At 47.9% G+C, this 108,240-nt stretch overlaps 9 protein-coding genes, 1 long non-coding RNA gene and 2 other non-coding genes across 17 annotated transcripts in view; 3 read left to right on the plus strand and 9 right to left on the minus strand.

The window, feature by feature from the left end:
* The window catches only part of SUMF2 (sulfatase modifying factor 2), a 4,634-nt gene extending 974 nt beyond the window's left edge, over window positions 1–3,660 (minus strand). The window contains exons 1-7 of the mRNA XM_021550929.4: window positions 2,980–3,660; window positions 2,608–2,764; window positions 1,919–2,033; window positions 1,415–1,459; window positions 1,004–1,154; window positions 681–736; window positions 214–298 (exon numbers count right to left, since the gene is read on the minus strand). Of these exons, the coding sequence (XP_021406604.3) occupies window positions 214–298; window positions 681–736; window positions 1,004–1,154; window positions 1,415–1,459; window positions 1,919–2,033; window positions 2,608–2,764; window positions 2,980–3,037 (667 nt within the window). The 5' untranslated portion in view covers window positions 3,038–3,660. The remainder of the gene's footprint in view (window positions 1–213; window positions 299–680; window positions 737–1,003; window positions 1,155–1,414; window positions 1,460–1,918; window positions 2,034–2,607; window positions 2,765–2,979) is intronic.
* A 640-nt stretch (window positions 3,661–4,300) lies between these two features.
* On the minus strand, window positions 4,301–10,124 carry LOC110482036 (T-complex protein 1 subunit zeta). The gene is made up of 14 exons (XM_021550952.2): window positions 9,956–10,124; window positions 9,601–9,664; window positions 9,120–9,254; window positions 8,379–8,552; window positions 8,129–8,232; window positions 7,415–7,525; window positions 6,786–6,945; window positions 6,516–6,598; window positions 6,060–6,156; window positions 5,656–5,803; window positions 5,298–5,431; window positions 5,081–5,183; window positions 4,769–4,841; window positions 4,301–4,623 (listed from the first exon to the last, which is right to left on the minus strand). The coding sequence occupies exons 1-14, from the start codon at window positions 10,087–10,089 to the stop codon at window positions 4,551–4,553; spliced, it is 1,593 nt and encodes a 530-aa protein (XP_021406627.1). The 5' UTR covers window positions 10,090–10,124; the 3' UTR covers window positions 4,301–4,550.
* Window positions 7,649–7,784, minus strand: LOC116184319 (small nucleolar RNA SNORA15). Its single transcript, XR_004149080.2, has one exon. It is a non-coding gene; the product is annotated as a small nucleolar RNA SNORA15 (small nucleolar RNA).
* Window positions 8,676–8,807, minus strand: LOC116184320 (small nucleolar RNA SNORA22). Its single transcript, XR_004149081.1, has one exon. It is a non-coding gene; the product is annotated as a small nucleolar RNA SNORA22 (small nucleolar RNA).
* Window positions 10,125–14,313: 4,189 nt separating the features above from the next.
* PSPH (phosphoserine phosphatase) lies at window positions 14,314–23,455 on the plus strand. Of its 2 annotated transcripts, XM_085557465.1 has the most exons (6): window positions 14,314–14,678; window positions 18,832–18,990; window positions 19,973–20,107; window positions 21,593–21,738; window positions 22,438–22,586; window positions 23,269–23,455. In XM_085557465.1, the coding sequence occupies exons 2-6, from the start codon at window positions 18,851–18,853 to the stop codon at window positions 23,377–23,379; spliced, it is 681 nt and encodes a 226-aa protein (XP_085413591.1). In that variant the 5' UTR covers window positions 14,314–14,678; window positions 18,832–18,850; the 3' UTR covers window positions 23,380–23,455. The 2 variants fall into 2 exon arrangements, with proteins under 2 accessions (XP_085413591.1, XP_021406629.2); XM_021550954.4 differs by lacking the exon at window positions 14,314–14,678 and having other exon boundaries at window positions 18,673–18,990.
* Window positions 23,456–27,261: 3,806 nt separating this feature from the next.
* NIPSNAP2 (nipsnap homolog 2) lies at window positions 27,262–41,618 on the minus strand. 2 transcript variants are annotated; one of them, XR_014949571.1, is made up of 11 exons: window positions 41,505–41,618; window positions 37,065–37,204; window positions 36,936–36,981; window positions 33,994–34,088; window positions 32,118–32,188; window positions 31,641–31,781; window positions 31,225–31,256; window positions 29,942–30,036; window positions 29,083–29,166; window positions 28,117–28,375; window positions 27,262–27,380 (listed from the first exon to the last, which is right to left on the minus strand). XR_014949571.1 is itself a non-coding variant. In XM_021550953.3 (10 exons), the coding sequence occupies exons 1-10, from the start codon at window positions 41,588–41,590 to the stop codon at window positions 28,311–28,313; spliced, it is 855 nt and encodes a 284-aa protein (XP_021406628.1). In that variant the 5' UTR covers window positions 41,591–41,618; the 3' UTR covers window positions 27,262–28,310. The 2 variants fall into 2 exon arrangements, 1 of the variants encoding a protein (XP_021406628.1); XM_021550953.3 differs by having other exon boundaries at window positions 27,262–28,375.
* LOC110482041 (uncharacterized) lies at window positions 29,233–32,002 on the plus strand. Its single transcript, XR_002467355.4, has 2 exons — window positions 29,233–29,359; window positions 31,876–32,002. It is a non-coding gene; the product is annotated as an uncharacterized LOC110482041 (long non-coding RNA).
* Window positions 41,619–45,066: 3,448 nt separating the features above from the next.
* Window positions 45,067–48,261, minus strand: MRPS17 (mitochondrial ribosomal protein S17). Its single transcript, XM_085557467.1, has 3 exons — window positions 48,202–48,261; window positions 46,778–46,924; window positions 45,067–45,802 (listed from the first exon to the last, which is right to left on the minus strand). Exons 2-3 carry the CDS (start codon window positions 46,898–46,900, stop codon window positions 45,512–45,514), a joined length of 414 nt encoding a protein of 137 aa, XP_085413593.1. The 5' UTR covers window positions 46,901–46,924; window positions 48,202–48,261; the 3' UTR covers window positions 45,067–45,511.
* A 90-nt stretch (window positions 48,262–48,351) lies between these two features.
* LOC146765776 (merlin-like) lies at window positions 48,352–70,460 on the plus strand. 4 transcript variants are annotated; one of them, XM_085557462.1, is made up of 20 exons: window positions 48,352–49,049; window positions 50,025–50,133; window positions 52,922–53,151; window positions 54,304–54,421; window positions 56,044–56,169; window positions 56,531–56,653; window positions 59,040–59,123; window positions 60,119–60,187; window positions 60,417–60,499; window positions 61,147–61,222; window positions 61,632–61,769; window positions 63,374–63,448; window positions 63,777–63,890; window positions 64,293–64,415; window positions 64,901–65,118; window positions 65,968–66,070; window positions 66,738–66,865; window positions 67,389–67,539; window positions 68,227–68,436; window positions 69,396–70,460. In XM_085557462.1, the coding sequence occupies exons 3-20, from the start codon at window positions 53,144–53,146 to the stop codon at window positions 69,429–69,431; spliced, it is 1,983 nt and encodes a 660-aa protein (XP_085413588.1). In that variant the 5' UTR covers window positions 48,352–49,049; window positions 50,025–50,133; window positions 52,922–53,143; the 3' UTR covers window positions 69,432–70,460. The 4 variants fall into 4 exon arrangements, with proteins under 4 accessions (XP_085413588.1, XP_085413589.1, XP_085413587.1 ...); XM_085557463.1 differs by lacking the exon at window positions 50,025–50,133; XM_085557461.1 differs by lacking the exons at window positions 48,352–49,049; window positions 69,396–70,460 and having other exon boundaries at window positions 49,928–50,133; window positions 68,227–68,613.
* Window positions 70,461–76,364: 5,904 nt separating this feature from the next.
* Window positions 76,365–77,269, minus strand: LOC146765777 (C-C motif chemokine 5-like). Its single transcript, XM_085557469.1, has 3 exons — window positions 77,076–77,269; window positions 76,777–76,885; window positions 76,365–76,646 (listed from the first exon to the last, which is right to left on the minus strand). Exons 1-3 carry the CDS (start codon window positions 77,146–77,148, stop codon window positions 76,553–76,555), a joined length of 276 nt encoding a protein of 91 aa, XP_085413595.1. The 5' UTR covers window positions 77,149–77,269; the 3' UTR covers window positions 76,365–76,552.
* Window positions 77,270–83,529: 6,260 nt separating this feature from the next.
* LOC146765778 (uncharacterized) lies at window positions 83,530–85,159 on the minus strand. The gene is made up of 3 exons (XM_085557466.1): window positions 84,528–85,159; window positions 84,089–84,206; window positions 83,530–83,778 (listed from the first exon to the last, which is right to left on the minus strand). The coding sequence occupies exons 1-3, from the start codon at window positions 85,030–85,032 to the stop codon at window positions 83,679–83,681; spliced, it is 723 nt and encodes a 240-aa protein (XP_085413592.1). The 5' UTR covers window positions 85,033–85,159; the 3' UTR covers window positions 83,530–83,678.
* A 232-nt stretch (window positions 85,160–85,391) lies between these two features.
* Window positions 85,392–87,097, minus strand: LOC146765779 (C-C motif chemokine 4-like). The gene is made up of 3 exons (XM_085557468.1): window positions 86,944–87,097; window positions 85,899–86,013; window positions 85,392–85,779 (listed from the first exon to the last, which is right to left on the minus strand). The coding sequence occupies exons 1-3, from the start codon at window positions 87,014–87,016 to the stop codon at window positions 85,674–85,676; spliced, it is 294 nt and encodes a 97-aa protein (XP_085413594.1). The 5' UTR covers window positions 87,017–87,097; the 3' UTR covers window positions 85,392–85,673.
* Between the last annotated feature and the right edge of the window lie 21,143 nt (window positions 87,098–108,240).

Below are 108,240 nucleotides of genomic sequence, written 5' to 3' on the forward strand. Positions count from 1 at the left end.
ACGCAGTTTTAATTAAAAGAAGGTGGTTTGGTGCCTGAAGTGCAGCAGGTTCACCTCAGCCAACTCCAGTACCAACCATCAATGCTTTTCCTGGACTCACTTACTCTACTCCAGACCCCACACATCTGAAACTGCCCAGCTCCAGGATTTGATAATTAACATGAATTTAAGGAGCAGATGCCATCCCCAAAGCAGGGTGAGGGTGCTCTGTACCGTAGCTGTTCTGGGCAGGGAAGGCTGTCACCGGGGAGACGCCGTGGTAGCCGTCCTCAGCCGTGTCCCCCCGAGGGAAGTCACCCTGGGGGAACAGAAATCACTCCCAGCAAAGAACCACCCCAGAAACAACCCCAGATCCTGCTCCTCACAGAGCTGTGCCACACTCCAAATAGGCAAATAACTCTCTGGTGGCAATTTATGCTGGTCAAGAGAGGTCAACCACCTGAAGTTGTTCCAAGTTCCCTCTTCAAACAAATTTAAGTGTGAATTTTTAGAAGTAGTAAAATCCTGGTTTCCCAGGGAAGATGGGCTGAGCCTGCTCCCTCTGAGGGTATTTTTACAACCCTCCCAGAAGCTCAGTTTCAGTACCCCCAGTGTTTCCCAGGACACCCTCACTCAGTGGCTGAGTGAAACCCCACCCTGAGGACAGCCCAGCATGGGTGGGATAATTTTTATGATCTTACCTGCCACAGGTTTGTACGGTTTGGCTGGAACTTGTTTCCCCAGGGATACATCCTTTCTGCCAGTGAGGAAAAGGCACTTGTTAGCCCTGGCTCACTCCAGCCAGGCTTTTAGGATTGTCCTTTTCTGCTCAGCTTGAGCTACTGAGGTTTTATTAATTTATTTTATTATTCATTAATATTATCACACTCTCAGGACAAAAGAGGTGGTTCAAACCCCCCTCAGATCAATATCTGAAAACATCTCTGGAGGGAGGTTTGGATCTGGTGGAACTAACACCACTCCATGCCTGGTTTGGGAAAAGCCCAGAGTTTGTGCTACTTACGCTCCAGTCCTCCCCTGGCAGCAAATTCCCACTCCTCCTCCGACGGGAGCCGCTTCCCTTTCCAGGCACAGAAAGCCTGAGCATCGTTCCAGCTCACGTGCAGCACTGGGTAATCCAGCCTCTCCTTTATGCTGGAGCCAGGGCCTGAGGGCTGTGAGGGATTTAAGCAGATTTGAATTCATTTTACACAGCTTTCATTACAAAGGGAATAAGGAATGGAAGAGATGAAAGTATGGAAAATGTTTTTTCGTCTATTTTTGATCTGGTTCAGCACACACAACACACGAGCTCCCAGCATGGAGAGGAGTCACCACACCAGGATTGTATTATATCAGATTTTATCACACCAAGATTTTACCACACCAAGATTTTATCACACCAGGATTTTACCAGACCAGGATTTTTACTCACCTGTCTCCAAAAAGCCTTTTCGATGGGCAGCCACCACGGGGCTGACTGGGGAAAGAAATGACACCAAGATTAAAGGTGAACTGGTGACACCTGGACTGGTGACAGTCCCACAGCAGGGTGTGTTAGTGTGGGAAATGCTGCAGTTTGAGCTGGGTTATCACAGATATCTGGATGCTGCTTTCTCACAGAGCAGAGGTATCTGCTTTTAAAAGTGAAAACAGATCAAGAGGCTCATGCTGTCCAGTTTTTCTATATTAAATTTGGATTATTGAAGTACTTTGAAACAAATTTTACTTCCTCCCAGCTCCTGGAGTCCAGACTGACAGCTGATAGAGCATGAAAACAGAGGAGCACACAAATCAACCCCAGCTCGATCCTGCTGAGGTTCAAAAGCAAAACAAGCTCAGACTAAAGAAAAACCTCTGAGAACAGCAGGCTCTGCAAAGAGGCAGCTGCTCCTCGGTGGAAAAGCAACACCAAACTCATCATAGGATTCAGATTTACCTCCAGTTTTTGGGTGACTTTTTTTTTCAGCTCTTCAGATACGAAATCCTCAAAGACAAAGCTCCAGCCAAATGCTTCTGCTTCTGTTTTGTATTTCTTTTCTCTAACAAACTCCCTGGCATAAACACAACACGCTCTGGGTAAGAATTCTTCAAGCTCTGCCTCACAAATCTGCTTGTGCAAAGGCAAAAGGTACAAAACTTACAGACCCCCCAGCTCCAGATGGTTTGATTTAGATTTAACAGATAAAACAGTCCAGTGTGCATCTTTGCACAGATTTTATAGTTGTAATGTCACCTGTGCAGGTAAATTCAGCCTGCACTCAGGTTTCCATAACTGCAGAGAGAAAAAGTCCCTTAAAAGTCAATAAAACCTGTGGCTGCTGTTAGTGGAAGAGGAGAAGAGAAGAGGAACATCGGAAGAAGAAAGGAGGAGAAGAAAGAGAGAAAAAGGAGATGAAAAAGAGAAGGAAAAAACGAGGAAAGAGAGGGGGAAATGACAAAAAAGGAAATAAAAGTATGTTTGCAAACCACGCTGCCACGATGGTACAGCTTGCACCTGTGAGAGCGACTTCCTATTGACAGGCAGATTTTTTTCCAGTGAGCACCCAAGCACTGGCTTTCGGAGCCCAGGAACAAGGTGCAGAACAGCTGGCAGCCCAGCAGCCCCCCGAGGCACGGCGGGCTCACCTGAAGTCCCGGTTTGTCACCGGGTGTTTGTCGAGAGCAAACGGCTTCACCGTCACCTCCCTGGCGGGCCCCTCCTCGCCCCTCCTCTGCAGGGAGCCGGATCCCATCTGGAAGGTGCCTCCGGGCAGCTGCACCATGCTGCCATCCTCTCCGAGCGCTGAAAAGGGAGAAAGTCAGCACAAGTTTCATTTTTAAACATGAGCGAGACGCAGCCAGTGATGTCGCTGCGTGTGCCGAAGGGGTGGCAGCGCTGGGTGTCCGTACAGCTCAAAGCATTGAAAATCCCATTTTGGGGAAGGGAGCGATCCCCGGCTGGGGGATCAGCAGGAGGCTCCGGGAGGGGGATGCAGGGGGGGTTTGGGGGGCTCTCACCGCGCTGAGCCCCCAGCACCCCGCAGCACAGCAGGAGCAGCCGCGCCGCCGCTCCCATCCCGGAGCCGCGGGGGAACGGCGGGGGAACGGCGGGGAACGGCGGGGGAACCGCGGGGGACGGCGGGGGAACCGCGGGGAACGGCGGGGGAACGGCGGGGAACCGCGGGGAACGGCGGGGAACGCCGGGGAACGGCGGGGAACGCCGGGGGAACGGCGGGGGAACCGCGGGGAACGGCGGGGGAACGGCGGGGAACCGCGGGGAACGGCGGGGAACCGCGGGGGAACCGCGGGGAACCGCGGGGAACGGCGGGGAACGGCGGGGGAACCGCGGGGGAACGGCGGGGAACGGCGGGGGAACCGCGGGGGAACGGCGGGGAACCGCGGGGGAACGGCGGGGAACGGCGGGGGAACCGCGGGGGACGGCGGGGGAACCGCGGGGGACGGCGGGGGAACGGCGGGGGAACGGCGGGGAACCGCGGGGGACGGCGGGGGAACGGCGGGGGAACGGCGGGGAACCGCGGGGGAACCACCGGGGAACGGCGGGGGAACGGCGGGGAACCGCGGGGGAACGGCGGGGAACCGCGGGGAACGGCGGGGAACGGCGGGGGAACGGCGGGGGAACCGCGGGGGAACGGCGGGGAACGGCGGGGGAACCGCGGGGGAACGGCGGGGAACCGCGGGGGAACGGCGGGGAACGGCGGGGGAACGGCGGGGAACGGCGGGGGAACCGCCCCGGAGGTGCCGCGGGCTCGGGAAGCGCTTCCGGGCCATCGGCTCTGCAGGGAAAGGGGATTTCTGTCACTGCCCGGCACCGGGGCAAGGGAGGCTTCTTTGGGTGTTCGAGGGGTTTTGCTTCGTGTGTGACAGAGAAAGGAGATTGCTCTTTACACACAGGACCGCTGGGTTTAGGGAAAATCATCCCCGAGGGCAGGAGGCTGTGCCCCTGCCACAAACCCACTGAAAGCTCTGCCCAGACCTGCTCTGGCACTCGTTATCCATGAATGCTTTAATGTAGAGGCATCACTATTAAAAATCCATCCCTTAAAACAGGTCCTTCACCCCCCACAAGCCACGCTGCAGTTTTATTCATAAGCAAGTACAACACAATTAAGTTACTGCCTTAATTCAGTCTTTTTTTTTTTAATTTACTGAACAAATTCCAGGCCTGATCCCACCCTCTTCCCAGAGCAGTAGTAGTAGTAATTTCACAGAAGTCTTGAGTAGCAGTTTCACAAAATTGCCAAGATTAGGACTCAGGAATGAAGCCCCCCTGCTGCAGAATGTTCTGGAGGGGGTGGAGGTTAAAGAACAGACACCCAAAGCACAGAACAGAACAGTTTATTGGGTAAAAATGGAAAGCAACTGCAGCCACACAGTTCAGTGAAATCAAAAATAAATAACTCCTTTTTTAGAGCCAAATATTTGATTAAGTTGCTGAGATTTTGGGTGGCTGTGTTACCAAAGGGGCTGCCCCTCATGGCAGAGTGACTTCTGGTGTTGGGACACCCACCAGAGCCAAGGACAGGGCCCTGGGGTGGATTCCTTGGAGAATTCCAGGGAGCAGCTCCAGCTCAGCCCTTCAGGGAGGACATCCCAGCTCTCATGATTTCATCCACCAGGAGAATGTTGCTAGCAATGACCGTGCTGGAAACAGGAAAGGAATAGTTACAACTGCCAAACTCAGCTTCATTTTTCTGTTTCAAAACATCTTCCTTTACATGGGATCCCCAGTTTTACATCACTTAAACACACAGAGTAATGCTACAAAGTGAGATACTGCCAGCCTTACCATGAATGAAGCAGCTGCTTTTTGACATTGTAATTATCCCAGATTCCAGCTGCTGCAGCCACCATTGGCTCCCCTGCAACAGAAGTGAGGCAGCCTTTAAAAAAACAGCTCACACAGAGACATCTGATATCACTCACTGTATCCAACAGTGTGCTTCATCCTCTAAAAACCTCAAATCAGAACACACTGAACTACAGCAGCCTGACTGCCAAAGCTTTTGTGCAGCTTTTTATCAATGAAGATAAATTTTCTGCACTCAGAGCTGAGCCAGGCTCTTACTGGAGCATCACCTATGGCTGACGGAGTCCTTACCAGTGTTGAGATCAACCCCAGTGAGCTGCCCCGACTCCATGTGCTCTGCCTGGACCTTCACCAGCGTCTCCTGGGGATCGTATCCCGAGTTCTGAGCAAGCACCTGGCACAGAGCAGAGGGATCGGCTTCATTTTGCTGATCAGAGCCCTCCAGCAGAAAAAGCACCGAGTCTGTGTGTGCTTTAAAGCCACTTTATTACCCAGGAACTCCTTTTACCTTAGGAATGATGAGCAGAGCATCAGCAAAAGCCTGAACTCCGAGCTGGGCTCTTCCTTTCACGCTGGGTTTGTGTTTGACAAGAGCATTGGCTACTGCCACCTCCAGTGCCCCTGCTCCTGGCACCACACATCCTGCAAGGGAAAAGCACCTGTTTCAGTTTAAACAGCTCATTTTTAGTGCAGTTTCGTCTCTTCCCTCCATATCCAGCACCTGAACAGGTGAGTAATCAACCACAGAACTCGCACTGAGCTCAGGTTTGGACTAGAGCAGGAACCAAGGGAGCTGATAGATAATTCCCTAATTTTGGGATGAGTTTCCACAGGTCCTTATGATGATTAACAGGGAGGGGACTCACCATCCTCAATGGCATTTTTCACAGCCCGCAGCCCATCCCTGACTGCATCCTTGATCTGGGTCAGCGTGTGCTTGTTGGGGCCCCGGATGAGCAGGGTCACCGAGCGGGGGTTCTCACACTTCTCAATGAAGGTGTACTTCTCCTCTCCCTGTGGGAAACAGGGCCAGGTTTGCCTCTCAGCCACTTGCTTCAGCAATGTCTACACAAATTAATAAACTGGATGCTTTTAGGCTGGGTTCTGCACTGACAGTACTTTAAGAAGTGATGAGAAGCAGCAGAATTTTATTTCTGTTTTCTCAGTCTGTGACAGGAGCAAACATCCAGGCAGATGTTCACAGCCAAGTGGATTTGTAGTATTTTATTTCAATACTCCAGCTTTACTCTTCAAACACTTGGTCACTCACCAGTGTGTACTCATAGACAAGCCCTGCGTGTCCCAGGCAGTCAGGAGTGAGATCCTCCACAGAATTCATGGCAGTGCCACCACAGGCCAGGGTCAGTCTGACAGAGAACAGGCAGAACTCAGCTTTGTGTTCAATAAAACCCAAAATCACTGCAGTATTTCAGCCTGCAGATCCTAGGCTTGCAACAGTTTGGTTTTGTTCATGGAAGAGCTGTTTAAAAAACTAACGTGTAGAATTAAGGCTCCTCTGTAGGTGTCTGCATTTAAAGCATCCTGAGAGCTCAAACTGCCCTTTCTGCAGTTTGTCCAAACTGCCCCGAGTTACACCACAAGAGCTGCACAGATTGAAGTGGAATTTTTAGTCAAGTCTTTAAAAGATGGATTTAAGCCAGACTTGACTGACTGTCTCAGTTTGGAAGAGCAGATTATTGTAACCTCTTCCCTCCCCGAAACTGACCTTTCCATGTTCCTCCTTTTAGCTCTCCTCAAAGCAACTATTCCTTCTTTGGCAAGGGCATCCAAGGAAAATGGATCAATTCCCTGCAAGCAGAAAGTGACCATCAGCATAAGGACAAAGCTAAAAACACCTCCTCTCACTCTGACACTTTGAAGTTCTTCCTTGAGGCTCAAAGATCTCAAGCAGAAGCTTACATTATATTCAAAAGTATCAGCCTAAATTTAGATAACTGGCATTTCAAATAATTTTTAGTTATTGTTTTCATCTCACCTTCTGGTTGATCACAACAAATCCTTTGTCTGAGTCGCCACAGACTTTTCTTTTCAACTCTACGATTTTGTTGACTCGGTCTTCAATGAACTTTCTTTCTGCTTTCACCAACTTCTCCCTCTCCTCAGCACTTTTGTAAAAGAATCCAGAGCTCACCTCTCTGAAGGGGAAAAAACCCACAAAAAGCAGTGAGAAAACTTCCTCTCTGTTGTAGAAATAAACCTGAGCATAAGGAATGAGCCTTTCAGTAACATTCTGAAGACATCCACCCAAAACAAACCAGGCCCTCCAACCCACACTGCTGTTCCTGCTCTCTGGTTCAGAGCTGTTCCACTTCAAAAGATAAGGCAGACACTTGAAGCTGAGAGAACTCTGAAGTGTATTAATGTTTTTGCTCTAGAATATCAAACTGTGCCCAGGAAAGAAAGGACCTTCAACCTTTCTGTGATCACACAACAAAATAAAAACCACTGTGAAGCTCTCCCTCTCACAGAGATTTTTTTCACCCACTACCTTTCCCAAAAAGGCTGCAGAAGGGGCATCACCTTTCCCCTTCAAATTCTTGGTTGGTATTTAAGCATATTTTAGATAAAAGTCCTTAGGATAATGAGCATTTGCTGTGTACTCACGTTTTCTCATACTCCAGAGACACATTGCAGGTAAGAATAAAAGCATCTTCCACTCTTTTCTTCATGTCAGGGTGGCGAGCTCCATGATCCAGAACCAGCCCCCTGATCAGCCTGCAAGATTAAAAACCGTTCTGGGTGTCCACGGACACAAACACAGGATTTCACAGAGTGCAGAGAGTGGAACTGCTCCAACCCAAACTGCCTGGGCACTTGTGTTGGCAGTGAACAAGGATGATGTGTTCCCCCTCCAAGGGCATGCTCATTGTCATAAAAAAAGCACACCAGGCAGAGTGGAAAAAAGGAATTTGCTCTGGCATGGTGTCTGACTGCATCAGCTACTGAGGAAAGCTAGTGCAGAATTCATCCATGCACCGAGGGAAATGGAAATCCTATGGAATATCCAATCCACAACCCAGTTTCCATTTATCAAATGCTGCTTTATATTTAACAGATACCAACCTAAAGCAGCATTGAGCTACAGACCCTAAGAAAAAAGTATTTATCCAACACTGTTAAACCAGTGCTGTTCTTCTAATTTGATCAAGGAATCAATTCAGTGTGTGAGAAACTTCTGCCACGATATTTATGGCTGAAATCTGTATTTTAACTCTTCCACTGGTAGCTTTAGGGCACCCTAAAGAGAAACCAAAGCCCCCCAGGCTCCTCAAAGCTCATGGCCCCATTATCTGAAGCCCAAGGATCCTCCTGACTTACGTTGTGTCTGTTTCTGATTTGTGCTTCATCTCCATGATTTCCACCATGTACAGGTCAATGGGCTCGCCTGGTTTTCTGACTGTCAGGACAGAATCGACCACAGCCTGCAACACAGGGGAGGGAAACATCCCAAAATGACCATCAGTCTTCCAAATGCAAGTTCACATCTTTCACACTTCAAATTCGAGTCCCAGCACTTCCAAAGCTGGCTCTCTTCACACACAGAGGCAGAGGTGACAGGGACACTCACCTCTGTCAGGATGTCAGCAAGCTCAGCGTGGACTTTAGTCCTGAGGGAAGTCCTGGCAACATCGATGAGGGTGTCCCTGTCCATCTCCTTGGACACTTTGACTTGTTCCAAAACCTCAAGTGCTTTTTCCTTGGCAATCTCAAATCCTTCAGCTACTATTCTAGGGTGCAAACCCTAAGGCAAGGGAAGAGAAATCATTGCACAATGGAAGGCAAAATGGTTCTTTTTCCACAACCAGAACCTGTGGTTTCAACATTTCATGGAATGGCAAAGCACAGGGAATATGCTGCTCAGGCCATGTGTTCTGTCCTTCTGAATACATATAAAAGGAATGCAAATCCTTCCAATGCAGAGGAAAAGTACAGATTAATTTAGCACAGAACTCAAACCAAGGGAACTACAAAGCACACTTGGGTGTTCGCTGTGCAATACCCGCGTTTACCTGCCCTCAGGGAGGAGCTCATTTAAACTCTCCAAAAGTGTTTTGAGTCACACAAAACAAAGTAACAGCAGGTATCACACAAAACCTTAAAAGCTACAGTATCCACAATGAGCAGCTTTGATTTTCAACAGGGTTAAGTCCTCTTCTCTAGCTCTTCCCCCTTTTTACAACTTCTCATTTTAAACAGAACAATGTATTTATTTTCCACTCCTGTTAAACATTGAACAAAAAAAACCCACTGAGGGATCTTGGTGAAAGTTTTACCTCGCCCACCTACAAATGAAACACTGCATACACACCTCAGAAATATAAAGATCTGCCTGCTTTAGGAGCTCTCCAATGATGAGGACATTCGAGGTGGTGCCATCTCCAGTGATGTCATCTTGTGCTGTTGCTACTTTTGCTATCAAGGAGGCCGTGGGGTGTTGGATTTGCTAGACAAAAACAAGAAGCTGAGCAGTTGAATTTCACTGCAGCGGTACAGCAAACAAAAATCTGAGATCAGCTAACAAAGAACTGAAGGTGATGTTCTAATGGTTTACCCTAATTTGTTTGCTACGCCTCTGGCTGGTTATTTTACTCATTCTTGTGGTGCCGTTTATATTTTTAACATTATTTTATTTATAGCATTACCTCAACCTGCATTTACTTCTTTACCCTCCTCCCAAGGACCATTTTGCTTCAATACATAAGGGCGGGAGGGGCAAGGGGGACGCGATTCCCCCTCACCCAAAGGCTCGTCCCTCCCTAAACCCCCTGCGAGTACCAGCCCCAGCTCACCATTTCCTGCAGCAGCACGTTGCCATCTTTGGTCAGCTTGATGTCTCCGGACCCCGAGACGAGCCTGCGGGCGGCACGGGCGGGTGAGCAGCGCCCCGGCCCCAACACACGCGTGTGAGGCCGCGGGCCCGCCCCGCTCCTTCCCCATCCATTCATCCAGCCGGCCCCGAACACGTGCGGGGCCGCGGGCCCGCGCCGCTCCCTCCCCATCTCCCCATCCCTCAGCCACCCCGCCTCCGCCTTTGTTCCCCTCCGCGCATCCCGGCCCTCACCGCTTCCCCTCACGCCTCCCCTCAGGCCGTGCACCATCCCCCCCCAACCCCACCCGCGGCGAGACGCGCGGGGGCTCCCTCACATCTTCATGGTGCCCTTGGGGCCCAGGTTGGTCCTCAGCACGTCCTGCAGCCCGCGGGCCGCGCTGATGTTGACGGCCAGCGCGGCCTGGGCACGGGCCACCTCGGCCTTGGGGTTGAGCGCCTTCACCGCCATGACTGCGCTCCTCTGTGGGCAGCGCCGGGCGGGGCGGGGCGCCGCCTCCCGCCCGCCCCTTCTAGAACACTCCGGGCTCGCCCATTGGCCAGTGGGCGCGACGCCGCATTTCTATTGGTTACAGTGCCTGTCACTCATCCCGGCGGCTCCCGCCGCCAAGGCATCCCGGTTTTCATTGGCTCGTTGGCGCAGCAGCCGCTCTCCCATTGGCTGCGGCGCCTGTCGCTCCGCCCAGTCGCGGCTCCGCCCTCAGAACGGGCCGTGAGGGGAGCGCGGGGAGGGTGAGGGCGGTCAGTGAACGGGCGGGGATGGTCGCTGCTTAATCCGCCCCAGCAACTCCGCAGAAGCGTGAAAATAAATAATTAAACTCAGTGATTTCACATTAGACCGGTAGAATTAATAGTTAAGTGGACTGGATTAATAATCGATGGATCTTGGTTAAATTCGGGATTGAGGTTAATGAAAACTCGTCTTATAGCACACAAGCTGATGTGTGGGGCACCGGGGCCTCCATAGCCCCCAGTGCACACCCTCTGCCCAGGGCTTTCCTGAACTGAATCCCTCCCAGGGCTCCAAGGATGGGGATGGTCCCTCCCAAGGCTGCACAGAGATTTCTGTGTAGAATAAACCCAGAAATATTATTGTCAAGACAACCTTGGTGGGTGCTGAAGGGTTTTCCCTAAGCGGCCTGTCAGGGCTCACTCCTGCAGACACTGAAATATTTGTGTTTTCGGACTCTGAAACGCAGGGACAAGTGAGTTTCGCTGGAGAGGAACTGCAGAAGAAGCTCCTGCCATGGTCCCTCACAGCCCTGCGGGTGCTGGTTGCTCCGGCTTTGAATCCCAAACTGCTCCAGATGGGCTCGGACCTGCCAGCGCTCACTGCAGTGACACCAGCTGTGACACAGCTCCTGATCTCCAGTGCTGCATGAGGCAGGGGCCCGGCCCCGCAGTCAGTTCCCAGTGCTCTGCAACCCAGCTGCTCCTGAGGGGGCTGACCACAGGGACAAGAGGCCCTGAGGCCAGGATTTTGTCATATTTGGTGCAGGGAAGGCAGAGACCCTTCCCTAGCACTCACCCACCAGGCATGAAGATGCCCGGAGAAGCTGGAAGTGTCCAAGGCCAGGTTGGACAGGGCTTGGAGCAGCCTGGGATAGTGGAAAATGTTCCTGCCCACTGCACGGGGCTGAAACAAGATGCTCTTTAAGTTCCCTTCCAACCAAACCTATGAATTCTATGAAATGTGTCCCTCTCCATCCCACTTTTTGCAGCAGGGAGCTCTGGACGCAGCCCTGGGTTGCTCCAGCAATGCAAGGAGCTGGATGTATTTCCACACCACCTCCAGGAGTAAAGTCTGAGCCTGCTGTTGGGTCCAGCTTTGCTGCACAGGAGTTTTGGGCGAGCTTGATGGGAAGAGTCAGTGTCAAGTGTCAGGGCAGCCTGGCTGGGTTTGGCTGCAGGCTGTGGCACCTGCTTTGGGTGAGGATCTCAGGTTTCTGGGCAAAATGCCACACTGTGCACAAGAGGAGGACTCTCACACGTGGCCTGTCCCTGCAAGGGACAGCTGCTGCTATCCTTGGGATTCTGTTTTTTTAATGTTTTAGGTGTGTGGACATTCTACAAGTTTGAAGCCCTGTTGTTGAGCAGTGTCATGTGAAATATTTTAATGCCGACTCCAGTGGAGTGGCTGGGCTTTCTCCTCTGTGATTGCAGTCATTAGAAATAAACATTAAACACTGCAAAATGCAGGGAATCACATTTGCCTTCTCATCATTTGCTCTGTTAACTCTGTTAAAATGCTGTCTGCACTTTGTTGGGATGCTGAAACCATAACAAAACCTGGCCCAAGAGGCTGCTGTGCAAATATCCGAGATGCAATGTCCAGTTAAAACACCCCAGCTCTGCCCCGCATTCTGGAATTCCCAGGTCAAATATTTTGTTGCCTTTTGCTTCTCTGCTTTGATTTTTTTTTGCCTGTTCCTCTCAGGACTGTTCTCAGCAGAGGGCAGCCTTGTCAAACCCATCCCAGCAGGTTTGTTATATTTTATGTTTCCCTTGCTGATGCCTACGGAAAGGCAGGAATCGCCCATCCTAAAACACCTGTGGGGCTGGCAGTGATGTGGGCCAGGATCAGGTTCGAGAGAGGAATTATTTCTGCTGGAAAATAAAGGGAAAATTTAGTTTTGAGATGGTTCTTTTTAGGAGAAATGGGGAGGAAAGGAAAAGCTGTTTTCAGAGACATCCTAATCCTCCATGCAGGTGGTTTCTGCTGGTTTTTGTACAAATTCAGAGGTTCTGTAGTGACATACAAGAGCTGGGTGCTGTGTTTGTATCAAGTTTGTATTTTCACTCCTGAGCATCCTCCTACTGCTCCCAGGCAGAGCTCTCTGTTTCTTTGCTGGCTCACATTCCTCAGGATAGTTATTTTGTGTTATAGTAACATTTCTCACGAGCATCTTCACATTAAAATCCCATTTTGCAGCATTTTTCAGCCATCAAGACAAGCTTTTCTTCCTTTTTAAAAAATCTTATCTGTAGAATTGTTCTATTTGTTTTTAATGTGTAATAAAAATAAAGGGCAAATGCTTGCCAGACTTAAATTGCCCTATGAATTCAATGAATTACACCAGGTTAAAATCAAAATATTTAACTAAATTAAAGCCAACATGTCCATTAAAGTAAGCCAAATAAAGGCAATATCCTTCATGAAATATTCAGCAGCAATTCTCTCAGTCAAGCCAGGCACTGCTTATCTTGGCAAAAACCCCTCTGAGATTCTCAGTAAAAGCCATTTTCTTTCATCTTTATCAAGATGGGTTTTCCTTTAACCTTATTCACAGAAATGATTTCTAAATCTGCTTTAAACAACATCCTACCCTGCCATGATAAAGCTGACAAACAGCACCGGGCTGCTGATCCCTGGCACCAGTTTGGCAGCACAGGGCCTTGGTCCCATCTTCTCCTGACTCAAGAAGCTCCTGTGAGATGATCCTGTCATGCACTGGGAAATTCTGAGAAAACATAAAGGGAGGAGGGGCACAAAAGAGGATTGGATTGAATTAATAAATGGAATTTTGAGGGGTGGCGCTGCCAGGATGGCAGAGGAGGTCATGCACAGAGCGTGACTGGAGCACCCAGCGGTGCAGAACACACGGGCAGCAGTCACAGGACTCCTGGCACAAGTGGACAAAAGCAGCTAAATCAGCTAAATCAGCTTTTCTTGACCTTGAACCAGGCAACTCCTGGGCTGCCACTCTCCCATTTCCAACCCACGCAGTGTGTGAGGGAGAACCTTCTGTGGGATGCTGGGCAGCTTTGGCAATTTTTCCACAGCTTTTGGGGAAACAACACAGAGCCTTTTCCCACGCCTTTTCCCTTTGCTGCCGAGCTTTTGTCAGCTTTGGCTGGGATTTGTGTGTGTGAAACTTCGCTCAGGGGTGCACGAACAGCTTAAGCCAAGAGGAGATATTGCAATCTTAAATACCTGAAAGGTGGTTGTAGTCCCCTAGGGGTTGGTCTCTTTCTCCAGGCAGCACTGACAGAATCAGAGGACACAGTCTTGAGCTGTGCCAAGGAAAATCTGGGCTGGATGTTAGGAAAAAGTTTTTCACAGAAAGGTGATAAAGTTCTGGAATGGCCTGCCTGGGGAGGTGGTGGAGTCACCTGTGGCAAGCACATTTCTTTCTCTCTCAGGATTTTTTCAAAGAGCAGTGCAGAGGAAAGAAAGAGAAAACAAGTTCTATTTCTGCTCCTTGTTTTCCTGTGTGGAATGTGTTTAGAGAATTGTTTACCTGGGGTGATTGCTTGAATGGATTCTGGTGAGGATTGTTTGAGCCTGATGGTCAATCCAATCCACCTGAGGCTGGACTCTCGAGAGAGGGTCACTAGTTAGGAGTTAGATATGGTAGTTAGAACAAGTAGGTTTGTAGTTTTAGTATCCTCCTTGATATAGTATATTAATGTACTATAGCATAGTTATAATAAAGAAATCATTCAGCCTTTTGAACTGGAGTTGGACATCATAATTTCTTCCCACCGGCTTCGCCTGCATTTTACAATAGTCCCCATCCCTGGGTGTGTTTAACAAAGCCTGGATGTGGCACCGGGTGCCAGGGTTTAATTGAGGTGTTGGGGCTGGGTTGGACTCCGTGATCTTGAAGGTCTCTTCCAAGCCGGTGATTGTGTGATCTCAGCTCCCAAATCCTCCCTTCTCTCCCGAAAACAGCGTCCCTGCCCGGCTGATTTCATCCAGGAGAAGCTCCCGAGCGCTGCCGAGCGGAGCTGCCCGCGTCTCACCGAGCGAACCCCCCGCGCCCGGCCCGGAGCGGCTCCTCCCCTGCCCCGGGGCGGTCACACCTCTGCCGCCTTCTCTGCCAGCGAACAGCTGCCCTGCTCGGCTCCCATGTGTGCGAGCACCTCAAACAAACCCCCCGGCCTGCCTGACTCAGCTCTTTACCGGAGCTGCGAGATGCGGCTGCCGTGGCTCGCCGCCCGTGCGCGGGGCTGGTGCCGCTGACGGGCGCAGCCGATCCCTCCCGCGCGGCGCAGCGGAGCTTCCCAGCGGCGGCAGCGCCCGCGGCCGTTCCCTCTGTAAGTCAGCGGCACCGTGCTTTGCTCCCAAGGGGTTGGAGTTTGGCTCGCAGATCCCTAACGCAACGGGTTGTTTTTTTTCCAGCAGGGAAAATGAGGAGGATTTTGCGCCTGTGCTGCCCGGCACCGGCGTGGTGGTTGTTTTATAACAGCAGCGTGAATGAATGATGCAATCGGGCACGGGGGGAGCAGCAGCGTTTTGGCAGGACAGGCAAAGAGGGGATTGGAGAGTTGGGAGGTGGATGTCAACATCCAACAGGTTCCTTCTGCCGTTTTTCACCTGCTTTTCGCGAGGTGCTTAAATGAGTTCGCTGTGAGGCACTGCTGTGCAGATAATCGTGTGGAGCTGCGAGCAGCTCATCTCCTTGACTTGCAGACAGCTTTGTGCCACTGCCTTGACAAACTGAGCAGGAGGTTAAAGAAAAGCCTAAACCTAAATAGAAAACCCAGGTGATTTAACAAAAACCTTATAAAATGAAGAAAACCCAGGAAATCAAGGACTGACTCTCCTTATTCTCACCCTGTAAACCACAGAAAGTTATGTGTGGATGGGTTGAACTTCTAAAACTTATATAAAACATAAACACAATTTGCTTAAATATAACTAATCTGCTTAAATGTATCAGCTTTCCTCTAAAGCTTTCAAAACGTTGCTAATTCTGAGGATGAAAGCTCAGCACAGAAAAGCTGTGCCACTGTGTTATTCCCATTTTACAGACACAGGACTAGGAACAATGAGGATTAAATGGTTTGTTTAAACTCATACCATGGAAACACTCCTGGGAATGTTCTTAGAAGCTGTAGGAGGAAAAGGCCCTGAAAAAAGTTTCAAGAACTATTTTCTCCAAATCCTTTGCTCTGAGCAGCAGTTTCCCTTCAAGGCAAAAGAAACAGTTTAATGTGGTTGAACTTCTGCTAATGTTCGGTACAATGTTAAATGGGGAAGTGAATCAGAAATTGTTTGCAAACAAGGATATTCCTGAGTGCTGGATAACATTTCATTAAGATTCACTTAATCTTCATTTTTAACAGCAATTAAATGTGATCATCATGCAAAGTAGCAGCGTGGCAGCACTTCTGAAAGCTGAAATATGACAACAAGGGAGGTCTAGTCACAATGAGGGGTTTGAAATCTCATCAAAACCTTGCAGCCCCAGAACACCTGCAGTTCTGAGCACCACTTAGTGCTTCCACTTGCATTACATGTGGATACAGAGGATGGGGCAGTTTTTTCCCTGTGAGGCAAGTGCCCTTCTTTGAAGGGACAGCAAACAGAGAATATTTCAGTTGTTTTCCTTTCCCATGTGCTCTTACATAATTCCCCTGTTTGTGACTCCACCCTGTCTATTATGAAAGAGAATTATTTCTTGTGAAAATGTTTTTTTTTTTTTTTTTTTTTTTTGAAACAGCCTAATGAAACACTTCATAGTCTGGAGGCAAGGAGATCTCACAGGAATTCCACTCTTCCCTTGTAATTTCCTTTTTTCTCCATCTTTAACTCAAGTTTCACCCTACCTCTCTCACTCTTTTGTCTTCTTTAGCCACTTCTTTGCCCATTGTTCTTATCTTCCCCATATTCTTCTTTCCAGCTTTTTCCTGTGTTATTTTATATCAGACCTGTGGAAATGTTTGCTGCTTGGATGCTTTTCTGGCTAGGAATTAATTACCTACCTGAAATTCAGTGGTAGGAAGATCCGAGATTCCCTATCAGTGTTTTTCTTATGGAAACAGAACCCATTATTTGTGAGAATTTTCTTTTTTCTTCCCGCCTCATTAGAACATTTCCACTTTTAAGCAATCAGATGCTCTGTATTATGGAATAATTAATCTCTGCCACTTACACAGGCCTGGACCACTCTGGAATACAAAATTGCTTTTCCCTAACTGCAGCTGAGTGTTGTCCTTGGAAGGGTTTTACACAACTTTAATTCTTTTTGCTCTGATGTGCTACTGATGATTTTTGCAATTCTTCCCTTCCAGTTTGTCATTTTTAGATAACATAAACCACAGTTTGAAACCAGTTTCAAAGAGGAATAAAGCGAGGACAGGGTTAATTCCAACTATGACTCCACAATAATTCTTTCTTTGTGCATCAAAGTGCAAACTCCACCACAGCTTTCATGCTGTCATTGTCTGGACCATCCAGCAGGGAAAGGAGCATGGGAAATGTGGATGTCAGAGAGAAGCAAACGAGAACATTTCATCACTCCCAGCACACGTTTGGAGAGATAATGTTTTTCTGGGGTGGATTAAAGCCGTGCTTCAGGCCCAAATTCCAGCTTGTCACCGAGCAGGGCAGCCCCAGCTGAGGCAATGGTGGCTTTGCATCAGCAGGGTGACGCCAGTGTCACTGCTGCCCTGGGATGTTTCCCTGCAAGCACAAGCCCAGCTCTGCAGCCCAGAGAAAGTCAAGGCTAAAGCAAAATAAACGTGCAATTCATGTGTCACCTGCCCAGCCAGTGCCAAGCCTGACCTCAGAGCTGGCCTCTGGCCACCAAGCCTTACCTCAGAGCTGGGCGCTGGCAGAGGTATTGATGTCCATGGTCAATTCTCTTTTATATGCTGTGCTGATGGCTTATAACTATTTATTTTACATGTCTGCTGGAGTCTTTGTAGAAAAAGATAAAACCCCACATGGCCTGCGGCAAATAATCCTTTAGTCATGATTCTAAGGCTAGACTGGAGCTTCATGCACCAAAGGCAGAATTGTGCCAAGCTGCAGTTCAGAGGGGCTCTGTAAAAGCCCTTTTTTGGGATAGCTCCTCTAGTGCCACCACTCCCCTCAAAGGCAGCAGAATAAACCCCAAAAAGGTTTATTCTGAGGCCCTGTCTGAGGGCTGCCTGTGCCTCTCATGTCACTCCTTGTCTCTGTCCCTTGCCAGTTGCCATCTCCTGTTTGTCAGGCAGGATCTCTTGTGCAGACCCAGCTCCTGGCTGTTCACAACAGGTTTCACCACTCAGGCTGGGTGGTTCCTTCAGACACATTTCCACCTCCCAACCACCTCAAATAGATTGGAGAATTCTCTTTTATTCCATGCACAAGAGCAGATAAAAGAGGTGTGTGCTCTACATTTGTAGCGATGATGGGAATTTTTCATAAAGCCTTTTGTATCCCGATATTCATCAAGTCCTGGGAATAAACCCAAAGGTTCTGTTCCTGCTTTGACCATTAGTGAGAGGAAAACAAAAGATGAGAGGTTATAAATACATCTATAATTCCTAAGAATGTGCTGTTTGATGGAAAAGAACCTGCAACCCAGATCAATCATACAAGACAGGTCCTGAGAGATGCCTGAGAGATTAGAAGAAACAAAAACTTCTGAAAACAAAAAATTCTGATAAGTGAGATAAATAGGAAGGTGTTGTTTGTGTCTAAATTATAGATTAGTAAACATTAAAATCCACACTGAATTAATTCCCCTATGAAAGGATGAAGCACAAGCTGAACAGGGATGACTAAGAAGATACTTAACTCTTTAAGCTACTGATAGGCAGCAGTGCTCAACATATTGAAGTGGACAGATTGAACAGGGTAGAAAATAAACTTTTGTCAGGGACTGTTATAGAAAATGTGATGTCTTGATGGGTTGAATGAAGTTTCTCAAAGGCCAAAGGGTTAGATGGATTTATAAAAGGCTAATTCCCAATGTTAATGGTCCAATCTTTCATTAATGAGGATCTAAACCTTCCTGATTTAGGAACAACCACTCATTGACAGGTTTAGGATAGTTTGCAATCAATCCTGAGGGATTGCAGCAACTCCTGTGACACCCCAAGCTGGGGTAGAGATGAGAAACCAAGACGCCCGAGATGAAAGAGAGCCCTGCAACCCCACACAGCTCTTGGCAGCCTGGTGCCTCAGCCAACGCCAAGGATTACAACCTTGAACCCACGAATGGGCTGAGGCAGCAGGGAACAAATCAGCAGCAGCCCAGGGCTCCACGGCCCACCTGGAGCACGAGGTGACCATCAGTAGGCAGCAACAGCCGAGAGCAAATCAGCAGCTGAGCCAGACCTCCACCACCATTGCCCCCGGGATAAAAGCCCTGAGCCGCCTGCGCTCGGCCCTTCTCGCCCGAGCAGCAGCACCAATGGCTCAGGAAACAGTGCACCACTCCCACTCAGAGAAAGATTTCATCTTGTCCCCTCACAGTAAGAAGGCTCCCAAAAGGATGGCGTCCCTGATGGAGCTGAAGGAGATCTTCCGCAGCGCCAACGCCGTGTGCTTCGACGTGGACAGCACCGTCATCAGGGAGGAGGGCATCGACGAGCTGGCCAAGTTCTGTGGGGTTGGGGACGCCGTGGCAGAGATGTAAGTGTGGCTGGGGGAGCTCCCACAGGGCAGGCAAAGTGAGCTGAGATCCTGGATTTGTCCTACACTGTCCTTTGGTTCTGCTGTAGATGATGGCAGTTTGTAAAGGGGTCGGGGTAGCAAGTGGGATTAATGCAGGATGAAGTGATTTGTTCTGGGAATTGTGAGGCCACCCAACAAAACTATCCTGGAATAAATTCTCTAGTGGTAATTCTGTGGGATTAATGCAGGATGAAGTGATTTGTTCTGGGAATTGTGAGGCCACCCAACAAAACTATCCTGGAATAAATTCTCTAGTGGTAATTCTGTGGGATTAATGCAGGATGAAGTGACTTGGTTTGGGAATTGTGTGGCCACCCAACAAAACTATCCTGGAATAAATTCTCTAGTGGTAATTCTGTGGGATTAATGCAGGATGAAGTGATTTGTTCTGGTAATTGTGATGCCACCCAACAAAACTATCCTGGAATAAATTCTCTAGTGGTAATTCTGTGGGATTAATGCAGGATGAAGTGACTTGGTTTGGGAATTGTATGGCCACCCAACAAAACCATCCTGGAATAAATTCTCTAGTGGTAATTGTGATAGACTAAGAGCAGCCCTCATCATTAAACCTGGCTGAACATTACCAAACCCTGTTCTGAACGAGGAACCCTTACCATGAGATGGAGGAGAGGGGACAGCACTCCCAACCCATTGCTGAGGCTGAGACTGGGAAGCAGCACCAGCTGAAGCTTTTAGCAAAAGCTCTGTTAGATTCAGCTCAGGAATATGGTCCCAGCAGGGCATCACAGAGGGAATTGAGCCATTTTCCTTTGCTCCACTGGTTCTCCCATCCATGGAGATCTCCTAGCCACCAATCTTTGGGCTCAACATAACCTCTCTTACCTGGTTCCTTGTCGTTCCTCCTTAATGCTCTGTTGTTGGGAGAAGCCCCAGCTGGTGAAATGTCCCTGATTTGATTTTTTTGGCTGTCCCTCAGGACCCGCAGAGCCATGGGTGGCACTGTGACATTCAAGGCAGCTCTCACAGCACGGTTAGGTCTCATCAGGCCCTCCTATGAACAAGTGCAGAAATTAATATCTGACAACCCACCTCAGCTAACTCCAGGAATAAGGTAAGAAGAATTGAATTTTTTTTTTTTTTTGAGTATTCAGGAAGCAGATGGAATAAATAACCAAATTCTGTGCCATTAGTGGTGCTGTGAGGCCACAGAGCTGGTTTGTGCTGCCTTCCTGCTCCGTCTCCATGCTGGGTGTGCACAGAGCTTGGATCAGGAGCCTGACTCCATGGCTAATGGTTAAACATCCATGGAAAAAGAAAAGATTCTTAGATATTAACTGGCACCTTGGCTGCCAAGCTCAAACCCTGCCTTGAGGATTAAATGAAAATGGAAAAGAATCTGTTCAACCACTGTTTTTTCAGGGGTGATGGGACTGGGAGGAGATTTAATACCTCCTTAAATTTGGTCTATTCTGCAACTCTGTTACCTCTCTCTGACTCTGCTCAGTGCAGTCACACCCCTGGCTCAGTTTATTGGATCCATTGCTCAGAGCTACCCATTCTGAAGTCCCTAAAACCATTAAAATAAAAGCAAACACACATAAATATGTGTATTCATTCATCCTGAGGTTTGGAATGAACATGAACTATTTAAATGAAAAGCTCTGGGGACTTTTTTTTCCCTATTCAAATTGTTTCTATCAATTGAAAATAATTTCTTTAGCACAAAATCTGACCAAAACTTCAAGTCTAAAATATTTTTAACATATAAAAGGAGTTTTAGATGATCCTGTGCTTGCATTGTATCTTTTTTTTCTGTAGAAGACAGCTAGAGGTAACCACAAAGAGAACATTGTTTCCTTGTTCAGGATCACATGATTTTCCTTTTCATTCCTTCCTTTTCTTCCTCCTTTTCAGTCCTCCTCTTTTTTCCTCCTTTTCATTCCTTCCCTTTCTTCCTCCTTTTCTGGGTCCTGCTTTAAGCCTCTGCTTTTTTTTTTTTTTCAGTGTTCAGTGTTTCTGCTGTTCCTCCACCCCTTCCCCTGCTCCCCTTGCTCCAGGCTGATCTTCTGCCTCCAGAGCCAAATCCTCAAAACTCTGCACTGCCTTCAAGTCCTGCTGGCATGAACTGGGGTCACAAACTTTTTTTTTTGATTCCTTTCTCTAGCTGGTGCCCTCTTCTAAAGATGGCATCGATGTCCAGCATCTGCTGAACCAACTTTGAGCTAGAAAACTTTTGCACTTTGCACTTTTCAGCCCATTTAGCATTTTGGAGCAGCGGTTTTATCTCATTCCCTGCATTTTGCTGCATTCCAGATTCATTTTCTTGCTGTTGTTTCACTTCAGAAAAGAAATTTTGAACTGGATCTGCTCTCACTTGTTCAAGGGAACTAATGTGAAAGTGAAAACAGTTTTAGGGAGTGCTTGGTTTTGAGGAATGAAATGATGGTTTTGTCAGGTGTGTGCACAGAGAGAGGGAAAAGCTTTGGGCAGCAGAGGTGGATGGAGCTGGGAAGCAGCACACACCCAAACTAAGCTGGACTAGCACAAAGCCTGGCTTAGCAAGGATTTATTTGCCCTTTGTGCTGTCTCTCCTCAGGGAGCTGGTGAGCAGACTCCACCAACGAGGGGTTCAGGTGTTCTTGGTCTCGGGGGGCTTCCAGAGCATTGTGGAACACGTGGCCCTGCAGCTGAACATCCCCACAGCAAACGTCTTTGCCAACAGGCTCAAATTTTACTTCAACGGTGAGAGCCCCTCCAACCTCCCCTCTCTGCTCATTAATGGCACCTTTCTGCTTCCACCTCTCAGATACTGGGCTGCAGGCACTGTCCTGTTACCAATCCAGCTGATTCCATGGAGGAAAATTAACAAAACCTTACCAAAAACCAGCTCAGGGCATGCTCAGTGTAAGAAATAGAGCTGCAGTTACTTTTTAATTGCAAGCTGTGCCAAAGGTAAAACTTATTACAGCTGCTGAGAGCAGAGTTTCATTTTCTCCTCTCAAGTTAGAGTCCATGGCCTGAGCTGCCCTCACAACCCTCCCTTTCAGGGGCTTTGGGGCACTGGAGCAGAGCTGCTCTGGATTTGAAGCTGGAGTGCCCCCAGAGCTGTAGGTACAGAGGTTGTTCTTACTCAGGCTTTCCTACTCAGTCTCTGCATCATCCTGGGGTGTTCACACCAGAGCGCCTGGGATTGGCAGCACTGCCCACACAGGTTTCTGATTTTCTCTGAAAATGTCTCTATTTTCCTTTGAAAATCCGCCCCCCCCCCCCCCCCGAAGACTTGGGTGAAATCCAGTCTAAATTTACCTTGGAATTATTGATTTGGGATGCTGTGCTGTGAGTTTTACAGGACTGCATGCAATGAAGTCAAGACCACAGGCAGAGATCTTAATTTCCAAGAAAATATCTGTATTTCCAACTTGTCCTTCCATTGTTTTCTAGGAGAATATGCAGGATTTGATGAAACACAACCAACAGCTGAATCAGGGGGGAAGGGGAAAGTTATCACTCATCTGAAAGAACAGTTCCACTTCAAGAAAGTGGTCATGATTGGAGATGGAGCTACAGACATGGAAGCCTGCCCTCCTGGAGTGAGTATTACAGAAATCCTGAATTCCTTCTCAGCAAATCCTTGGGGCAAAAACAAGAGTGAGGTTTGGATTCTTTAATAAAAAATTTACCAGCAAGACAAATTTTATAAATGCTCATGTACCAGCCTATCCCCACACAAAAGTCCCCCAGTACCCCAAAACTGCTCAGGATTTGTTTGATGCTTCCCACCTCAAGGCAAAAAAAAAAAAAAAAAAAAAAAAGAAAAAAAAAGAAAAACTGCAGTGGAAATTTTAAACTTTCACTGCAGGGGGTTTTGTGAGATGTAGAAATGATGATTGCCCTGGTTAATGATTGAGGATAGGGTTAAAGTTTGCTTTTGGTATCTCTCAGCTGAGGCAAGCAGAGGTAAGATAAACAGGAGAGGGGTAATTGTGGGATGCTGGTGTATGAGCCAATGTTTGCTTGCTCTTGAATGGAATTGCATCACATTTACATCAGATTCTCAGGAAAATCTCACATCTGAACAATCTGGAAGCTACAAGGCACTGAGAAAAACCCCAATAACCAAAATGCTGCAGAATTAATTGTTCATAAATCTGAAAAATGAACATGCAAAGGAAAACAGGATTTTAAAACACAATCTTAAAAGCAAACTTAATTACTGAGAACTCTGTTCCTTCCATGCAATAATCCATGTGCCCATTCCTTGTGTTTTTCCAGGATTGCTTCATTGGATTTGGAGGCAATGTAGTCAGAAAACAAGTAAAGGAGAAAGCAAAGTGGTACATCACCCACTTTGATGAATTGCTAAAAGAGCTGGAAGAGCGATAAATCCTCGTGTAAAATAATCTATTTAACACCTGTAAATCCATTATACAATGCCATTAAACATTTATTTGTTTGCAAACTTGTGGGCTGGAGTTTTTAATGATTCTGGGGGTCGGGGACCTTCCACTTTGGCACCGTGCTACTCAAATAGGTTGGAATGAAAATGGTTAAAGTTTTTTATAAAGCTTTCCTATGGTGGAAGAAATAAATTATTTACTTCCAAGGGAAGACCAAACATAGAAAATAAAAAGTTAAAAATACCTTAAGGGGTTATCTCCTGGTCTATATTGCACATCTGTTTCATCAGTAATGCCTCTACTTATTTTGGGTAACAAAAAAAAAGGACAAGGCCAAAAAACAAGAACTTTGCCTAATCAATATAATAACAGTAATAATTATAATAATAATAATTATTATAATAATAATGTAATTCAGGCTGCAGTTTGGCAAGAACCTTTCACTGTGCAGAATCTCAGCAGCAGCTCATCAGTGAACAGGTGGAAAACATCACTAAATATCTTTGATTTCATTAAAATTATGAGTACAGAGAACTTGTGGTGTCATCTATTACTCAACATCAGTTACTCAACAGGAGCTGCATGGAAATCTGAGATCCAATGTTCATCCCTGGCCAAGAAACACTTTCAGGTGAAGGACAGAGTGGTTCCCATCCTTCATCAAAATATTCCAATCAAATTCCAAACTGCTGATTTTGGAAAGTGGTCCCAGTGTTTGTGGAATGTTTTATTCATTTGCCAACCCACCCCCAGCAGCTGTAATGAGATGGGAGTGAATTCATCAACCTTGAAAGGAAATTCTGGGAAATTTCAGTCCCTTCCTCTGCCTCCAGTGTGGATAAACCACCCCTAAACTCTGCCAGAGTTAAGCCTGACCTGTTCTAAGAACTCCTCTGAGCTGCAGCTGATGGATCCTGGTTTTTTAAGGAGTTTCTTTAGTGTCTGATCCAAGAGAACACTCCTGGTAAATGCTGACAACTCTCCCGAGTGTTTTTCACATCGTGGGACTTTTATGTCCCTGACTTGTAAGAATCTCACCTGTGAGGATGTAAAAAGCTTTATCAATGTTAAAATACAACACACCTGCCCCTTCCTTCAATCCCCACAACACACAGCAGAAAGATGGGTAAATATGACATGATTTAATATAAAAACATTTAATATCTGCTGAGGTTTTTATCTTCTAAGTGCCTACAAAGAGCCCCAATATTTTTCCAGAAATTGAAGTGTGGCAATTCTCCTTCACCCCACCACAATTTCTGGCTGGAACAGAAACAAGTGATGTCCCTACCATCCAAAATTTCACATTGTCTCATAATAATCACTGCTTTTCACAATTAGCACTGAATTTCCTTGATTTATGATGATTAAACCAAGGTGCCACATGACAGCTGCTGTTCAATTGTTAAAGCATCACCAACAAATAAATCCTGGTTCTGTTCATTCTGTGAGGAGGAGATGGGGGACACAGGAGTTACCCCAGCCCAGAGTGAGGGCTGCAGCTCTCAGTGATGCTGTCAAATGTTTTTGCCTTGAGGTTACAACAGCATTTAAATAGTAGAGAAGAGTTAAAAGAAAACAAATTCAGAACCAAACTTGTGATGGTTTTTGGAGCAAGGCAGACACGTGAGAGCCCCAGAGGATCTGCAGAGGCTTCAGCAAACCCCACAAAAGCCAAGCAGACAATGGCTGGCAGTGCTCCCCACAACTTCTGGGAGTAAAATTCTTTGAAATTGTTCCTGAGGAAAGTCCCAGCCAGCTCCCAGGGCAGCTCCTGGACAATCCTGCTTCTGTTCAGGCAAGGCTGCACGAGCAGGGCACCTCTGACGAGTTTCTGCTCCCACTTTTCCTCTGTGCAATCCCACAGTTAGGAGTTCAGGAGTTTGTTTGCTGTTTTTTATGGAATGAAAAGGCCACAAAGGAAATAAATCTGCCACGGAGCTGGAGCTGCAGGCACTGGGACATGGCTCAGGGCTCTGCAGTTCCCCCAGTGCCCCAGGCAGGAGCCCTGCAGGGATGTTAACATTCACAGCAGGAGCTGCTGCCAGTCGGGGCACTATGGAAACGTGGGGCTGTGCCAGGGATTTCACAACAGCTCTTTAGGTCACTCTGGCTTGGGGAAAAAAAAATAAAATGCCTCCCTCCCCTTCCACTGGGCAAATATCGAGGCTGACCTCTAGCCCAGGAGGCAGCAGGAGCATTGCTGAGCTCAGGGAGAGCTCAGCTGTTTTGCCTGTGAAATAGTGGAAAATTCCCAGCAGGGAATGGAGCAGGGGGAGGAAAGTTTCAGTGACACAGATTTGCCCAGACACATCCCAGCACAGAGGGGCAAAGTCTGGGGGAGCAGCACAGGTCACACAGGGAGGAGCTGGGCTCCAGGTGGGTGTTTTGACCACCAGCCTTCATAAAAAGGCTTTAAATGTGATTATTCAGTGAGGCAGAGTTGTTTTAAATTATGTATTTGCATGAGGGGCAGTTTGCAGCCTTCTCCAGGACAATTAAACCTGAGTTTTAATGGTGTCATTGCAGTGGAACGAGCTGAGATTTGCCAGAGGCCCTTCCAGGAACTGCTCCCCCACTTCTCAACCTTTGGGAAGTGACTTCAGTTCTGAACTGCAGCAGTTGTGCTGTAAGAAATGCTGAGGGATTGCTCACCTAAGGAAAACTTGAACTCAGCCATAGAATCAAGAGGGAAAATCCCAAGAGTGTTCACAGAACCAGGGAAAACCAAGCTCAGGCAAAGGGAGGCCAAGGGAAGATTTGGAATACTCATTTCCATTGGAGTTTACACTGTTATCTGTAAGGAAAATAACAGGAACTGCTTTAGCTGCAGGTAAAATATCAGGTTTTATCTGTTTTATCTGTCCCTGAGGGCAGCCAGAACAAGCAGGAAGCTCAGAATGAGGGGAGGCTCATCCATAACACATCTGGGCAGGGGGAATTCAGAAATCCAGGGGGAATTCAGATGCTGGGAGTGGGTGAGGGACTCCACAGTGATGTCACCCCACAGGACACCCAGTTACTCCTCTGATCCCTTATCCAGGCAAAACTTTGTGGTCTTTGGACAACAAGAGCTGTGCCAGGCAGAATTTAATTCCTGGTGAAGGTAAAAAACATGGATTGCATCGAACACAAAAATCCTGTAGCTCCAAAAATGTTTTTTGCTGTTTGTCTCTGGCTGAGATTGCTGGGTAGGAGTTACAAGGACAATTTTCCAGGGAAAAGAAATCTGGGAAGATGCTGGGAGAGACAAAAAGGACTGGAAGGTGATATTGGCATCCCTTTTTTCTTTCTGCAGCTGAAGAGTAGCCCCAAAGTCTGGGGAAATGGCAGCCCCAGGTGATATCAGTGCTCAGGGCTGATTTCCAAGGAGGATCAGCTCAAATGATTTCCTTGGCCCACTGAGCAACTTCAAGCTGATACAGCACAGAATGTGACTCAGTAAAATCCCACCATCACTTGGCAACAAGAGGAAAATATAAAACCAGACAAGAACCAGATCAAATATTGACTTTGTTCAAGGGGAAATTCAAGGGGGGGCATGAGAGCAGTGTATTTCATGTAAGTAGGAAAGAGAGCACACCTGAAAAATGAAGCATAATTTGTGGAAAAAATTCAACAGGAAAAGTGTTTTGTACTTATCACCACAGCATTCAGAGCCTCTAGAACACTCAGCAGAATGGGATGTGATGGAGAGATTATAAATTCACTTTGGAGAAGGACAGCAGAAAATAGGAAATGCTGCTCCCTACCCAGAGAAGTGATATGGGTAAATTAAGCTGAAATATTCTGAATTTTCCATACTAAACACTGCAAGAGGAGAGAAAACACAAGTGGTGTAATACATAGGAGATATGCCAGCAAAAAGTGAAAATTAAAAGGTTTTTATTGACTGATATGTTCTTCCTGAAAACTTCTTGAAATGTACAAACTGGACATTCAGAACTGATTTGTACATTCAGTATGTTACACTGATTCTTGGAGCCACTTGAGAGAGAGAGAGAGAATATTAATGTCACTTACAGGATGTTCACATCGTTGCAGACACCAAAAAGTGTGAATACATTCTAGCCTAAAAGTGAAACCAAAACAGAACTGGACACCATGGTACACAGAAATGCCAACCCCAGCTTCACACACCAACCCAGCCACGGGAACTGCAGCCCCTCTCCGAGTCTGAACCAGCACTGCTTATTAAATTCAACCCCTTTTCCCAGATTTTGGAGCTGTTTGGGGAGGGAAATGCTTTGGAGTGGATTGATTCCCTGCAGGGTGTTCAGGCAGTGTCTGTGGGGGAAACGTGGCTCACCCTGCGTGGGATTCATTCCTGGGGGAGGTTCCACACAAAAGTGTGCTCAGAGACCCTGCAATGCCCCTTGCTATCCAAAATCCATCCCCTGCCACACAGGATTATCCCAAATTAATGACTGCCTGCTTGGAAATGGAGCTTTGCTGATTTCAGGCCTGCTCCACCAGCCAGGGGTGATTTCACAGCAACCCCAGAGCTGCTCGTTTCACAATTGGAAATGAAATTCTCATTTCTCCAGAGCTTCTCATTTCACTCCCACGTTTGTTTTGGAGAGCTGCAGTCATTAAATGCTCACAGCAATGCTGTTCCTGAGCTCTGGGCAGTGCCTGTGGAGCAGGAGATTTCAAATCCTGTAGGTCACACATTCCCTGGGGACCTGGCCCACAGATTTGGACTTGTTTTCAATTCACCAACCTTTTAATCACAGTCTTCTTCGTTTTTTTTTTTTCCCCCTAAGAGCAGAAGGTCGTGGGTTCTGAAGAAAAGAGGTCTCTTTTATAAGCTCAATACAGTACTTTTATATTTCAGACTATGATATACAGTGTATACCATAAATTAAGACAAAAACTTGTCACTTCATCTATGTAGGCACAAGAAAATCAGTGACTTTACTGAAGTGGAGAAATCTTCAAGGGTATCATGATTCTGGACTCCATCTCCTGAATAAGGGGCACTGAAAAAAATGGAGAGAGGTTTTAATTTCACTGACAGAGTTCAGCACATTCAGTAATCACCCCTCTATATGGTGGTTGTGGGAAAAAATTACTTTAATATCATCTCTCTGCTCGTTTGAAGACAAATATTTCCATTCTTTTCACCAAAATGGAAGTGATCCCACATTTTTGTGGTGTAACTTCCTTTGAAATGTGGCCTATGGAACCCAAATCTGACATGCTTGGCACACCTCTGGGAGTTTTGTTGTGACAGCTTTCTTTGATCTCAAAGCTCTCCTGGCTTTTTGTTCCAAAGTCTAAATTCCCTTTTCCCAGCAATGCATTTAACAAGGCTCCTGTATTTCATTAAATACTCAAAGTAATCATTTAATATAAAGGTAAATTTCACCCCTGGTTCCCTAAATCTTTTACAAGCATTTACATAAATCTGTTCTTCCACATTCCACAGAAATGCTGCTATAAAATTCAGTATTAATGCAGTAAATTTTTAGCACTTGGGCAACTTTTCCATGTACAACCAGCTGCAAAATTCACTTTACAGCTCAGTGCAATGTCCCTCTGCTCCTTTACAGGATAAAAACTGACACAGACACACATTTGCCCCTGAGATACAAAACTTTTTCCCCCAGTGGGATGTGCTGAGGAGCAGAGAGGGTGGCACAGCCCAAAGTCTGCCCCCAGCATTCCAGAGAAGTTAATGGGTTACCTGTGTAATAAACCAGTTCATCCCAGCCAGGTTTGTGCCACGCTGCATTCCTTATATCTTCCCTGGTTTGCAGGTCTTTGTAAGCTGGGAAAACAAGCACAAAGTGACTCCTTTCCCTTCTGCACAGGAAGAAATCCCTTAAAAGAATGCCAAGGAGGAATTAGGAGGCTGGGAACAGCAGGAAGGAAAAAAATCAGGAGTTCTCTGCCAGAAAGAAAAGCTCCCAGAGCAGCACAAACAGAAGGAGCTGGAGAAGACAGAAAATACCTGGGCACAGGTAAGATAATGCAGGGGCACAGCTCTACATGAAGGCTGCCAGATTGCTGAAAGATAAAATTCTGGATTGTTGGGATATGAATTAAAAACTGGGTCATTCCTAACAAATTATTGTTTTTCAAGTTGAAAAACACTAAGGTGTTTATGAATATCAATGTATAGAGAGAGGTAAAACACCTCCATGCAGGAATGGAAATAAATGCCTGACTTTCCTTTCTGCAGGTGTGGGGGATTTGAGGCTTGAAATGAAATTGTAAAAAAAAAGATTCAGCATGAGCTGGGACAGCAGGGTCATGGCTGTGGGACTGAGAGCAAACACTGAGCTCCTAATGAGAAAGAGACAGCAGAAACTGTGGGAGAAACAGAACAAACCAGGAAATGTTCATTTCTTGTTTGGTGAAGAACAAATTTGCTTACACACAAGTTAAAAAAAATCAGCAAAATAAGAAATTTAAAAAATTGGGGAAAAAAAAATTACCCCGACTTTTAAGACATTTCCTTTGCCTTTTGTAAAAATATTTCCTCCTGGGCAAAGTGACTGGGTTGGCTGAGTGGGAGAAGAGAGCAGGGAAGAGGAATTTACCCCAGAGGTGATGGACCATGTAGAGTTGTCCAATCTGGGAGAAAAATCCCCCAACTGCTTCATTGCTGTCCTGTCGGAACCGAATCGCACGAGCCCTGCAGGGGAGCACAGAGACATCAGAGCCTGCACAGCTGGGCAGGAAATCAGGGAAAATGGGGAAAAAAACATTGGAAAATGGGAAAAAAACAGAGTGGAAGGGAAGCTGGAATGTTAAACTGAATTTATTGTGCACTTCAGTAATTAGAAGTAAGAAAAAAAGCTGCATTATGCTTGTTTTCAGCACTAAGTAATTAAGATTTACCTCTGTGTCTTGTTAGGATGCATTAAAATTGGAGGATACATTTTGACTAAATTTTGGATTAATAATTTTTCAGCCAAATGCAGGATAAAAATAATTGCTGGCACAGTGTAAAGTAGCCTTTTATAGCTGATTTTATAACTAAATCCTTACGTTTCAGTCATGTCAGCTTTGCCATATTAATATTCCACAGATTTTGTAGTAGTGGAATACCACTTTTTATTCATGCAGATCTTTGCATAAATTAAGGTAAATATTTCTCTTGTTGTATCTTATAAAACAGATTTTCTAGCAGTAGAGATGTGCCTATTTTATAAAAAAAAAAAAAACTAAATTTAATTGTTCGAATGACTGTAACTGAAAAAATTGTATCAATGATGAGTCTGGAAATCTAAGTCCTCACCTTTGTCCAAATAATTGAAAATACTCCAAACTGTTTAACTATCAACCACTAGAATTGCAAGGACAGCGAGTGCAAATTGAAATAAGCTTACACTGGTTAAAAATAAGACAAAACCACATGCAAATAATCAATAGAAAACTGTCTGAAATACTGCTAACCCATATATTAAACTACAAATGTGCTGCTCAGCAGCTTTTCAAGAAGCAACTTGACTTTGAAAGCTCAAAGAGCCAAAATTTCAGCTGAAAGTGGTTTGGGAAAGATGAACCAAGTGTCCCAGAAGAAGTGCCACTCTTCCCAAGCAGCTTTCTGCTGAAAATCCAGGGTTTTTGCAGCAAACTAAAAGGGTTTTGGGAAGCAAAGCCAAACCACAGAGGGTTGTTTGTGCACAAAATTCCTTTTTTTTCCCCTCAGAGGGTCACAGGATTGTCTGACCAGGGGTGCAAGTGCAGCAGCAGCCCCTTAACAGGGAGGTTTTGGTGGCTTTGGTGCCACCCTGGCACCTCCTGTCCTGCTTTTTCTATACCTGCACCTCTCAACCAGGGCTGAAGGCAACACTTACCTTAATTAATTAACACTTACCAGTAATTGCCCCATTCAATCATTGTTCCAGGCTGCAGAAACAAAACACGCTGTTAAAGCTGCAGTTTAAAAGAAAATATTATACATTTTTCACACCCTTTCTGCATGGAAAGCACCCTGTGTTAACACAATCCCTTCCTGTGAGTGATAAGAATATTAAAATAATCTCTAATTGCTCTGTTTACCACCTCTTAGTCATCTCTGAAGCATCCCTCAAAGCAACCACAGGGTTTCAGCCCTGCAGATTATCAGGATCTTGTTGGAGCCTGCCTTCACCTCAGACCCCACACTCTGAGAGTCAGCTTGGATAAAAAAACAGATTTTTCAGATAAGCTCTGTTTGCCATAAAAACCTACCAAAGGTTTTAGGACAGCAGAGAGCTTCAAAAATCAGAAAGAAATCAAATTTGGACTTACTCTGAGTTGGTAGGATCTCAGTTCATAAATGTTAGGGCCATCTCTGGGAACAGGTTCATTCCAGAAGCTGAACTCCAGCAGGAGCTGGTTCTTCCTGGAGAGGAGCATGTTACCCCTCTCCTTACGGAATTCTGTGAATTCCTAAAAAATAACACAGCAAATGGGTCAAATTCTGCAACAACAAACAGCAGGACACCAGATGTGGCTTTGATTGGGGTTTTTTTAATGTTATCAGGCTTGTGGGACAGCGAAATCCCGAAAGGAATATGAATTCTCCCTGGTGAATCTGAGAATTCCAAGGATTTACAGGTGAATTATTCAGGAATGAAATGTGAGTGTGACAATAAATCCTTTCTCAAAGAGGTTTCTGGGCTTGTACAGGAAGGGAATGAGACACTTTGCTATTTAAATCTGTTTTTTTTATTTGCTCTGCCCATTCTTTGCTCGCTTCTGAGTAACAAAATCAGCATTTTTTACCTTATTTTGACGAAGTTTGCTCATGACCTCATTGAGAGCTGGGTAACCTCCTTCATATCTCCACAAATGAACTGAAAGAGAGAAAATTTCAGTGTTTTCAGGGATGTCCCAGACCAGTGGTAAATCTTATGCAAAAATCACACTATAAAATGCTCTTCACACTACAAAATTACACAAAAATAGAAACCAGGCAGCAGGTTTGAAAATAGCTTTTCATTAATAAAAGCACTACACATTGGATTATTTTAGGGATAATGGAATCATCTGCTTTTTGAAAGGGGTTCTCTTGGAAAATTTTGCAATTTACTCTGAGGGTAATAGGGGAATTTCTGAAAGGACTTTTTGCTGCCATGCTAGTAAGATGTGATGACTTGTCATGACTGTTATTGAAATTAAGATTCAGCTGAAGAGGATGACTTAGTTCCAAAAACGTGCTTTGTACCAATTTCATCTAAGAGCAGTAGAGGGGCAGATTTTCAGTTCAGTAAATTACTCCAGCACACAAGCAAGACACTTTCTGTAGGACATGAAAAACGATGCAAATGTTATTTCTGAGCTCAACATGAATAAAAGCAGAAGAAAACTGAACATTTGCTGGGATTTCTCCTATAAAAACAATTCCAGTTTTTCAAAGCATTCACTCTTTAATAAATCAGAATAAACCCCTTTAATAAATCATAGAAAGATGTATTTACAAGCATTTAGTATGGAAAGGCAGTAGTTTCACCTCACAGAAAAATAAAATCTATTTTCTGCCCTCTTAAGCAGCTCTGTGCCTTTTCCACAGGCTGATGGGAGGCACTTCCCTGGGAGAGCAGATTTCTCCTCCTGCTCCTGCTGCTTCACCCCCAGGGCAGACTTGATGGATCCACCTGATATTAACCCAGCACTGAACAAATCAAACCCCACTGGAATCTGCTTTATTCCAGTGTTGCAAGAACATTTCTAAGGCAGGCTGGGGATGCAATGACAGATCCAGCCTGTGTTCATCTGTTCCAAAAGCAGCCACTGGGATTTGCCTGAGGAATTCCCATTTCAATTGTCCTCATTCCCCAATTCCCCTTCAACTTCCAGGGCTGTTCTCAAACATTGTTTGGTTCATCTGCTGTTAATTCTCTGCATTTGTTCAGTGTCAATACTGCCATATGTTGGCAGTGCAGGGAGAATTGATGTGTGCAGGAGTTTATTTTTTAATTAGGAAGCCACAGCACCAAGCCTGGCACAGCTCTCACAGAACCTCTATGGATTTGGATCTGTGGCTTCCCATTCCTTCCAATTCCCAGGGAATTTCTCAGGTTTTCTCTCCACACCGGGCTCTTTGCAGTTACCTCTGTAGCAGCTCTTCAATCATGTCTAGCTCCAGTTTGTTTTCATAGTTAGGCAGTATCCTTGTATGAACATGAACAGAAAGGTTTTTACTTTCCCCCAGTAAAGTTTAATGTTAAGTTTACAATGCAGATGGCTTGGAATGATTTGCAATTCATTATCATTCATATTCATCAATTACAGCCTGAAAGGCTGAACAAAGCTTTTATACTGCTCAAGGAGGGACAAACTCTTGGCTTTGCAAGAGTCACCCAGAAGTATTCAGGAGCTGTGCCCACAGGATTGTATTTTACAAATATATCCCCAAAACCTGTTAATTTTACCAACCATCACCACCTGGAAAACACAAAAATACACCAACAACGAGACAAAACGGAAGGAATGAAGGCTCTGCTGTCCAACAAAAGCAAGCAGTGCACATTTAAGACAGCTAAGGAGTGATGCACACACTCCCCTCACTGCACACAGGGGGTTTGGGTGTCAGCAGAGATGATTTAAAAAGAAGAAACCTGCCAAGCACATGGGTTTACATTGTACTTCTATCTCCTACCAGCCTGATCTTGCTCTCCGTACCACGTGTTCCAAGTCCCCACCAGAGCACAAGGGTAGTGTTTTTCTTCATGAATCTTTGGCAGCACCTCTTGACTTGAAAACAAGGAACACACAGACACTGGGTTGCATTGCCTTCAGGGAGGCCACAGTTGATAAATGTATAACACAGCATCATGCTAGGAACATTCACAAGTTTATTTTGCAGAGGAGAAAGCTGAAATAGCAAATTCTGCTATGCAGGGGGAAGGTGGCTACACCCCCATGGAGAATTAAGGTGAGTGTCACCATTTTTTTAGAAATCTATAACAAAGATCTATAACATTTCTGTAATATATAACATTTACTGCATCTTTGGATGCAGTAAATTAGGTGTATCTAAATAATTATGTCTGTCTAAAAGGTTATCCAACACATCAGGAAAACAAATATCAGGATTCCTCACTGAAAACTCAGCCTACATGAGTGATTTGTTTGAGACAAAGCTTTTCTTTGCTTGGGGAAAAGCTTTTCTTTGCTTGGGGAAAAGCTCCCCTCAAGGGGGGAGAACTCAGAAATATGAAAGCACACTCTTCTAAACCAGTTACAACTGCTGAGCTGAATGAATAAAAATAATTTGGTAAATGAAATAATGGCTGTAGCTCACAGGATTGCTTTTTGATTTCAGAAAGTGCTCTTACTTTGAGGCAACTCACCCACTAATGAACAGTGGGACTGCCTTAAAAATACCTCCCATACAAAATTTCTGTCTGACTCTTCCCAGGATTTCTAACACTCTTTCAGACTTTAGAAGTGGCCTATATTAACATGAGGAAATTTAAGTTTTGCTGATTGCTGACTCAGTCAAGACAGCTTTCCCTGCACTGTGCCTTGATGAATAAGTCAATTAGTCTGGTTGAACTCTGCCTTTTCTATTTTTCCCTGAATAATTACCCTTCTTCCTCAGTTTGGCTCACAGGCAATGAATCTCTGCACAGTATCAAGGAATAAAAAGTAGGCTGGGCTGGGGCTGGGAATCATTGGAGATGAGTTTTCCTCTGGTTTCTGCCACTGACTTTCCAGACAACCTTGAGCAAATCTCATTACCAATTTGTACCTCGACATTTTCTCACTAGCCAGTGTAAATAATATGATAAAATGACTCTCCAAGGATATTGTCAAGGATGTTTCACCACCAGTTCATTTTTGCAAAGCAGAATGAGATCCTGGAAAGGCAGCTTTGAAGAGGAATGGGAAATTATTGCATAATTCTACCATGTATTGTTGAAAATTAAAGAAAAAATGCCCACTGAACACCTTCTAAAAAAAGCTGTCCCTAATTCTTCAGAAGGGCTCCTTAACCACAGTGATTCATGAAATATTCTTGTAATTGTCTTCATTACATTATTTATTAATACCTGGTGATGATGATGACTAATTCTCATTTTTATTTGATACAGAATTAACCTGTTCATTTTTCTTCTTCAGGGAGAGGCAGGAGGGAAATTCAGAGAGGCTTAATTTTGTTTATTACTTTATTCAAGTTGTCTCCTTGCCTGAAATACTTCAATTTGCTTTGGAAAGAATCAATCTAACTACAGATATTTCATCTGACTGCTGTCAGCAGTTTCTTTCTTTGCTGTTTGTCTCTTTCCTTGAAAACAGAAATCTCTGCTCTCACTCAACACTCAGGCAGCTCATGAAATATTGCAGAGAAGTGATTCCCCGTCTTGCATAACTGGACATGTTTATATTCAGCTTTTAAACAGCAAGCTGGCTGAATGCTAATTGTCCTTTACTGTGTATCTATTTTTTAAACAACAACAAAAAAAGCTAAAAATACCTCAATTGAATGTTATTCTAGTGGCTTTTTATGCTTCTATAGCAGGGAAATCAGCTCTGGGTTATCCAGCCCAACACAGAGGTGACAGATGAGCTGTGCTGCCACCCAGGAACAACTGAGGACATGAACTGGGAGCTGGGACTTCCTCCCCTCCCTCCAGCCCAGCTGCTGTGCTCACACTTCAAAGTTGGTTGCAGAGAGGTGTTATTATGCTGAGAAGGTTTTTATTGTCAGTGAGAAAAGCACTGCTGGGTGCCAGGCTCACTCCAGCCCCAAATTTAAACACACAGTTCTTTCAGGGCTCCAGAGGGGTGGATTGTGGAGGCAGAAAAGGAGTAATATTTCTGCAGTTTTACTCTTAAAGCAGTCAATTTCAAATGTGAGTAATTCCTACGTGTTCTAAAGCTGTAACTTTTTGGGAAAGCTGTCCCAGAACTGCTCCCTCTGGAGGGAATCACCCCAGTGCAGAGACCCCCATGCAAGATTTGTGTAACTCCTTGGGAGCAGCTCAGAACAGGCCTTGTGCAGAGGGATATAAATGAGCTGAGAGGAAATCAACCCCTGGGTTTCTAACATCTGAGTTTTATTTAGCAGTGATCTCTCTTTGCTTCCAGTGTGCAGACAAAACCCATCCTCAACCTGGCAGCTGCAGTGGGAATGGCAACATTCCACCTTTCCCTGCAGGGATCAGGAACTTTAAGACCACTCAGGGAAGGGGGAGAGCTGCTTCAGCAAATGTCACCAAAGCTCTCACGACAGGAATCATCCTCAACTGCAGCTCAGGAAATGGCAATGCCAAGAGGGAGGTGGGGTGAACTGACTACAGGACTTTTTGCTCTTTTATAGCATCTATTTAATACCAAATCGTAAAAAAGCAGAATTTTTGTCACCTCCCCTCTACATAACTATGACAACAGGAATCATCCTCAACTGCAGCTCAGGAAATGGCAACGCCGAGAGGGAGGTGGGGTGAACTGACTACAGGACTTTTTGCTTTTTCATAGGATCTATTTAATACCAAATGCTAAAAAAGCAGATTTTTTGTCACCTCCCCTCTACATCACTATGATGTCTGCCAAATCAACATGCCTAAAAGGTGAAAAGAGAGCTCCCCCACTTACCAGAGCTTGTTGTAGGCCTCTAGACATTCAGGTTTGACATTGTGAACTGCAACAACAACAACAAGAGGGCGGTGAGGCGGGCAGGGGCAGAGGGAGGAGAGGTGCTGGGAGCACAGAGCCATCACTCACACTGCAGTTTGTACAGGCTGCTGGTCTCTCTTTTGGCCAGGAGGTTGGAGTGGGCGTCTTTCCTGGGATCCACCTTGCGCACGAAGAGGGATTTTAACCAGCTGTCCTCGCGGGCGCTGCGGGCAGAGCAGCCCAGCCCCCTGCAGGGAACAAGGACAGCCCTGAGCCCGGCGTGGCCACCAGGCAGGCAGGGCAGGTAGCCACAGAGCTGCCCTTGGCACACACTAATGGCAAAAAACAGAGCTGTGGCTGTGACAGCACTCAGCAATGGAGTCTTGAAGGGAAAGTCAAGCTTGTTTTTTACTAAAATTCTTTCCAGGTATTCATAAAAATTGTGATTGCAATGGATTTCTTTAAGACTACTTAAGACTAAGACCACTTAAAATAATAATAATGACTCGTTGAGGTCTCAGGGAAGAGCCTTCAATATACTGGTTAGTGATCAATGTGGCAGGTTTATTTAGTAACTGAGTGCAACTGGAAAAGCACAATCAGAAATTAGCACAACGTCCACTTGCACACTGCTGGAACTTCCCAGTCTCTCCCAGTGAAGTGGATCACTGAGATTTATAATTTCACTTGACATTATTATATTATATAAATTACATATAGATATTATTATATTTTCTCCCTAGACAGTATAAATTAACATTTCACAGACAGTTATCCACTGCTGGATTATTCTCTTTTTTGACCCAGAGACAGGGCAACTGAGAGGTGTTGTAAAAACTTTTATTCTATTTTCTGTCTCATGTGAAGAGACAGAAATGTTGAGACAGAAAGAGACAGACAATATGTTATGTTATAACATGATGTTATAATTAATTATATAATTGTAATATATTATAATATATAATTAATTATAACATGTTATAATTCATGCCATCACAATAAGAAGCTATTTTTAAATCACAATACATTATAAGCCTAATTACATTATAATTACATATAATATAAATATTATAAAATAATTATTACAAGTTTCCTGCCCTATCAGCTTTTGCCACACCATGCTGTAGATTAAAGCCAATAATCTAAAATTACCCCCCATGGGTCCCACTACAATGCATTTTTCATAGTTCTATTTCTTTGAAGTATCCAGACTTATTTGCAAGGCCATCCTTTGAAACTTGTTTCTAGTTCCCTTTTTTTCTCAACAATGTCTGTTCTATTTCATGGCATTTCTAAGTCAGCATTTCTTATCTCCAAGTTTGCATATGGATGCACACTATGAAAGCCTTCTGCCAGGCTTTGAGAATTCTCTACAAATCCATTTCCCACATTTCCCCTTCTCTCTTGAACAGAAAAAACTTCTCTGATGGCCTTGTTCATCATTTGCTGTGCACAGTGAAGCACACAAGGTGCTAACACTGTCACTGTAACAATTAATGTATATAAAATCTTCCATCAAACTTTAAAAATTCTCTACAAACCCTATTCCCACAACCCACATTATCCATGGTTATTCCCTGTGCAATGGCTGCTTCTCCTGCCTATTTATCCTCTTTTTTAACCCATTGTTTTTGCCCAGGGCTGGGTCTGGCCTGGTGTAAAGAGTCAGGAGTGAAAAAGAGCAAAAAACGTGCAGAAGGAAAGCTGCACAGTGTAAAAGGGAAAGGAAGTGCCATATGTTCCTGTGCTCCTTAAAGACAGCTCTACAAAAGGGAAATGTCTTTCAAGAGGAAAAATAGCATGAAATACTGATTTGGGAAAGAGGATGAGATTGCAGCAACACACAGGGACACAGAGCCAGGCTCTCTGTACAACATCCACATTTCCCCTGCCTCCAAACATAACATTTTCACTGTCTTTTCTTATCCAATCTTTGTCCAGCTTCTCCAAGTACACTTTCAAAATAGTGGCACCTCCCTTTACATCACAGCACACAGACTGTGGTTTTTTAAGTGATGTGTTAAAGGAATTATTCCTTTTTCCCAGAGACCAGGACAAGGAATCTGATGCATTTAACTGATCCTCTACAATGTCTGACAAGCTCAAAAGGTTTTGCTTCTTTCTCTTCCTTCAATTTGCCTTTTTTTGACAGCCTCATAGTAGCCACAGTGAAGAAAATTAATTCTGTCACAAGCTTCTCCTGAAATACTAAAATATTAAATGTGACATTTGTAGCACATATATTTATTTCTAAGGTGGAAATCTCAGCCATCAACTTTTCACCCCTAACTACTGACTTGTGGATCCAGAGGACAGCTGGACCTCCAGGCCAAAGCTTTCTACCAGGAAAAGAAAACAGGGAAAGAAAATCTCAATTTCCTTTGGGAAAATATCCCCTAGGACACACCTGTATTGCACAAAAGCATTTTTTACAACAATCCACCTTTTAATCCCAGTGTCAGAAAAGAACATAATGACCTGGTTCTGCCCATGGAAGCAGGCTGGAGGAGAGGGAAAGTATTGCACAGCAGAGAAACAACCACCACAGCTGAGATGACCTTCAGCACAAAGAAATGATGTTTAAATCTTGGTGTGTTTATTGAAAATGGTGCCTGCCCTGCTCTGGGCACACACACAAACATGAGGCTGTGCTAAATTCCTGAGGGCAGGCATTTGAAGGGCAGTCCATGATAAGGCTGCTGCTGGAGTGGAGCTTTCTCTGAGCTCAGAGAACCCCACCTCAGAAATTCAAGTTTTGTTTGAAAAGGCTCCCTCAAATTAAGCCCTCCCTGGCTCCAGGAGGCAGAAGTCAAACCCTGCAATACTCAGACCTGTAAACTCTCATTTTAAACCATTCCCTCCCCTTTATTAAACAAAGTTAGCAAGGTAATATTTAGAAAACTCATCTACAAGGATCATTGGTTGCAGCAAACTTTGAAGAGGAAAAAGAACTCCATCAGCAGCAGAAGTAAGCTGGAGCTACAGGGATTAACTCTGAAAAGCAAATTTCTTTGCTGTTAGGAGAATCTCATGACTTGAATGTTAAACTGCACTGAAAACTGGAGGTATGGTTAATTTTCAAAACAATGACATGAGTAATACTTTACATGTATGGAAAAATCTTTTCCCCAGCAGCTGTAAAGCTCCTCATGAGCACAAATCACAACTAAATATACACCTCACACACTGCACCCAAACTGAGATTCAATGGCCTGACTTTTAATCAATATCCTAAAAATACCACTGAACCAAGAAGCCCTGAATTGATCACTGATTCAATTTTTGGGGCAATCTGTACCCAAAATTAGCTCTGGAGGAGCAGGGACTGAATTCAGGTCTTTCAACAGCTGTGAGCATCAACTTGTCTTTGAGAACTTGTCATCAAGTTCTCAAGCTGCAAATATTAACTGTGGGCCTTGCTTTCCTGCTGCAAAGGTTGGGCTCTGAACACAAAAGGCTAACACTGAATTGCTTGTTTAGATTAGAGTAAAAATATCACGGAAAACACCTTTTTAGCACAAAACATAACCTGGGTGGGACACACCAGGTTAAGTATTTAGATTTTGTAGTAACCCAAATCTACCTGGAAGAGTAAGAAAACCAACTTTTCTATCTTTGACAGCTTTTGATCTGTGGTCTAAACAAAGTTTATTTGCAACTAAAATATGCAAAAATCATGCAGGTAAAACCTCACAACACATTCCCTGAACAGCTGCTTGCAGGGATGCTTGTTCTAGAGCTTGAAGCGGCAGCTTCAAGGAAAGGGAGGAAAAACTGTGTAGATCCATCCCAGCTTGGGAATTCCTGTGTTTCCATCACCCTGTGCCTGCTTCCTACACCTGGGAGGTGCCCCCAGGAGCTGTGTGCGTGTATGAATGCACCTCGGGCACCCTCGCACACAGAAATACAAATCTCTGCACACCAAAACCTGCGGGATGTGCCTCTCTGTGTGCCCTAGCACCGGGAGAAGGGTGCAGAGCCCAGCTCCCACGGAAACACCAGCCGTGGCTGTGAACGGTGAAGGCAGGAAGACGTCGGGATGTGCAGCCACGCAAACCCTGGGCAAGCAGGGATTTGGGGCCGTGCCCGCTGACAGGAGCCGCTGCCGGCCGTGCACCCTGTTGCTCGGAGGAGTTGGAGGGGCAGCGCGGTGCGAGCATCCCGGTGTCTAACACGGGCGCAGCGGTGCGCAGGCGGCGGGGCACCCCGGAGCCGCGGCGCGCCCGCTCCGCGCGGGGGTGGCCGTGAGGGGAAAGGCTCCGGGCGCCCCCCGAGCCCGGGCTCCGGCGGCCATCCTCCCACCCAGGGGCGGACTCGGGGAGGGAAGGAAGGGGCCGGCCTTGCGGCCCGTGACCTTGAGGGACGCCCCGCCGCTCGCACCGCCCGCCCCAGGCCCGGCCGCTGCCCCGCCGGCGGGGCGCCATTTCCAGCCTGGCAAGGGGACGCTGCGCGCGGCGGGGCGCAAGGCGGCTCGGGCGGCGCCGGCTCTTGCCGTGCAGCTTCCCCCGGCGGCCCCGTCCCGCCCGCCTCGCCCCCCTCAGGGCTCACCTGAGGGCAGGCCCGGTGCCGGGCTGCAGGCGCGGCAGGGCGGGCGCTCCCGCCAGGCTCCCCCGCAGCAGCACTCGCGCCGCCATCTTGCTCCCGCCGCCTCCCTCCTGGGCCGGGGGCTGCGGCCACGCCCCCTGGCGGGCAGCGCCGCCCGCGCATGCGCGGCCCCGCGACCCCCTCACGGCCCCTCAGCTGAGGGGGGACCCCGGCCCCGCCTTGGGGGGACCCAGTCGGGTTTAGGGGACCCTGCCCAGCTTTGGGGACCGCTACTCAGATATAGGGGAACCAGTTCTGGTTTTGGGGTTCCCCAGCCTCGGTTTTGGGGGAACCAAGTCGGATTTGGGGGAACCAAGTCGGCTTTAGGGAGAACCATGCCCCAGTTTGGGAACACCTACTCAGACGCAGAGGGACCCCGGCCCCGCCTTGGGGGGACCCAGTAGAGTTTAGGGGGACCCTGCCCAGCTTTGGGGACCGCTACTCAGATATAGGGGAACCAGTTCTGGTTTTGGGGCTCCCCAGCCTCGGTTTTGGGGGAACCAAGTCGGATTTGGGGGAACCAAGTCGGCTTTAGGGAGAACCATGCCCCAGTTTGGGAACACCTACTCAGACGCAGAGGGACCCCGGCCCCGCCTTGGGGGGACCCAGTAGAGTTTAGGGGGACCCTGCCCAACTTTGGGGACCGCTACTCAGATATAGGGGAACCAGTTCTGGTTTTGGGGCTCCCCAGCCTCGGTTTTGGGGGGACCAAGTCGGATTTGGGGGAACCAAGTCGGCTTTAGGGAGAACCATGCCCCGGTTTGGGAACACCTACTTAGACATAAAGGGACCCCAGCCCCGGTTTGGGGGGACCAAGTAGAGTTTAGGGGGACCCTGCCCAGCTTTGGGGACCAAAACCAGTCTTGGTTTTGGGGGGACCAAGCCAGATTTGGGGGGAACCATGCCCCAGTTTGGGAACGCCTACTCAGACGTAGAGGGACCCCAGCCCTGCTTTGGGGGGACCAAGTCAGCTTTAGGGGGACCCTGCCCAGCTTTGGGGACCGCTACTCAGATATAGGGGACCCAGCTCTAGTTTTGGGGCTCCCCAGCCTCGGTTTTGGGGGGACCAAGTCGGATTTGGGGAGAACCATGCCCTGGTTTGGGAACACCTACTCAGACATAAAGGGACCCCAGCCCCGGTTTGGGGGGACCAAGTTGGGTTTAGGGGGACCCTACGTAGCTTTGGGGACTTCTATTCAAATATAGGGGAACCAGTTCTGGTTTTGGGGTTCTCCAGCCTTGGTTTGGGGGGGGGGACCAAGTCGGATTTGGGGGCAATTTCCCAGCCCTGGTTTGGGAACACTTAGACGTAGAGGGACCCCAGCCCTGGTTTGGGGAGATCTACTTGAATTTGGGGGGACCCCAGCCACAGTTTTGGGGTGTCCCCAGCCTTGTTTAGGTTTACCCAAGCCCCAGTTTGGGGAGGAACCCACTTGGACTTATTAAGACCCTCAAGCCCCAGTTTTGACAGACTCCTGCCCCAGTTAGGGGGACCCTGGGCTCAGTTTGGGGCGACTCCAATCTCGGGTTGAAGTCCCCCAGTCAGATTTAGGGGAATCCCAGCCCTGGTTTTAGGGGACCCAGTTGGATTTAGGGGACTCCCAGCCCTGGTTTTAGGGGACCCAGTTGGATTTAGGGGACCCCCCAGCCCCGGGTATGTTGCTCTCCCAGTACATTTTTGACTCGCTGGTTGCTGAAGGGTTTTCCTCACACTCTGCTCTGCTGTACTCGGAGATATTTTGGCAGAGGAGGAGGTGTGTGCTGGCATTGAATCCTTAAATCACTTCAAATTAAGGATAAAGTGATAATTAGAGTAATAATTAAAGGCTAGTTCTAAAAGCAACAAGCCAATAAACACAGAAAGCAGTCAGTGACTAATCCTTATCATTCCATGTAACACCTGTAATGATTCTATCTTGGCCCTATAAACTTTCCCTTCCCATTTTATGACTTTTCTATCAGCACTTTCTGAGACTAATCCAGAAGATAACACATATGATGTGCTTTAACATCACAAAAGTACAATCTTTGTACTTTAAAACAATTTAACCTACAATTGCCATGACTCTTAAGTAACACAGTCTGACATGTAATTTGGTTTTAGTGACATTTTGATCTGACAGTGTGGCAAGTTCTTGAGCAACCCTCCTGGAGCCTACACTGGAAAAATTATAACCTTCTGTGATGAATCAATCTTATAGGAAAAAAAGTGGCATTTTCACAGCTACTCAAGGGAAATCACAAGACAAGAAAATATTCACTCCCCTAATTAGATGTAGATGCAACCTATTAAGGAAACAGGAAAGCTTTGCAATTTTTTATAATTATCTAGTTATCAGAACACTTATATTCCAAATATTGAGGGTCAATTTCTGCTTGGATACAGCTTCAATGCACTTCCTATAGCCCAGGACCAAGTTCTACCCTGTGTCCAAGTTCTCCCAATCTCTGCTTGGATGAAGTTTCGCATTTTGCATTCACCTGGGCAGGAATCAGAGCTCAGGTTTTTCCTTTGCTTTGATCAGCCAGCTCCAATTCCCGAGGAATTTACATAAACCTAAACCTCTGCCACAAACAACAAGAAAAACCCTACAGCCACATGCTTAAGGCACTTCCTCAACCTCAGAGCCTGTGCCCACAGAATTTCACACAGAACATTTCAGTGAAAGTTTCTTGACAACCCACATGAACACTGGCATTCAAAGAGCAGCATTTTTTGCTTTGAAGCACCAAAGGAACTTTAAGGTTTTCATTCCTGTTGTCCCAAATCATTTGCTGAGTTCACTCAGGCTTTTTAGGCAGCCAGAACTGATTTTGTGCAGGAAGTTAAAGGGAAAATGATCCTTAATAATTTTACAACAGCAGAGAACACAACTGGAAGCTACTCAGTTGCTTAAAGTAAGATATTTTAGGTCAGAGGCTAAGATTTTAAGTCTGATACACCTTGTTTTTTTGCTTCTGACCCTAAAGACCAATGGATACTTTGGAAAGGATTGCTCACAGCTCTCATATCCCACTCTCCCCTCCCACACTGCCAAATTTTAAGGCAGATGCCCTTTTAGATCCAAAGTCAGAACAGGAGGCTGCTGCAACAGCTGCAGGCTCTCATCTTGCTCTATGTCCTGGAGGAGAGGACATGAGATCCCCAGAGCTGTAGCAGGATAAAATCATCTTTCATCACTAACTCCTTGGGCCTTTAACTCCACATTAAAACATGCAGCAAACCAGCACCTCTAGCTCCCCAAAATGTGTTATTTTAATTAGCTTTTCTAATGAGCCTAAATCTAATCATTTTTAGGCTTTGTATTCCCATCAGCTCCCCTGTCCTGCTGGCAAAGCTCAAAGAGATCCAGCTCTCCCAGCATGAAATCCTGCTTGCACAGGGGACAGAGCCAACCACACTAAGCTGCCCAAAGCTTTGATTCTCACCTCTCTGCCACTAGAAAGGCAAAGGGCTGTGTTTTTGTTAGAGTTTGGAAGTCAGAAGGCACTGTAAGAGGAAATAAGGACACAAGCATGCAGCTGATTGTAAAATTCTACACTTCCTTTCAAAAGCTTTAATAGCACCACCTCCAGTAACCCTACAAACCACAAAAGACTGCCTGAAACACAGAACAATCAAATAATATAATGACCCTCCCACCGAAATTAAACATCACACAGTTGTAGTCTTGTCTTAACACAGAGAGGTCATTCCAGGAGGGCAGCTGCCTTTGGGAACTGTCACTGGGGCAAAACTACAGGCAACAAAATGAAGTGTGAACACTAAACTTGCATTTTTTTTCTGTATTTTCATTCAAAGCTCCAGGTGCCCATCAAACTGCAACATCTCTTTGCATAAGCAACTACATTTACTATTTATTTTGACTACAGATTTCACTGAAACATTTAACATATCACAGCAGGGCCTCAAACATCCCTGACAGAGAGAGACAAAAGCTGGAAGCCCTCTGCTTAAAATATTTCCCCCACTATTTGTCTGTTGAACAAACTTTAAGTTCCTGAAGTTTCTCACTTAGATAGGTGGTATCTGCCTCAGTGAGATTTTCTGAATCTGACAGGTTTTCCAGGAATCTGGTTCCTGCACAGGGCTTTCCTGTGATGGGATCTATGACATTGCCAACCTTGAACACAATTTCAGCCAGTTCGTGTTTCACGTGTTTGCTCCTTCTCTCAGGCAGAGCTTTCAGAAGAACAATGTCTCCAACAACACACTGCTGCAGTGGGTCATGGGCAAAATAGGTTTTTCTTTTGTTAAAGAACTGTAAAAGGAACAAAAAGAATAATAACAATAATAAAAAAAGAAACCTTGGTATTATATTTCAAAGTTACGTGATGGTTAAATATATAACTAATATAAAATAAATTTCACTAAAATCTTATGCATCTTTTAAAGTGAGATTCAGTTTGGATCATGAAGAGAAATGCAACTGTGCACTCCACAGGTTCTCCACAGAAAGCACACAGCACTGCTGTTCCCAATCTCTTCTCAGCACAGTGTTGCCAACTGAGCCTGGAGAAAGGAGATGGGGAAGAAAAAGCTCTGAAATCTGTATTTTGAAGTTTTTTATGTGAGAGTTTTCTAGCTGAAATATTTTTTTTTCCACATAAAAAGTCTTTTTTTGTTCTTATTAGAACAGCAGAGCTCAGAATTTTTTTATGAAATAGATTAGTTAAGAAATAAAGAAAGGTTCTTCTACTGGATAAAATATTGACATTTTCCAATCCTGACTCTATCCTTAACCTTTTGGTTACCAAAGGCAATTTATTCTACCTCCATGTACCACTGTTTCCCTATTTAAAATGGCGAAAATACAATTTTTAACCTTCCTGTTTGAAGTGCATCGATAAGGGATAAATCCAAGATCACAGGAATGTTACAATTATACATACAAAAAAAACAGCTATAAAATTTATTGTACAAGTGACTAATATCAAGTCTCCAAAGCATGCTCCACATCGACATGATAAATTAAATCTAAGTGTGAAACAACAAAAGCTTACCTTCCCAAAAAGATCAAATGAAATGCATTAACAAGGCACTTCAAAGAAATACATTTAGCAGGTAATTTGTAAGTCCTCACCACTCACTGCTTTTCATCCTTTGCCATCATCCCCACAGCCAGATCCTTAAGGAGTTTGATTTGTAAAGAGTCATCAAAACTTTTAAGAGTTGAATCAGCAGAACATTTCTCCACATGACACAAAACCCACCAGGCAAGAGAATTTGGTGTTACCTTTAGCAAGTAGGGATCCAGCACGAGCCTTGTCACTCTCACTTTGGCAGTTTTCTGCATTTTGGTCCCAATTACTTTCCCCACTATCCATTTTGCATGGACAGCTCCACGTGGGACAGACATTGTTCAGTTATGGTCATGCAGTGCCTGGCAGCAAGAAAAGCACACGTGTTATTGTAACAAAGTAAAAAAATTGTTTTTTACTTTTGCACTTTCTGATCAATACCAAAACTTTCCTTATTTTAGGCTAACAGCTTCATTAGGTCATTTTGTTGGAAGAACAGTTCAAAACTCCATTTATTGCACTAGCTCAGCCTTTTGGACAACATAGAAGGGATGTCACCATGTCCTTGCTATCAGTAAAAGTTCCTTCAGGACAGCAGCAAAACTGGAAAGTGTGAGAAGGAGACCTTACCCCACAAAAAATGAATCATCCCAATTGTCACAAACACAACAGAGAAAAGCGTAGCTGTGGAAATTATTCATTTAACTCACACTCCAGCAGCTGTTTTGGCTGCAAACCTGTTCATCAGAACAGAGTGCAGCCAAACCAAGGAGCAGCCTACAGCTTTTGTTCAAAGTAATTTGCTTCTGTGCCTCTCGAGCTGATGAAACCTAAGGGACGTAATGAGCTTCTCAAGCCATAAATGACACATCAAAGAGCTGTCTGATCTATAGTACATGTGTTTGCTTTCCAGGTCTTTCCTGCAAGTAAATTATATTCCATTACCTTATTTGGTTTAATTAGGGAGAGCTTTCTGTACCACTCTTGCAAGAGTCAGGGGAAAAGCCCAAGAGACGACTTGAATCAATATCAAAACTGATGGAGATTAATGACCATTTCCTCTCCTACTCAGATACATTGCTAAGCACAACCAACACCTGTGAACTCTCCATGCCCCCCCCCCCAGTTTGCAAGACACTCGCTTTGATGTCCCAACACATCAAAAGCAGAGTTTAGGGACACAGCCATAGGAGGAAACTTCAGCAAGTATTCGCGGGCTGCTTTTCCCACGCCTAACTCAGCTGTGGGCGCTCAGGGCTGGCAAGGATCAGCGTGAGGGGCCGTCCTGCACTCATGGCTAAACACCCCGCGCAGCCAGGCGTGTGCAGCACGGGCAACACCCAGGGATAAGAGAAGAAATTGAAGAGATAGAGATAGAGAGATAGAGAGATGAGAGGGAGAGAGGGAGAGAGGGAGAGAGGGAGAGAGGGAGAGAGGGAGAGAGGGAGAGAGGGAGAGAGGGAGAGAGGGAGAGAGGGCCCTGACCCCCCCCCACCAGCGCTCCGCGCCAGGCCCTGCAGAGCAGCAGGGCCGCGCAGGCAGCGGGGCCCAGCCAGGCGGGTCATGCAGCACCCGGAGAGCAGCGCGGCACAGGGAAGCCGCACAGGGAAGCCCCAAGGCCAGCCCCGGCCCCTCTCACCGCCGCCGCCGCTCCGAGGCTCGGGGCCGGGAGGAGACGGGCCCGGAACGGGCGGCGCCCGGCGCGGAAGCGCGCGCGCGGGAAGGGGCGGGGCCAAGGGGGGCGGGGCCTCGGGGGTATTTAAAGGCGCGCGCCGGCCGCGCTCCCCTCAGAGGCGGTGAGGGAGGAGCGGGGGTGGGCTGTGCGCATAGAGGATGGTTATAATTAGGAAAGATCCCTTAAGGATGGCGGAGGGGAAGCTTTAAGAGGAGTGGCTGAGGTCAGTTCTTTTATTCAGGCTGGAGAAGATGAGATTGAGGTCAGGCCTTCAGTAGTCTCACGAGGGGAAGAGGTGGAGCAGGTTCCAATCCCCTCTGTCGCGTGTGTGACAAGGAAATGGCTGGAGGAATTTTATGGTGGTATCAGGGAAAGTTTTTTTACCCAGAGCGTGGTGGAGCACTGGAATAGGCGCCTTAGTGCTGTGGTTACGGCATCAAATCTGACAGAGCTCAAGAGCTCAGATCCGTGGTGGGAGTCCTGGAATGTTCTGTGCGCTGCCAGGAGTTGGACTCGATGTTCCTGCTGGGTGCCTTCTAACTCAGGATATTTTGTGATGCTTTGGTTTCAAGTCCAACTGTGTGTCCAGCACTGCCACTGTAACCCCAAACCACATCACCCAGCACCCGATCCAGACGTTTCCAGGGATGGGAACCCCACCCTGGACAACCTATTCCCATGCCTGACCACCCAAACAGTGAAAACATTTCTCCTAATACCTAATCTGAATCTCTCATCTCAGTTTAAAGCTGTTGTTTCTTCTCACTGCAAATAGACGAGAGCGAGTCTACCTCAACACAACCTCCCCTCAGGTAATTTTGGGGAATTTTGGCTTCTCCCTGAGGAACCTCTTTTTCCAAACAAACGCAGACTGTGGGTGCTGAGGGACCCCTTTACATGGAATTTTGGGGATGGAGCTGACTCTCAGTGCAGCCTCTTTGAGGTTTCTGCACATCAGCAGATGCTGTGCTCTTCCGTGCTGCTGCTAAGAGATGGAAATGAGACAAATCTTGAAGGTTTTCCATATAAATCCAGAACAATTATAGTAGGTATGGAGTGAAAGCTGGCCTGTCCTTGCTATCCATAACCCGGATATATATCCATGACCTAGCAGATAATCAGTTTCTGTAAATCGCTGTATGAAATGGAGGGTTAGCAGAAAAAAAACCCAAAAAACCAAAAAAAACAACAACCAAACCACTTAGAAATTGAATAATGGCAAAATTATTGGACTTTGAGGTAACAAGCTCCTGGTCTTTCCCTATGACTTCAGGTTGAGGCCGTCCAGTTTTTTTATTTAATTGTGCTCACTTACAAGTTTCTGCTGGTATTTTGGCTGCTGCCCAGTTTAGAGCCTTGTTCTCTTTTTGCTGTGGGTGTCCCATCATCTCTCACAGCAGGAAGAGGACAGGTAGGGAATTATGTTTAATTAACAGCACAACTCCAGGCAGTTTCCCTTCTTAAGGTGGCTGATATGGGGAGAACAAGAGACACTGTTGAAATAGTTTGATCAGATACCATCCAAGGAGTTATTTGGAAGTTCATTATCAATTTTTACAGCCAGCCAAGCCAAAACTCGTGGGTTTCTCTTATTTTAGTGCCTGGTTGTTTGAATTTCAGAGCAGGGAAGTTGGGAGGAGCCCTGGTGCAGGCAGGAAATGGTTAAGAGTTCCTATCACCTGGGAAAGCAATCCTTTGATTTTTCAGAGGGCGCTAACATGCTGCAGTTCATGGAAACAAAGGGAAGGGGATCAAGTAGAAAAGTTGTTCTTGGATTTTATTCTCAGTGGCAGAACTTCTGAGGTCTGGATATTGATGTCTGCGGGGAAAATACGGAGATTTTGGATTAAAAGGGATTTTTTTTCCCTTATCATCATTCAAAAAAGGATCTATGAGGTAAGTCTTGATCCAACTGGTGACTTTAGATAACTTCTTTTAAGAGTGAGGAGTAAAGAAAACGCCTTTATCTTGCTGACCCATTTTAAAACAGTGAATTCTTTGCTGAAATTATTCCTCGGGCAGGGAGCAGAGGCAGGAGCGTGAGTCAACAACTGCACAGAGCCCACGACGCTCGCTTGTGTTGTCTGCATTCAAATCGCTTGCATTCATTCCTGAGCTGGAGTATGGAAATTCAGCACTATAATAAGCCAGGGGAATTTGCCACTCGGAGTTGCAGTAAATATTTCAGCGCTGACACTCTTTCAAGCTGTAGTAGTGGCTGTGCTCATGTGCTTTTGGAGTGGGGTGCTTCAAGCATCTCTGGTGGTGGCTCTTAAAGTAATTCCCAAGCCTTGTCTCTTGAATCCTCATTGGTGTCCCCAAGGTTTTGTATTTCCAGCTCCTGTAAGGACCAGGCTGATTCATTTTGGGGCTCTAAGAGAGGGGTCTCGATTGCCATGAATTCTTTGCCTGCCTGCACCTGAGTTCTCACCTTCAAAAGTGCGACTGGATTGTGTGTGTGTGTGTGTGTGAAAACAGATGATTTCTCACGCCAGTGTGGCTGCCCCAAGTGTGATGGATGGTGACGACTGTCACTGAGAGCCAGTGCCACATGAAAGGAAGTTTTTACATCCCGTGGAGAGCCCTAAAAACCCATCCATTCACCTTGGAGCTGCTTTAACTGCGCATAAACGGCACTCTCACTCTTGGGCAGCTTGACAGATTTATCTACAAGGTGCTGAGTTCCGGTGGATTTCTGGAGCCTGGTGAGTGTGTGGTGCTGCTGGTTCCACTTTTCCCTCTCTGGCTGCCTGTGAGTGGGCGCTATCTGCAGCGTGGGTGACTCCCCACGTGGATCAAAGCGCAGGGCTGTGCTGTGACACATCAGCATCGCTGCTGCAGCACCCACCTGGCCAGTTCTTCCTGCTCTTCCCACTGCACCCCCACGCTTTGCTCCTGTTTTCTCATTGTCCAGGAGGGAAAACACTCCAATCCAGAGCTCCTTCTGTCTTGGCATCAACAGAGACTTGGGGCTCTTTTGTTCTTTGCCATTTTATTCCCCATCGCTGTCTTTCTGATCCCCTGGCCACGCCGAGCTTTTAGCATCTCCCTGTGCTTGTTCCCAGCTCCTCAACTCTCTGTTCCCAGGTTCTGGCTGGGCAGGAATGTTTCATCACCCTGCCCTATTTTGAATTTGTGCTCTGGTCCATCACATTTTGCTCCTTCTGGATCCCTGTGGCACCTGCAGGAATAAATTACTGGAGCTGGGTGTCAGGAACTCTGCCTTGGAGCATTCAACTCCCTGTTGTTGGAAGGGATTACTTTTGCATTTACACAAAAAAATTGCAAACCCTTGTATTTCTTTCTTTCTTTTTTTTTTTTCTTTCTTTTTTTTTTTAATCTTGTCCTTTTTTTAGCAAGATTTCTCTTGTTGGAAAAAAGTTTTCTCTAAAATCTTGTCTGCTAAGTGCTCTTGCTTCTGTTGTCAGGATCTGACATTCATTTCAGCTATTCAGTGTGAAAACCCTTTCCAATTTCTTTACCAGTGCTATTGATTAAAATGCAGTTTACTTTTCTGGGGAAAATTTGATATTCAAAAATGTCTTTTTGCTGTGAGTCAGAATGTACTTTTCCGTGGAATAAAAATTCTGGAAAGAACAAAAAAAATATGCTATTGGAAATGTTGAACAAATTATATTGTCGTTTCAACCTGGTTATATAAGAAAAAAAGACATAACTTCAAAGTCCAAATGAAAAGCTCTGGTATTTTTCTCATATTTTGAGAAAATGAATACATTTTTCTCCAGCTGCTCAATTTTATCTGTTCAGAATTTTCCATATGAAACTCTGAGAATGTTCTGTACTGGCCCTAACTCCAAGTTCCTGTTTAACTCAGCTGGCTGTTTCAGGTTACATATTAAAAATGAATTATGAAGCTTTTTCTCCTTAGTTTTCAATCATTGATGTTTCTTCTAGAAACTAATAAAACTATTTCCATTTTTTTGTGTAGAAGTCTATCGTTCTCAGGTTATAAATGTTGTATGGTACAATTATTTAGAGTTCTGAAGAAAACTGATAGAAAAGATCTTTGGAATGCAACCGGTTAAAATTTAATTTTGCAGATTAGAGATCAAAAAATGTCTGCGGTAATTTACTGCTGGTTTAGATGCCCTCATATGATGCTCTCTCTCCCTGTCAATATTGCTGTGGTTATTTTGGGGGTTTTCAATATTCCCTTTTTCCTTAATTGAAAACTCTTTGCTGTGCTAAGTAGAAAGGACCTGAGCTCTGCTGAGCTGGGTGCATTGAGCTGCCTAAATTATAAGAGGAAAATTTGTGGCAAGATCTGGTTTTCATTCTAAAATAAAATCCCTGAGGAGAAAAAATACCCTGGGGGTGATGGGATTTGGGCTCTGGATGTGCTGCTCTTGGATTGGTTTTTGGTGGTGTGGCCTCTCCTGGGCTGCTGGTGGGCACTGCCAGAAGGGACCAGCTTTGGGGGAGTCCTCTGAGGGTTTAGGTGCTCCAGTCTCCAGGACAACACTGTCACATTGTTTTGGGGGGAAGTTCAGAAAGAGAAATGCCACCTTGTACTTTTCCAGCACTGTAATACCCTGATTATTCTTGATTTTTCCTCAGTCTGCGACTTCATGAAGCCCATTATTCCTTGTCCTGAAGAGCAGCCATTTCCATGTCCACCACTCATCCTTTCTCTGTTCTAACCTGTGCTTTCATCTCACCACAGATGATTTTCTAGCCCTTGGAGCTCTCCTCTGGACTCCAGTTATCTTCCCAGCTCCAGAAGTGGTGCCCCAAACCCGAAGAAGACTTCAGCAGAAGCTCCAGCAGAGCTACCTGGAGGGAGAGGACTCCCCAAATCCCCAGTGGTGTCAGAGGGATGAATTTCCTCCTGAGCTCCTCTTCCCCACTCTGAGTTGTCTCCATCAGCTCTGCCTCTGATACCCCTATGATTTGGTAACTATTTTATCTGTTCCCCTCCTCAACTTCCCTATAATCTGTAAAGAAAATATTCCATATCTGCTTCACTTCCTACTTAACCCCTCAAAATTTGTGGGTGAGAGGCACGGACAAAGTAAGTGGAAAAATCAACACATTTGCAAGCCAATTTAGAGCTCAGCAGAGAAAAAAAGGAGCAAAATATTTTATAAAATCCTGGAAGGTGCAGGCAAATGGAAATTTTCAGTTTAAAGTAGAGCTTTATTTTGGAATTCCTCAAGGAGAGACTGGAATTCTGCCACAGTGTAGTAGTCTTATATTGCAGGAAACCAGGAATGCCTCAGTCTCTTGCCCTGTACACTTCACAGATTCTCACTACATTATACAAGTTTGACTTGTTAATTTTATAAAGTAAAAAGAAGCAAAAACCTTTACAGGCTGATTTCCTGTGCTCAGAAAGAAATGCCTGAGAACTGCCTGGAGCAGGTTCACACCATCATTTAACTCCAGCTTTCAATATTTGGTTTCCACACAACCCTTGTGTCTGTGAAAGCAGCATCTCCTCAATTTTTTGGGTGCCATGGAGGTGATTACATGTAGAATAGAAGATTTCTGATGGAGTTTTCTGTCAGCTTCTGCAAAATTAAATTAATTTCACAGGAACTTCACTGGGAAAATTCCTGTTCTAAATAACTTTTGTCATTGTGAGTGAGTAGCACAAGAGAATGTGGTAAATTCAGCTGAATTCCAGTGCACATATTCTTGGCATTTGTGTATTTTCAGGGAGTTAAAATCCCATGTTATAAAGAAATCCAATGATTTAGTTACTGAAGGAGCCATAAGTGATGGGAAAGGATTGTGTTGGATTTTATATAAGAAAGTTCAGCTGCAGTTTCTGGTGTTCTACTGAGTGGAGATACTGCAGAGACCCTTGAGAAAGAGAATTTTATTTCTGATAACCAAAATCTGAGAAAAGACAGCAATAACATTTTCTGAGCAACTTACTTAAAGGAGCAAGCTGATTTTAAAGGTTTTTCTTTCAACATCCTTATTAGACACAAAAAACGCATCTCTAACGGTAAATTTCTCCTGCATGTTTGGACTCATCCTACTTTGGAATCTAACCAAGAAAATGCTGCTGAATTTCCATCCCTCAATGTTTGATTTCAGGTGTGGCTGCCCTCATCAGCTGAAAAATATGTCCATCCGAGGCCTGAAGAAGAAACAACCAAAGACTTTTAAAGTCAGAATTATAACAGTGGATGCTGAGATGGAGTTCAGCTGTGAGGTGAGAGTGTCAGCAAATGCTGGGGAGCTGGGCAATGCCCTTTGGATTTGCAAGAATTTGGAGAAATTCAGATTATCAGTTCGTGGATGGTCTTAAAATTGATCTGCTATTTTTATAAATAATGGATTATTTAATCTCAGGTGTGTTCTTCTCTTAACTCTGTTCAGAATTTAAAGCTGTTTGCATGAAATCCATGTGATTAACACAACTAAATTAACAGTAAAGCTGCTTTCTTCATTCCAGTTGTTTGTAAGGATTCCTTTTCTCCTTGAATTTTCTTTCTTTTTTTTTTTTTTTGGAACTGACACAACTCTTTAAGACACATCCACCTTGGATAAACTGGTCAGAGCTGGTGCTAAGATGTTGCTTAAAAAATAATTTGTAAACTGGTACTTTTGTTGATCTGGGTTATTCTCTTCCAATTTGCCATTTATAAACTCCAGTTCTTTACCTGCAATGGGTGTTTGGATCTCTGGGCAGAAGAGAAAAAAAGGATTGATGAAAAAGCTGGAAGTTCTATTAATTATGGCTGATAAATTAATCAGGGAAATCATGGCTGGGGAAAAAGAAATTATCGATTGCTAAACAAATTGGGCTGTACTACTGAAGGGACAGAACTGTCCCTGATTAATTAATTCCTAATCATCCAGCAAAAGCAAAACAAGACACACAGGAATTCTGGGGAGTTAGAAAACTCAGTTCCAATGGGACTGGCAGTTTTAGTGAGACCTGGCTGCTCTGAGAGCCATTTAATATAATTTATTAGGTCTTTCACAAAGAGAATAGATTAATCTTGTATGACTTACTGTTCTGGAATGCTTGCAGGCAGAATTGTGAGAATAAAGGATTTGGAAAATTTGATTTAGAGATCAGAGTCCTTGTTAACGAATAGTATGTTCTTTCCTTTGCTACCTCTCCTTTCTCCCCAGACACTGCTGTTTTGCTGGGATGATTCCCACTCATATACTGCCTAAAAGTTCACTTTTTTTTTTTTTTCCCATTCAGTTTTTAGTTCTAGCAATTAGATAAAATGACCTTTCTGAAATTTGGTCAAATAGAAGGAACAGATGAGCAGCCTCTCTGGTGAAAGGAACAAGGCATCAGATGTGTGTGAATTTGGGACCTTGAATCAAAGTTTGCTCTCTGTGGCTGCTAAATTGAAATTAAAACATTTAAGAGGACCCATTTAAATCAGAGTAGGATAAAGGCTTGGCCTGGTGCCACTGAAATATCTGAGGGGTGTGAAAGGTGGATCTGTTCTCACTGTTCAGCATTGCTACCCCGTGTCCTGATTTGATTTCCCCTGGCTTTCTCTCAGTCTCTCCAATTTGTATAAACCATTGACTCAAAATTTTGGACAAATATTAATAAAGACTTGCCATATCCCAGGAAACCAATAATATAATCCCCATTCCCCCAAGTGCTTGGTAGCTAAATTACTCCAGCTGCTCTCTGGATGTGTCTGGAGAGGGAGAGGAGGTGGAACACAGCAACTCTGATACAGCAGCAAGAATATTTCATTAAAAACCTAAAGGTGAAATAAGATTTCATAGGAGAAAAGGCTCAAATGGAGCAAATTCATTTAGGATATACATGTTTTTCTCGATTTTTCTCTCTTTCAGATGAAGTGGAAGGGAAAGGATTTGTTTGACCTGGTGTGTCGAGCCCTTGGTTTAAGGGAGACTTGGTTCTTTGGCTTGCAGTACACAATTAAAGGAATGTGCACCTGGTTAAAGATGGACAAAAAGGTACAGGAGACAAAATGGGTGGCAATTAATTATTTACTTCTATAAATATTGACTTTCTGGAGCATGGGAGCTAAATGGGTATGTTCCATGAGAACTCAGAATTTGACACGGGAGCTTTTTTTAAGGTGAAAATAGGATTATTTGCTCTGATTGCTTCTATCCCATTTGGCCTGCAGCATCCCCCACTAATCACCTCTGACTGCTGTTAGATTAAAGCTCAGAATTACCCTTCCTTCTAAAATATGGGAAGGTTGCTTTAAGTGGATTATTGGCTACTTTCTGATTTTCCTTGGGAATATTATCTTCAGACACTCATGTATCCTTTTTGCTGCTGATTTGATTTTATTTTATCTGTCAACAGGTTTTAGATCAAGAAATCCCCAAAGAAGATCCCATTAGCTTTCATTTTTTGGCTAAATTCTACCCGGAGAAGGTAGAAGAGGAACTCTTACAAGAAATTACCCAGCATTTATTCTTCCTTCAGGTCAGGAACAGTTTTGAACCATGAATTCCTTCTGTATTTCCCCCAATCCTTTTGCATTATCTTTGATCTTGCTGGCAGCTCAGGATAATTTTGCTTGCTTCAGCTGTATCAAGAACTTTGTAGACATTATTTTTATGAAATACAAACATCTCTGCTGCCTGCTGTGGGTTTGTGTCCAGGTAAGCTGAATGTTTCATCTTCTGCAGGTTTTTGTGACAACACCCAGCAGTTTGGGGGATAATTCCAAACCTGAATATTCCAGGCTTGTTTTGCTCCTTAATATGTGTTAAAAAATAATAAAAATTCATGCAAAGCTGGAACTGCTGGAAGAACTGTGAGGCTTTTGGGGAGATCTTGTGCTGGAGGGCAAAACCTCTAGAAAACAAGGATTCCCTAAACTTTCATTTTGGATTATGGGGATAAAAGATCATGGAATATGACAGGCATGCTGAACTCCAGGTTTGTTCACCTGGCAAGGTTTAAGAGGAGCAGAGCAGCAAACACCATTTGAGCTCCCTCAAAAAGCAGATGAAGGAGCAAATTCTTGGAACTTTATCCAAAAGAAAGATGGATCAACCAGGAAAAAGCTCCATATCTGAGTTTGGGATGGTCACTTCCAATGTCTGGGACATCCAGCTTCTCTCCTGACTTGCTGTGGAGTCCCTCTGGAAGTTTCAGCCCCTGGAGTGCTGCTTTATTCCAGCAGGATGTGTCTGTGCAGGTAGCTGAGATAAATGCAGTCTGCAGCTGGAAATAAACCCAGTAAATTCCTCGTTCCTTGAGGAGGATGTGCTGATGAAACTGGGGAAATGCTGCAGCTCTGAGGGTTCATAAACCCACCAGAACTTCATCCAGAACCTTCAACCCCTTGGCAATTTATTTCTTCAGCTAATTTTGGAAAGGAATGAGAACAGCAGAACTCTTCCTACTCTTTTAATCCTGATTTTTCCACTTTTTTTTTCTTTTCTGCTTGAACCTGCCGTAGCTAGCAGATATGCAATTAGCAAATTCTTGTCATTCCAAAGTAGGAAAACAAGGCTGAAACAAATTGGAACTTGCAAAGTTTCCTGACTGTAAGAACTTCAGCTAACACCTGGATGCTAATAGGAAAAACATGTTCAGACATCTGGATGCCTGAAGATTTCAGCTCTCCTGACTCTTCAGACCTTTGCAAATTAATGTGGCATAAATGCCTGAATAAATGTCAATGACTAAAGCTAAATAATGTCTGCTTAAAGATGAGGTAATTTATTGCTTCTTCAGGAAGTTTAACAAAAAGTCCTTGTAAAAACTGATCAGAAAAAAAACCCCAACAACCCAGACACTTATGGGGGATTTATCTACATTGTTCTAAATTCTGGAGCATGATTTGCACTGTGGAGAATGAAAGCTGGAGCTTTCCAAATTGGAAGAAAAATATTTTCATTCTTTCCATTTTAACAGCTTAGAAGGAATGTTCCCTGTACTGTAACTCAGCTTCACAGATTGTGCTCACCAGGGACTAAATTTAAAAGCAAAAACTTTCTTGGTGGCTCATTTCAGTTCCCAGCACCTACATTGGTGTGTTTGTAAACATAACTTGTGCTAGCTCAAGTCATTTTCTATTTGGAAATGTTTAAGGCAGTGAGCTATGCAAAATTTTGTTGTCTTGTGCTTGTTCCTAAGCTAAATACATCTGAGAGGAGGATTTGGCCAGATTAGTTTCCCCTTCCCTCTTTAGGTTTTCAAACAGAAATTGCACAACTGATTTAAAATCAAACAACACCTCACAAACTATAACACCTCTGCTCTTGGTAGCACCACAGGTTATTAAAATGAAAATAATGTTGAAAGACTCTTTAGCATTGTCTGATTGTGCTTAGACCATTGAAAATGAATAAATTAAGTGCTGTATTATTCAGCTTCTTTTGAGGGTCTCCTTCATTCTCTCATTCTGGAAAGCTGGAGAACATTTCTTATGGTTTTCATATGACAGCTGCACAGCCCTGAGTCTGCTCTGCTGGACCTGACCTCCAGAGCTCCCTCCCAATCTAAAGTCTGATGTGATGCAAAGCTGACTTTCCTAAAGACAGGCAGGGGAAAAAAAGGGATTGTTAAAAGAAATGAAGCGCAGACAATAAAATTGATGCTTTATAGGATTTTCTTTTATAGGACTCCTTATGTAAGAGTGTGGAGACAGCTGACTGGCATTTTTGTTCTCATTAAATGCAGTGATAACTAAAGGCTTCCTGTGTTCCTGAATGCCAATTTCTTGTTGCTGTTATTAACTCCTAAAGGTGATATTTGGTGCCAAGTTCTAGTCTGGGCATGTCTGCTTTCATTTCAAGCCTGACTTAAGTCCTGACTTTGAGCTTCTTGAACTTGCTCCCTTTTTCTGTTGGTTTAGGTTAAGAAGCAGATCCTGGATGAGGAAATCTATTGCTCCCCAGAAGCTACAGTTTTACTGGCTTCTTATGCTGTTCAGGCCAAGGTTTGTGCACAGAAAATCTCTTTTTTAATTGACTTTTTTTCTCTTTTAACCCAGCACATCTACATGGTGGTGTGTAAAACACAGCAGGGTTAAAATTTACTGGTAAAGTTGGTCATCCTTGAAGGTACAAGCACAGCTAGGAAAAAAACCCATTAAATGCTACTATAAGGATTTTTTTTCTATGCTTCTTCAATTTAGGGGATTTATTTGGGCCTAACATTTTAGTGTAATCTTTCTCCAGGCTAGAATGATTTGCAGTAGTTTAAAAAATTATCATGGATGCAGAATGTGCTCAAAACAGAGCTCACAATGGGATGACATGAAACTTGTTTGTGTCTCTGAGTTCTGTTACCTTCTTGCCACCAAGAGCCCGACTTACACAGTGGCAGGAGATGAACACAATTTAGCAGGGCTGTCCTTGTGCAGCAGATCCCATCCCTCTGCTTCAGAGGGTGAATTCCTGGGAAATTCCTTCAGAGCTGCAGATTCCAGGCTGGGCTTGAAGGTTATCCAAATTGGGCTTGAAGGTTATCCAAATTGGGCTTGAAGGTTATCCAAATTGGGCTTGAAGGTTATCCAAATTGGGCTTGAAGGTTATCCAAATTGGGCTTGAAGGTTTCCCAGGCTGGGGTTGAAGGTTTCCCAGGCTGGATTGAAGGTTTTCCATGTTGGGCTTGAAGGTTTTCCATGTTGGGTTTGAAGGTTATACAAATTGGGATTGAAGGTTATCCAAATTGGGTTTGAAGGTTTTCCAGGCTGGGTTTGAAGGTTTCCAGCCTAGGATTGACGTGTGAGTGGCTCAGGGGCTGTGTTGGAGCCCCCTGCCTGACACAGGGCCTGGAAGGATCTTCATGGACTGCTCCGATGAGGAGATGTGTGCAGGGGAACCAAAATAAAATCTGCCTCAAGCTTTCACTTCAAACTATGCAAACAACAATTCCCTCAGTATTCTGCCTCTAACAAACTGAAATAACTTTTTTTTTTTTTTGGGACAGTATGGTGACTATGACCCAAATTTCCACGAGCCAGGCTTTCTAGCCCATGATGAGCTGTTGCCCAAAAGGGTGAGTCTTAATTTGATAGAAAACCAAAGCTTTGAGTCTCCTCTTTTGCAGTGCAAAATCTTTGAATCTTCTTTTTGCAGTGCAGATATTGCTGGGGATTAATCAGAGCATTAAAAACTCTGCAAAATGACCAAGCTGTGAACTGCACCTCTAACTTCACTTTGCTTGGGAGAGGCAGAACTTGGATTTGGATCTTCACAGGGATCCAACCTCCCTCTTTCTCCTGCAGGTGCTCAGGCAGTACCAGCTGACAGCAGAGATGTGGGAAGAGAAGATCACTGCTTGGTATGCTGAGCACAGGGGTATTGCCAGGTAGGAAATCTTTGCATTTCTTGGAAACCTCATACATTTATTTATGGGATTTGTTGTCTTCAGTGTAATTCAGCCCATCTGGAAATCTAATGAAACAATAAATAGGGTCTGTTAGCACCCAGAGGCAGCTTTTCCTAATATTTGTGTTCTGTTTCTACCTGTTCTGGAGGCTTCTTAGCATTATTTTTATTGAATATTTTCCTCAAGATTTACTGATTTACCTTGAAGGGAGAAGAAAAGTGGGTGGAGAGATTCTCACTCTTCTTTGGCCTTGGCCAAAAGCTCTGTCCAAGACTCATTTCTCAATGAACTCTATCTCCTGAAGGAAATATATTCATGGAAAACAATGGAAGGGTGGTTTTCCAAGACATGGAGTGGCAGGATAAGACTTTTAATGAATTGTAATGAAGATTATACTATCCATGAGTCATCTTTTGAAATAGATGCAACTTTTACTCTTTATTATTCTTTATTCTGTCCAGATGCTGTTTTTATTACCCTTTTTTTTTCTATTTTTGAGAGCAAGATGGCAAAACTAAGTTTGTACAAAGGGTCAGATTGGCTGTTCTTTTGTAAGTGGGAAATGGAGAGTCAGCCAGGAGAGAAAGGCTGGAAAGGCATTTCATAATCATGGCTTTATTCTCCAGGGATGAAGCTGAGATGAACTATCTGAAAATTGCCCAAGACTTGGAAATGTATGGTGTCAATTATTTCCCAATTGCTGTAAGTGCCTTATTTTAGCAGTTTTTACTTGCTGCAGATAATGGTGCTGTCCTTTTAAAGTCCTCCAGGGAGTTTGGAACTGGGACTCTTGACTTCTGGTTTTGTTCTGACTTGGTTTTCTTGCCTGCTAAATAAGCAAGTGAATAAAACAGTTAAGATTAATATTTTACAACCTGACAAAAGTTTTGAGTAACTCCAGGTAGGGAATAGGAAGGAGAAATAGTTTGAGCTACTATAAGCAGCCTAGAGGACTGAGTTTATTATTACCAATGACAGCATTCATAATATTTTATATAAACACTAATTGCCTAAATACAAACAAATATCAATATATTAAAATACGTGTTTCTTGTCTGTGGTTGTTTAATGTCACAAAAAATGCCATTTACTCATCTCTCTTGTTTTTTAGCAAAATAAAAACCACACAGATCTCCTGCTTGGAGTTGATGCCAAAGGTATTCATATCTATAGCATTAATAACAGGTTCTCCCCCAATAAATCCTTTGAGTGGAGCTCTATCAGAAACATTTCCTGTAGTGAGAAAGAGGTATGATGGCTTTGATGTATTATTCTTTTTCCATGGGCATGGGTGTGGACTGGGATTCTTGGAACAGGCTGAAAGCTTCCTCTGTTGAAATAATTTTGGGGGAGAAGGGGAAAATCCTGGGGAGCTTTGTTACAAAACTAAAAATAACAGCCCTGCCTTGCAGATGAGCTCAAAAGCTTGGTTCCCTGAGGCTGCTCTGAGCTCTGACTCTGTTCTGGCTCCTTCCCTGTTGCTTGGCCCTTGCAAAACAAATGTGTTGATCTCTGAAAAAGACAGATATTATGAATGCCACCGTGCCTGCCTTCATCAGTTATCCCAGCAGGAATTCCATGATCCATAAAACCTAAATGCTGTTTGCACACTCAGAAGCCGTCCTTGCAGCTGAGGCTTGGAGCCCAGTGGCAAGAGGAGACATGCAGGGAGGTGTTAATGGTTTTCTGCCTCACTTCTGCCAGTTTGCTGGGACATGATTTCACTCCTCACCACTGCAATTTCACTGTGAAGCCCAGCTTGTGCTTCTAGAAAGTGAAGGAGTGAGGAAAATTTATTCTCAGTCCAAATAATGGGCTGTGTGGAAGGCTATAATCAGAAAAAGCAAACCCAGGAAAACTACAGTGGTACTGGAATACCTGGAATTTGTCAGCCAAAGGGCAGCACAGCCTGTTCCATTTTCTGTGGGACTTTTGGAAAACAGCCCACAGAAACTGAGATCTAAAATTGAGATGAGATTTTAGATTCATATCCATTAAGTCAGAGGGGACTACTCCAAAACAGTTTTGGTCTCTGAGATCTGTGAATAAACTGCTTTATTCCCCTGTTGGGGGAAAATTGGACAGCCCTGTGTTTAAGGTTCACTTTATTCAGTGACACACCACAGCCTTGCTCCCCAAAAGGCAGCCAGTCATTGCCTGGAGGGTGAAAGGAGCTGTAGGACATGATCCTGGAGACTCAGATGCCCTGGAATTATACAGGAATTACATTGCAAATGAATTAGAGGAACAGAGTGCCAGGGGACCTGTGAGGAACAGAAAACACAGCCTTAAAAAGAAAAGGGGCCATATTTTGTTCTACAGCCAAACAGAGCATAGAGTATGGAGTGAAGCACTGAGCTGGCAGCAGGAAAACCCTGCCTGGCCTCTGGGAACAGCTTGGGATTGAAAAATTGAGGAAGCCTCCAGGATTTTGACCTGCTGCTCTGAAGAATAAGTCCTTAGGCCCTTGACACATTTGTTTATCCCTTCAGTTGTTGCTGTTCTGAGAGGTGTTTGACATTTCCCTGGCTTTAAGGCCAAGTTCTAGGGGTTGTTGCTGTGTCCTGTTCTCCTGATAAGCAAGGCTTGTTCCAGAGCTCTGGGGACAGTGCACAGGTGGCATCAGGAAAATCCCCATCCACACTGGCACTGGGCTGGGCCTGAGGGTTTATCCTCTAACACAGCCTGATTCTATGGAGAAAAACAGTTTTATGTCACTCTGCCCCTATTTGTGGCATAAATCACTGCTTCCCCAGAGAAAATGGAGATGAGCTCAAGTTTGCATTGGTTTTAATAGTTTCAACTTACTTTTCTCCTCACTGTTCTTACTTTTTTTTTCTTTTGCCTGTGTAGTTAACTATTAAACCCCTCGACAAAAAAGCAGAAGTCTTCAAGTTCTTCTCCTCTCAGCTCAAAGTGAACAAACTAGTGAGTAAACTGCTTTCCTGCTTTAAAACTGAGCCTGGTGATACTGACAGAGAAATAGTGTTTGTAAACAAAATTGTGATCTTGGGATCTCAGCCTAGATCAGCCTGTATAATTCAGGAAAGTGGGATCAGAGGGAGATGAAGGACAGGAGGAACCTCTCATCCTGTTACAAGCTTACCTGTGAGCCTGCCCTGGGTGCTGATTTTCTTGGAGCTGCCAGCACTTGTGCTGAAGTCAGAATTGTCCTGTGAGGCCAGTGTGGGCCTCTGTCCCTCTGGCAGGGGCACAAGTCCATCAAAACCCCATTTGCTTTGCCTTTCCTATCCAGATTTTCCAGCTGTGCATTGGAAACCACGACCTATTTATGAGGAGGAGAAAAGTGGACTCCATAGAGATCCAGCAAATGAAAGCACAAGCCAGGGAAGAAAAAGCTAGAAAAAAGGTAGATTTTTCTTGCTCCTCTGTTGTTGAAGACGGTGATTATTATTCCAGCTCTGCCTTTGCTGCTCCTGTATTCCATCAGTGTGTGTGTGGGAGGTGAGGAAGTGCAGCAGGACTGAATGTGGGAGCAGCCCTGTGGCAGGTGAGGTCAGAGGTGTTTGTGTGGAGAGGTGATCCCAAAGATTTGGGGCACAAACCAGATCAATCCAAGGGCTCTCCCAGCAGTCTGAAATAACCAGGAGTGCCTGCCTGAGAAGTTTAGTGCTGCAAAGTTCAGGCAGCTTCAGCACCTCTGGTGAGCATCCCTGCTGGAGAGCAGCCCCTTCTTCATTTGATGCATTTCACTCAGGCTCAGGTGAGATCCTGCTGCAATCCCACCAACTCTTGCTCATCCTACTTCCAGATGGAGAGCCAGAGGCTGGCCAGGGAGAAGCAGCTCAGAGAAGAAGCTGAGAGAGCCAAAGAAGAGCTGGAAAGGCGCCTTTTCCAGCTGGAAGATGAAGCCAGGCAGGCCAACGAGGCCCTTGTGAGTTAGACTGAATATTCTTGTGTTTGATGGGCTTTCTTGGTTTGGAAGCAGGATTTTTTTCACACCAGGAATTGTAGCTCAGACAAGGCTGGAGAGTTTCTGATCACTGGTGGAAAGGGCATGCAGGAATCACTGGGAAATCCCTGATCTGCCATAATCTGTGAGCCATTCCCTCCCTTTATTTGGCTCACAGTGTCAGGCTAAGAGGGGAGGAAAGGAAACAGTCTTGGAGCTGAAATTGGGAGAAAGAGGCAACTGAAGGGGCTGACTTCAGCTTTGTCCAGCTCTAAGATTTTCCTCCTTGCTTTGTAGAGGTGAGACACAGCAAATTCTGGAGCAGAGGAGGAACATTAGACCCTTAAATTGTCTGGTTTTTATTTAAGAAATAATAATTTATCACTTAGTAAGGATGTCTTCTGCCTGCCTGCCTGCCTGCAGGGGTGATTTTGGACAAGGAACTAAGAAAAATTCTTTCTCCTCAGCTCCGATCCCAGGAAGCAGCAGAGCTGCTGGCTGAGAAAGCCCAGATTGCAGAAGAAGAGGCCAAGCTGCTGGCCCAGAATGCTGCAGAGGCTGAGCAGGAACGCCAGAGGCTGGAGATCACAGCTCTGAAAAGCAAGGAGGAGAAGCGGCTGATGGAGCAGAAGATGCGGGAGGCGGAGCTGATCGCCGTGAAGCTGGTGAAGGAGTCTGACAGGAGGTGGGGTTTGCTTCCCCGGCGTTGTGTGCTCTCAGCTGGGCTGCAGGAGTGCTGCTTTCCTCGGAGCCAAACCCAGGAGGGGGGAATTATTCCTGAAGTGACACTTCAGAGGGACTAAGCCTCCTTGTGCCTTGTTTGTTCCACCTGGATGCTGTTGTTGTATTGCAGGTCAAATTTACAGAGGATCAGATGCAAAGCTTCTTGTTTAGCAAGAAAGAGAATGTTTAGCAAGAAAGATCCAGAATGCAGAAGCATCTTCTATTTAGTTTAGTGTTTTCAAACGAGCACTAGCTACTTATCTAAATTTACTCTTTATACCCTGTGAGATATGAGGCTGTTTTCACTCATTAGTATCAAGTGAATGGTGTCTTGTTTCCCTTTTAGATATTTAAGAAGTGTAAAACCAGGTAAACTCATTTGGAATATAAACAACTCTGAGTGTTTGCATGTTCTCTGAACATGCAGAGCAGGCCAGTGTTGACAGAGGATTTTTAACCCTGTTATTAAGAAATCCTTCTACTTGTTTTAGGATACTGCCAAGAAGCTTGCCAAAATAAAGCAACCTCTCCCCACCTCGGGGAGGATCTCTGATGGCCTGGAGAGAATCTGTGTCAGCAGGTTGTAACTGAGCCCATGGAAATTAGGAGTAGGAAAATCATGGTAATTCATCCACTTTGTGCAGGAGTGTGTCTGTCCTGCTGTGCCCAGTCAGTTCTCCATGTGAGCATCTCCCACGAGTACCTTGGTGTGAAGATAACACAGTAGTGGACTTGTCCTCTGGAAGCTAGTGAGCTCTGAAATCCATGTTGGAAATCATCAGCCATTCCCCTCAGGATATTTCTCTTCCAGAGCCAAGGAAGCAGAGCACCTGAAGCAAGACCTGCACGAAGCCCGGGAGGCCGAACGCAAAGCGAAGCAGAAGCTCTTAGACATAACCAGGCTTAATTATCCTGTAAGTTCTGCTCCTCTTGGCACCTCTTCATCTTCAGGGATAGTCAGGGGTTGATGTCATTTTTATAGCCCCCATCAAGCTGATTGGTGGCATGGTTGCATCCAGCTGGGGGTCAGACTGGTGTAGAAAAGCAGTGTGGCAAGGGTGGAAGCTGGGTTTGTTCAGGGTGGTAAGAAAGGCAATGCAGGAGTTAACACCAGAACTGGTGATGGACTTAGGGAGCAGAGGCTGTCTTGCCTTCATGGCTAACTCGTGGTGCCATTTCAGCCAGGCAGTTTTTTGTAGACATGGCTGTGCTGAGCCAGCTGTGTCATCCTGGCACATCCATCTGTTTTTGGGCAAAGCAGGTGAAGTTGTCCCCAGCAAGAAAGCACTGCTGAAGGTCTGTGCCCCAGCTCCCTCTTCTGCTCCAGCCCTGCTGAGGCTGGGTTTCTATACTCTGCTGCAATAGAAACACTGCAGCCAGGATAAATCTCTGCTCCTGTGGGTTGTAGACTTCAGCTGGCTGCAAGGGAAGGGCTGCAGGAGCATCTGTGTGTCTCAGAAACTTAGGAAATAATAGGAAACTTAGGAAATAGCTTAGCATGGTACTCTTGCAGAACTGAGGAGATAAATCCCAAATCAGTCCATCAGATCTGGCTGACAGTGCTTGCGTTGCCTCTTCCAGCACATGGCCAAGTACCCCCAGTACTCCCCGGGTGACAGCAGAGATGCCAACTTTGACAAAGCATCCATCAAGCTGGATTTGAAGGACATCGACCTCAAGAGACTCTCCTTTGAGATAGAGAGAGAGAGGTATCAGCATGCTTGAGGTGCAAATGAATGAGAAAGGCAATGAAATCTTTGGGAAGCACAGTTCATCTTTAAATAATTTGGGATGTGCGCATGGCTGGAGGCCTTTCACTGAGCTGGTGTGGGTGATGTCTGTGTCAGACTGGCTTTTCACACAGGGGAAGGGTTTTTGGTGGCATCAAGACATGATAAATCCAGAACCTTCTGTCTTGGGGTGGGACAAAGCACCTTACTGAACTGACAGCATGTGAGAGGACAGAAGTTTCCCTCTAGTGCTAAACTGTGGAATTGCTGGGAGCTGATCCATCAGACGTCCCTTAGTTTGGAAGGAAATGCTTGGTGAAAAGTTAGGAAGCAAAAAAGTAAGAAGTGAACCCCCTTGTCACTGGGTCAGGGGAGCCAGGCTGGCATTGCCAGAGTTCATTTTACTTATAAAACATAAAAGGAAACAAAAACCAACTCTCCTCCTTCCGCAAACACCTGTTCTTGGGTTAAATTGTGCCACACTAAACTTTTTGCCTCCCAGGCTGGACTACTTAGAAAACAGCAGGAAATTCGAAGATCGACTGAAAGAACTGAAGTCTGAAATTCATGCTCTGAAACTGGAGGAAAAACAGGCTGGGCTTTACAGTCACTGGAATGAAGTCTTGGGCTCCTTGGATCGCTCCTTAGGAAGTGTAAGAACCCCACATCCCTGCCTCTTTCTCCAGCATGAACCCTAAAATGCAACAGTGTGTATGCCAGAGGGAGCTGCTGTATTTCAGTCCAAGCCTTCACTACCCTTAATGATAAAATATTAGAAGCATAAACACTTTTAGAGGAAAATTCATGTCAAAACAAAATCTTAGGGCCTTTTTTCCTGTGCTGAATACCAGGAGCATCAGCAAAAAAATAATCATCTCATTTTATGATTGTGAAATCACAATCAGGGTTTAAGGTCTTGGAGCAAATGAAATTGTTGTGACTAACACATTCAAATGTGGTTTCTTACAGTTTGCATCACATTCTCATTCATGTGCTTTGTGGTTGCTAAAAGTCATAAAAGCCTTGGTGTAATTTTTTTTTTTTTGAAGGCAATGAGGAACTAGACCCAGATTTTAGTCATAAGTTGCTTGTTATTTAAATAAACTCTTCAGCTTCTTCCTGCAGCAGAGCAGGAATAGGGCTGGCTTTGTCTGCAGGTTGTTCCTCATGTAGCAAAAATGGCTCTGAGTCAATGGTTTTTCAGAGACAGAAGGGAGGCTTGAAAAATTATGAGAAAAGATGGCCTTTATTTTCTGACTACTCATCTGATGTTCTTTTTGGCTTAATGAGTGTTGACATAGAGAGGGCATTAAATTTCCATGTGCTCTGTTCTTTTCAAGGCCCCATCATGGATGAGAACCTTCGAAACTGGAGATGCAATGGATGTAAATCTTCAAAGACCTTTCCCTGCTTACTTGTTAAACACTGCAAGCAGCTGGCCCTGCACCAACAAAATTCAACACATGGTGCCAGTGGAAAAGTCATCTTCCCAAGCCAATTCCTTGGCTGCCAACAGTGTGGGCACAGGAACCAGGAAACAGATTATAAAGGTAATCAGATTTGTCAGTAAATTCCTAAATGTTGGCTAAAAGTTGAGAGTTCAGAGTGGTTGGCTGCCTTTAGGGACCTGGTTTGTCCTGCTCTGTCCCAGCCTCACAGCTGACAAGGCTTTTGCAGGATTTTGGAGTCCCTGGTGCTGGCACATCATTTGGGAATGTTTATAACTCGAGGCTGCCTGTTTTTTCTCACTTCTGAACTAAGCTGGAGTGCAAAGCTGTAAGCCTTGGTAAATGAAGCAGAGATGTCTGTACACAGTAGGAGGATCTGTGTTAAATTTTATTTGTACCAGCCAGACTTGGAAATGAGAAATGTGCTCCCAGGTATAGAGAGCTTAAAACATACTGTGCTTGTCTTCTTCTTTTAAAAGGCAGGGAGGAAGAGACCAATAAATCCCCAGGCTCCCAACAGCTCAGTTCTCTTCCATGTGCTCCCTGTCAAAGAGGCTTGAAGAGCAATGAGCTGAGTGTCAGGAGAAAACAACCTGCTTTGAAATATCACTGGGCTGGAGAATGAGGAAGAGCTGTAAGGAAATGTGGTCTGGAACAGTGGGAAGGAAATCAGCTGTCTGTAGGCAGTGCTAATTGGGCAGGGTATTGGGAATGGGGAAAGCCTGATGGAGTCACTGTGGTTTATCTGAACAGAACTGGAGGGGTTTAGGATCAATTAAAAGCTCCTGAATGTAACATTCAATACCTCCTTCAGGGTTGCTGTGCTTAGAACCAAAGGACACAGCTGAGTGCAGCAGCAGCTGAGGGAGCAGCTCTTTTTGAGGCAACAGAAGCAACTTTTAAGACTAAACTCAGGGGTGAGGCAAATTTGTTTAAAGAAGGAAGAAAAAGCGATTGCAGAGCATCTTGCAAAAGGCTTCAGAGTTGGAGGAGAGGAATACCCAGACCAAAGGGAGTTACTTTAAGCCAGCACTAATTCTCCCTCTTTGATTTGCCTGCAGGTTCAGCAGCATGACTCAGATGTGATCTACATTTGAAGCCCCTCATTTCCTTACCAGCCTGGCGGGACTGGTGGCCTTTTTGCCTCTGTGGGGACACTTGGGCAGCTCTGGTTGCTGCCAGCTGTGAGAGACAAGGCACTGTGGATCCAGAGCTGCCATCCAGCTCCCAGGCAGGTGACATCAGCTGGGAATGCCACAAGTGCCCCCAGTGTGGCTGGGAGCAGTGCAAACCCAGAGGAAATGTTGTTTTACTGCCTGTGCACTTTGGAAGGAACACTTCACACTTTTGCTAAAACCCTTCCTCCCCCAGGTGTTTCACACACTTAGAGCTCTGCTGCTGGAGGAAGGATGTGAGGCAGCAAGTGCCCAGGAGATGTTTGGGATGAGAAAACAGAACACAAGCTTGGTATTTATCTCCACAACAGACTAATTATGGTTTTGGTCCAGTCCCTGGGACATGACTCCCACAGAGCTGCTCGACCTTTTAGTGTTTGTCTGCCAAGTATTTTCCTTCTCCTCCCCAAACATTTCTTGGTTCACTTAATTGATTTGCATTTCTCTGTGAGAAATCTCAGCTTTTAATTCCAGATGCAGAAGTGGACATCTTCAAGTACCTCCCACTCCTGGGGGAATCCTTTGTTTGGAATGAAAAGCTTTTGTTCTTCCAGTCCCTGACCAGATCAAGCATTTTCTGCTCGAGCAACCTTTGCATACATTAACTGTCTTCCCACTTCTGTGCAACACAGCTCCCAAATTAGACACAGACAAAAGATGCTGTTGGTGTCTGCTAAAGTGGGACTTGTTTCTGGTGGAGAGGTGCATGCAGCAAAGTGCCTGCCTCATTAGTAAAACCCACTTGCATTTCCTGGTTTTGTGTGCATTTAAGTATCTGCTTCTCCATAAATCTTCACTCTGAGGACTTCTGGGGAAGCAGACAACATTCAGCTGCAGCTAAAGCAGGAGTCCAGCTGAACTTTTGACATGTGATGTAAAAATGAATGGTAATGTTGTTAAATGTCTTGTTCTAAAAGCCGAGATTAAAGAAAAAAACAGGTTCAACAAAAAGCTTCAATTTCCACTTGCTTCGAAGGGAGTGTTGTGTCAATATTCCTCCAGCATGAACAAGGCAGGTTTGGAGGACAAACACCCAAATCTGCTCTGTACACATTTGCAGCAGGCTGAGCACAGAGGGGGATGGCAGCTGCCCCTGGAGAGGGACAGGAGTGCTCTGCAGGGCTGCCCTGACTGCTCCCAGCCCTGGGAGCACTTGCTGCCTTGGCTGGGTGGCTTGGGCTGTGTTAATTCTCTCCCAGCTCAATCTGGCACGAGATGTTTGCAGAATATTGGCTGTTACACACAATTTCTGAGCTGTCTGCAGAAGCCTGGTGTGTGAGAGGGAGAAGCTGTCAGAAATGCCAGAATGATGAGGCAGATGCTGTCATGGACCCAAGGCTGGGGAGGGGGCATGGGCCAGGATTTGGGACACTAAACCATCTCTTGTTTAGCCAGGAAATGCTGCAGCAACTTTGAATGAGCCATTCTCAGATTTGAGGGTTAGGAGAAATACTGGGATTCCCCTGGTTCTTCTTTTCCTGTTCCCTCTTCCCTCTTTTTTTCTGGCATGTGCCCTCATCCTTCACACGTGCTGGGCCTTCCTTCTGCTCTTGTGTTTGAGCTGCCCCATGGAGCAGGGCCCAGAGGAGGAGATCTGCTCCATGTGCACCTTTGATTTATTTCTGTGGACTTAGTCCTGTAAATCCCAGTGAAGAAAAGGACAAGGTCACACTCCTGCCAGCTCAAATACAAAACCTGCCTTTACATGATGTTTTCAGCCTGCTGTGTCCTTGCTGGGCATTGCTCCTGTGCAGCACCACATTCCTGCAGGCTGGGATGGGTGTTTGAGCTCTGAGATGGGCCAAGAGGAGCTGGGAACTGCTGTGAACCTTTTAGATGGGGCAGGAGGAGCTGGAATCTCCTGTGAACCTTTTAGATGGGGAAGGAGCTGGAATCTCCTGTGAACCTTTTAGATGGGGCAGGAGGAGCTGGAATCTCCTGTGAACCTTTTAAAGGGGCAGGAGGAGCTGGGATCACCTTGAGAAATGCACAACCATGCATAGAGTCAGGTGTGCTATGCCCTTGCAGGGAGGCTGCTGCAAGGAGAAGTGCCAGCAGGGTGTTAATTTGCTTAAACCCTGAGTAAATATTTGCAGCAATTAAACTCTGTAAGTTGGTGCTTCTGCTGCTCACACTCACCTGCAGTATTGACCACAGGATCTGAGACTGTGCTTCAGCTGAGGGAAGTCTCAGGAGCCTGAGCCCTGATTTCCCCCAAGAAGAGAAGACAAATCCACTTTGTAATCAGTGACTGCAGGATTTGTCAGCCTGAGGAGTGAGTGAGATTTCTCAGCTGCCTGCTGAGGAGCTGGGGAGCAGCAGGCAGCAGATGGTGCTGCAATGCTGCTCTGCAGCAGCTCGGGAAGACCTGGCTGGGAAATCCTTGGGAATCTCTGCCCAGCCCTGTGTTCTCACACCAGCAGGCACTCGCTCCTGTTCTTCTCCTGGAGTTTAACCTGACGTCATTTTTGACAGGGATTCAAAATCTGTGAGTGGTGTGCTCTGGGAAGGGATTATTGCATGAGCAGCTCGGTCCTGTGGGGCTGCCCAAATTGCAAAAAAATCCCCTAATGCTTCTGACACCTCATTGTCACTGTCAGCCTGTGGAAATGGCCTGGGTGGATTTCATCCCTGGCTGCCAGGAGTGTGTGGGACCCCACAGCTCTGGTGCTATGTGATATTTTTATTAATGCTGCTTGAAACAAGCGTGGATTTGTTAAATTTGCAGAGCGTGGAAGAATTGTGGTGTGCAGTGCAAAGAGGGTGAGAGAGGCCTGAGAATGGGCTACAGAGGTCACTGAACAATTTCATCCTTTGTTTTCCTGCTGGAAAGGACATGATGTTCTGATCTCAAATGAAATAAAAATGGGAAAAGAAATCCTGCAGCAGTGAGGAGCTGCTGGGAGATCACCTGGGGAGAGGGGAAGTCTGTTCCTAGAGTGACACAGTGGGTGGAAGTTGTGTTTCCCCATCCATGCTTGCTCTGTTTCTCTGAAAAACCACATGCTCTAACCCCAAGGGCCTCTCCCTTCCCTCAGAAACCCTTGGATGGGGAACTGTGCACATGGGAAGTGCTCCTGAGCCATGGAGGGCAGCAAATGTTCAATCCTTGGAGGCAGCACATCCTCTGCTGGGACCTAGCTCTCAAAAACCAGATTATTTTCACCTCCTGGATGCTCCAGGGTTGACCTGGCCCTGGAATTTGGGCACCATCACACACGTGGCTGAGCCCTGAGTCATCCTGGTCCTTTCCTGCCCATGCTGCTGCTCTGGAGCCAGTTACCAGCAGCAGGATGAGTTCACATCTTGCCTGTTGCAGAATCACACACAGAGCAAATTCCTTCCTCTTTCTCCTTGCAGACATCCCTGTGTCTGGCTTGTACCTCTGCTTGTGCCCTCTGAGCCACCAAGGTCTGCTGGCTCTTGTGCCTGAGGTGTTTGCTGGAGGTTGTGTCCTTCCCAGAGCATCCCTGCCACTTGTGCCCCAGCCTCAGGAGTGTGCATGGCACCTGTCATTTGTCATTGTCACCTGAGCTCCCAGCCTGCTGCTCTTGGTGATGGGGGTTCTGGTGGGGACACGTTCCTGCTGTGGGGACAGCTGTGGTGAGTCCTTGCTTGCAAAATCACTTTTTCTTCACTGAGCTCTATGGGCAAAGGCAGGCCCAGGTGCAAAACCTGCCTGTGTTTTGTTATTTCTGGTTCTCTGCACTGTTTGGGCTCTTCCTCACCTTCCTGCAGGGCGTTTTTGGGGGTAGCAGGGTCAGCTCTTTGGAGGCACACAGGGGAGCCCATCCTGGGCCTGCACTGAGGCATTTAGCCCAGCAGTTTTCACACCAAAAAGCACTTTGAATCAGTAGTGATGCCTCTCCTGGGAGGAGGAGGAGGAGGCTTTGTCATGCTGAATTACACCCAGAAGGGTCCAGGCATGGGGGCTGCAGGAAAAAAGTGGTTCTGAAAAGGATAGGAAAGGGCTGATAGCTGCTATTACTCCTGGCTTGATCCTAAAAGCAAAGCGAAGGTTTCACAGCTCTCCTGCTGGGGAATTCACAGAAGGAAAATTCAGGAGAGAGTGTCTAGAGAGACAGATTTGAGAGTGGAGAGATGCTGTGGGTGCTGGAGTGCACAGATCAGGGGGGATAGAAGAAATTCTCCCTAAAATGAGTCAGCCCCACATCCTGTGGTTGAAAAGGAAAGGGATCCAAGCAGACCCCAGGATTAGTCTTGTGCCAGTTAATTCGAAAGAGAAATTCCAGAGAAAGAGGAAGTCGATAGAAAAAGCCTGAAAATTTAAAACAGTGCTATAAAAATCTTCCAGCTCAGCAGTGAGGTGGCCCAGGAAGCTCTGAGGGACTTGGTCAGAGATGAGGATGTGGTGGAAACCGAAAGGAGAGAAACAAAGAAATAGAAACCCCTGATGATCCCAGAGGAGATTTGATGTCCTGAAGCACTGCAGTGATGGTGACACATCCCAAGGCCAGTGAGATGGGATGGGCACATGCAGGGAATGTGGAGAGGGAAAGGCTGGAACCACAAAATGAATCCAGCCCTGGGGAGCAGCAAGGGGTCAGCTTAGGAAATGGGAGTGTCTGCAGCAGCGGAGGCTGCCTCAGCTCTGCTCCTTCAGGGCACAGAACCAGCGGTGTTAGAGGTGGGAGTGTCCAAAAAGGATATTCTGGAGGAAATTGGGCAGAAGTGATGTTGTTCTGCTGTTCCAGACTGAAGGGATGAGCTGAGCCAGTTTCAGAGTGAGGCAGCTCACACCAAAACCACCTCCAGGCCTGCAGGGGAACGAGTGAAGCTTTTCCTGGGAAGGAGAGGTTTCCTGGTTTGCTGGTGGTTGGACAGCCCTGAAGAACATTGGATTCCACAGCAACACTGCCTTGAGGGACACCTTGGGGTCTAAAAGGCTCTGGGAATTGGCCCTTGTGAAGACAAGGCAGCTCCTCCTGGGGAGGAATCTCAGCTGCAGGTGGGATTGCCAATGGAACGTGCTGGTGGTGATGCCTTGGGAAGGCTGAGCTGGCACAGAGGCTGGGCAGAGCTAAAGAATAAAGCAGGGATTTATTCAAAGGATCTCCTGCATGGATCCACCTTGGGCAGCACCAGAGCCCAGCCAGGGCTGCACCCAAATGAACCAAAATGGTCCCAAAATACACAACAGCTCATGGGGGCTCTCACTTTTATAAGTTCTGGTTCATTTGCATATTGGAGTTAATTATCCAATTCCAGCTTCAGCCCAGGCAGTCCCACCCTGCTGGTTTTTCTCTCCTCAATTCACTATTATTTATGCTCTTGGGCTGAGGTTTGGATCATTTGTCCTTGGTGCCCAGCTGGAGCAGGAATTGTTTTGTCTCCTGCTCTGTGCACAGAGCTCAGCATCCCCTCATATGAAGCCCAGACCCACACACTAAAGCAGCTCAGAACGTGAAAATAGAAAAGCCAAACCTGAGGCATCAGTGGGGCTGGTGTCAATGGGAGCAGTGTTTGGTTTTATCTTGGGTCAGAAACCTGTGTGAGAACCTTGCAATGTCCCCGTGCCAACTGATGTCCTCTCTGTTGATTTCCAGCCTGTCCTCACACCAGCAGTGCCCCCTGCGCCTCCTTCCAACCTCTGGTGCCTTCACATCGATCAGGCTCTCAGTTTGCAACCCAAACCTTTTGCATTTATCTCTTTTCCATGATAACATCAGTCCTGTGGGGCGTGCCATGTGCTTTTCCCTGCCCATCCATTCCCAGCTCCCAGACTGGAGGGGCTGTTCCTGTTACCCCTGTCCCCACAGCAGGATCCTACTCTGCACTGCTGCCTCGGATCCCTCCTCCACCCCTCAAGGTCGTCAGAATCCTTTGGTGGGATGTCCTGGCCTGCTCCAGATTGATGATCCCATCTTGTTTTGCCTCATCAGCACATCTCCTCTGCCTTCTCCTGCTTTGTGTGCCAAGGTCATTAATGCAAATGTCAAGCAGGATATTTTTTGAGGCAGAAACTCAAGGAACTGTGTGGGCAAGTCCCTGTGAGTGTGTCACAGCCCCTTTCAGCTGAAGCAATTACCATGCCCCTTTCAGGCTGCTCTTGACCAAATTTACTTTTCATATGCCAGTCACATCTTCCCTGCCTTTGCTCATAATTTACTATCTGGCCTTAATTCAAGTGTCTTCTTGAAGCCCAGATGAGTGAAATCTACTGCATTTCCTTCAGCACAAATATCTCTGAACTTAAAAAAGGCAGCTATTAGGTGTGGTATTTCAAATATGTCAGGATAATAAGTTCAAGCAAAAATAGTTTCCATGATATCAATGTGCCTGTAGACAAAGAGTTGGGTGGCACAGAAATTTAGGTCTGCTGTCCCCATGTCCTGTGTCCTGGCTGAGTGCCCTGTTTGCTGGGTGACAAACTGGCTGGTGGTGTCACCAGTGGTGTGGGACAACAAAGCTGAGGAAGGATCTGCAGCTCAGTTTTGTCAATTTTTTTAAGCTATTTGCTGATGGATTCATCATGGGAATAATGTTGATTTTTTTGCTGTTCCTAAGTGGTGTTTTCCTTCATCAAGGACACAGGAGCTGCTGTGAGGGGGCAGAGTCAGGACAGGTGATCCAAGCTGATCAAAGGATATTCCATCCCATAGAAAATCATATCCCAACTCTCCTGTGGCACTACAGGTAGTAGGACATTCCCCAAACTAGAGCCACCACTGGCAGCCCCAGGTGAGACACAGGTCTTACCTGTGGGGACAAACTGGGTGGCACCAGAGCTGGACCCAGGCTGGGGAACAGCAAACCCAGTGGTCCCCGTGGTCCCTTCTCCCACCTTGGTGCAAGGAGGCATCAAAACTGACCCTTCATTAACAGACACGTGGATATGATTGAAATGATCTTTATTTTAGTGTATTATTCTGACATAGTTTAAATAATTTTTGTCCTTAGAAAATATTTAGTTTAACTTAAATAAGTTAAATAAAATAATTTTCCCCGTTGAAGACGGCTGGGGGTCGAATCCTCTCTGGAAGCTGTGCAGGGGTGGCATTGTGGCTGTCAGCAGGGAAGGCTCAGTTTTCCAGGCTCTGGAAGTGCTTCTGGAGCTGCTGCACCCATGCTGCCCGTGGATCTGCACACACCTGCTTCTTCTTCTGGGTGACCACACTGCGGGGACAGAACCTGCCTTGAGCTGCTGGGCTGGGGCAGCAGGACCTGGGTGCCACCGGCAGCACCCCGAGTGTCCCACGTGTGTGTCCCCAGGTCCCCCCGAGCGCTGGCCCTGCTGGCTACTCACATCACGCCCGGCAGGCTGCAGGAGCTGCTGGTGACGAACACGGAGCTGACACGGCGCAGAGGGATGGGCTGCCTCTGGTAGCTGAAGCAGCACGTGCTGGGGACACCATCTGTGAGGGCAGGGGACACACACATGGCCCTGGTGAGAGCCCAGCACAGCCTCTGCCCCCTCCAGGGATTTGCACATCCTCAGCTCCAAACCTGCATCCCACAGTGTGATACTGACCCCCCCAACCCTCCCCACAGCCAACCTGACAGGGCTGGGGCTCCCCAGGGATGACAAAGCAATGCTGGACTCACCGAGGTGACCTTCAGCTGGGCAGAGGGTGGCCAGGAGGAGCAGAGTGACCAGGGTGGCTGCCAGGACCTTCATGGTGCTGTGGGTGAGGGCTCTGTGAGCGGAGCTGGAGCTGGGGAGGCTGCAGGACTCTCTCTGTGGCCCTGGGGCCGTGCTCCCCTTTTATCCCCATCCGAGGGGCGTGTGCAGGGTTTCTGAGAAGAAAAATGAGGGCATCACACGGAGGAAATTATGTCAGATCACCCCGTTTTGCTGAGCTGGAAAAGGCGAGGAAACTGCGGAAGGGGAAGCGCCGGCCACGAGGCCGCAGCCTCCGAGATGCTCCTTGGGTGCCTGGTGCTCCCAAACTGTGCCAGGGCTCTGCAGCAGCTCTGGGGGTGCCCTGGCATGGACATCCCCAGCCACTGCTGCTGGCAGGAAAGCTCTGCCAGGAGATAAATGCCAACTTCTCCCTGGGTTTGCCACAAATGCCACTTCTCAGCCTGCTCCACCACGGGGATCCGGAGTGAAGTCCACAAATCTGCACACGCCTTCATCCCCACTGATAACACCAGCTCCTGCTTGGACAGGGAAAATCATGAGGGAATGAGGCTGTGTTGAGCTAGAAGTCACTGTGGGTTTCACATTTGTCCCTTTTTGCTGGTGGTTGGTCAAAAGAGCAATTTTCTCACTGGAAAGGCTGCAGAGACATCGAGTCCCTGCAGGGCCTGGACTCTGGTGCCCTGATCCAGGCCAGCAGCCTGCCCTGCCATCCTCCCTGTCCCCTGGCTAAATTTACACCTCTCTAAGGGTTCCATTTTGGCTGCATTGCAACACTCAAGTTGTTGCAATAACTGCTTGCCAACTCCTTCCCAAGCAGGATCATTTAATCCGATTTAATCTCTCCTGATTTAGCCCCAAAAAACAGAGACTCCCATGGCAGGACACAGCGTTAAGGGTTGGAGGCAGAGGGAGGAGAGAATCCTTCTGGTACCCACTGGGATCAGCTCGCTGCAGAGAAAATCTCCAGGAAACTGGAGGGTGACTGAAAAAAGGCAGCATTTGCAATTCCAGAGAGTAATTCCCCAAACACTCCCCTCTGCTGCACACCCAGACAGAGTAACCTGCCAAAATCTCTCCTTCCTCCATTTTTTTTTTTTTTTGGCCTTTTCCAGCCTTTTCCTGATGCTGCCACAGAGAGTTTGCAGTTACCATGCAAACCTCAGCTTCCCCTGGCCTTGCTGCTGACCCTGCCTCGGCTGTGACTAATTCCTGACTGATTCAAGGGAAAAGTCCAAGTGCCCAAAATGCTGAGCCATGGCACTGCCTGTGCTCCCAGCTCCACTTCTTGTCCAGCAAAGCTTCCCCAGCCACCAGGTCCTGCCTGCTGTGAGCATCTGTGGGACAGGGAATGGGTGCAAGTCATCTCCTGGAGCTGCTCAGGAGGAGCTGGGCAGGGCTGCTCTGGCCTTGGGGTGATGGAAGAACAGGTCCAGCTGCTCCAGCTCTTTCTCCAGCTCCCAATTTTCAGCTCTTTCTGTTTCAGCCACTCTGTGCATGGAGCTACGAAGTGTGAAAAACGCCAGTCACTTGTTTTAAAACTTTTTACAGTTTAATAGTATAAAAACAGTGATAAAAATTAGAGCAATAAGAATTTAGACAATCAGAATTAGGACCATAAAGGACAATAAAACAAAGAATTATGAATGTCTGGATGCTCTTGGGCACTAAGCCATGAAAAGCATGACTTGTGAACAAAGAATTAACCCTTAAAAGCAACAGTCTGTTGCATATTCATATATCTCATACATGATGCATAAATTCTGTCAAAAGAAAGAACTCTTTCTGATCAGTGTTAATGTCTTCATCTTAATCCTGTGGTGTCCTCAGGGCTGAGCGAGGCAGGAATAAGTTTCTTCTGTTAAGGGAGTAATAAATTCTTTTTTTCTGGAAGATTTAGGTGTCTTGATGCAAGTACCTCATTCCTTTCTTCCCACCTACATAGTTTCTATTTGAACTACAAAAGCTCCATTGTAACTACAAAACTACATTTACCATACCATTAAAATGTTAATACAGCACTACTAATCAATATAACACAATACATATAGTAAATATCTGCATAGAGCCATATAATGATCACTTTTAACAGAAGGAATAAAGAAATTAATAAATCCTTTGGATTTACCAATAACCAGGGTCTCCATCTGTGGTTGTTCAGGAAGATTTGGAAAATTCACCTGCTGTAAAGGCTCCTGCTTGTCACATGTCCCTGGATACACAAAAGCAGAAGGAAGGGACACAATTCCCCAGAGTAATGCAGACCTGCATGAGTTTATTCTGTTTTTCTGCCCTGCTGATTGCAGAGACACTGAGAGGTTTCTCTAGAGCTCAAAACACAGAGCTTTCCCCACACCTCTGCCCTCAGCCCCCCCTGGAATTCTGGCACCTCTCCTGCCTCACCAGGGTTTGTGCATGGGGGAGAAGTGGGAGTGGGACAGACAGGATGAAGGAAACCAGGAATTGCTGGCTGGGTCAATCACAGGAACAGCATCCTGAGCTATCCAAAGCCTGGCTGGGAATTTTTTTTTTTGGAGAGAGCAGTCCTGAGCCAGGGATGAGCTGAGCTCAGCTTGGTGGGTGCCCAAGCAGAGGGAAAAGAGGCAGGATGGGCAGGAGAGCAGCACTGGGGGACAACAAACACCAGGAGCGTGGTGAGGAATATCCCACAGCCAAAAAAGCCTGGAAACAGAGATCAGGGCACTGTGGGCACTGCAGTTTCCAGAGGATGACTTGTCATCAGGCAGGAACCACAGAAAATCTCACAATTAATAGATTATTTCTGACGAAAAAAAGCAAAAATGTTTCCTCTGTGCTGCAGAAGTGACTGGCCAAGCTTTCAGTTCTCCATTCAGCTGAGGGCCGGATGGGACTTCTTACTGGATGCTGATGAAATATTTTCCATTGTGACTGGAATGAAGGATATTACAGAGAATTGCACAAAAGTGCAGCTCAGCAAGAGCGGGCCGTTTGTGTTTAATTCTGTTTAAGGAATTAGATATAAGGAACTGATATAAAGGGAGAGTAAAGAAATGCCTTGTGGTTTTATTTCTCCTGCCGTGGAAGATCTCTGTGAGCAGGTGATGCTTGAGTCCAGCAGAGGAACACAAGAAAGCAGAGAAAGAGAAACTTCAGCTTTACAAATGCAAATTTGAAAAAAACTAAAGAAAGAAAACGCCCATTAATTAGGGAGGGGAGTAAAGAGCCAAAGATGCCACTTCTTTTTTGGCTTGTCTGGTTATGGTTGAGTGCTCAATGCCACCAAAATATTGTGCACTCAGGAGAGGAATGAGAACAAACAATAAATAAGGAATAATAAATAAGGAATAAATAAGGAAGAAATAAGGAAGAAAGAGGCAGTTGAGGCAGGTGTAGCCAAAACAAAAAGGCTGCAAAGATTCTCATACATCCCTCCTGAGCCAGGCTGTGGCCACCTCACCGCCAGACAAACTCGCATGGGGTGGGAGAGCAAACATGGGCCTGGTCTCACAAAATCTGATGCTTTTGGCACTGCCTTGCATGAGTATCCCAAAGGAAAGGAGGAAATTAGGTCTGAAACCCCCTCAGCCCCCGGGGCTGTGCAGAGGGACCATCCCTGACTGCGGGTGGGACAAGGGGGAGCAGCCAGGAGCAGCAGGGACAGGGTGGGGTCGGAGCAGACCCCAAATTTGCTCAGTCCTGGGGTGAGGAATCTCTCCCTCAGGGCTTTTATCCCACAAATAAGGGAGAAGAGGAGAATCACAGAATATTCGTGAGCTGGAAGGGATCCACAAGGATCATCCAGTCCAGCTGCTGACCCTGAGGCAGAGGGATGCTCTGGGCACCCTTTTCAGGAGAACACCCAAGGAACCAAAGCAATCTCTGCCTTCCCCAGGGCAGGAACCCACAGCAGGAAGAAATGAAAGTCACTGCCAGCGCCTGGATCCCGTGCAAGGGCAGAGGAAGCCACGGGGGTTATGCAACCTCTCCCTAGGAAGTGACACTCATTGATAAAAACGCTGCAAAAGGTTCCTGTGGCTCGGGGTTCTGAGAAGAACACGGGGCAGCCTCGTGGGCTGGCCCTGACCCTCGTGTGTGTGGTTTTGTGGGAATAATTCTGCTTTCAGAGCAGAGTCCCTACAGCAGGCCCCGCTGATGGATTTGTCATTTGAATTTCCAAATGTTCCTTCCCTCCCTGAGGATCCTGTGAGACCCCCCCAGGCCAGGCCAGGTTTTCTGTGGTCCTGCATCAAAATGGCTTTAGCAGCAGAGAGGAAGAGAAGGAAAAGATCAACCTCTCCCAGGCTGCAGCACACCTGGCACTCCAGAAAATCCCCCTTAAATTAATTAAAGAATTAATAAACATTTCTGTGCTGACAAGCACTGACCCCCAAGACAACATTGCATTTAACCTGAGGCCGTAAAGAAGGCTTCCAAAATTGAATTATAGAACTTAGATTATGAGTGTGTAGTTTGAATGGAAGTGTGTAATAAGAGTTTAAAGTTTTAGAATAGAGTAATATATATAAAACAAAATAGAACTTTGAAGCAAAAGCTAGTTCTTCTTCTTCATAGGTTTGAGTGGTATTGTATAATTAAATTAATTGTATAATTAAATTTAAAAATCTGCATTGTGGGACACAAGTAATTAATTATTAAGTTAAAAGTAAAAATAATTTTGGTGTCATTTCTTAATTAGACAGTTTATCCTTAAAAAGCCTCGTAGAGAGAGAGAGATACAGCTCAATTTTTAGTTTATTTTAAACTCACCATTTAGTTTATTTTTAGTGCTGTGGAACTCACAGCTCGTGAGACTGTAACACAAATGAGAATTAATAAACATCTAAGTCCAAATAAAAAATACCATCTCACACATTTAATCCCAATCTCTAGTGGGATCAGTGGGGGATGATGTCCAGCAACAGGGGAGGTGATTTGGCACTGCAGCCATAGGTGCGTGATGCCTTGGGAAGGCTGAGCTGGAACAGAGTCTAGATGGAGTAAAAGAATAAAGCAGGGATTTATTCAAAGGATCTCCTCCATGGATCCACCTTGGGCAGCACCAGAGCCCAGCCAGGGCTGCACCCAAATGAACCAAAATGGTCCCAAAATGCACAACAGCTCACGGGGCCTCTCACTTTTATAAGTTCTGGTTCATTTGCATATTGGAGTTAATTGTCTAATTCCAGCTTCAGCCCATCAGTCCCATCCTGCTTGTTTTCCTCTCTCCAGCCCACGCTGTTTGTGCTCCTGGGCTGAGGTTTGGATCATTTGTCCTTGGTGCCCAGCTGGAGCAGGAATTGTTTTGTGTCCCTGCTCTGTGCACAGAGCTCAGCATCCCTCATATGAAGCCCAGACCCACCCACTAAAACAGCTCAGAACGTGAAAAATAGAAAAGCTAAACCTGAGGCATGGTGCCTGTCACCCTCCTGCCACCCAGCACCTCCAGAGCCACAGGGACACCGAGCTGGTGGCCCTCAGCCCCACCCTTGGCAATCTTTCACCTCCAAGGGTGAGGTGCTTCATCATCTGGGAGCTCTGCGTGGGCTCCCTGAGCCGTGGGCAGCCTCTGAGTCACGGTGTGAATGTGGGTGGGATCCCCACCCCTGGAGGTGTTCCAAAGATGTGTCACTTGGGGATGTGGTTTGGTGCTGGGTTAATGGTTGGACTTGACCTTAAAGGTCTTTTCCTTAATGCTTCTGTGGTTTAGAGAACCAATTCCTGCCCTATCCTTCACACAGCCTAAATATTCTGCTGGATCCTGGGATTTCCAGCACCAAAGAGCAACTAGAAAAGTCTGGTTAACTCTTCTCTGCAAAAATGATTGAGGATTGCAGTTATGCAATTTTAGGCAAGAATATTCCTTCTAATTCCAGACTAATTCCAGGTGATGTAGTCCTGTGGGCATTGTGGCAGATGAATTGGTCATTGATTGTACAAAATTGGTCATTGATTTGTACAAAAAATGCCCTAAATGGGGGCAGATACATGGCAACAAATCTGGCAACGTGTATAAAGTTATCTTTAAGAGTGAGGCATGTCCTAGCTCATCAAAAAGATGATTCAAGGGAGCCCCAAAGGAACAGGGAAGTGGATAATGCAGCGTTTTTCTGGAGAAACTGCCTGTCCATGGCTTGGACGGGTGCCCTGTTTGGGTGACAAACTGCCTGATGGCCCAGGGGTGGTGGCCAGGCAGTGACACCCAGCTGGGGCTGTCACCTCAGGGACTGAGCCAACCCAACCCCTAAACACCCTCAAACGCCCCAGAGGGAAATTCTCCCATTTCTCCCCATCCCATGGGCATCCTTAAACCCCCCAGCTGGGCAGGGCTGCTCCACCTTGGAGGGAGCTGGGCCCTTTGGGTTTCCTGGACTATTCCTGCCAGGCTGAGCCTGGATGTGAGTTGTTTTCTGCCCAGGACTGACATTTCACTCCAGCTACAGGTGACCACAAGAGGGTTTATTGAGTCCACAAGGGATGTGCAGTGCAGGGCAGGGGACAGAGCCAGCTCTGTAAATCAATTAACGACACCAAAACACGCAGAGAATGATGGGGCACAATTAAATAGAGGTTTGGGGAAGGCAGCTTCACGTGGAGGTGCTGTTTTGCTTCTTCTGCTTCCTCAGGTACTCCTGGAACCATTTTTTCTCTGGGTCCACACAGACCATCCCCTTCTGCAGCTGCACACTTTGGGGGGAAAGAATATCCCGAATCAGCCTGGGAGTGGAGGATGTTCCCAGGGATTCCTGCAGCATCCTGCCCCCCTTTCCCTGCCAGTGCTGACTCTGGCCTGCTGGCACAGAAATGGGGCCGTTTGGGGCTGTTTGGGTTAAGCAGGGAGGGAGGTGGGTGTGAAGAGCCGGGCGAGGACAGCCTGGGCAGGGTGCCCCGTTTTTGGGGAGTCCCCAAAAGCAGAGCAGCTGGAGGGGAAGGAGGGTGAGCGAGGTGAGGATGGGGTGGAGGGGAGGAAGGCTGGTTGGGAGCTGGGGTTACTCACAGAACAGCTCTGTAGGTGCAGGTGGAAGGCGTTTCCATGTAGCCCTGGATCTTGAGCTCGGGGATTTTCCGACGGGAGAACATTTCCTTGGAGCAGCAGTGGGCTTTGGAGCTGCGTACTGGGAGCAGGAGGGAGGGTTCAGTGCTCCCCCACCCCTGGCATGAGGGGTGTGGGTTCTGCTCCTGCCCCCTCATCCCACAAAGGGAACATCTTGCAGCCCTGGAGGTAATGCTCTGCCCCAAGGTAGGAACTCCTGGGGCTGGACCAGCCCAGTTTTTACTCCTTTTGAACAAATCCAGGACAGCCCCATGCTCAGGCAGCTGGTGATGCCCCACAACCCCACCAGGAGCTGAACTCTCCTCCTCTTCCCCAGCCCCAAATCCCATCAGAGGAGGAGCTGGGACAGCTCAGAAGGGAAAATCTCCCTGTTGGTACTTACAGGACAACCCCTGGCTTCCAGTCCAGGCAGCTGCCAGCAGCAGGAGGAGCAGGGCCAAGGAGATCTTCATGTCCAACCCGAGGTTCTGCCAGCACCAGCTACTCTGCTTCTCCTCAGGCCACCAGGAGCTGCCTGCCCTCCTGCCTGCAGCCCCGTGTGGTTTATAACAACCCCTGCCAGGCTTTCCATGACAGCTCCAGACCCTCCCCGTGGAAAGAACCTCTTGGATGTCTCCACGAGGGGCGAGTGGTGAGGGGAAATTCCTTCTGGCAGTCACGTTGGCCACCGTGACACCCGCGGGCTGCTGAGAGGTGTGGGAGCAGCCCGTGATGCTGGGCCGGGTGTCTATTTTGGGCTGGGCTGTGGCCACCAGCAAAGAGCACAGGATGATGCTCACACTTGTGAGTTCCTGTGCAAAAAACACCCCTTGCCAATGGCTCTGAGGCCTCTGCTCGCTCCGGGGTGGCGGCTTGGTGGTGGCCGGGTTTGTTTCTCCATCACCCATTGCTGGTTGCTCATCATGGTGGCTCTGCCACTGTCCCAGCGCCCATCACATTTCCTGGTGGCATCCTGGGATTTTGGGCTGGCTCAGGCATCCCTGAGATCCCCCTCTGATGGAATTTGGGCTGTTAATGAGGATGGTGGATGAGGAGCACAGGAAGCCCCCTCCTCCCGGGCATGTTGTCCCTCTGGTTCTTCCCCGAAGCCCTCGTGGGTTTGGTTTGGCCCCATTCACCCCTGGACATCCTCACAGGGACCTGGCTGAAGCTCCAGCTCCTCCTGGCTCCTTGCTGATCCCAACAGCTGGGCAGGAAAGCCAGCAGCAGGATCTGCCCAGGCCCGAGAGACTCACACAGACAGATGTTTGCATGTGGGAATCACGTTTAATTCTGTTCGGAATCGACAAAAAACAGCTGTGGAGCTGCTCCCCCTTCACCCCCCGCCCGCTGCAGCCTCTGCATGGAGCACAGAGGGTCTGGACACTCCATCCTGGTGGGCTGGCATCCCATCCTTTGCCTTCAGGGCAGTGGTGAGGGTCATCGTGATGGGGAGGGTGTCCCTTGTGAGCTGCTCCAGCCAGAAGTGTCCCCTCTGCCTTGGTGGTGTCCCCACGGGGAGGAGTCCCCGCTGTCCCCAGCCACCCTGCTAGCTGGGGATGGAGAAGGAGCTGACCTGGAAGCTCTGCTGGTACCTCTTGACCCACGGCCTGCTGGCCTGGGTGCAGATCTCCTTCCCATTCCTCACCCTGAAGCTGGGGCACAGAGAAGCTGGGGTCAGTGGGGACCCCAAAACTGACAGGGGGTCGGGACTGGACCCACCAAAGCAAGGCAAGGGGTGTGGCAGGATCCAGGGGTGGGTTGGGGTACTCACATCACAGCCTGGTGCGGGCACTCGGGGCTGGTGGGGTAACAGGCCACCACGTTGTCCCTCTTGATCCTTCTGGTCTGGAAGTTGAAGCAGCACTTGTCTGGCACAGCTGGAGCTCCTGGGGGACAGCACAAACCTGGCTCAGCCTGGAGACCCCCAGTCCCTCCTCAGCCCTCCTGCCATGGCAATGGCAGCTCTTTGGGGGAGGCCCCTGCACCTCGTGCATGAAGCAAACCCGACCCCAAAGCGCTCAGTTCTGTCCCCATCCCCCAGCCCAGGTTCTGTCCCCATCCCAGCCCAGGTTCTGTTCCCATCCCATCCCTGGTTCTGTCCCCATCCCATCCCTGGTTCTATCCCCATCCCATCGTTGGTTCTGTCCCCATCCCAGCCCAGGTTCTGTTCCCATCCTATCCCTGGTTCTGTTCCCATCCCCATCCCTGGTTCTGTCCCCATCCCATCGTTGGTTCTATCCCCATCCCATCGTTGGTTCTATCCCCATCCCATCCCTGGTTCTGTCCCCATCCCATCCCTGGTTCTGTCCCCATCTCATCCCTGGTTCTGTCCCCATCCCATCGTTGGTTCTATCCCCATCCCATCGTTGGTTCTATCCCCATCCCATCCCTGGTTCTGTCCCCATCCCAGCCCTGGTTCTGTCCCCATCCCAGCCCTGGTTCTGTTCCCATCCTATCCCTGGTTCTGTCCCCATCTCATCCCTGGTTCTGTCCCCATCCCATCGTTGGTTCTGTCCCCATCCCATCCCTGGTTCTGTCCCCATCCCATCCCTGGTTCTGTCCCCATCCCATCCCTGGTTCTGTCCCCATCTCATCCCTGGTTCTGTCCCCATCCCCTCCCTGGTTCTGTCCCCATCGTTGGTTCTGTCCCCATCCCATCCCTGGTTCTGTCCCCATCTCATCCCTGTTTCTGTCCCCATCGTTGGTTCTGTCCCCATCCCATCCCTGGTTCTGTCCCCATCCCATCCCTGGTTCTGTCCCCATCCCAGCCCAGGTTCTGTCCCCATCCCCAGCCCCTGGGTTGGGGCAATGCTCACTCTGGGCCAGGCTGTGCCAGCACAGCGTGGAGAGGACGAGGAGGGCACAGAGCACGCTGCTGGCTGTCCCCATGCTGGGCCGTGGCAGTGGCTGAGCCGCCTGTGCTGGGGTCAGCCTGCCTCGCCTGCTTTTATGGGGAAACTTCCCCCAGGGCCAGGGGGAGGGCCTGGCCCCTGCCAGGTCCCAAAGCACAGAGGGTAAGTGATACTCATCCCCTCATCCCCCCCCCAGCCCTGGGAAAGAAAAAATGTTCTCTCAGGCCGCGCTTCTGGCACCGACGGGCTTGGGATTTTTCCGGAGCTCCGGCGCTGATGGACAGGCTGTTCCCAAAGTTTGGCTCTGCACCCTGAGGCCCTGGGCAGGCTGTGTCCAGGCCTCGTGGGAGTAACCCCATGGGAGGTGAGAGGGTTTGGGGATGTCTTTGGATGGGTCAAAAGACAGGCACAGCATCCTGCAGGGTCTCACATGGTCCCTGTCCTCCCCCTGCCCTGCAATTTTATATCCTGGCCCTACCAAAAACCCCTTTACCCTTCTCCCCCCCAAAAAACAGCCATAGAGTAAAGAAAGCTACAGGGAAAAACATAAAGGAACAGTTTTTGCCTGGTTGCATGAGGCACACCAACTCCTCTGTGTGGTTTTGGGGTGTTTGGGGGGAGGGCGGGCAGGTGGCTCCACTTCCCTGCTCCCGGTGCCAAAGCAGCAGCTCATGTTCTTGGCCGTGCTGGGCTGGGAAAGGCAGAGGCCAGCGAGGGAATCCCTGGTGGATTTTTTTCTGGCTGCAGCTGTCAAAAAAAGCCCCTTGTCCCCCCAGCCCTGCAGATCCCAGGGCACTTCCCAGCTGCTGGCAGCTGGTGGGGAATGGGAGAGGCAGAGGCTGCGCTGGAGCTGGGAACGCCGAGGGATCCTGGGGTGTTTGGGACACAGCCCTGCACAGAATTCCCAGAATCACCAGGTTGGGAAAGACCTTCAAGACCATCGAGTCCAACCCAGCCCCAGCACCTCAACCAAACCCTGGCACCCAGTGCCACCTCCAGGCTTTGTTAAACACACCCAGGGATGGGGACTCCACCACCTCCCCGGGTAGTAATTCCAGAACTTTATCACTCTTTCTGTGAAAAACTTTTTCCAAATATCCAACCTCTATTTCCCTTGGTGCAGCTTGAGACTGTGTCCTGGAGTGCCTTGGGTGCTGCTCCTGGAAGGGGAATGGGAATGGAGAGCACCTCCATTTGCTCTTCTCCAAAGCCACTTCCCAGGAATCAGCCTCAGTTTGTTTGGGATGCTGTGTGGGATGACAGTGAGGTGCACCAAGGGTGGTGGTGAAACATAAACTTTAAGGAATGTAGATATTTTAGAGGAGCTAAGATTTTAGTTAGAAATAAGCTTTACTGGAGTTAATGAAAATAATAATAATAAATGAGTAGGCCTTGATGAAGTTAGGAGTTAGTAGTTAACTAATAATTGATTGCTTGTAAGCACAATGTTTAGTTAGCTGGTTTATAATGAAGAATATAAATTGACAAAGAGCTTTTAGGAACATAAGACAATTGTGGCCCACTCTGTTCTGAAACCAATTGAAGACAAGGAATGGGAGTTCCACCAAGAGTTCATTTGTCATATTTGCATTGAAAAGGCAGAAAGGTCAGAACGAGGAAGATGAAGACTTCATTTACTTCCTCGTTTTGGGACCCCTCCCCATGGAAGGGACACCGACCCATATCAAGGAACAAACCAAGCATGCTGAATGGCTTTTGAAATTATTAGCATAGGAAGTGAGGAATGGGATGTACCAAAATGATGAATATGGATTTGTATTTTGGGTATTCAATACGGATAAAAGGGCGCTGTAATCACTTGGAAGCTGCGGTGTGTATCTGGGAGCAATCCCGCACACAATAAACACACACTTTCTAACTTTAAACTGTTAGAGAGGTTTTGTCCATCACAGCTGGATATCGGTACTAGATCAATATCCAGATTTTTTAATAAATCAGTGGGAGCAGGTAATTGGGGTTTGTGTTTGTCTGGCACAGCTGAGCACCTTTCGTCATCACCCAAATTCCCAATTCATCCCTCCTGGGGGAGCAGAGATGTCTCTGGCTCAGCCCTTGGCTCGCCTTTCCCTGACTGGATCCATCTTTTCCCTCCTCCCTTTTCCTACCCCCGCACACGGCGGAGCTCCGGCTGCAGCTGGGGCAAGCACGGCCCTAAAAGGGTAGAAAATGTTCCCTGGAAAAGGAAAGGAAGGAAACCAAAACAGGGCTTATCGGCCTGGGAAAACCCCTTTTAAAGACTCCGAGGTAAAAATTCTGGGATGCAGCAGGCAAAGAAGGCCGGGAATGGCATTGCCAGCTCGTCAGGGTTAATGTGGAGACGGGCACGGGATGGGGGCAGAGGCTCTGCTGTGGGGTGGCCCCACGAGTGCACTGATCCCACAGATCATCTGGGCTGGAAAACACAAATTTCCTCCTTTTTTTCTCCTGTTTCCTGGGGGCTCCGTGCCTGCACTCCCAGCTCTGGCTGTGGGACAGCCCGGGACACACCGGGACACACCGGGACAGACAGGGACACACCGGGACAGCCCGGGACAGCCCGGGATACACCGGGATACACCGGGACACACCGGGACACACCGGGACAGCCCGGGACAGACAGGGACACACCGGGACACACCAGGATAGACTGGGACAGACAGGGACACACCAGGACACACCGGGACAGACAGGGACACACCGGGACACACCAGGATAGACTGGGACAGACAGGGACACACCGGGACAGCCCGGGACAGACAGGGACAGACAGGGACACACCAGGACACACCGGGACACACCGGGACAGCCCGGGACAGCCCGGGACAGACAGGGACACACCGGGACACACCGGGACAGCCCGGGACACACCAGGACACGCCAGGACAGCCCAGGACATACCGGGACACACCGGGACAGCCCGGGACAGCCCGGGACAGCCCGGGACACACCGGGACACACCAGGACACACTGGGACACACCGGGACAGCCCGGGACAGCCCAGGACACACCAGGACACACCGGGACAGCCCAGGACACACCGGGACACACCGGGATACACCGGGACACACCGGGACACACCAGGACACACTGGGACAGCCTGGGACACACCGGGACACACCGGGACACACCGGGACACACCGGGACAGCCCAGGACAGCCCGGGACAGCCCGGGACAGCCTGGGACAGACAGGGACAGCCTGGGACACACCGGGACACACCGGGACACACCGGGACACACCGGGACAGCCCAGGACAGCCCGGGACAGCCCGGGACAGCCTGGGACAGACAGGGACACACCGGGACACACCGGGACACACCGGGACAGACAGGGACAGCCTGGGACAGCCCGGGACACACCAGGACACACCGGGACAGCCCAGGACAGCCCGGGACAGCCCGGGAATGCCGCTCGCCCCCGGACAGCGCTGCTTTTCCAGCCGATGCTTTCTGGATGCTGCATTTCCCTCCCAGCCCATCGATGGCCCCGGGAGCGGCGGCTGCGGCCGCCAAAGCCAGCCCGGGAGCGGAGCTGCTGTGCCAGGTCAGGGCTGTTTCTAACAAGGATTTGTTTGACTTCTTCTCTCTCTGTTTGATTTCTTCTCCCTTTCAAGCGTGGTCGGGTCAGCTTTTCCATCTGACGCTGAGCTAACCACTGAATTCACACCCCGTTCGTGCCATTTCCTTTTTTAAAGTCCTTGTCCAGCCTCAGCCACCCAGGACTTCCCCAGCTGCTGCAGCGATGGTTTCTATCAGATTGGGTCGCCAAAAAAAGGTCACCAAAGAAAGGTGTCCCCTTTGTCACCCACATCCCTGCAGAGCCCAGCTGGATTCTGCTCCCAAAAAGCAGCAGAGTTATTTTGGGGTTTTTTTTGTCCAAGGCATTGCCTGGCACCCAGCTGGCCTGAGGCTCCTTCCTCCTATGGAATGAAGATGGAAAGAGTGCTGCCATCCTTTTCCAGGGGAGATTTCACCAGGACAATCACAGCTCAATCCAATTTCAGACATGTCAGTCCCGTGGGAGGAATGCTGAGCATGTCACAGGTGTTGCTGGAAGAAGCTGGTCCAGGCTTGGACCAGCCCACGTTGCCCTCACCTCCCTAAGTCAGGCTCAGGGAAAGGTTGGGAGCGATGTTCCCACCTGTGGGAAGTGGAAACGCCGTGAAAAACATGACATTGTGTGGCTTTGGTGTAAATCTCTGGGGGTTTGGGCTCCTCTCCTGATTTTGGAGCTGTGTCCCCACATCCCACTGGTCCAGAGAGGGAGAACAGTCCCAGAGGGAAGAGGTGTGAGCCCGGAGCAGTGGTGGGGACCTCAGAGAGGTGGAAAGTTCCCATTTGGGATGACAATCCCTGTCCCCATCTGCTGAGGGCAGGGGTTTGGTGGTTGCCCCGTTGTCCCTGGGCACAGGGCAGGGGTTTGTTTGGTGGTTGTCCCGTTGTCCCTGGGCACAGGGCAGGGGTTTGGTGGTTGTCCCGTTGTCCCTGGGCACAGGGCAGGGGTTTGGTGGTTGTCCCGTTGTCCCTGGGCACAGGGCAGGGGTTTGTTTGGTGGTTGTCCCGTTCTCCCTGGGCATCTCATCCTCTCTCAGCTGTCCCGAGCTGAACTCTCCCCCTTCCCCGACACTTCTCCGGGTGCTCACTGACTCATTTCCCGTGTCCTTTGCCCCCGCAGGGGACAGCCCAGCTCAAAAGCTGATTTCACGCCAAACTCCTCTGCCTGAGATCGCGATCAGGGCTGGGCTGCTCGAGCCCAGCGAGCTCTTCCCAACCCTGGCCTTTGACAACCCCGAGTTTAGAACTCGAACAAACCCAAATCCTCCTCTGACTCCTGATCTTTGCCCCCATTCCTGCACTTTCCACTCTCCTCATGATTTCCCAGCAACCTGAAAGGCACGAAACAAGAAAAAGAGAGGTAAATCCCCAAACGCCAAGGAAGATGCTGGTAAAATCCTCTGCACCCAGGTGCTGGGCTCAAAACAAATCCAAACAATCTTCACTGCGGACTCGCTGGGCTCTCTGGGTTTTCTCCAGGCTCCAACCCGAGGCTGGACAGTGCCCATGGGATGCAGGGAGGTGGTGATGGGTAAGGGGGATCAGCATCCCCGGGGTTTGGGGAATTCCCTTTCACCCCACCTGAATCCCCATCCCCGAGCTGGCCCCGGGTTCCCGCGGTGTTTTCCCAGCTATCAGCAGCTCCGATCTGCCTTTGTGGCCTCGGTGACCTTTTTCACACGTATTTTCTGCCACCGCCTGACCAGGGAGGAAAAGACACCCCAGGGGAGATGAATTCATTTCCTCCAGGCTCAGCTCGGGGTATTTTCCTTGAGAATCTTCCCCTGGCATCACTCCGAGCAGGTGGGACGGGTGGAGCCCACGCAGCAGTCCCGGTGTGGATTCCCCTTCCCCTATTTTGGAAATTCCCCTAAAATCCTGCCACAAATATTTCCTGGGCTGGGTGTGGGGAAGGACCTTCCTGACGTCCCGAGGAGTTTGCTGCAGGGAAAATCGCAGGTGGGAGGCGTTGGAATGGGACACCTCAAAGGGGATGAGGGGAGATGGTGGGGGTGATGAAGATGATAGTTGTGGGGATGAAGATGGGGATGAAGATGAGGGTGAAGATGGGGGTGATGAAGGGGATAATGTGGGGATGAAGATGGGAGTGAAGATGAGGGTGAAGATGGGGTGATGAAGGGGATAATGTGGGGATGATGGGGATGATGGGATGAAGATGGGATGAAGATGGGGATGAAGATGGGGGTGAAGATGGGGTGATGAAGGGGATGAAGATGGGGAAGATGGGGATAAAGATGGGGGTGAAGATGAGAGTGAAGATGGGGGTGATGAAGGGGATAATGTGGGGATGAAGATGGGGATGAAGATGGGGGTGATGAAGGAGATAATGTGGGGATGAAGATGGGGATGAAGATGGGGATGAAGATGGGGATGAAGATGGGGGTGATGAAGGGGATAATGTGGGGATGAAGATGGGGGTGATGAAGGAGATAATGTGGGGATGACGATGGGGATGAAGATGGGGATGAAGATGGGGGTGATGAAGAGGATAATGTGGGGATGAAGATGGGGATGAAGATGGGGGTGATGAAGGAGATAATGTGGGGATGGAGATGGGGATGAAGATGGGGATGAAGATGGGGGTGATGAAGGAGATAATGTGGGGATGAAGATGGGGGTGAGCACCAGCTGTGCAGGGCTGGGATGAGACCTGGGTCCCTCTGTCATTTTTGGCACCTCAGGACTTGCTCGGCGTTCAGGGCAGTGGCCAAGCCCTGAGCTGGGCGAGGTGCCCGCCCAGGGTGGGCACGAGCAGGGTTTGGGGTGCAGCAGTGGCGCTGGGTTTCCTGCATCCCAACAACCCTTGGATGCTGGTTTTCCCGGCGTTTGGCACAAGATGTCAGTGCTGCCCCACGAACGGCTCTCGGTGCTGTTCCTCCGCACGGCCTGGCCGGGTCATGGTGCTCCTTGGGGGTCCCCAAAGCGGGGTGCAGCACCCCGGGGTCCGGACGTGCTCCCCTGTACCCGCGGGGACCCACCGGGGCCTCTCCCCTCTGATGGAGGCGCGCCCAGAGCAGTGGGTGATGCTCAGCCTCCCCTTTGGAGGCTCCCAGACACCTCCAGAACCTCATCTGGGGAGAGATCCAGGAGGAAAGAGGATCCAGAGGGACCCAAACCCTCTCCCAGCAGCAACACGTGGCAAAAGCGGGGGAAAAAATTCCCTCAAAAGAGTGTTGACAAGTCTGGAGGCTTCTGGGACCTTGGGTGACCAGGAAAATAACACATCAAAGACCCCACGTCTGCCTGAAGACAGATAAAAACTCCGAGCCAAGTGTTCTATGAATATTTAACTACCATCAATATTTAATTAGCAGATAAAGGGAGATTAAGAGCAGAGGGATCCATTCTCCCTGTTTGCTCCAGCTCTGCTCTTGGGGTGCTGGAGGGCTCTTGGTGCTGTGGGGGGCCTGGAGCCACACTCGGTGCCAAAATCGGGGTGCAAGGACCCCAAAGAGAGAGAAGATCCCCAAAAGAGAAGATTTGTTTTCCAAGCCTCACTCTGGGAGAAGGCAGAGAACTCTTGCATGGCCTGGGTGTTGTAAATCCAAGCCAGCCATCCAAGGAAACAACTAAAATCTTTTTGGAGATCCAGGATGTCCAAAAAAGCAGCTTTGCCCATCAATGAATCGGCTGCTGAGGACAGCAAATGCAGCTGGAGATGCACAGGGTGGGTCAGGATCCAAGCTCCAGCTCTTCCAGGGGCCAGGGAAAGCTTCGTGGGATCGTGGTGCTGCTGGAAGTGCTCAGTTTGGGATGCTCTGGGGGGCTGACCTCGGTGGGGTGAGCTGGAGGTGACTTCTCCTTTTGCTCTGGATCCATCCAGGTCCATTCAGGTCCATCCTGCTCTGGATCCATCCAGACCCATCCAGGTCCATCATGGATCCATCCATGCTCTGGATCTATCCAGGTCCATTATGGATCCATTCAGGTCCATGGATCCAACAATGCTCTGGATCCATCCAGGTCTATTATGGATCCATCCAGGTCCATTTATCCAACAATGCTCTGGATCCATCCAGGTCCATTCAGGTCCATCATGGATCCATCCTGCTCTGGATCCAGCCAGGTCCATCATAGACCCATCCATGCTCTGGATCCATCCAGGTCCATCACAGGTTCACCCAGCTCTGGATCCATCCAGGTCCATCATGAACCCATCCTGCTCTGGATCCATCCAGGTCCGTCATGGATCCATCCTTGCTCTGGGTCCATCCAAGTCCATGTTTGTCCCTTTTTGGGCTTCAAATCCCCCTCCTGCCCCAGTGCCTGGGAACCCCTCCACCTCTCGGCCACAGCCATGGGGACATGAGGTGCCTGCCTGTCCCCAAGTGTCCCCCAGCTGCCCCCAGCCTGTCCCTCCCCAGGAGAGGGGATGGACACCCCAGGAGAGGGGATGGACACCCCAGGAGAGGGGATGGACACCCCAGGGGAGGAGATGGACACCCCAGGGGAGGGGATGGACACCCCAGGGGAGGAGATGGACACTCCAGGGGAGGGGATGGACACCCCAGGGGAGGAGATGGACACTCCAGGGGAGGAGATGGACACCCCAGGGGAGGAGATGGACACTCCAGGGGAGGGGATGGACACCCCAGGGGAGGAGATGGACACTCCAGGGGAGGGGATGGACACCCCAGGGGAGGGGATGGACACTCCAGGGGAGGAGATGGACACCCCAGGGGAGGAGATGGACACTCCAGGGGAGGAGATGGACAATCCAGGGGATGGGATGGACACTCCAGGGGATGGGATGGACACTCCCTGTGCCCCGGAGGCCCTCCTGGGCTTGTGTCCTCACTGTCCCCTGTGGTGGGGCGACATCTCCTTGCTGAGAGGGGTGGAGGATCAAGGATGGAGGGATTTCTCCTCTCCCTCATCTTTCACCCACCCAACCCGGATTTAGAGCCCCCCTCTCCCGTGTTTTTAGGGGATTTTTCCAGGGGGGCTGGGGAGGGCAGTGAGAGCCAAGCTGGGATGGGTTTTTCCCGTGCTGGGGCCAGGACATGAGGGATGAGGGCCGGGAACGTCACAGCACACCTGCAGGTCCCTCAAAATGCCTCAAAAACTCTTCCCAAACTCATTCCCGGCCAAACCATCGCTCGTGGAAGAGAAACATCCCATGGGTGCGACCGTGAGGGGCCTGGCCCGGGTTTGGGGATGAGGATGTGGGGTTGGGATGGTCCTGGGGACCCCCTGCCCTGTCCCCTCCTTCCACCCCAGAGCCACCTCCTCTTGCACCCGGGGACATCCTGGTGGCTTTCCCCTCCTGAGCTGCTCTCCAGCATCTCCGAGCTCTGGATGCAGCCCAAAAGGGATGATCCAAGGGATGTTCCAAGGGATGATCCAATGGTTGATCCGAGGGATGATCCAAGGGATATTCCAAGGAATATTCCAAGAAATATTCCAAGAAATATTCCAAGGGATATTCCAAGGAATATTCCAAGAAATATTCCAAGGGATATTCCAAGGGATATTCCAAGGGATATTCTAAGGGATATTCTAAGGGATGCTCCAAGGGATGATCCAAGGGATATTAATCTTCCCACAATATTCCAAGAAATGTTCCAAGGGATATTCCAAGGGATGATCCAAGGAATATTCCAAGGGATGCTCCAAGGGATGTTCCAAGGGATGATCCAATGGTTGATCCAAGGGATATTCCAAGGAATATTCCAAAGGATGTTCTAAGGCATGATCCAAGGGATATTCCAAAGGATGATCCAAAGGATATTCCAAGGGATGATCCAAGGGATGATCCAAGGGACGATCCAAGGGTTGATCCAAGGATATTCCAAGGAATGTTCCAAGGGATATTCCAAGGGATGATCCAAGGGATATTCCAAAGGATGATCCAAGGAATATTCCAAGGGATGATCCAAGGGATGATCGAAGGGATATTCCGAGGGATGATCCAAGGGATAATCCAAGGGATATTCCAAGGGATATTTATTCCAAGGGATATTCAGCTGGCTGCTGAAACCACTGCACCGGCTGCTTTGCCACCAGCCCAGGCTGGGCTTTATTTCTCCCTCTTGCTTTCCATGGATTTAATTTTGATTTTGATAGGAATGAATTTTTTTTCCCCGCCACGGCACCCAGAGCAGAACCAGACCTGGGTGAGCGGTGGGAACGATCCTGGGGGACCCTCACCCTTCGCCGGGAATCAAACCAGCCCCCAAATGTCCTTTAACCATCACAGCCAGCCCAGCCCCTGCATTTCTCGGGATCGCTGGGGTGTAAAATCGCTCCTGGGTCGGGGAGGGGAGCCAGGCTGGGACCTGCCGAGCCCTGCCCGGCTCCCGGATCTGGGCCATTCACCACCACTCGAGACTTTTAGCGCCCCGAGCAACGGCGTGTTCTGCTGATGAGTTCTTTCTGCTCCAGTAATTACAGTGAGGAATTTGTCAGAACGAGCTTTCCAAAGCCTTCTCCGTCTTGTTCCGATTTTACCTGGAGTGTAAAAAGTCATTAGTACAGTAAAACAGAGGCTGGACTCGGGCATAAAACAAAAATGAAAAAAAAAATTAAATTATTGTTTTTCTCTTCTTTTCAGATGGAGTTTTTTCCTTGATTGGAGTTAGCAGGACGAGGAGGCGAGGCTGGAAGGTGGGGTGGGCATGGCAGGATGTGCTTTGTCCTTCCCAGTGTCTGCTGGTCTCCCCTGTCCCCACTGTTGGGGACAATCCCGGTTTCACCCTCTCCCAGCAGCTTCTCTGCCTTCTCTGGAGCCCATGAGGACCATGGAGAACAAATCCAGTGGAAAACTCAGCGGGTTGATGGATCGCCCTGGGCTGCCAGCGAGCCCAGGGTGGGGAAAACCCCTCCTGATCCTGGCACGGCCTGAAAATAGCAGCAGTCGTGGTTTCAAACCCTCGGGGCTCGGGTTTCAGGATATTAACAGATGTCAGCCACAGTCTGGGGAGCTCAGGCTTGAAATGAGCCAGAAGGAAAAAAAAAAATCATATCAATAGCACCAAAATATGGAACTGAGGATGGGAGGAGTCGTGGAGCAGGTGTCAGCAGCCTCCGTGTTTTCGGCAGGGAGATGCAACCCTCCTGGAAGGTGTTAAAAACAGGGTTTTTTAAAACTTTCTAGCTGAAAAAATAATCAAAATGTAGCAAAATATAGGTGGGTAAAGAGGATTTCTCATCCAGAGCTCTCCTCCATCTGCCTCCATGGCACCACATCCATTCCTGATGCTGCTTGGTCCCTGTTCTGCCTCAAAACTGATGGGAGCTTCCACCCCCATGGCTTTTGTTTTGTTTTGTTTTGTTTTTGTTTCTTTTTAAATTATTTTTATTTTGTTAATAGTTTCAAAAAAAGAGACAATCAAAACATTTTGGGTTGTATTTAATTAACTGATAACTTTGAGGGCTGAAAGGAAGGGATTTGAGGGGGGCTGCTTGGATTTCAGGGTATTTCCAGCATCCCTGAAGGTAACTTGGAAGTGGAGAAGGGATTTCAGGATGAAGCCTCTCCCTCTGCCAGAGTGAAACCCAAACTGTCAGATTTCCTCTCTCCATATTTCATGAGCAACTTGGCCAAGTTCAATCGAGCTTGCAACTGGTTTTGGTGTCCCCAAATCTGGTTTTAGGGCCAAGAAATCCTGGGCATTGAAAGAACATTCCCAGGAGACTCCCAGGTGCCAGGCTGGAGTTCTGGGTGCTTAGGGAATTATTTTAATTTTTAATAACTGGGTAATTATTTTATTTTTTTATTAATATGATTAATCCACACACACAATAAACCCCAATTTCTACTTTTAAATTTCTTTTCCTGAGGAATTTTTGGGTGTCAGGACCCATTTTCCCTTTGCTGCATCCCCAACTGGAATTGCCCTGCTCTACAGTTCGCAGCACCCCTGGTAAATATTGATTATTCCCCCTTATAAGCAATGTGATTCCATTGGTAAATATTGATTATTCCCCCTTATAAGCAATGTGATCCCACTGGTAAATATTGATTATTCCCTCTAATTAGCACCGTGATCCTTCCTATCTGTGCATCCTGGGCAGGCAGGGCTGCCTCGTGCTCTGCTCCCGGGGTAAATGGCAGGTGAATGAGATTAGGAGCAGGGAGTGAGCCCTGCCTAACAGCCTTAACTGGCAATTCCCAGAAAAAGGCAGGGAAATAATTCAATATCCTCCTTGTGATGCCGCCGTGCCGGAGTCAGGCTGGGCCCGTGGCTCCCTGTGGGGCAAGGAGCCTCCAGAGGGATCCCTGATTCCATCCTCAGGCTGCAGACAGGGAATGAGGAGCATTAATTGGGAAATTTGGGGGATGTGGTGATGGGGAGGGGCTGTTTGCTTCCCCTTCTTCCCTGGGCTCCCCTTTCACCGCTGCTGAGAGTCCCCAAAATTCACCTGCCAATCCCCCCTCGAGCCTGGCTCTCAGCCTGAGGTCATTTGGGACATTTGGGGTGCCAGGGCTGGGTAGGAACAGCTCTCACCCAGCTCCTGATTTCATTTTGCTGGAAACCCAACAGCTCAGGGCTGGCAGGAGGGAACCAGACACTGGTTCAAGGTCAAGCTCCAGCAGCTTTGGCCAAAAAGCAGGAAAATAACCCCATTTGGGTGATCCAGAGCATCCGAGCCCACAGTCCCAGAGGGGGATTTTCTTTCCTGTCTTTGCCCAAAGCCAGGGCCAGAATTCAGCTGCAGCCATGGAGGATCTGCAGCCCTCACTCTTTGCTTTCCACAGCCCTCTCCTGGATTTTCCAGCCTTTTTTTTTCCCAGCATTTTGGTCATTTCCCCACTCTCGATGCTCCCATCCCTCCCTCCATCACCAGGATGAGGAGGGACTGAGGTTCCCTCAGGAATTTCCTGTATTTTACCCCTGAAAAGAGAGAGAAATATCCCCTGTCAGGCACAGAACCAGGAATTCTGTCCAGAGGAAAGGGAATTCAGGGTTTTTTCTCAGGATAATCCCCGGTGCTTGCAGCAGCTGCCCCAGTGGGATGAACCCATCCCAAAACCTCACCAGTGCATCCCACTCACCTGCCCACTGGTTTTACTGGGATTCTCCACCTTCCCATCCCTTTCCCAGATCCTTCAGCATCCCTGGATGAAGCAGCAGTGATGGGAGAAGGCAGAAGTGACTGGAAAATGCTTTTAAGGGCCCTAAAAGCCACTTGGAATCCTCAGATTTTTCCCAGCAATAAAGCTGGGATATTACAAAAATTTGTTGCCATCAAAAGCTGCTGGTGAAACTCCAACCCATCAGTTATGCAGTTTAATATTCCTCCCAGGAAATTCTCCCTGTGTGGATCCAGGCTCTTCTCTGCCATCCCCCACCTGGGCAGATGTTCTGATGGATGATGGATGGATGGATGGATGGATGGATGGATGGATGGATGGATGGATGGTTTGGCCATTCCAGGGGGTTTGGCTTCGAATTTGTGGGATTTTGCTCAAAAATTTCAGGGTGTTTGGCTTCGATTTTTTTTTTTTTTTTTGAGTGCAGTGACAAAGGACACCTTGGACATCAGTGACAGCATCTCAGTCCTTTTACAGAGCCCTCAAAGGCTGTTGGATTTTACAAATCCTAATTGCAGGCCAGAGAAATGCAGATATGGGGAATCTCTGCACTCCCAGCTCCTGGGGAGGAAGATGAGGCTGAGGAAGGGTGGGATAACCCAAACCCAGCAGATGGCTCCCAGAGGGTCTGAGAGGGTTGGAGACATCAGGAAATCCCTCCCCACAGCCAGCCCCATTAGCAGGTCGATGTAAAGGATCGATCAGACACTCCCCAGAGGCTCTGGGAGCTTTCATTGAGCTCTGCCCACCTGTAGCCAAACCCTGAACCATTTTTGGCCAGACACCACCAAGGGCAGGGGAGTTTTGTTGAGAGAAATCATTGCTAGAAACCTTCAACAGCAGAGCTGGCCAGAAAATCCAGATTCTTTCCCCAAGACAGCCCAGCCATTATCCACTGGAGAATCCTCCCTCTCTCCTGGCTGTTCTCCACCCTTCCCTTGTGTGGACTTTCTGGGGGCTTTTTAATTTTATTTTCAACAGCTGCTGCCTATTGAGCAGGGAAACGATGTTACAGGAGGCTCTTTTGACCCCGCTGCTATAATTGTTCCAGACTCCAGCACTGGCTGGGCTTCAAATGCAATTTTCCCCGACGCCTCCCGGTCCTGCTGGTGACTCCTTCCCGTCGGATCCGGGCTTGCCTCTGACCCCAGAGGCTCCGAGCAGCTGATGGGGGATGCAGGCAAAGCCCTCTGCATGGATTTCCCGGCAGGTTTTGCCTGCCCAGGTGCACCCTGAGGGGTTTTCCTGCTCGTTTCAGGGATATTTCGGGTGAGACCCAATTGCCCGCTGCCATTTCTTGGTCCCGGAGAGAAAAACAAAGAGCCAAACCCATCTCCTGCTCCTAATTCTGCTTTTTCCACCCCTAAATCCCAGCAGCCCCATTCACACCGGGGATGTGCCCCCGTCCATCCCCACCCCAAGGGGTTAATCCTCTTTGCCCAGAACCAGCTGGGAAGATGCTCGCTGCTAAACGAGCTCCTGAAAAATTCATGCTCCTAAATGCTCTTTCCAGGGTGGGGGGCTCTGCCCGTCCAGGAGGGATGGGACCAGCCCAAATCCCAGCTGGGATTGTTAATGGCAGGAAGGGAAGGATTTTCCTGGATCCTGTTCCCATTCCAGCTGGGATCCCGCGGCCCCAGCACCCCCTGGCCATTATGGGATGCCCATTAGGCTGACCCAGCTGGTTTAGCAGCTGCTCCATCGTTATCCCGCTGGACACGGCAGCGGGGAGGGAGCTCCGAGCTCCGGGATCAGAGCCAGGCTGGGCTTTCGGGAGGGTTCGGGGGTGGGCAGTGCCCCCTGTGCCCACAGCAGAGCTCCGGAGGGAATTTGGGATGGGTTTGACCCCTCCTTGCTCGGGGAGGTTCCCTCGGTGTGAAAATCCTCTGGGAGGAGGCACGGAGGGAGAATGGGAACCCCCACTCCTGCTGCTGGTGTTGGGGTTTGGGGTTTTGGAGGTGCTCGGGTGGGTTTGGGGTGCAGCAGAGTGCCCAGCTGGGCATAGGTGACACTCATGGGGGTGGTGGGATCCCAAAGTTGCCACCACCCCGTGACCAGGTAAAATCTGATCCCAAGGCACCCCAGAAACCAAATCAGGCAGTGGGATGGAGCAAACTGATCCCAAGGCACCCCAGAAACCAAATCAGGCAGTGGGATGCTCAACTGTATCTGTCCCAGATGGAAAGGCCCTGTTGGGACAGGTCCAGGGAAGGGGAGGAGGAGGTTTTTGGGATGGACTCAGCCCTGGCCAGGAGGTGCCAGGGAAGGGGGGAAGGAGCTCAGGGAGCCCTGGAATGGGGCTGGAAAGGTAATGGGGAAAGAGGGACAGGAGAGGAGGGGGATGGATGGATAGGGGATGGATGGATGGATGGATGGATGGATGGATGGATGGATGGATGGATGGATGATGGATAGATGTATGTATGTATGTATGTATGTATGGATAAGGGATGGATGGATGGATGGATGAATGGATGGATGGATGGATGATGGGTGGATGGATGGATGGATGATGGATAGATGTATGTATGTATGTATGGATGGATGGATGGATGGATGATGGATGGATGGATGGATGGATGGATGATGGATAGATGTATGTATGTATGTATGTATGTATGGATAAGGGATGGATGGATGGATGGATGGATGGATGGATGATGGGTGGATGGATGATGGATAGATGGATGGATGGATGATGGATAGATGTATGTATGTATGTATGTATGTATGTATGGATGGATGGATGGATGATGGATAGATGTATGTATGTATGTATGTATGTATGGATAAGGGATGGATGGATGATGGATGGATGGATGATGGATAGATGTATGTATGTATGTATGTATGTATGTATGTATGTATGGATGATGGATGGATGGATGGATGATGGGGATGCAGTGAGCCCAGAGCCAGCAGCCAAACCAGATTTTTGATGCAATTCCCAGCTGAATCCATCGTGGAGATACCTAACCCTTCCTTGGGAAGGAATTCCAGAATGCTGAGCTTGATGCCCACCTTGCCAGAACATCCCTGTGTCCTTCCCCTCACCCTGCAAACCTCCAGCTGGACCTCTCCACTGCCCAGAATTCCCTGGAATCTGCTCAAGCCTGGAGCATCCAGCTGGGACACAGCTGGAGAAGGGGCCTTGGAGCTCTCACTGGGACTGGCCAGGAGCTCTTTGGTGTCCTGAGGAGCCACCAGGGCTGTGCCTTGTGGTGACCTTGTCCCCAAAAAAAACCATTAAATACCCTTGATCCTTAAAAGCTCTGGAAAATCTCGTTGGAAAAGCCAGGGGAGGGGACAACTGGGAAAGCAAAGCAGATGGAAGCTCCTCTGAACCTCTTTGTGTTCCCATCTTGGCCAGAGGGGCAGGGAAGGGCTGGGGATGGAGTGGGGACAGTCCCCAAGGTGTCCCTTGATGCTGTTGGGGACACCTCCAGGTGCTCTCCTGGAAGCTCCCACCTGCACAGGGGTGGGGCAGGGCTGGGAAAGAAACGATTCTTCAATTTTTATGTGTTTTTATAGTCGGGGTCCTGCCTTCACCAAAACTCAGGGTCAGGAGGCAAAACGGGCTTTGTTCGAGGCAGGACCTGTTGCTTTTGGGTTTTAGCTGCATCTGCTAGGCCTTGCTCACTTCAAGAGCCTGGTTTAGGGGCTGGAAATGCCCCCAGCCCCTCCAAAATGGGAATAAAATGATGGGCTGGTTCTCACCGTGCTGCAAAGCCCCCCTCACCCCTCCAAAATGAGGATAAAATGAGGCGCTGGTCCTTACAGTGCTGTAAATCCCCTCAGCCCCTCCGAAATGAGGGTAAAATGTTGTTCTGGTGCTCACCCCACAGCTCCCAACCCCAAATGGCCACGGCCAGCCCAACCCTGATTTTAGAGGAGCTGCTTTTGAACTCACCCAGTGCTTAAATCCAACTCCAAATTCCCATATTTTATTTTATTTTTTTTTTAAACAAATAGCAAGCCAAGGAAAGAAACTCTCTTGTTGGCCTCTCTGGCTGCCAAGATAACCAACCCTCCTAACGAGCTGCTCTAATTAGGTGCTTTGATTCCCTGGTGCTGGAGGAAGGGGCTGCTCATCAATTCCCTGGATTTTTGAGGATGTTGGGATGCTCTGTTTCCATCAGGGAGTTCTGGCTGCACACAGAACAGCGATTTAAACATCGGGGAACCCATCCTCGGCGTTTTTCCCCTCTCAAAAGTAGAGGTAAAAGCGGAAATGGAGAAATTTCCCCACGGGATAAACATTTTTGGAAGGAAAAGGGAAATAACGTCACTGCTGGTCTATTGAGATGTTCTCCTCTGAGACCCCCCTCAACCCCCAACTTTGATAATATTGACTTTTTAAATCAGCTAAAATATTAAATTCCTACGTTCTACCCCGAAATTAATATTTTAATAGAATATAAAAGTCGAGGCAGGGATGAAGCTGAGCAGTAAAACTGAAATGAAACATTTTTATCTCGCAGGAAGGAGCGGCTTTGGCGCCACTGCTTTGCTTCTTCCTTCCGCTCCTTTTATGGGGCTATTAAAATATTCATTTTAATATTATAAATATTGCATTCAATACCTAATGTGCCTTTGCACTCTTTGGGGCACCCAAAAGTCAGGCCAATTTGTGGGATGTGCTCTGGTATTTCAGCCTTTTTTTGGTTTTTTTTTTTTGCTTTTCCCACCCATTTTTCTGGGAGGATGGAGAACCTTGGGATGGCCTCCGACACAGAGCCGGGGATCCACAGAATAAACCATGAATCCAGCTGGACAATTAATTCCAATAAAAGGCGCTTTTTTTCCCCCTCTCCCATCTCCTTAGAAATTATCACATAAAATGAATTTATGGCAATTACAGAATTTCTCTATTTTTGTCATTATCAGAACTATGGAAGGAAGGGCTGAGGATGCAAATGGATTTCTGGGAGGGAGGGAATTGAGATGTATTTTTAATCACCTTTTAGGATCAGCCACTCAGCTCCCACCCAGGATTAGCTCTGGGGCAGGGCTGGGATACTCCAGGAACTTCCCTGTTTGCATTATTGGAAAATAATGGGAAAAGCAGAGCCTTGGAGTGAGGATTTCACTCTCCTGATGTGTCCCCAGGGCTGGTTTGGATTAATTCTTTCTGGTTTATGGGGGATTTATCATCTTTGGAGCATCCTGGAGGTGAAAAAATAACAAATTCATGTGCGAAGCTCAGCGCTGGCTCTTGGCTGTTTGGTAAAGCCCCCCAAAAATGGGGTTTGGGATGTGTTTTCATGCATCCAGAGGAGGGGTTTGCACGCCTGGAGCTCTCCCTTCTCTTCATGGATCCATCCGATCGTCCCAGCAAAGCCTCGCAAACGGCAGAGCTGGAGAGAGGGCGTGTGTGCCTCAGTTTCCCCGGGAAAAGGGAGAAGTGGCTCCCTCTCGGTGCCACCTCCGGGGGTGCCCTGGCAGCAGCGACACCTCCCGAGCGGCTCCCACAGGGATTAGGGCTGGCTGGGGTGATTAGAGCCCTGTTATCCCAGCGCTTAGTGCTGCCGGGATTAGGGCAGGCGGAACCCGGGCAGGGATCAGCGCAGAGGCCGGCGCTGCTCCCTGCGCGACTGTGGGAACCCAGAGCTTCCCTCTGGTCAGGAACCCCCTGGACAGAGCCCCCAGAGACACTGGCTGTGATCTCTGCCCATGGAAAAGAGTTTGCAATCTTACAGGATCAATTACCAGCTCTGAGGGTTTGATATAAATTATAATTAAATATGGCACGGGTGCAAAAGTCAAATTTTAGGATTCTAGATGAGGGGTCCAAAGGGGACAAGATGGAGGAAATTGGGTGTGCCTTGTCCTTTTTCTCCTTCTTCATGCCCTCCATGTTTCACTGTGGTGTTGGCATTTTTCTGTTGGTTCAGGCTGGGGACACACTGTCCAATGTAGGTGACAGATATTGGCACGTTCTTGTAAATCCAGCCCAGGGAGTTTCTGGTATTTAATGTTTGTCACATCCCACTGAGGGCAGAGCCCCACACGCTGCCCTGCAGGACAGAGCTGGGCAGGGCAGCAGAACATGTGAGAGATAAACAGAATAAACAACCTGGAAACCAGCACAGACCAATTCTGGCTTCTGCTTTGGCAGTGGGGCTGACAGACAGAGACTTTCTACAATCCCAGAATCATCAATAGCTCAGATTCCGACACCCAACCTGGCACTGAATCTGTGGGATTGGCTCCCACGGGTGGGATTTAATCATGTGGGAAGTGCTTCCAGCCCGTCCAGTCCTGCTCTGTGCGGGGCTTGTGGGGTGTTTGGAGTGTTTTTGGGAGTGGAGCCCATTTGGGAATCACCATTTGGGAATTTGTCCACATCCCATCCTGCCTGGACATCCCTCAATGGTTTTATTTTTTGGATAATTCATTGGAAAATCCATCCAGAAGTTGTTCGGGTGGGTCCCCACAGGGACACGTGGGAAATGGTTCTGGGGTTCAGTTTTGCCCTTCCCTGCCTCAGGCGGTGCTGAAATAAATAAAGAGGATTTATCTGCGGCATCTCCCCCTGGCTTTGCTCCTCACTCGGGAGAGATCCCAGCCCACTCCAGCCCCCTCCGCCCGCCAGCGCCGGAGTCATAAATAAAATCCAGCTGGGGTAAAAATACTCCTTTCTGGAACGGCTGAAAAATCTCCCAGCGGTGCTGCCAAGAAGCTGCCAGAGGCAGCGCGGCAAGGCGGGAGGGATTGCACCCAAACATCCTTCTTTAAAAGCCCTCATCCATCAGTGGGAAAAGCATCCCGAGGCCGGGAAGGACGGGGCGTGGCGCTGCCAGCATCCCCACTTTGAGGGCTCCTCCTGGAGTGGGGAAACTGAGGCTTTGCCCCACCTGGGCAGGTTCAAAGGAGGAGATCAGGGGCTGATCCCTCCCGGAGCAATTGGGAGATTGGTTTATAAATCATGGGATTTTAATGGAAACAAGCAGCGAGAGCCTGGGAGGTGGCAGGGTCGCTCCAAAACAGCGCTCGGCCATTCCTGCGCAATTCCAGGTGGGGTTTGAGGCACATCCCATCTCCCTCCTCCTCCTCACCCAGGGAGTTGTTCCGAAGGCCTCCCAGCAGCACCCAGAGGTGCTGGGGACCCATCCTCCTCCTCAGCTGCCTTTTTTCCGGGGGCATCTTCAGCTCCTGTCACTGCTCAAGGTCAATGCCATTAATTGCCGTGAATTATTTTGGCGTTAATGGAGATGTCTTGTGCGCTTCCACGGTGAATGAGGCTGCCAGGAGGAACGTGCTGGCCGAGGTTTCCTGGGAAAGGGAGATGGGGGAATGGATGGAAGCAGAGCAGGGAGAGGGGAGGCACCCGGGCTTGGTGTGGGCAGGAAAACGCAGCCAGCCGTGGTGGGAATGGCTGGAAATTTGGGGTTTCAGCCCCCAAATGAGTGTGGCATTCCCAAAAAGCCAACTCTCCCATGGCTCCAGCAAGCCGGGATGAAGGATGAAGGATGAAGGATGAGGGATGAAGGATGAAGGATTCCCTCCCCAGCCGTGCTGGGAGCATCTCCGGCCCCTGTAGGAAACAATCCCGGGATGTGCCGAGGTGTGTAGGGCACCAGGGAGGGAAGGGGTGACCGATCCCCCACCCCAGGGGGGCACAGGGGGTCCCCAATGCCCGCAGCTGTGCTGGCAGCCCGCAGGGAGGGGGTGACAAGGCTGCTCCCCCCGGGTGGCACCGAGGGGACACGCTGCAGCTGGGTGCCACAGGGACCACCGGGGTGGCCGCAAGTGGCCAAACGCGGCCGCTCCTCTCGGCGCTCGGCCTCGCTCGGGAGGGCTCGGAACCCCCCAACATTTTCATCACCCCAGGGCAGGGCCGGCCACCCCCGGCGGTGTTCTGGGGGGGGCTCGGGGAGCGGGAGGAGGAGGAGGAGGAGGAGGAGGAGGAGGAGGAGGAAGGCGCCTCCCCCTGCCGCCCTCCCCTCGCTGGCACCCAGCGGAGCCCGATGCGGCTCGGGCCGGGCGAGCGGGCAGCGGAGCGCCCAGCCCGGCCCGGCACAGGCTGGGGGGGCCCCGGCAGAGCCCCCCTCGACTGCCCGAGCCCCCCGCAGCCCCTGGCGGCACCCAGCAGCAGGGGGGACACCCCGGCTGGGAGGCGGGGAGCCCCTCCTTGGGGTGCTCCTGGCGGGGTCCCCCCGCTGCCAGCGCTGAGCCCGGGGTGTCCCCCCCACCCCCAAACTTTGCCTTCGCACGGGGGACTCCGCCGCCGAGCTGCTCCTGCCGCCGATTAATCGCATCTGCCTGGGATTAATTATTCACCCGGCTCTGGGTTGTGGTTTTTGTGTTACGGTCTTCTTGTTTTCTTGTTTTTTAATTTTTTTTTTTTTTGCCTGTTTATCTGTTTTTCCTCAGGGGGAGCGCGTTAATTCCGCTCTTTTTTTTTTTTTTTTTTTTTGCTTCCCTCCCCCCCCACCCAATTTTTTTTTCCTCTTTGGAAGAACAGCGCTTGGAATTCTGATTTTTTCTTCTCGTGCAGTGGGGGGGGTGGGCTGGCGACCCGCACCCTGCAGCATCATCCTCCACCGGCACATCGGGGCTGCTTTTGCCTCCGGGAGGGGGTTCCACGTGCTCTGCTCCCCCCGCTCGCGGCTCCTGAGGAGGAAGAGGAGGAGGAGGAAGAGGAGGG

This window comes from Lonchura striata, chromosome 19 (genome assembly GCF_050655825.1).
Source record: "Lonchura striata isolate lonStrDom1 chromosome 19, ASM5065582v1, whole genome shotgun sequence".
Taxonomy (NCBI): Eukaryota; Metazoa; Chordata; class Aves; order Passeriformes; family Estrildidae; genus Lonchura; species Lonchura striata.

Coding starts and splice junctions, on each gene's coding strand:
- LOC110482036 (XM_021550952.2), bottom strand. CDS start 10,089: ATGGCGGTGAAGGCGCTCAACCCCAAGGCCGAGGTGGCCCGTGCCCAG. Junction 6,157..6,515: donor AAAAGGAGGAACATGGAAAG/GTCAGTTTCGGG, acceptor GTTCTCTGTCAG/ACTGACCCTGGCCTGTGGTG. Junction 5,184..5,297: donor CTCTGCTCATCATTCCTAAG/GTAAAAGGAGTT, acceptor GCTCTGTGCCAG/GTGCTTGCTCAGAACTCGGG.
- PSPH (XM_021550954.4), top strand. CDS start 18,770: ATGGCTCAGGAAACAGTGCACCACTCCCACTCAGAGAAAGATTTCATC. Junction 21,739..22,437: donor GCTCAAATTTTACTTCAACG/GTGAGAGCCCCT, acceptor ATTGTTTTCTAG/GAGAATATGCAGGATTTGAT. Junction 22,587..23,268: donor TGGAAGCCTGCCCTCCTGGA/GTGAGTATTACA, acceptor GTGTTTTTCCAG/GATTGCTTCATTGGATTTGG.
- NIPSNAP2 (XM_021550953.3), bottom strand. CDS start 41,590: ATGGCGGCGCGAGTGCTGCTGCGGGGGAGCCTGGCGGGAGCGCCCGCC. Junction 31,782..32,117: donor GCAAACTTCGTCAAAATAAG/GTAAAAAATGCT, acceptor GTTATTTTTTAG/GAATTCACAGAATTCCGTAA. Junction 29,167..29,941: donor CATGGTCCATCACCTCTGGG/GTAAATTCCTCT, acceptor TTGTTTTCCCAG/CTTACAAAGACCTGCAAACC.
- MRPS17 (XM_085557467.1), bottom strand. CDS start 46,900: ATGTCTGTCCCACGTGGAGCTGTCCATGCAAAATGGATAGTGGGGAAA. Junction 45,803..46,777: donor TGGATCCCTACTTGCTAAAG/GTAACACCAAAT, acceptor TTCCTTTTACAG/TTCTTTAACAAAAGAAAAAC.
- LOC146765776 (XM_085557460.1), top strand. CDS start 54,227: ATGTTTGGACTCATCCTACTTTGGAATCTAACCAAGAAAATGCTGCTG. Junction 60,188..60,416: donor ATGAGCTGTTGCCCAAAAGG/GTGAGTCTTAAT, acceptor TTTCTCCTGCAG/GTGCTCAGGCAGTACCAGCT. Junction 63,449..63,776: donor AGCTCAAAGTGAACAAACTA/GTGAGTAAACTG, acceptor TTTCCTATCCAG/ATTTTCCAGCTGTGCATTGG.
- LOC146765777 (XM_085557469.1), bottom strand. CDS start 77,148: ATGAAGGTCCTGGCAGCCACCCTGGTCACTCTGCTCCTCCTGGCCACC. Junction 76,886..77,075: donor CCCAGCTGAAGGTCACCTCG/GTGAGTCCAGCA, acceptor CTGCCCTCACAG/ATGGTGTCCCCAGCACGTGC. Junction 76,647..76,776: donor TGCAGCCTGCCGGGCGTGAT/GTGAGTAGCCAG, acceptor CTGTCCCCGCAG/TGTGGTCACCCAGAAGAAGA.
- LOC146765778 (XM_085557466.1), bottom strand. CDS start 85,032: ATGGGTGATGGAGAAACAAACCCGGCCACCACCAAGCCGCCACCCCGG. Junction 84,207..84,527: donor TGGAAGCCAGGGGTTGTCCT/GTAAGTACCAAC, acceptor TCCTGCTCCCAG/TACGCAGCTCCAAAGCCCAC. Junction 83,779..84,088: donor TGCACCTACAGAGCTGTTCT/GTGAGTAACCCC, acceptor TTCCCCCCAAAG/TGTGCAGCTGCAGAAGGGGA.
- LOC146765779 (XM_085557468.1), bottom strand. CDS start 87,016: ATGGGGACAGCCAGCAGCGTGCTCTGTGCCCTCCTCGTCCTCTCCACG. Junction 86,014..86,943: donor CTGGCACAGCCTGGCCCAGA/GTGAGCATTGCC, acceptor GCTGTCCCCCAG/GAGCTCCAGCTGTGCCAGAC. Junction 85,780..85,898: donor TGCCCGCACCAGGCTGTGAT/GTGAGTACCCCA, acceptor TCTGTGCCCCAG/CTTCAGGGTGAGGAATGGGA.